The sequence below is a fragment of the Hyperoodon ampullatus genome (assembly GCF_949752795.1).
Source record: "Hyperoodon ampullatus genome assembly, chromosome: 1".
NCBI lineage: Eukaryota > Metazoa > Chordata > Mammalia > Artiodactyla > Ziphiidae > Hyperoodon > Hyperoodon ampullatus.
The window spans coordinates 201,308,772-201,451,977 of NC_136914.1; the positions used below are offsets into that span (position 1 = coordinate 201,308,772).

General features: G+C 50.4%; 1 protein-coding gene across 9 annotated transcripts; it reads left to right on the forward strand.

Moving 5' to 3' along the window:
• Positions 1-3,326: 3,326 nt before the first annotated feature.
• On the forward strand, positions 3,327-81,237 carry PAX2 (paired box 2; the record flags this gene model as incomplete). Of its 9 annotated transcripts, none has more annotated exons than XM_079715368.1 (11): positions 3,327-3,432; positions 6,949-7,117; positions 7,862-8,059; positions 34,792-34,877; positions 36,370-36,489; positions 42,058-42,126; positions 61,034-61,209; positions 63,411-63,537; positions 78,138-78,239; positions 80,520-80,606; positions 81,116-81,237. In XM_079715368.1, 11 exons carry the CDS (start codon positions 3,390-3,392, stop codon positions 81,235-81,237), a joined length of 1,299 nt encoding a protein of 432 aa, XP_079571494.1. The 9 variants fall into 9 exon arrangements, with proteins under 9 accessions (XP_079571494.1, XP_079571495.1, XP_079571496.1 ...); XM_079715364.1 differs by having other exon boundaries at positions 3,390-3,432; positions 81,097-81,173; XM_079715365.1 differs by having other exon boundaries at positions 3,390-3,432; positions 6,952-7,117; positions 81,097-81,173.
• Positions 81,238-143,206: the final 61,969 nt, after the last annotated feature.

Here is a 143,206-nt window from a genome sequence, read left to right on the forward strand (position 1 = left end):
GGAAGAACAGGAAAGGGAGCATCAGAGGGAGAGGCCAGCACCTCTGGAGAGAAATCTGTAGGCCAGCCCTTCAGCCTGGAGCCCTGGGAGAAGGCTGAGTCTTGGCTAAAACGGTTTCTAATCATCGGGGAGTATTGCTCTTTGATTTTCTAGACACTCGAACAGGCTGGAGCCAAGGAGGAAGCTGTCAGGGGCTGGCTTTGTGGGAGGGTGGATGTCCAGCTAATGCAGTGCTGAGGAAAGTGTCCCAGGAGCAGGGGGAGTGGGGTTCTGGAATCTCACGGGCTACCTGGGAATTGGACTATCATAGAAGTGTCTTCACTCCTCATGGGGTACATGTGTAGTATAGGTGTGTGAGTGCAACTTCCAGCACACTTTGTGCACTAAGTCCTCTTCTTTACAAAACATGAAAATCCCTCTTGCTTAGTATGTAAAAATGCCTGTTGTCTGCACCCACACTTCTTCGTAGTATGTGTAACCTAGGGACATGTCTAGCTGATTCTAGAAAAATCTGAGTCTGTGTGTGGAGAGGGGTCCTGCCCACAGTCCAGTTTTTCCAAGAGTTCAGACTCCCTAAGACAACTTCCTAGACCAACATAGGGAGACCTGCGGCAAAGGGCTCCTTCCATTCTGAGCTCCTCTCAGTAAGGACCCTTCCTCGAAGTGGCCCCCTCATCCTAATTCTGGGTTAATTACCTCCCTGAAAGAAGCCCAAGGCTGTACCAGCTAATAACACCTGAGAGCCCTTTGCTCCCAGGCCCGGGAGCCTTTTTCTTTAGGCTGCCCGAAACTGTTTTCCTTTTTCGCTCCCCACACCAAGTTAGTGCGTGTTCGTGGGGTTGAGGCCAAAGCAAACCCAGGAGCGCCATCTGCAGGTCTCGAGAGGAAGAGACTGACCTTTGGGGCTGGACCCTGCGCCTTCCACCTCCAGCCCGAGGGAACCAGCTTGGCCGCCCAAAGGAAGTGGCGGTGAGGGCTGGGAGGGAGGGGGCAGGGGGGAGGGGATTTTTCCTCCCAGAAGTTACTTCGCAGGTGGATTAAGCGGATTGGGATCTGGAGGATCCAGGAAGGAGAGCAAATGACAGGATCCCAGCGGATCCGGCCTCCTAAAGAGTGGGAAGCTCGGAACCCTGTCGGGCTGAACCTGGCCCGAACCCCGCACGAGGATGAAGGGCGCTCTGAAAACCCAGGTGCAAGAGGCCCTGTAGGAGTTTCCTCCTGCCTGAGTTGGGCGGGTTCGGCCCCCAACCTAGCTGCCGCCTGGGCGCCGGCCAGAGGGACAGCGGCGCGAGTCCGCGGCGCTTCTGCGGGCGCCAGGGTCGGCAGGCAGGGGCTAGAGTCGCCTCGAGTACCGGCTGCAAGAGCGCAGCGCCGGCTTCCCTGAGCCGCCCTTTCGCAGACCCAGAAAGGGGAGGGGGGAGGGAGCGAAGGAGGGAGAGTTAAAACATCAGCTGAAGTGCCAAGATGATTTATGAGACGAGGGAAAATATTTCATAAAGATCTCCCGGATATTCTGTACTTAACCAGTTAGGAGACAAAGGGCTTCTCCTGCCTGGTGCGTGCGAGCGGACCTGAGCGAGCGAGGGAGCGAGTGCGGAGGAGGGCTGCGGAGGCTGGACCAGCTGCTCCAGCAGGAGCGGGTCCGGGCCGAGCGCGCTGCGCCTCCTGCGCTTGCTCTGGATCCGCCGAGCTGGCAGCGGGCGGCGCTCAGCCTCGTTCACAGCCTCTTCTCCCCAGCCGGGGAGAGCGAGCCGAGCCTCGGTCTCCCGCGTCCTCAGCCGTCAGCGACTAGTCGTTCTGCACTGTCTCCCCAAGCCCCCTCCCCGGCCACCCGAGGGTCCAGGAGCCAGGTCCCCGGGCTCTCGCACCGTCCGTTGGGTCCCACTGAGGCAAGTGGGTTCCCGCCGGAGGTCTCCAGCTCGATTCTAAACCAAGCATTCTGGGCTGTCCAGACCCCGTTAGGCAAGGGGACGAGGGAAGCCCTGCGCGCAGCCGTGCGTGGGACGAGAGAGGAAAAACTGCCGGACACTTTGCCCCGGAATGAGAATTGGGGATATGTGGGTGGGGAGTTACCTCAGGAGGGACAGGCGAAAGGGAAGGACCAGAGAGAGGAAGGAAGAACCAGGAGGAACGGAAGGGAACTGAGAGCTGAGAGTAGGGGAGATAGGAGTAGGGTTGCGGACCGAGCTCGGGGCCCCGTGGCTCATGCGGGCACTGGCCAGTGGATGGCAGGGCTGGGTGAGTTGGGACTTCGAGCCGGCTTCCGAGCGTGGCGCGTTCTGCGACCCTCAGTCGTTTCCTGAATATTCATTAGACTGGCCGCTCTTTATCCTTATCTAACGTTTATCTTATCGGCGAGTTTCGTTTCTCAATGTAGTTTTAATCCCAGGCTCCCCTCCCCCTCCCCCTGGGCCGCTCCCCTGCCCTGCCCTCCCCCTCCCTCCTCCTCCCCCTTCACCCTCTCCTCCCTCCCTCCCTCTCTCCCTCCCGTTTCCCCCTCCCCTGCCCTCCCCTCGCCGGCACCGGAGTGACAGGCGCGGGGCCCTCCTCGCCGAAGCTCGGGGCTCCGGCGCTGGCGAATCACAGAGTGGTGGAATCTATTGCCTTTGTCTGACAAGTCATCCATCTCCCAGCGCGGGGAGAGGGAGGGGGTCTGGAGGGGGCTTTGCAGCTTTTAGAGAGACATACACCGGGAGCCGAGGCTCCAGTCTCCGGCCGAGTCTTCTCACAAACGCAACCCACCTGGGGCCAGTCCAGTGCTGCCGGCGTCCCTCGGCTCCCTCCTTTCTTCCCTCCCTCCCGGCTCTTCGGCCGCGGCGGAGCGCGCCAGCCTTTTCCGGGGGCGGGGGCCCGGCTCGCGCTCTCCCCTCCCGAAGGCGCCCGCTCGGACATCCCGAGGATTGCTACTTCTTTGCCAACTTCGCCAACTCACCGGCACTTGGAGCGGCCCGGCTCCCCGCCCGGCGCCCTCGGGCCGCCCCTGCTCCTCGGCTACTCCGACTGCCGCCTCTGGATGAACGGGTTCCAGGGGAGCTGAGCGAGCCGTCTCCCCCGCCCAGCCTCAGCCCTGGCCGCAGCTGCCGCGCGCGCCATGCGCCCCCAGGTCCCTCCGGCCCGGCTTGCCACCCCGGGGCCGTTCTGCTGACCGCCCAGCCCCGCGCCCCGACGGTGGGAAGTTCCGGGCGCTGCGGTTGCAAGCTCCGGCAGGCCCGGGAGGAGTCCCCGCGGGGAGCGCAGCGCGGCGCCCCCCCGCCCCCGAGCGCTCCGCCGCAGCCGGGAGCTCACCCCCCGCCCCCACCGTCCCTCCCTTTTTTCCTCAAGTCCTGAAGTTGAGTTTGAGAGGCGACACGGCGGCGGCGGCCGCGCTGCTCCCGCTCCTCTGTCTCCCCATGGATATGCACTGCAAAGCAGACCCCTTCTCCGCGATGCACCGTGAGTACCGGCGCCCGGCTCCTGCCCCAGCTCGGGGCTCCCCGTCCCACCCGGTCCCGTCCTGCGCGGCCCTGGCTCCCCACGCGCTCAGGTCCCATCTTGGAGGCCACCCTGGCTTCTTCTGGTCACCCCTTTCGTTCTTTCTCATTTCCCGGTGTTTCTAAAGCCCCCAGTTTCTCTCCCTTCTGCCTTGTCGCTCATACTTCTTCTACCTGCCTTCCTACCTCCCTGGTGCCCATCACCCTCCTTCCTTCCACCTGCTTTTTCTTAGGTAGTGGATCCACAGCCCCTGACCCTGGCTCCAACCACTCTACTCCCTGGCCACCCTCTTGACTGGAGCTGGGGGACTAATGGACAGGCAGTTTTCAGGGTTTTGTGTTGTGTTTTCTTTATTTTCTCTCTTTCTCTCTCTCGGCCTCCCCCTCCTCCCTCCCCTCATCTCTACCTTTCTGGAACTTAGAGTGTGGTGGTCCAGGAGGAGACTCCCAGCAAGGGCAGCCTCAGTGTCAGGACAATCAGGCTGAAGAGTGTGGGGGTGGGGTGCCCCCTTCTGACCCTCAGCTCCCAGCACCTCTTGGCCCTGCCAGCCCAGCCAAGGCTTCTTGTGGGCTGGTTTGAAATACTTCCTTCCTCTTCTTTTTTTTCCTACCTTCCATCCTACTCCTTCCCCTCTTGTCCTGGAGTTGGGAGTCTGAGATTGGCAGGACGTGGTGGTCATCTTTCTCTGCCTCTCCCTGGGAGATGCTCTAAAAACAAAGAGGGATTCCAAGGAGAAATCGAAGTCTGTGAGAGATCATGTAGAAGAGCCTTCCAGGCGATCCCTGGGTAGAGCAAAGCTTAGCTTCTAGTTCTGGAGGCTCCTTGCTGGGCTCCCACTCCCTGGTAAGGATGGGCCAGCCAGTAACCTGGCCAGGGGATAGGAAAAGAGGGAGAAAAGGAGGGGGGAAGAACAAAAGGAAGGCAAATGCCAAAGCTGGGGAGAAAGGAGAGAGAAATCAAAACAAGGGGGAGGAAAGAAGAGCCAGAAAACAGAAAAAAATGTTACAGGAAAAAGGAGAAGGGGAGAAAAGACATTTAAAACTAGGAAAAGAGAATTATTTTAATGAAATTTGAATTTATCTAATTCTTGTCATATGTCTTTAGCTTGGAAAACAATTTAGAGGTATTTTTTGTTTGTTTTGTTTTGTTTTGCCGCCTTCTTTTTTTTTTTAAAATAGATTCTGAATAGAAAACTTTCCCTCCTCTGTAGGTTAATAATCAAGGATGATTTGTAACTTTTCACAGGGAAACTTTTTAGACCTGGCTTGGATCTGTGCTTGGGACAAGAGAGCCTAGGAGGGAGAGCTGTATTTTTCTCTAAGCATATATTTAGCGTATATATATATATATATATATATATATATATATGCTTTAAAAAATACTCCTGTGACAAAATATATTTCCCTAAATAATTTCCAAGCACAGGAAATCCGAGCCAGGGGCCTCCGGCTGCCGCGGGTTTCTGGGAGCCGAGACTGAAATCCTGACTCCTTTTCGGAGGGAGTGGAACGGGGTACCACGCCGCCTTCGCCCAGCCCGCCGGCCTCCTGGCCCCGCTGCCTCTCCTCTTTTGCCGATTCCGCGGGGGATCTGCCGAGTCCTGGCCGCCCACTGGGTGCCACTTTGAAACCGAAAGGGTAGCAAGGCGAGCCGAAGGTGGTCGGAGGAAGGGAGAGATCGCGGCGCGGGCGGGCTGGCCGGCCAGCAGCGGCAGCCCGAGTCGGCGCCGGCGGCAGTGGCGCATTCCAGGCCCGACTCAGCGCAGGTTCTCGGCCCCAGCCCTGGACTCCCGCCGTGCCCCCTTCCTTTACCCACCCCTTAGATTGGGGTCGAGGGGCTGGGCCCGGAGCCCGGGGAGGCTGAATTATTCATCTTTAATCTGCCCGCAGCTGCCGCCTTTTCATACCGGTAACGCGAGTTCTCCCGGGGCCTAAATTATTGATGGTCGGGTTTGGAGGGAGGGGAGGAGTGAGGAGCGGGGCTAGAGGTAGGGAGCCTAGCATGGATGAGGGGTAGAATAAGAGGCTCCGGCCTCCCCCCCGCCTCTAGATCAGAGGCCTCTCCCCAGGGGTTTCGCCGGCCCCTATTCTCGGTCCCCCAGAAGGGAACGGGAGAGAAGCGAGTCGGGTGCAAATGTCCCCGCTTTCTCCGAAAGTCGCCTGAGGCTAGCAGGACAGGGACTGCAGGTTGCTGGCCTGGTCAGGTCGGACTCTGCCGCTAGAACTTTCTGCGGTTGGATTGCTCAGTAACTGCGGCAGCAGGTTGATGGCTTTGGGTGCAGGATTTCTATACTGCTGTCAGCCAGGGAGAACGGGGCGCCAGGCAACGTCCTCAGGCCTGGCATCCGGCGACCACCTCGGCTCCGAGGTTGGGAGCCTGCGCTGGAGTCTGGTTGGAGACCCAGCACCCTCCTCTTGCCCAGGAGAGCAAACGTCATTGCTGCCCGGTTTCCTGAGTGGCTGCGGAGGTCTAAAAGGTCAGATGGACATGAGCTAGCTCGGGCTGGCTGCACAGGGTGCCCCGTGTGTCTTCAGCCCGCCTGGGCTACCTGTACCATGCGTCCTGAGCGAGGCCGTGGGCCCCAAGCCTAGCGCAGCGCGGCAGGCGGACGAACCCAAGCAGTCTGCGTTCTGTGGCTGCTACCCCGGCACCTTGCCGCTCTCCACTGCCTCCCCGTCTCCGAGCGCAGCAGATTCTGGGCCCCTGCCTCTTCAGCCTTCCCTCCTCCACTTGGCTTTCTTTGAACTTTAAACACTACAGAGGCGAAGGGGAAATATGGCTCCCCAAATATCTAAAGATAGAAAACATAAAGGAAAGAAAAGCTCCCCATCAGAAAGCAAAACAAAACAAAAACACAGGGAAAGAGGCAGGAAAACTCTAACTCCAATTAAAAATAAATACAAGAAAAGAGGTAGGGAGCAAAAGGGGGGATATCAGGGACTTAGGCCCTCTCTGTGCTTGGAGTCCTTATGTACAGAGTCAACCGGACCCAAACACCCCAGAATCATCCGCCTCCAAGCAGGCTCCTACAACTCCCTCTTGCCTGCGGCTCAGGCGGGATTCCGCACCGCTCCGGTTCCTTCCTCCGCCCGGCCCTTCCTGTCCTCTCTTCCCTACATTCTTTCCTGCTGGCATTAATTCCCACTGTGCTGTTTTTCTCCCCCTCTTCCCTTTTTTTCCCTCTCTCCCCGCTTCCCCATTCCTTCCGTCACTTTCTCCCTGGCGTCGCACCGGTCTTAGAGCCGCGTTCTTTCCCAGCCCTCCGCCCAGCATCTGCGCTTCCGCGTTTCTGCAGCTCCGCAGATTCCAGTCCCTAATCCTCTGCATTGTGGTCGGCGGCCTTCGTTCTCCCGCGAGCCCGGGAACATGCCCTTCCGCCCTGCCTGCTCCCTTTGCACGTCCTGGGTCGCGGACCCTGACTAATGGCCGGTCCCTGCTGTGTGTGGGGTGTTGTTTTTTTTTCTTGTCTCTCCCCAGCAGGGCACGGGGGTGTGAACCAGCTTGGGGGGGTGTTTGTGAATGGCAGGCCCCTGCCCGACGTGGTGAGGCAGCGCATCGTGGAGCTGGCCCACCAGGGTGTGCGGCCCTGCGACATCTCCCGGCAGCTGCGGGTCAGCCACGGCTGTGTCAGCAAAATCCTGGGCAGGTGAGGGCCTCGAGCTGCCCCTGGGAGATGCCCTGTCTCCTTTCCTGTTTGGATAGCCCTGGGTCTCCAGCCGAGGGCTTGGCTAAAAGTCGAGGTCGCCAGTGGGAGAGGGAGGCCCCTGACTGGGGCTATCTGGAGAGCTGCTCCTTTTGGAGAGGCCACTCAGGTGGTGACTGTGGCCCCAGAAGAGAGGGTGGAGCAGGGCCATCCAGCACCTGCCCCGCTCCAGGGACCTCACTGGGAGATAGCCTGATTCCAGTCTTCAGAAACGGAAGGACAGCTCTTCCCTTTGGAAGGGAGGGTTGGAGGAATAGGGTGGAAGGTAAAAAGGGGTCCCTGAGAAGAGAAAAATCAGCTTGGGGAGGTAGAAGGTTGGCCCTGGTTCCCATAGGGTCCCTGTGCTCTGTGGGAAAGGTCTGGAGGCCTCCAAGTGCTGTTCCTCCCGCTCTTCCCAAATGAGGGGCCGGGCTTCCACTCCCAGGGGCATTGATTCCAGCTGCTGTGCGTGCAGCCTTTGGTATGGCCACCTCCAGGGAGGGAGCGTCCCTGGTGTCCCTCCCCTCATCCTCCACTGCGTCCCTGCCCTAGCCAAGTGGACTCTGGAAGCCGGTTCAGACACTCTGGGCCTTTTCCCTCCGTGCCACTGCCTCAGGCGGGAGAGTGGCTCAGCGGCTCCGGCGCCTGCAGCGCCCTGTCCCTGCCACCACCGGCTTCTCGCTGACCCCGCCGGTCTTCCCGGCGCAGGTACTACGAGACCGGCAGCATCAAGCCCGGAGTGATCGGCGGCTCCAAGCCCAAAGTGGCAACACCCAAAGTTGTGGACAAGATTGCCGAATACAAGCGACAGAACCCGACTATGTTCGCCTGGGAGATCCGGGACCGGCTCCTGGCGGAGGGCATCTGTGACAACGACACGGTGCCCAGCGTCTCTTCCATCAACAGGTGAGCAAGCCACGGCGGGCTGCAGGGTGGGGCTCCAGCTCCCAGCTCCTACCCACCAGGGCTTTCCCCAGCACCGGTCTCCGTTCTTTCTTCGGCCTCTGCCTGCCCTTGCTCCTGCTCCCAGCTCCCAGGTCCTTTGGGCAGGGAGAGGGGACCTGGAAGGCAGAGAGATAGACAGACAGACAAGGCTGTCTCCAGCTCAGGGCTGGGTATTCCCTGCCAGGCTTCTCCCGCTGGCGTCCTGGAAATGAATCCAAGTGTTTGTGGTAATTAAGACTCCAAGATTACGCGCCTCGGTATCTAGAGACAATCACAGCCCACAGCCGAAGCCTTTAAAATGACCAGTGTCTATTCATCGCCTCCAAACAGACTTCCCTTTCTAAAGGCATGCTCCCTTCCGCAGGGGCAGCCGCCTGTCCTGGCTCCCCCGCCATCCCTGCTGACTCCCACAAAGCTGGCCTCCCGGGAGCCCAGGCCTTGCTAGCCAGCTCCTCACAAATTTCCGGCCTATTACCACCCGTATCCAGGCCTGCAGAGCAAACGCCAACCATCAGCCAGCCACTGGCAGGGAGGAGAGGAGCTAGACCAGGAGTGGGATGCCAGGTCAGGAGGGAGAATCTGGACCCTGAGACTTGAGCCTTAGGAGATGCCTCCAACCACCTAGAGTACCTATGTCCAGGCCTAAGCCTGTGCTGCTGACAGGCTCAGGCACAGGGGGACAACTCAGGATGGACTCAGCTCGACATATAGTAGCACAAGATAGTCAGTCTCCCAATCTCTGAGCCACTCCAGTGTGCCCTCTGGGACCCGTGCACACTCCATGTATGTACCCCCCGCCCCCGGCCAGTGTACACATGTGGCAGGTACAGCACATAACAAGAACACTGGACATGGGAACCCAAGATGGCTTTCCCATCACAGAACTGTACAACCCGATGTCAGCGGAGACCCTGTGCAAATTCCAGACAGCCTTGGCCAGCTTTTCTACCCCCGCCCCGCGCATTGTAGGGCAACACCCCAAATGAGAAGAAGGCTGAGGGTTTCATACCCTTGTTTTTCTTTACACTCTTCATAGGCTCATTATCAGGACAACTAATAATTCAGCTGGTGCCTTTTTCTGAAACTGGCATCACGTATCAAGGGTTTTTTTTTTTAATATTTTGCAAATGAAATGGAATTATCCCAAATCATCCTGAAAACAGCAGGTAAAATTAGCTGGTAGAATGTACCTTGGCTAAAGAAGATTCCCTCTGCCACACTTGTGCTGTAACGTACTGTGAGGCGACCCCAGAAATTATCCCAGTGTGTGCCATCTGTATTAAAATGGTTATTCAGTTATGAACAGGGTAACATAATACTGATCAGCTAATTATACACCCTCCGAAAATTCTCTAGCTCCCTGGGCCTGGCTCAGCTAGGTATTGAGAGCATAGTGGTTTGACATTCAGATACCTTCCAAAGGAGCTGGAGAAATTCTCCTGGTGGTTTGGGAGAGGAATGAGTCTTTTGCATTTCAAAGCCAGAGGAGGAAGCTGGGGAAGCTTTGGGGCTGGGGAAGGAGTGGCGGTGAGAGATGGGAAGGGGCCAAAGCGTTGTTTCCTCTCAGCCTCTAGGCTGGCTACTGGTCTTGGGAGTGAGCTGGAACCGAGGTCTTGGGAGGAGAGCAGCCCTGCTGAGGAGCAATGTTGCTGGGATTGGGTGCTGGTGTTCTGGAGAACATTTGGTAGAAATCTTGTTGTTGTGATAGGATCTGCAAGCCGGTGGAGGAACCCAAGATATGTTTGGTCAAGGCAATGTGCTTCTCTTGATGTGTGGAGGATTGGAGCAATCAAGGCAGGTGTGGTGACAGCACCCCTTGCCTAGCACTCTGTCTAGCACCCCTTCTCCCCCCCGTCCCCAACATATACCCCTCACTGGCCGAGATGTTTTGGGCAGCTGGCTTATACAAAAGTTTGGGAATACTCTCATCCTGAAAAGCCACAGAGAGCAGGGGACATATGACCCCAGGATCAAGCTCCAGAGGCCTTGAGGTGCTCTCACCAGAACTGAGAGAAAGTAGAAGAGTGAGCTGCTAGTGGGATGAGAGTGGGAGAAGGAACGGCTTCAGCTTGACAGCTCTGACAGCAGCAGAATTTGCTCAACACGGAGCCCTATCACCTGAGGGGCACAGAGGCTACCTTTGGGTGTGGGAAAATAGCCATCTGTGGACAGGTGTTGCTGGAGATGGAAAGGGAGTGGGAGGAGAAGAACGGGGAAGCCACCGGCAGCGTGGGCAGCCAGCCCTGGGTCTGCAGCTAGGCTTCCTGGCTTGCTTTGTCAACAAGGCACAGTCAGGATATTCTTGCTTTTGCTTTGGGACAGAATCCTACCGTGACTCATACTTTGGAAAGAATTCTGGGGGCTTCCCAGTGTGCTGCCGAGTCAGGACTGGAGGCATGCATCTGGGCCCATGCCCTTAGTGTCATCCCTCGAGGTGCTTTGCTCTGAAAGGGAGGGTTTATCTGAGATGCGTTGCTTCAACCCAAAACCTGCTAAAAGCGGGATTTCTGCTGGCGCTGCTGATGCCAGGAACTTTGTGAAATCTCACTTGCGGTAAGGAAGAGCCTACAGATTTTCCCCTGTGTAGAAAGTGTGACGCATTGGGGACCGGGTGGTTCTTGAGTTCAGCGCTTTACTGTTGGTTAGGTGCCCACTTGTGTTGAGTACTTTATAACCCTCACGGTAAGAATGTGCCCGTGCTGGCCGTTGGCAAGAAAGGAAATCCACACATGCTTATCCACCTGAGCCAAATCATGAGGGTTTTCATCTTCTCCTCCCCAAAACAGATGCTGTTGCCACACTTGAAATATACTGTTATGGTTATAAACTAAATTGCTTTTCATGCTTTAAAAATGGTTTGGGCTTTTTCTGATCCTGTCGCGATAAAGGCTTGGACATCCAGCCCCCATTCTCCACTGGCAAATCCTCATAGAAATACCTCTCTGAGCCAATGGAGTAGGTCAAAGAGGCCTCCCAACCTCACCCTCACCCCCAGAGACCACCGTCAAAAATCCGGAGGGTTGACTAGATTGCTTAGCATGTGGAATTTATTTGAATGACTCTCAATATTGGGTTACTGATCGCTGAGCGTGGAGTTGCCAGCTCTTCAGCTTGTACACCACTGCTGTAGAGGGCGGGTGTTTATAAACAGGTGACTTGAGATTGAAACCTGGTGTGGGAAATGGCCCGGAGTGGGGAGGAGATGGAGGGAGATCCAAGCTGCTGAAAGGGAAACAGCCACCTAGTTACGTTGCTGAGCAATTGGCTGGGCAGGAAGGATTTTCCTGATTATATGCCAGAGTCTTCAGGTTTGGCTGTTGCTCTGGGCAGGGAATATAGCTTCTTTGAAGGCACAGGCGCAAACTCCAGATACAGTCTAGGGTTACTGAAGATTCCCCTGAGGGCACTGTCTTGGACTGAGCTGACAAGGAGGCCCTCGCTCTCTTAACTTTTTCAGCCTGCCCTATAGTCTTTGGGATCAAGGCACTCTCTGCTCCTAGATCCTTGGAGTGGACCCTCGCAGAGTCAATTTCCCCCCCGATCACCTGCTACCCACACTCTCTCTTAGCCTGTTGGGCTCTAAGTGAGCATATTTACTCTCCTAGCAGTGGCAGCACTGGCTTCAGGAAGGCGCCAGCCCCAGGGCTGTTAAACAGTTCCGTCTCGTGTCATCTGCAGGTCTTCGTTGGAAATCTGGCACTGGGGTGACAGTGGCCTAGCTGTTCATTCAAAGGCCTTTCCAAGTAAGCTGGGAGCCACTCATCCCAGCCAAGGGAATGCTGAAGACATGTTCACGGCGGGGGTCTGTGTCCCTTTCTCAGACACAGGTTCTAGAACATTGCACATTTGACTCTTGGACCTGGCTTGGCACAAAGCTGGGCCAGAGAGGCAGCACTGCTTGCCCATCTCCATACCCTTGCAGTTGTTTGGTGGTCAGGGCTGTTGGTCTAGTGGCAAAGAGCCAAGGCAAGTTGGTAGGTTAAGAAGAAGACTTCTCCCCACAGAGGAAAGGGAAAAGTAAGGATAGAGAACTTGCTTTCTGTGGCCCTGGGCCTACTGGATCAGGCCACCTATAGTGGACAGACATGCCAGTTTCTGTCTGAAAAGCCTTGCTCACCTGTCTTTCCCCAGAGAGCATCTCCTGCTGCTGAGGCTGCCCGTCGTTAGAACAATGTGTGAAATAGTCATGACTGCTGGCCTTCTTATTTCTTAAAATGAGCTGGAGTTGTCCCCCTGAAAAGCCATTTTTGTTCCCTTAGTTATTTTAGACTTCTTGGCCAGCAATTTTATCGGTCTGTTCCCCTGCGGGCAGGCTCCGAGTGGGTGGGCAGGCCACAAAATGGCTTTCAGGTGAGAGCAATGGCTGGTTGCCCTGAGTTCTTACCTCCACTAGCAACTCTAGGAAAGAGGAAGGCAGGAGGGGTTGTCCCTAATGAAAGCTCCAGGTGGGTTTTGGAGGGTGATCCAAAGAGGAAACAAGAGGGGAAAACCCTAAATAAATAAATAAAGTGTGACCAACTATTCTGAGAACTCAATAAAAAAATCACATCAAATATGAAGAGGCATAAATCTTGTATCTGCACAGGTAACCTACTCAATTGCTTTTATTATCGCTCAGGCTGCCTCCATTTATTACCGTCCACAGTCTGGGCAAAGGAGGTTGCGTAGAGGGTGGTCTTCAGTGCAATCCTACACCCCGAGAGGCAACAATCAGCCCATACAGCCAGGGATTTCGATGGGAGCTCGGGAAGGGCCCATTTGTCTGCATGAAAACCAATCAATAACTCTGTAACCAGAGCCCTTGTCACAGGGAAATGGACAACACAACAGTTCAATACAGGGGCCACGGGGGGAATTAACCAAGTGGAGATGGGACCAGACAGGAGCAGCCCCTAGAGAAGGGAAACGGGGTGCCTGGAGAAGAGAATATTGGGGAGGGGGGAGATGGGGCAATGGCTTTGTGTGCATATTGGCACAAGGTGGGGATTATTGTGCAAAGTAGATTCAGGGGACCAGAGGCACCGTTGGAAGTTGGGGTGGTAAGGAGCAGTTGGGAAGTGGGCTTGTTCCAGTACCCATGGGTTAGTGTGGTTGTATGTGTGATGGTGTGTGTTGTGGACAAGAGTATTATGCCTCCATAGAAAGAATAGCGATAGTAGTAACTGGTGCAGAAGATGAACCAAACCCCCCTACACCAGAGCCTGCAAGCTGAAAAGGGGGCTCCCTCTGAGCCCACAAAGGAGCGCCTTAAACCAGGGCTCCATTGTCTGCCCCCAGCTCCCTAGATCTTCAGCTCCAGCTACTCTGCAACTTTGCCTCTTAAAGTTCAGGTCCGTCCTTGGCCCTTCCTTGTTGCCACCTGGAGTTGGAATTCTTATATTAAGAGGAAACTGTATGCTGGAAAGAATTCCTTTCTCACTTCCTGTTCTTTAAAAGAATGCAGTAAAGGGTGTGAACATGGCCTGCCACTTCTCTGAATCCCTGCTGTTTCATCTCAGCACCCCCACCCCCAGGTCAGATTCTCAAAGGGAAAGTTTCTTGCTTTCAGAGTTCAGATTCATGCAGGGGAAGCTATGCCCAGTGCTGCTCACCCAGCCACGTGGGTGAGCCTAGAGAAGAGAGAAGGGGCCCTGATAAATCTGAGGAGTGGGCAACAGTGTCTCACAACCAATGCCCTAACGATAAGTAAAATATTAAATGGGTGGAAAATTAAATTGCTGTGGGTTTATCTGTCTACCACTAAACTACTGGGTTGAAATGTTTTTCTCCTGTTGAGCAAGTTATTTGTTTTGGTACTCTAAAGGGGCAGCTTGAATGTATTCATGATGGTTTGTGGGCACAGAGATTGATATCTTCAGGGTATGTGGATTTGTGTGTGTTTGTGCCTACCTGTGTCTGCTCTTAGGTAAATGGGCTCTGAGGCCAAGAGGAGGAAAAAGAGGAAGACCTGCAGTCACAGACAAAGGCTGGACACCTTGTCCTTGGGACCATCCAGTCAATCAGTGAGGCAGTCATTGGGCCCTTGGGCAGCAATAACAAGGCTGGGTTGAAGATTTCTCATTTCATAATTTGGGAAAATTGGGGCCACATTTTTCTTAAATTTTTATTTGCACTGTAACACTCCATAGTCTAGTTAGGCCCCAGTTAGAGGGGCTTTGCTGCAGCGATGCTGCCTTTGTGATAGAGAGCTGTGTGATCCACTGTCCATCTTCAGTTCAACACTTGAGTCCCAGCCCCGTTGGCAGAACTAGTTAGGGACCAACTGCATAAGCAGCCAAGAAGATGCCCTTCCTGGTGCACCCCCTTCCTGCAGAGTTACGGTGCAGTGGCCCACCAAGTGACCTGCGGGTCCCCCAGCAGGAGGCATGTCAGCAGCACTGGGACACGGTCATTGTCAGAGCTCTCCCAACGGCCAGGCCCCAGGCTCAGCCTCCAAATCCTTCCCCAGTAATCCAGGTGCCAGGGAAATAAGGAAGAAGCTGGGTGCAAGGAACACATAACTGGGAACTAGAGAAGGCTTGGACACCAGACCAAGTAGAGCATGATGGCAGAGGCAGATGCCTGCGGTCTCCTGGGGAGGGCTGGGCATAGGGGAGCTGTTGAGGGTGTAGGAAACCAGAAGAGGATGACCTGGGACTGGAAAAGAAGAAGCAAGGCCCTGTGTAGACCTGGGAGCTCTCAGGTAGGAGGGGAAGTCATGTAGGAGGGAGACGGGAGAGGCCATGGAGCCAGGCTCCTCTTGTAGCTCATCCTCACCAACCACAAAAATAACTGGACTCTTTCAGTTTTTGAGAGATAATATGATAAGAAGATATTTGGTGTTTTTCATGTGAGAGAGAGAGAGGCAGAGTCGTTGGCATCCCAGAGAGGTTCGGGTTTGTTGTCGGCTGTAAGGGGAGGAAAGTAGTGCCCGAAAGTCCAGACTGGCGAGAATGTGTTAGTGGAGCTGCCGTGTGGCTGCAGGGGGTCGTGAGCACAGAGGCCTCCAGGACCCCGGCGGGGAAGGTTAGCAGGAGAACCTACAATGCTGAGACAGAGGTGGTGAGAACTGAACAAACAGGAGCTGGAGTGTGTAGGCCCAGCCTAGAGGCATTGAGATTTCGTTTTTTAAAACTCTGTGCTGGTTAAATCAAACACATCTCCAGGCCTGATTCAGTTCATGGGCCAGCGGTCTGCAGCCCCTGGTCTGTGTAACTGCCCATAACTTATCTCTCTGCTTCAGACCAGAGCAGTAATCCCAGTGCAGGTGCAGGGGATGTGACATTTCCGGAGCCCCTGAGTCCAGAAGCCCCCGAGGAAGGGAAGTGGGGGTGAGGTGTAACTCCCCACAGCTAGAGGAGGGGAGGGGGAGATGCCCATGGAAAGCGAAGGACAAAAGTAAGGATGAGGAGGAAGAGTGAAGAAGGAGGTGACGAGGCTGAGAGGTGAAAGGCAGAGTCCTGGGAGCTGGGACGGGTTGCCTGGGAACGGAGCACGTGAAAAGGTTGCAGGGAACCAGAGCTCTGGGCGGCTGGTACAGCAGGCTGGTGGGGCTGCCTCTCGGAAGGTTATTAAGGAGAAAAGGGGAGGCCAGCCAGGGAGGAGAAAGGTGGCAGAGCACAGGAAGTGGCATGGGAGGTCAAGTCGCAAGACCTGCAGCCCACGGTCACCCATACCAGGCAGAGCACCGCAAGGCAGGCCGGCAGTGGATGTGGTGCTGCTGCAGTGCAGTCGCTCAAGCCTGGTGCCTGGCAGAAGGGAGAGTGGGAGAGAGGCCAAGAGGAAGGGAGGGAGGGCCCCGCTTCCTGGGTGTTCCAGGTTAGAGCCCCCTCCACCCAGGAGCCTCTGGCCACTTTGCTCTGGACTTCCTCCTCTGCCTACCTTCAGCCTGCCATGCACTCCTCTGCAGTGAGCTCCCTCTGCAGCCATCCAGAAACAGAGGAAGCCAGAGGACGTGCCGGGTGGCTCCTGGCAGCTCCTGGCAGGAGGAGGAGAAAGGGCTGTGAGGCAGGGCAGCAGGCTGCAAGAGGAATTGTACCCACTTTGTAGGCACAGTCAGGTCAGGAAATAGAAGGACTCAGAGGACTTGGAGAGGGCAGGAGGGCGAGAAGGGAGAGCAGCAGGGGCCCTGGAGCTTGAACAAATGGGAGTGAGCACTGGGGCGGCCGCCCCTGGTCCACATGCTCCCTTGTGGCCCCAAGGTATTTGCTGGGCTGGTGAAGGAAGCCAAAGGCAACCAGGAGCCTCGTGGACAGCATCTAGCCTGACAGGTCACAGAGATGGTCAGGGAGGAGACCCCATTCTGCCCTTTATCCTGTGACCTTTTGTTGTAATTCTAGAGGACAAGATGGTGCCCGCCCCTTATGTGTGGTACCGAGAGGGGTTGGTGCCTCTGTGTTGGGAGCCTCTGTGTGGCTCTGTTTTGGGAAGAGTGTGTGGGCTCATGGTATCTGGCTGAGCCTGGCATTCAGGTCCTAGGAAGCTGTCTAAACGGCCCTGGCACTACAGGGAGCTTTTAAAAGTCGTCCGTCTTGTCCAGCGAACAATGGCAAACTGGTAGTTGGCCATTCAGAGGGCTGAAGGCATCTTTTGGTCCCAGAATGAAAGCCTCTGCCGTCACTGGGATGGCCCGCCTGTTTGGGGTGCTAGCAAATGTTATCTGGAAAGCCTGGGGTTGAATGGATGGTCAGTGTCCCAATGGGTGGATGAGTGGGTGTCCTGTCAGGTGCACAGAGGGTCCCAATTCGTTTAGTCTGTGTGCAGGCACATGTGCACTTGCTCTGCTAGAGGTGAGGGTGTAGAGCTGTGTGCAATGCTGGGGCGGTGCATGTGTGTGACATGCTGCTCGGAAAACTGGCAGCAGCTGCTTGGCTTGTGTCTGCTGAGGTCCTCATAGGGAGTGTGCATTTAGGTAGGGACAAATGTCAAGCTATTTTCTCCTCTTATCATCTGCAGAGTGCATACCTCTCCTCCCTCCCCACATCCCTTATCCTTTCTATTCTCTCTCTCCTCTTCATCATTACTCAGGTTAGCTGGTTTGGGTTAGGAGGCCAATTAAGGAAGAGTGAAGAGAATTTAAGATAAGGAAGGCCATCCTTCCTCTAGGGACCAAAAGAAGTATTGTGTTCCCCCCACTCTGCTCTGATTCCCTGAGGAGCTGACACCAGGACAGGCGGCCTTCCCACAGGCTGGGACTGGGAGAGCCAGAGAAAGGGAGGTATCTCCAGACTTGAGACTTGGGCTCCTTTCCCTGGTCACCACGGGCCTGGGAAGGAAAGTCTAAGAGAGCCCAGGATGAGGGAGAAAAAAGGGTAGAAAAGAGATGGCCAAAGACAGAAGGTGAGAAGCAAGAGCCAGCTGTGTGACACCAACCAGCCCCAACTAAAGCCTGGTTTTGGCCACAGAAATGGACTGGCTGTGTGTGTTGGGAAGGTGGGGGGAGGGGTGTCTTTTTCTTTTTTTTCTTTAGGGAAGAGGCTCTAAAGTCTTTTAGCCAGTCTGCTGGGCTGACCACTCAGCTCTTTGCAGAGGGTACAGCCCTCCTAGAAATCGTGTTCGCCCTCACTCTCACACCCTCTGACCTCCCATCCCAGCACACATTTGTCTCTTCAAAGCCAAGTTAAAGGGAAGTGAGGGTGGGGGAAGAGGCCTCAGGAAGACAGCTTGGAGGGCAGTGCAGACTCCTCAGGAGATGACCTCCCAGGTTGGGTACAGAAAAAGTTGAGAGAAATTCATTTCATGGCCAGTGGCTGCTTTAAAAAGGCGATTCCAGCATACGAATGTGATAAATGTTAACTGAGCATTAATCGCATTAAAGAGGGCCCTATAAACTTTTCATTTCTAATTAAATTCGTCCAGTGATGCTGCCCAAGCGAGTACTCTGGGCCTTTGTTTATGTGGAAAATTAAAATGCAAATACAATGGGATTTATTTCCAGGAGTGGAGTGATGGGCTGGCCCCCTGGCTACTGGTCTCCAGGCCTGTCAGGCCAGGTAACTGCTTCTTTGGAGGTTCTGTCCCCCTTGGGACACATTCTGGTGTGAAAGGAGAGGCCAGAGTTCAAGGTCAAATAGAGTTAGAAATAGAGGAGAAGGTGTGGAAAGAATTGAAAAGAAGTAGAAAAAGACAATAGATGGCCCAGAAATAGAGAGAGAGGCATTGTCCTGGCTTCCTACCCTCCTCCGCCAACTCCCACCTCTAGGAGAAGGGGCCCCAGACCTTGCTTGTGAGTAATGTCATCACAAGCCTCCCCTGCAGTTCAGGGAAGAAGGGTGGATGTGGGAGGGAGAGTTGGGAGAAGCAGCCCTGCCAGGCATATGTGGGCTTGCTCCTCAAAGAACCTAGTGGTCATCAGCACAGGGGACCCAGGGCCTGGATTTATCTCCAGCAGTTTGAGGGTCGGCTGCTGTCCACATAATGGCTTCACTGGGCTCTTCCTGCCAGTGCCAAGCAGCATTGACACAGGGCAGTGGAGCATAGATGCTCAAACTGAGGACGCTGTGCATGCACGCCCGCACGCACGCAGCCTTCTCGAACGTAGAGAGAGCCAATCGCTCATGAGAATAAACAAATGTCCCTTACAGGGAGTCCTTTAGTGCCCTGATCCCTCTGATAAAAGTGGGAACTCTAAATGCTATTGAATGGAACGATCTAAAGTTCCTATTTACCAAAACGTAAATTAAGCTGAGTGGAGAGAAAACCTGGGCAAGAAAAATCATTTGGGTTTATCAGTAGAGGAACTGAAAGATCGCTGTGCTGCCCTATGGCTAGGGAAGTTGTAAGTAGCATTAAAAAGTAGAGAGGGAAAGAAAATGGAGGTAGGAGAGATGATAAAAGGCAGAGCACTAAATCACAAACGGGGGTACATGGGCAAAGTCACAAACCGGATTTATGTCAAGCTTTGCAAAATCTACGGCTTGGACTGACAATGCGTAGACATACTACGCACACAGGCGTGAGGCATCTGGAGAGTGGATAAGGCCATGTGGGTATGAAGGTGGATTGACCACAATGTGAGCTGTCTGTGCCGGGTGCTGGGACTGATACATCAACTCCTCCACACTGCGATCTGATGGGGTAGGGTTCTGTAGACAGCCAAGGATACAGCCTTATGTGGTTTTTAAAGGTCTTTGAGCACACGAGTCTCTTGTGAGCTGGATCCACGTTCTAATGAATCTCCAAGGCAGCAACCCATTCCCAGAACGGAGTCTGCTTGACTAGTTTTGTCGAATAGCTGCTACCCCTGTCCTCTTTAGTCTGTTTTATTCTGGGTTATTCTTTTCCTCTTTAGTGTTCACTTAGGTCTCTTGGAAATGCATGAGCACTTGCTGACAAACAGGTTAATGACTGTGGCAACTCCCAAACATCTGGATGAAAACCCAAACCTTCAGTCAATCATCTCTAAAGATTATCAATATGATGCCAAATATCTGGGGATTTAGAGATGTCCACATTATTGATTGAATTTCTTAGTTTTTACCCAGGCACAAAACCAACTCCTGTTTTCATTTCATTGGTGTTTCATTTCATTGGGAGACACCCGTTTTCAGAGGGAAATATTCTAGGAAACAAAATGTTGTGGTTAGGAAGCATCTTTGATGTATTTGGGTCTCATTTCTGGTTTAAAGGGAGGCTGGGCTTGGCCTGAAAGTCAAATGGAGAGCTGGTGGTTGGGATCACTTAGTATCTGAGCAAGCATGGCTGATAGACTCTTTCCCCGGAAAGTTGGTTGGGAGGGCAAATCACTTTGTCCAAAGAAAGCTTAAGCTATCCGATAGGCCTGGCTTCATAAGGGAACCCACTTTGCTATCTTAAGGAAGTATCAGTGTTCTTAATAGATATGGTCTGTCCTTCATTTATTCTTCCATTCATCCATTCAGAAAACCTTTGCTGAGCACCTAGTATGTGCCAGACATAAACCTGTGTGGCATAGAAAACATAAGAAAGTGGGCTCTGGGAAGTGATTGCCAGAGTTTGAATCTAGCTTCCCCACTCACTGGCTATGTGGTTGTGGGTAAATCTCATATCTTCTCTGGACCTCAGTTTCCTTATTCTGATCTAATATGGGGATAATCATGTAGCTAGAGCTCTGTCATAGGTTCTCATGAAGGTTGAATGAGTTATGCCGCATAAACCTGGCAGATATCAAGTGCTCAATAAATGTTATTATTATGGCAGTAGTAATAATCAAGTTATGTGTCTGCCAGTGTACGTGAGTTCTGGCTCGTGCGTGCATAAACACTGAAATCTTTTAAATAAGAAAGCTCGAGGAGCCAAAAGGATACTCTGTGAACAGAACTGTGTATCATGAATGCCATTGAGAATTATGGTCCACTGTGAGCCCAGCTGGTTTTAGGAAGGGCGCCTGCTCTTTGTACTTCCAGAAAAAAAAAAAAAAGGAACCTTTATGACTCAGTTATATGACCATTGAACAGAATTAGATAATTGCCCCCTTTGTCCACTTTTTTTTTTTTTTTTTTTTGCGGTACGCGGGCCTCTCACTGTTGTGGCCTCTCCCGTTGCGGAGCACAGGCTCCAGACGCGCAGGCTCAGCGGCCATGGCTCACAGGCCCAGCCACTCCACGGCACGTGGGATCTTCCCGGACCCGGGCACGAACCCGTGTCCCCTGCATCGGCAGGTGGACTCTCAACCACTGCGCCACCAGGGAAGCCCCCTGTCCCCTTTTTTTGAGAGCCCAGCCTCTGTGTATGTGTGTGTGTGTGTGTGTGTGTGTGCGTGTGTGCATGTATACTTCTTATGACTGTACACTCCTTCTCTGGGATAAGGCTATGATTGCTTGAGGAGTTGAAGGTTGGCATTTTCTGGGCTTCATGGCATTTTCATGCGTTGTGGTGCTTTGCATTTTGTGGTTTTTTAAAAAGATAAAATGAAATGGTAATGGGAAAAAAATCCTTATTTGATGGGTTTGAAGGGTTCCTCTGATGCTTAAATGTCATAGAGGGGAGAGGACAGGGAGGTAAACAGAAAGAGGAGGGGAAAAGAGGAGAGAAAATGGAGATAGGGTAAAGGATGAAGAAAGAGGAGAGGAGCAAGTGAGCAAATATTTGACAGATTCAAACCAAATCTGTCTACTGTGGCCCCGCATATCTGGATATTCCAGGGAAGCATGGGAGATTGATCATCATTGCAGTTATTCCATTGCTAAAGGATAAAAGATTTTTTAAAAATTCAGGAGAAAAATTCACTTCTTCAGTGTAATGGCTCAAAGTAACTGAGCTCTGTGAATTCTCCTATTTAATCTGTGCCCATGAGCAAAGATGAAAATGGATGTTTCCTAAACTGACAATATATTCTGGTTCACCATCTTTATGGGAAAGCTTGTGGAATAAGGCTGAGGCCCCAAGTTCTCCCTGCCCCTTGGGCCTAGTTATGTAACCAAGTCCAGCCCAATGGACTTCTGTAAGGTCCACACCAAATGCCTTAACATTCACTCCTATTCCTTTCTTATCTCTTCCTTAGTTCTCAGTTTAATGCCTAGATTCTTTTACTTCTCATTGACACCTATTAGCTGGTAAAGGTCCTGATTTTTAAAATTAGAAAGTAAATGATTTTAATGAGTTAAATTTGAATCCTGACAGCTCAATCATCCTTAAATATTTTTTTATAATTCCAAATGTATAAGGGCCACCATGTTTCTTTCTGCCTATTCATTACCACAGTGCTGGGTATAGCCCTCTGTATGGAGATGGGTAGTGGTGGATTCTTATCAACCCCCAACCCCCCCAACACTGTCCACATGGACAGAAGCCCAAGGAGAAAACTACCCCCTGCCTTCATGCTACCTGACTGCAATTTTTGCACTTCTCTGCTTAAATCACACACATACACACACACAACTTGATTCATCTTAGATTTTATTCACATTAACACATGTGGTTATACACACACATAGGCCAATCTTATGGCCACTTTACTTGGCAAGTCCTTATGTTCATAACAATAATAGCTAACAAGTGCTTACTGCAGTAGGAACTGTTATAAGCATGTTAAGTATATTAATTGATTTAAGCCTCATAAACAACCCCATAGGGCTTTATAGTATTGTTTATAGATAAGGTAACTGGAGTACAGAGAAGTTGAATAACTCATTCAGGTCACAGGCGAAGTAGCACAACTAGGATTTGAACTCCTGCAGTACTGGCTCTAAAACTCATGTGCTTTTCCACTACTCCATACTTCATATCAACTTTGGATCAAAGGAAGTGCAGGCATGTGTGATCTCTTGAGCAACTTTGTATATTTTGAAGTCTCATGCCAGGGAGTACACGTATTTATACGTGTACTTACAAGCTCAGAACTGAGACACTGCACCTAGTAGAAAGTCATGCCTAGTACAAGCTTCTGTACTCTTCCTGGTGCATGTGTGTGGCCCTGTGAGTACAAGCCACAGCTGAGCCACATCATCTGGGGATGCTGGGAAGGAAGAAGATGCCGATGGCCAGAGCCACAGAGTAGAGTTAACTGGGGATTCTCAGAACTAGAGTTCATGTTATTCCCATTGGGATTGGGGAGTTTAGCCCCATCCATCCTCCCGTAGTCCCACCAGGGAGCTAGACTTTTAACAGGATTGGGTTTGGCCCTGGGGCTTAACTCTCCAAATTAGGCAGATATAGGGAGGGTGGCACCAGAACCTGTGTCACTGTGGTAAGGTCAGATCTGTTCCAAAGAGCAGGGGCAGCTTGCTTCCAAGAACAATAGAACTGTGCGAATGGTCATCAAGAAGAGATTGGTCCTCCATCTCTAGAATCCTCCTTCTGGAAAGAAGCAGTGCAAACGACCAAGCCAGAGCAAGCTAAAAACGCTAAAGGATGGGTCTTCTCACACACAGCCACATCAAGAAAGCAATTACCGAATCATACACCACCACCCAGATCCAACATCATTACTCAACCCACATCACCAAGGAGACACCCATTAACCTAATCTCTGAGACATACATTACGAAAAAGAAAGATGCTGATATGATCAACGAACACAATAATTCAAAGCAGAAACACAGACATTGCCACCAAACAATACTCAAATTCCTCCAACTCAGTGTTACACAAAGTGCAGTCACCTTGATACAATACCACAAAACACCAGGTAACAGACCTTAAGCCAGCTGCTGGAATGTGTCAGCAATACATGGTACCACACAACACAATTCAAGTGCTCCATCCCACAGGCACACCCATGCCCAAAGGCTGAAATCATGTGGCCTCCTGAGCGAGAGTAAACACTGGTCAGGCATCCACAGAGATGGAGCCAGCAGTGCAACACCCAGCCCTCCTGCATACCCAGCAGAAAAGGATCACTGCCACAGCCTCCCCAAACCCAGTGCTCTCCTGGTCCCCAGCACAGTGCAGCCTGCCAGAAAGCAGCAGCGCCATTCCATCTCTCCAGCAGGTGGATGTGTCCAGACCATCACCTCCAATAAAGCCTGTGGGCTCTCGGTGCTAGTAAGAGAGTAAACTGTCCCCTGAGCCTGCTTCCTGAGACAGGACAAATCAGCCCTTTCCTGCTTGGGGTTTAGTAAGACTTCGCCATTACTGAAAATGACAGTGCTCCAGGGATGGAGGGCAGGGGGGGCTGGGGTGGCCTGGGAGGGGGCTCACCAAGCTGGGTGCAGGAATTCCCCTTCCTCCACCAAGCACTGCCTTCTGTGGCCATTCCAGAGCTGAAGCCCTCTTGCTGGGTGTTCACTGAGTATCGATTCAGTCTGCAAGCAATTTTAATATTTCTTCAGGGACTTTCCAGCAACAGCACAAGTCATTAATTCACCCTCCCAAATTGCTTATTCAATAGCAGGAACATGGCTCCTGAATAAAGTCCCAGAATTTATGTGACTCGCACGAGTCAGGAGGTCAAACAACTGTTATGGAGCGAAGTTAAAAATCCAAATAAAATATTGACACTTTTTTGGGGAGGGGGAGTAAAGGTATTTAAAATAGGTTTTTGTTGCAATGCCCCCAGGATAAAGAATGGAAGGAGACTGAAGACAAGTTGGAGTTTATAAAATCAATGGAATTTATCGCACATCTACTTGGCATTTAATAATTCTCTCATTTCCACAGTCCCCCACCCCCACCCCATCCTGGCCATAGACAGAAAGATACACAGGTATACAAATGCACATTTATGTACATCAATATTGGTGCACGGACCAATATAGAAATGCAGTTGTGATGTGAGCGTCTGAAACACCTTGGGAAGGGAACAGTGATGAGTGTGGAGTCATGTATGACTGTGGCTTACAGATTTGAAAGGCATAACTGGGCAGAAATTCATGAGGGGACTTTTGATAAATATATCCAGTATTATAAATCTTGAATCAATGCATTAGAGCAGACATGAATATAAAGATGCACTAGTCATAGAAATAGTTTCTAGAAACTGAGAAACACATCTGTATTCAGTATTGCCACACAATCATGTACACGATTTGGAAAGTAGATAGATAGATATAGAGAATTTAGAAAAATCTATCCCCCAAACCTACCAATGTATATAAAATACAGTGAAACCTTAGTCACTTAACCTAAAATTGAGGTTAACACAGACATGATCCTTATCAAATACAGCTACGGCACGTGCACAGGAGAGGGCAGGCATGTTTAGAATCACAGCTGCATGCAATCTCTGTTCATTGTCTACATATACATTTGCACAGTTGTCCAGATCTTGGATGTGAAAAGACTGAAAAAAAATTGTTTATGCCCAAATAGTTAATAAACACAAAGAAATATTAATATAGAAATTTCCAGAAGAGGTAACATGGTTCAGCCTACAGACATTGGAGTCACAGACCCAAAGTCTGGCTCCAGTGCTATTAAGCACATGACCTTGGACAAGTTGCTTAGCCTCTCTGTTTTCTCCTTAGTAAAATAGAGAACACCCCTATCTGATAGAGTTGTAGTTAGATTTGGATGAGAAAATGCATTCATTATAACACCTGTCATAGAATGAATATGAAATAAATGATAGTTATTACTTTTACTATTTTTACATGCAACTCTTCTATTCAGACCCAGTTTCTCATAGATTCTACCATCTGTTCTTGTTACGACTGACTTATTCTACCCAGTGGTTAGCGACATGGGTTCTTGAGTCAGGCTCCTAGGTTTAAATCCTGGTTCTGATACTTAACAGCTGTGTGACCTTAGGCAAGTTACTCAACTTCTCTGAGCCTCAGCTTCCACTTCTGTAGAACAGGGATAATAGTCTTCATAAGAAGTTGTGAAAAATAAATAATCCATGTAAAGTACTTTGCAGAGTGCCTTGGCACATAGTGAACATATATTAGTTCACTATGTCCCTTAAGATTGTTATTGTTATTATTAATAGTAATAACATTGATTTGCTATTCAACAAATTGTTTTTAAGTACTTATATTATGCCAGGCACTGTTGCTAGGTGCAGGAAATACAATGGTGAGAAAAATAACCATGACATGTGCACTTGCAGAGCTCAGAGTCCAGGGGAGGACTCACTGTGAATTGAGTAAGCAAGAAAACAGGTTTCAGCTCTGTGCTGGACTGTAAGTGGAGGAGGGGAACAGAGAGAAATAGATTGGAAAACCAGGGCGGAGCCAGATTGGGAAAGGTTCTGAAGGCCAGGCTGAGGAATTTTGAATTTATCCTGTAGGTAATAGGAAGCAATTGTAGGCTTTAGCCACATCGCATTCTTTCAGGAACAGACACAGAGAGACGAATGGATTGTTTTTGAATACTGAAGCAAGAAGGTAGGAGGTGGGAGTGGCCAGAGGCAGGGAGGCCAGGCAGCCGCTAGCAGGCCCCAGCTTGGCTGCTGCTGAGGACCCCTTCCCTCTAGGCTCCCTTCTGCTTGCAGAGGGAGATGTGCCTGTGGAGGGAAGGGGAGAATGGACAGGGAGGACTTGTCCCAGCAATGAGTCTATAGCAGTACCCCTTTCCCCATCATATTAGGCAGTCTTCTAGCCTCTGGACCATGGGGTGGACAGCTGGTAGACCCCAGCTCTAGCCCAGAAGCCCTGACAGATGAGGGCAGGGCTGGTGGCGAGAGGAGCTAGTCCGGTCACGCTCTGGGCTTGGCATGCACCGCAGACTGGTTTCCAAATGGTTAGTTAAACACATTGCCCCTTAATTTTTAAACCTATGCATATCTTGAATTTAAATCAATCCATATGCTTACCATTCATCATATAAACCATCGCTATTGCCCCCTTGGGCCAGCCCCATGGCCCATCTAGCCTGGTAAATTGTATCTGGCCTGGGCTCCCAGGGACACGTGGTAGAAGGATTATCATCCTCAGTGCCAGTCTTAGAAGGTGAAATTGATGCAGAAAGTATTCCTGGTATCTAAGGAACCCACTGGAAATCTGTCAGCCTGGAAGCTACCAAAAACTATTTTGAAATTATTTTTATTTGTGGCTTATAGTTTAGTTTCCACAGAGGAACTGAGAGCCTCTTGAATTTTGGTAACTGTGTCCGATGGAGTCAGGGTTAGCAGACGGGGGGTGTGGGTTGATAGAATATGAGGAAGGAACCTTCTGTAACTCACCAAGACATTCTCCCAACTCTCTCAAGGATGGTTTTCTTACCCCCTGGCTTAAGCTAGTTTTCTCAAATATTAGAGAGTTTAAGAGTAATCTGTAGAGTTTGCTTAACTACAGATTCCTGGGCCCCACCACCATTAAAAATTCTAATGTAGAAGGTCTGAAGGGGGCTCCAGGGCTTTGCATGTTAGCATGCACCCCAGGGGATTCTAATGCAAGTGGCTCAAGGACAGTAGTTTGAGGACACCTTTCTGTAAACTTTTAGGTAGGACTGTCATCTCTTAGAGCTCAGTTATGACCTCTGAGAAGCAACAAAAGAGACAGAAACTCTTGACATGTTTGAGGGGAACCCTGGTAACCTCGGAACCTGTGTATTCCAGTTATATCCTGCTACAGCCAGAATGGAAGGTCCTGCCCATAGCCTCCCCTCATCGGCAGCCATTCTCATGCACAGAACCCTGCCTGCCATACGGTCAGTTGTCCAAACTGAAACCCGTGAGTGGGTGTGGGCAAACAACTCTAAACTCTGCACAAAACGTAGAGCCGGGGCCTAGGAAAGCAGAGTGCATGTGAATCACTTCCGGGCTGCCAGGGGGGAAGGCTGGGTGGCTGTTGCTTCCTTTTGGTTCCTGTGAGGAGGAGGTGGTAAATTTCTGTTCTTCAGTCCTTGGGATGTACAGAGGGGAGATTTCAGTTCCTTAGAGTTCTCAGGAGTAGGGAGAGGTAGGAACCATTTTGGGAAGAAGGAAAATTTTCCTGAATAATCTATGAGATCTCACTTGAGGTTCTGCCATGAAAAGTCTCCAGCTGTTTTTGTAGCTCTGATTTGCCTCAGGGCAGAGCCAGGGACACGTGCCTGACTAGGCCGCTCTCAAAGGCCTGAGTTAAAGCAATTACCTGCATTCTTGTGTAAAATATCCTTTGCTGAGGCAAATATCATTTTGTCCTCTTGAATGATCCAGCCTATAATACCCAGGCAGCCTGAAGTCACTGGCAGAGGCCCCTCCCACCATCATCTTGTTTAATGGGCAGTGGGGCCAGCTAGTCTGAAACATTCTTCACCTTGGAGTTCCTTTGATTTTCTCAATCAAGAAAGAGTTTCCTGGACTTCCCCGGTGGCACAGTGGTTAAGAATCCGCCTGCCAATGCAGGGGACACGGGTTTGAGCCCTGGCCTGGGAAGATCCCACATGCCTCGGAGCAACTAAGCCTGTGCACCACGACTACTGAAGGCCGTGTCCCTAGAACTCGTGCTCCGTCCGCAACAAGAAGCCACCGCAATGTGAAGCCCAAGCACCGCAATGAAGAGTAGCCCCCCACTCGCCTCAACTAGAGAAAGCCCTTGTGCAGCAATGAAGACCCAATGCAGCCAAAAGTAAATAAATTAAAAAAAAAACTTTCCCCATACCAGAGATTAAGTATTTTCTGCCAAGACTCTAGAAGTAGGCAATTTAAACTGATTTATACATGTATACAACACATGTATGTTAATACTTGACTTCTTGCCCCAAAGACTCTTTGAGCAAACCAGTGATATGACTGGGCCTGAGGCCAGCCTGCTAGGAAGTAATTCCAAAGTGGAGAAGGCAGTCTGTTCTAGGCAGCTAGACAGGATTTCATGGGGACATGCTTGGAGATCCCATGTGGATATCACACTGTCAGCAGCTGGTTCCAGCAGGTGGTATACTCCCATTTTATAGAGGGGAATGCTGAAGCTCAGGGAGCCCCTTATCCTTTGTTTCTCAGAACACAATAGAGCAAGAAAATAGAACCATAGAATCTTGGAGTTTGGATTCTGGGCTTTTGGGTATCTCTCTCCTGGAGGCAGTGTGGTTTCCTGGTTAAGGCTATGGGCCCTAGGATTAGTCTGCCTGAATTCAAACCCCAGATTGTCCGTTTCTTAAATGGGTGACTTTAGGCAATTTATCATATGTTTTATCTGCAAAATGTGTCATTGGGAGGATTAAATGAACTACTTGAAGCGCTTAGGACATTGCCTAGCTCATAGTAAGTACTCAGTAGACAATGGTTTTTTATTACTGGAGCCTCCACTAAGGAAGCATTGCTTCTAGAAATCCTGACCAGCCTAGGCCTGGAAATGCTGCCACCTGACTCCCTCCAAGGCGAGCTGTCTGAAGTCACCTCAATGCTCATAGGACCTCTTCTTGTCTCCACCTCGGGGAGTTTTTGCACACCATTTATTATCATATAATATAGTGCAATATAATATCATACATAACATAACATAATATGATGGGTAGGTTAACCTGGAAACCCTGAGGTGGACAGTGGATGGATGGATAGATGAATAGATACATTTGTACTAAGTATACATACATTATATCATTCTATTGATTTGTAAAAAGTTCCCGGTCTGCCTGGCTGTAATGAGATTTTTGAACTTTGCGTGGCGATCAATGAGAGGAATATTATTGGCCTGGAGAATTGATATACCTGCTCTCAGTGGCTTGTTCTGCTCCCAGGCTGCCCCGGCCCCCCAGGTGTACGATTCCAGCAGACACTTAACCTTTTTTACAGTGTCATCAGGCTAAAAGGAATCTAATAGTGACACGGGACTTGTGCTCAGCACTCTGCCACTATTGCTTTCCTGTCACAAATAATTTATAGCCTTCTATTTCCATCCCCGAGCCTGCACCCCAGCCCTGCCTCCCACTTTCCCCCAGCTCCCAGGAATCAATAAGCTCACACAGCCACAGTGGGACTTCAGGGTGCAAAGAGACAGACAGACAGACAAAGGGAAGGGAGACAGGGAGAGGGGCAGAGACAGACAGGAAGGGGAGAGAGAGAATGCAGCACAGAGGAAGGATGAGAGGAAGAGGAGGAGAAAGGAGAGGAGGGGGGTGGGAGGGGGGGAAACCAGAAGAGGAGTGAAGACTCACCCCAGCGCTTTCTTAGAATCGAGAGTGTCTCAGTTTCTTCATGAGTTTAACAAATTGTTAATAGGAGACTCATTACATGCTTTCATGCTAACTCACAGAGCTGATGAGACTGTTTTGATCTCCAACATGGTGGGGAGTGGAGACCTCCGGGGAATTTAACCAAAGAGGGAGTGACTTCACCTGCCTTGTCATCCTTTACTCTAAAGCTCTGCCACAGCCCCCTGGCATCTCTGGGGTCCTGAGGGAGCTGCTGCTCATACTGTCTATGGATCCTTCCCAGCGCCCCCAGGCAGAGGTCCCCAGTCTGTCTTCCCAAGAGTCTCTGATGCATCTCTTTTGGGGTGAGGTTATGACACCTGCTGCTGCTGTTTCCTGTCTTCTCAGTGCTCTTCCCAGGGTCCCTGCAGCAGCTGTATTGACCAGGCTGGGGCATATTGGCCTGAGAGGCCTCCTTGTCTGCACCTGGCACAGCCCCTCCATAGAATGCAGCCAGTCCTGGGGATCACCCATAGGAATAATAATACTAGTAGTTATTATTATAGCTAGCATTTATTGAGCCAAGCATCATACTAATCATTTTACATGAATTATCCTATTTAATCCTCACAACAGTCCTACAAAAAAAAAAATTGGTCATGAAGAACCTAGGGGCAAGACAGGAATAAAGACGCAGACCTACTAGAGAATGGACTTCAGGATAGGGGGAGGGGGAAGGGTAAACTGGGACAAAGTGAGAGAGTGGCGTGGACATATATACACTACCAAATGTAAAATAGATAGCTAGTGGGAAGCAGCTGCATAGCACAGGGAGATCAGCTCTGTGCTTTGTGACCACCTAGAGGGGTGGGATAGGGAGGGTGGGTGGGTGGGAGGCAGGGAGACGCAGGAGAGAAGAGATATGGGGATATATGTATATGTATAACTGATTCACTTTGTTATGAAGCAGAAACTAACACACCATTGTAAAGCAATTATACTCCAATAAAGATGTTAAAAAAAAGTATCAGAGCTGGGGCTCAGACTCAGGCAGGCTGAGCCCAGAGCCCATCCCCTTTTTCCCTTTGCTCTTCTCATACTCCTGTGAGTGTGAGATTCTAAGTGCCTGCAAGGCAAAGCCTAGGAGTTTCTCTGGAAAGGTGAGGGGGAGAAAGAGCATCCCTGTCAAGGAAAGCACGCTGGCAGGAGAAGTGGGGAGCAGGCACGCTCGCAGGGCAGTCTTTCTGTGGAAATGGGAAATGGCACCTCCCAACCCCCGGTAAATGGGCCCAGGGCTCCTGACTGTAGCCCCGCAAGGATGCATGTGTGGGAACTTGACTCTCCAGGCCAAACCTGTTGGGGGCCATGGTGGCCACAGATGTGTCTGGCTGTCTTTTGGGGCCAAGAATGAAAAAGAATTAGAGAAAGAGGAGGAGGAACAGGGGCCAATAGAATCAGGCAGTCACACAAAGCAACCTCTTTATCCTTTTAACCCTTAGTGATATTCCTATTAGTCATTGGGTTTGTGTATGGGACGCAGGAGGGCAATGGATGACCATAACATTTCCACAATCCCGGTTCTTAAATTTCCTGAGATCACCGTTGGGGACTGGTGAGTGTCCACTTCCTGGGGGGCATGGACGGGCACCAAGAGCATTAGTAACTCACAGCAGGCACCCTGCCCAGCTCCTCTCCCATGCACCACCAAGCTGCTGTCAGGGAGTAGTGATTTTCCATCACTTGCTGCCTCAGCTAAAACTGCACCAGCGCCCCAGGGGTCAGAGGCTGTGGGTAACAAAGACAGCAGCTCCACAAGGCCATCCAGTTGTCTGTCTCACCCAGCCTCAGTCTTGGGGTTCCCTCAGTCCAGAGCCCAGAGTCCATCAGCCCTCATGTCAGAGCCACCCACAGGCCCACTGAGATCCCAGAAGCCTTTTGCTGCAATGAATTAGGAGCAGCTGCTCTGAGCTGCTCAGCCTCCTTCTAGACTTTTCGTGTAGACCAGTCTACACTGCCCTTAGCGACTGTCAGGTCTTTCCCATTGTGATCATGCTCCAGACCCAGAAGCTTTGGGCCACCTCACCATGTGCCATCTCTTGCTGCCTCGTCCCTGTGGCCGCTGTTCCGTTCTCCCCTTGTTCTGCCTTGTCTGGCAATCGTCCACATTCTCTCAGGCAACTCCATCCTCTCCCTCTTTACCAGTTCTTTCTCCTCAGCCTACAGACTTATCCAGGTCCTTCCTCCCCTAAACAGCCTTGCCTCCACTTAGCTGCCACTTCCATCCTCAGCTTCCACACTTTTCTCTCCTTTTCTACACACTTCTGAAGTAATAGTCTATGTTCACTGCCTCCCTCTCCTGCTGTCCACTCCCTAACCTCTTTTTATCTGGCTCCTGCCTCAGTTGCTTTGTTGAGGCCACTCTCCCAAGGTCACTAGTGGTCACCAAAATTCCCAAATCCGTGCCTCTTCTTATTCCCAATTCCCTTCAATCTTTATGTCACCATGGATGCTGTGGATTACGTTCTCCTTCTGGAAATGTTCTTCTCTGTTGACTTAGCTAAAACTGCCTGATCCTGGTTCTGCCGTTTCCTGTGTGACCAACTCTGACCCTTGTGTAAGGTCAGGTTCTTTTCCTCAGCCTCTGATAGTAGATGTTCTCCAGGGTCTGCTCTTTAGTCCTCTCATCCCAGCCAACACTTCCTTCCTTGATAATCTCCTAAATCCATATCTACTCTGCCAGCTGGTGCACGGCCATCCACCTGGACACTCACCTACCTCCTCAAATGTTCATGTCGAGGACCAACCCGTCACCTCCCTGCATCCCTCTTCCTGACAGTGGGACAAACCACCAGCCTTCCAGTTACACAGAACTGGGGTTTTAGAGCCATGGTTGACTCCATTTAGTTGCCAAATCCATCTTACAAATTCTTCCTTCTCTTTTTTTTTTTTTTTTTGTTCTTTTGGCCACGACGCGAGGCTTGCTGGACGTTAGTTCCCCGAGCAGGGATCGAACCTGGGCCCTTGGCAGTGAAAGCATGGAGTCCTACCCACTGGACTGTCAGGGAATTCCCTTTTTTTTTTTCTTCCTCCTCTTTTCTGAGGCCAGCTACCTATGGCCTTGTGCCTGTCTATTGCTTTACCTGCATCGGTTTGCACATGTCTCCTTTAGTTTAAAAATCACTCATGGTTGGGCTTCCCTAGTGGCACAGTGGTTGAGAGTCCGCCTGCCGAAGCAGGGGACACGGGTTCGTGCCCCGGTCCGGGAAGATCCCACATGCCGTGGAGCGGCTGGGCCCATGAGCCATGGCCGCTGAGCCTGTGCATCCGGAGCCTGTGCTCCGCAATGGGAGAGGCCACAACAGTGAGAGGCCCGCGTACTGCAAAAAAAAAAAAAAAAAAAAAAATCACTCATGGCTTGAGATTCTGTAAACCTGGTTCCTATATACTGGGGGAAGTCTGACAAAGTAACAAAAAGCACACATTTTAAATACTGCATTCCAACTCTGCCCTAGCTGGCAATGTGATCTTGAGTAAGCTCTTTAACCTCTGTCAGCTTTGGTTTTCAGTCTGCAAAACAAGGATAATAGTATTGCTTTGGAGGTTGTTGTGAGAATTAACAGTAGTATATATATACTGTAATATAAATTGCATATAATGTTGGCATATAATAGATGCTCGATAAGTGGAAAATCGCTAGTATCATCATTACTTCCAAGTTTTCAGCCTTATTTCCTCTTACTCCCTTACATCCCTCCACCGTTCCTGGCCTAGGCATTAGCCCCTAACCCAGCGTGACCACTCGGCTCCTGTGCTTTGCTTCTACCCTCCTCCACCATCTGCTTCTAATGCCCTCTTCTCCACTTCTTTGTTCATCTTAGAATCATATTGGTTTTTTTTTTTACTGGGGAAAGAGACCTTAGAGATTCTGTAGTCTAACCTCTTTACTTTATAGCTGAAGAAACTGAGGCCCAGAAAAGGAGAACGATGAGGCCAAGGCTATGTGGCCACTTAATGGAAGACTTGGGGCCTCAGCCATGAAGCCCAGTGACTTTTCCACCATCCTCTGTGCCTCTGGCTCCTATACATGTGTGTGTATATATATTCAGCCTTACTCTGCTTTGAGGATCAAGTTCCACCTCCTCAGTGACTTCTTTCCCATTTCCCCCACCTGCAAGGGGGATGACGTCTCCCCCACATCCTCCTGGCACTTACTGCCTGGCCCCCTCGGGGTTACTTAGCTTTCTCGGGGGATGTGTCCTCCCTGCCCAACTTCATTCCTGGCCCTGGGAGGCAGGGGCCTTGTCTCTGTTGCCTGCACGTAAGTGTTCTAGTCCCCTCACGGCTTGTGACTCACCTGGCTGGTTGTCTCACACTCCTCTCTGCAGGGAGAGCAGCGCCTTCAGAAAAGTGGCTTCCAAGGGCACCTGACTGACCAGTGGGTGGAGGAGAGTGTTCCTTGGTCCTGGCCCTAGGGTTGGTCTTTTGTGTTGCTGAGCCCTGCGTCCTTGGATCACTAACAATCCCCAGCCCTGGGATGTTTGATCTGGATTCCCCCCATTCCACCCCAACGGAGTGCATAGGGAAGGTACTAGGCTTTTCACCTAGCCTGGTAAAGAAGGTGTGATCCAAGTAAGGCCTCTGAGAAGGAGGCCAGCGGGCCAGCGAGCTGGGCAGGGACAGGGCTTTGACAGGTTTGAGAGCCCTAAGCGGGCTCAAGGAGCTGCTCAGGGCCTGACACCTGGCAGAGGGACCAGTACTGTGTTGGAATCCTGGAGATGAAAGGATTACCTGTGACCCAGCCCTTTCCCTGGCTACTTCTCTTTAGCTCAGGAAATGGGGAAATCTCACCCCCTCCCTCGGCTCTGGAGGACTGTGATACAGTCCCAATAGGAAAGCCAGCTCCAAAATGATCAGACTCCTCTCGGAAGGAGATGTGTGTGGTTGAGGAGGGAAGGATGGACAGCAAGTCACCAGGGCAGCCCCCACTCCCAGAAACGGGAAGGATGCTGTGCTCTACTCGCTCTGCTGCCCGATCCTTGCTACCAAACATCAAGCTGCAATTCACGAATCACACAGCAGGACAGAATGCAGACTGTCTCTGCCCAGAGCTGTACTAGGCTGGATCACAGAGCCAACAGGAGGGCAAGCTCCTGCCTTGCAGCAGTCAGAGAGGGCAGGGGTGCAGGGAGCAGATGGGTGAGGAGGGAGCTGAGCTCAGGGGAGTGCCTCTGCAGGACTGGGCTGCAGGTGACCAGGGCAGGAGAGGGCATGTGATGTGTGATGCTGTTGTCATGCTGTTGCAGGATCATCCGGACCAAAGTTCAGCAGCCTTTCCACCCAACGCCGGATGGAGCTGGGACTGGAGTGACTGCCCCTGGCCACACCATCGGTAAGAGGGCTCAGGGAAGGGGGGAAGCTGAGCCCCCTGAGAGCTGGGAAAAGCAGCTCTGCCCGTGGGAAATGCCCACCTGTCTGAGGTCCAAGGCCTGTGCTCTCCCTGGGCTCCTAGAGGCTAGGGATCTTCCTGGGAGACTAGCTCACGAGGCCTGCTCTCTGCCTCCTGTGAGCATATCCTCAGAGCTGCCTTGCCTTTATCAGTCTGTGTGTCTGTCTCTCTCCCTCCATTCCCTCTAACTTTCCTTCTCTTTCCCATCCTCCTTCTCCATCTTTTGTTCCCTGTTCCTCTGTCATATCTACTTGCTTACTCCATTTTTTGAGATTCTCCTCCTCTCTTCTCCCCTCCTCTGCCTTCTTCTCTCCTCTTCCTTCCTCTCCTCTCTGTCCGTATGGCCCTGGACCTGTTCCTCTGTCTCTCTCCCTCCCTCCTCATGGCTTCTCTCCTTTTGACCTGTCTCTCTTGATCTGTTTGTCTGTCTCATCCGCTCAGTAATTGTCTGCCCCTCTCCAACCTCCTCGTTTATTGACCCTCGCTCACAGCCTCACAGAGACATGACCCAGGTCCACCAGAACACCTGCTAACAGCCCCGATCCCCCCCACACACTATCTTCCCTTTGGCCCAAGGGCGCTTGGTGCTGCTGAAGCCATAGATGAGGTCTGGGGCTTTAGGGGCTGGGATGTGGTTAAACTTCTCCTGCTGCCCCTCTTGGCAGCTGTCCCCTCTCTCTTGACCAGCAGGAAGTAGAAAGCGCTGGTCCCAGCCCCCCTGGAGTTGGCAGGAGTGCTGTTTACTAGGCCTGTGTTACAGCATGTGCTGGGAGGGAGGGCTGGGCCAGGCTGTACCTGAGCTGATCACTGCGGAGTGAATGTGTTCACTATTCTGTGCCCTGAAGGAGAAATTAGGAACTTCTCAAGTGATTTCAAGACCAGAAGCAACTGGGGGAGAGGAGCTCCACACTCCCGGGGAATATCAGGACCATTCTTGTGTCTCTAAGAGACTCAGATCGGCCTTAGAAAGCCACACTCTAAATCAGGACTGGGAAAGACTCCACCCAGGAGACTAGAAACAATGGCCTGGGGTTTGTTTAGAATGATTTGTCGGGCTGGGGATAAGATAGGATGAGCTGTGCAAGGAGGCATCCTAGGAGCTGTGTTCTCTGCACGACCGCTGAGTCGCTTGCTTTCTAGGTTGAGTCAGCTTTTGCTGTTTGCTGAACCCACATACTCAAGGAGTGAGTGAAATCTCTAGGTCTGCAGAGAAGGCCTGGGGTTGACTGGTCCCCACTCAATCCAGGGTGGACAGCAGTGAATAGCCTAAACTGTATGAAGCAACGCGTTCCCCCTTAAACCTCAGAGGAAGGAGGGGACTATGGGCTCCCCATCCCTCCTCATTTCCTCTGCTTCTCTCTGCCCCCAGCCTTGGGGCTTTGGCCTGCGATCACAACTGCTATCCTGATGGCATTTCCTCCTTACTCTCATCCAGTTCCCAGTACGGCCTCCCCTCCTGTTTCCAGCACCTCCAATGATCCAGTGGGATCCTACTCCATCAATGGGATCCTGGGGATCCCTCGCTCCAATGGCGAGAAGAGGAAACGTGATGAAGGTAGGGAGGAGGGAAGAGGCTTGGCTTCCCCTGTGCATGCTTTGTCCTTGGACTCAGAGCTCCGGTTTCGGCCTAGCCTCGCAGCTGCTCTGCTGTGAGATCAGTTTTAGTAGCAAAGCCCGGGTCCCCCCACTACCCTGCTGGCTCCTGGAGAGAGGGAGGCAGGCTGCTGGTGGGGCCATCAGTTTCACCATCTGCTCAGCAGCCCCGACTGCCTCACCTTCCGCTGGGATTCATCCCGAACATCCCGGTGGGATGCCAGGAGGGAAAGCATGAGCCACGGACCATGGGAAGGTTTTGGAGGTTGGGGGACAGCTGGTCTCTGACCTGGGGATGAAAAGCCAACCTGACTTGTCCTCCTCTGATCTCAACCCATCAGAAGATGGGGGAGTGTTGTCATGTGCAGCTGACCCTAGTGTCCTTTCTCTGTAACACGTGGACCCTGGGCCCATTCAGACCACTTGGGGAGCTGGGCATGGACCCTCTCTGCTCTTCTCTATGGGAGGAGACACCCCGCCAGGCTCCTTTCTGGTCCTTCCCCTCATTCCCTGTAACTCCTCGGGTACAGCTAGCTATTAGGCAAGGAGTTAAAGGGTGAGGAGATGAAGAGGAGGAGCAGGGAAAGGAAATCAGGGGAGAGAGTGGTGGAGATGAACTTGAAAGAAGGTGTTTTTCAAATATTATGACATTAAGGGTCCCTTGGTGACCATCTGGTTCTCTTTTGATGCATGAGGCCAGGACGCAGGGCTGGCAGGCCCAGACAAAGGGAAACACCAGTGTCTGGAGCCTGCTTCCTGCCCTGATCTTATGGTCCCTGCTGGGGAGGCAGTAACTTCCTGGTCTAGGAAGGACATATGATTTTAAGGGTATCTCCCATGAAATAGACAGAACCCTCTAAATATGAACATAGGGGGGTGACCAAATATCCCATTAGTCCAGACAGTCCCAATTTATGCCTTTGTCTCTACGCCTTGGCCAGTCAGCATCTCCTTTTTCTCTCAAAAATATCCTGTTTGGACAGTAAATCATGTTGTCATCCCAAGCACAGACAAGCCCTTGATTGGGGCAGCTCTAGAGGGTAAGGAACAGAGAAGAGAGACAAAGCTGAGATTCCCTAGACCCAGGCTGAGGGAAAAGAGAGTGTGAGAGCCCCGGCCTCCAGCAGAAAGGACAGCATGTAGGAGAGGCCTGGGCCTGGCAAGACAGTGATGACCTGGGGCTGGCCTCCTTCCAGAAGCCCTAATGGCCTCGTTTCACAGGAAAACAGCTTGTCTGGCTCTATTTCTCCTTCTTCCAAAATATCCAAACCCATTTGGCTGCCACGGCCTTTGCCACTCACTAAATTTCATTGTGGTTGTTTTGGCGGCAGCCACTGATGGGCAGAGGGGTGGCTGCATGAAAGGGCCTAAGTTTCAGTTCTCCCTGGGGGTTTCCCACACTCAGGCCTTCGCCAAGCTCCCTGGCACTCTGAGTGATCTGGAAGATTCTGCCTCAGAACCTGAGGATTTCTCCTTTAACCACCAGCACCTGTGAGATGACCGGGGGGCCAGGAGAGGCCACAGGACCCCCTTTGTCCTCTCCCCTATTGGTCTGCGGTTGGGGCCAAGGGTGTCCTCTGCCTCCTGGGCTCCTGTGGGCCGTGAAAGGAGCTGGGGTTAGAGAGTCACTGGCCTGAGGCTGCGGCCACTGCAGATCGGGCCCGGCTGGCCCAGAACAGAGTACTCTCCTCTCTGAGCAATTGATCACATTCATTGTTTCAAGTCAATTCAATTCAGTCACCCTTTCCTGGGCATCAGTCACAAGAAAGGCTTGGTGCTGCTGTAGGATCCCAGAGCGGAACAAGATATGATTCTTGTCCTTAAGGAGCTTACAGTCTAGTGGGGCATGTAAGACACGTGAGTCCAGAGAGCAGAAAGGCCCATCAGAGATCTAGATATCTGTGTTGTGATGGAGGTCTGGGCTGCAGGCCATGGGAACTCAAAGTGGGGAGGGAGTGAACCTCCAGGAAGGGCTGCTCTTTGAGGAGGGGCCTGAGGGATGGACAAGGGGCACGGTTCAAAGACAACGGTAGTTGAAATTCTATCGGACAGACTGAGCTTTGTGACCAGAAGACACTGTGCTGAAAACACAGGGGTGCTTTGGCTGGGATGAAAGGGCCTGAGGGGAAGTCGTGGCAGTAAAGCTGAGCAGAGGGGTTAGGGTCACAGGAGAGGAGACCAAGACGGGACCCTATAAGGAGTTTGGACTTTTTCCTGCAGACGTGAGAAGCCACTGCAAGTGTCTGGGCAGGAAGGGACAAGAGCAGGGCTGGGCTGGGGAAGACCCTCCTCCAGGAGAGTGGTGGTGATGGCAGTGGGGAGACATCTCAGGAAGCAGTTGAATTCTGGGTGAGGGATAATGTCAGCCTCTAAGTTTACTCTTGCTGCTTAAATACTTACCCACAGGCCTAACCAGTTGGCAAGAAGGATCAGAGACCCTGCTTCTTTTTTTGGGGAGAGGGTTCTTTTGCCTTGACTCACCCCTTCTGACCAACCCCAGGCCAGATGGAGCTGTCCTTCCCCGGGTGGCGGCCAGAGCCTATTAGGGAGGCCAGTATTCCATGACCACCCTCCTACCCCAAACACACACCACCACACACACACTTGATCCATCGGACCCAGGTGGAAAGGCAGGGGAAAGGAAAGGCTAGAGCAAAGGCAGACCTTTCAGAGCCCATTCCCCCCTTCCCCCATTCTGGGTGCCTCCAAGCAGCCAGGCCCAGTTTGCATTAGGGAGCAGCTCAGATGATTAAGAATAGGGGAGATAATTATGTGTCAAAATGATGTAGCCCAACTCTGCAGTCAGGCCAAGGTAGCACAGCAGCTGGCAGGCCGGTCGTAGGAGGCAGCCTCAAGCATGGGCTGCACAGACACCCAGGTGTATCCTTCAGCTACTGGGCCAGCACCACAGGCAAAAGAGAGAGCTGACTCGGGTGATGAGGGACGCTGGGATGGGCATGGGGATACATGTCAAGGGACTAGACCTCAAGGGAGTGGAGGGGCAGGTCTCTTTCCAGGTGGACCCTGTACCCCTGCCAGGCTGGCTGGATTTTGGCCCCACCCACTGGGGCATCTCCCTAGAAGTGTCATAGCCCAGGGGTGAGCTGTGAGCCTCTCTGTCCTCAAGGAAGCCACTCCCGCTCCTGCCTGTGGGTACAGTTCGGCCTATTCTTCAGCACTAACAATGTAACGGTGGTGGGCATTAGCGAGGACAATCACTGCAGCGTGTGCTGGCATTATTGGAGACAATCTCAGCAGTAGTTATTGGTGTTCACAGTGATAATACCCAGAGCATTATTGGCATTGGTACTCAGAATATGGAGAGCGTTATTAGTATCTGCAGCAATCAGATCTGTGGGGACATTAGTGAAGGGCCGATCAGCTGTGACTCTGGGGAAAAAGGAAACTGACAGTGGCTGTGAGCCTGCTTGAGACGCCCTCTCATGCTTTGGGCTTTGGAAGAATGGAAAAATCCCCAGACTTGCCTTTAAGAAATATGCTAGTCAAGAAGCTTTGACCTCCCCTCCCCGCAAGAGTCCAGGAGGTCCCAGAATGAGATAGGTAGACAGACCAGGGACAGATGAGGAAGTTATGTCACAAAGCACCCGGCAGACAGGCTGTCCATCCGTCTGAGAAGGTAAATCCCCGTTCAGTACCCTGCTAAAATCTTTCCCTCTTCTTGGCTGCAATTATGGGTGAGTATATTAGGGTCCTTTGAAGGAACACTGTTTCCCCGAATGTTGCGTGCCCTGGCTTATGTGGCTGCAGGATAGGGACTTTTGTATTTTTTTAGGCTGAAAGACCTAAGTCCTTTACCTTCACCCAGTTGCTTTTGGCTGTGGCCTAAAGCATTGCCATCCATCAGTGTTGTTGAAGGCTAGAGCAATTACATAACTTGTCCAAAAATCTGAATGAAGTCATATGTATGAGTCTTTTGATCTGTGTGAGGGGAGGTGTGTTGGTATCATCCTTTGATGTGTGGGATTGCGGGGGGCCGTGATTCTGCCTTCCATTAATTAGGTGCACAATGAATTGTGCAGTTGAGTGGTGCCAGCCCGGTGCAGTTGTACGTTTGCGGGCAGGGCAGCCTGCGTGGCTGCAAACAGCCGAGACCTGTCACTGCCTTTAATAGCTCCCTTCTGCTTTGGATGAAGCCGTAACTTCAAGAAGTGGTTCATTTCCTTAGTTTCCCCCCAAAAGTCCCCCAGTGGGTTGCTCAGATTTGACTTGGAGCAAATGAGGGGATTAGGCTGTGGGAAGGAGCAACATCTGCTCTGTCTAGGAGCCTGGGCTTCAGGCAAGAGAAGGCTGCAAAGACCCCCACGCAGAAGAAGGATTCGGGGTGGAGGCCAACAGGCAGTCCCGGGAGCACAGCAGGGATGGGCAGTGTGGCTCAGTGGGGAAGGGGTCTGGAGGGAGGCGCAGCCGGGTGTGAGTCCTAGTGCCTTGGGCAAGTCACTTAACCTTCATCAGCTCAGTCTTCTCCTCTGTGAAATGGAGATGGTGATGGTACTTACTTCACAGGGATGTGGGGAGCACTACGCGAGATCATGGAGATGGAGGTGAGCCGACTCCATCTCGGAAGATGGCTCGCTGTGTGTCTGGGGAGGAAGGCATAATTGGCAGGTTTATGTTTCAAGGGGAAATGAAGTTGTGTCAGAAAGAAACTTTTTTGGGTACAGCCTCTCTCATCGTGGTGCAGCTCCTTTTAAGTAGGGCAGCCTAGGGAAGCTGATGCTGGGATAAACCGACCTAGACGGGACCAGGGCAGTGGGGGAAAGAGATGAGCCTCCCGTGTGTGACTGGGAGGACCTCTGTCCATCTCTGCTTGCTCATCCGCTCTGCGGTTATATCCACTTGGGCCGCATGTCATCTCTTATTAGCCTCCACAGGCATTTTAGATGTGGGTAAATAAATACGGGACCCCTTCTTCTCTAACACGGAGGCATCCCTCCCTCTATCCATTGCTGTGTATTTCTGCTCCCACATGCAAATTTATTTATTTACCTTGGGAAATGTATGTTTGTTTTGTGGCCACATGTGCTTTTTTACATGGGTTATGCAAATGTGGGTATTGTGTGTTCTCTACCTTTCTGAGATCGTTGGGTGAAAGGGGATGCAGAACTGCATTGGGCAGGCATGCAGTTTTCTGGGTAGTGTATGCACTCGAAGAGTTGTTCAAATGTGAGCAGGTGCATGTCCATGTCCCTGTCAGCAGCTCCAGGGAGCTGGGAGAGCTCTAAGCCAGGTCTGGGTGTGCTAAGGCTGCATGGTCTTGAGGCATAGGTTCGCGTATGGAATTTTGCCCAAAGGGCCCTGTAGGCATCACCCTGCATTCTGTTGGCAAAAGGATGGGCTGTCCTGATCCTGCCTCCAGGGGTGGACTGGCCCCCAAGGCAAAGGAGACTGAGACTGGGAACCCTTACAGAGGAACCTGGTCTCCCAACCTCAGGGTTTTTCGCCCCTCCCTGGTCTTCAACCTGCCTGTCTTTCACGCGATCTCTCAGTGTCTGTCTCTTATTTGCTCTAGTCGAGGTATACACTGATCCTGCCCACATTAGAGGAGGTGGAGGTTTGCATCTGGTCTGGACTTTAAGAGGTATGGGGGCCAGAGGGAACATGGTGCGGGGACCAGGGGAAAGAGCCGGGGGTGGCCGTTAGAGAGTCTTCAGAGAGTGGGTTCCTAAGGGCCAGAGAGCAGAATAGGAGGAGGTGGCCCAGGATTCCACTGGGAAACCAAGAGGCTAACAGAGTCTCAGGGCCTGGCTCACTTCCGCCTTGGGCTACTGCTGGGTTTGGGGGCTGAGGCCCCGTGGCCTGGAGGGTCAGGCCCTCAGTGGTTGGGGGACACTTTTTCCAGCCCTTGGAAAAACAAAGAGCAGATCGGGTAGTAAAACAAAAGCAAAGGAGACCTGGAAACACCTGACAGCCCTAATTCATCACGGCCCAAGTTTTTTCCTGTGTTCCCATTATATTTGTTTGTAAAAGTGGAAATCAATTTTGAAGGTAATTTTCTGGAAAGAATGGAAGGGAGGTGGGAGGGCCGGATAAGGCAGAGATGGTAAAAGGAAAAATTTAGGCCAGGCACAGCCCAGGGGCAGCTCTTGGCAAGGTGAAAGAAAATTGCATATTCAATCTCCATCCATGAATCTCCCTCACTGCTGCCCGCCTCCTGCTTGAAAACAATGAAGGCTTTTTCCCAACGCTGGGCAGGGCCTCGGTATCAGCCTCACTTTAACTTCAGGGTCATTAATTCCCTGATTATTGAAGGAGAAGAGAGGGTTGCAGCATCAATTCCAAAGGCACCCCCCCATGTGATCAGGCCCCGGTTGGGTGGGGTGGGGGGCAGCCAGGGTGAGGTGAGGTGTTGCTTCAGAAGAGCAGAGGGGTGGGAGGGAGGAAGTGGGGAGCCAACTGGACTGGGGGGAAGGAAGCCAGGAGGAGGGGAGAAGAAGGCAGTCATTACTGCATACCTCTGTTGTGTTGTTATTGCAAATTAAAAGTAGCATGTTCCACTCCGCAGCTATCTTTGGGGAGGGAGGGGCACCGAGGGAGGTGGGGGATCTTATCATTGCTTCTTCAGCAGACCAGCCGTGGTGTCACCGTGTGAGGTGACATTTGAATTTACAATTCCGCTGAGAAAAGCCATTAATTCACAAATTAACATTTCTCCCTCTCCCTCTCTCTTTAACACTCTCTCCCTCTCTCACATGGATGTGCAAGCAATTGAAAAGACAAAGGAAATAGCCTTAAGGAAGAGACTTTACTGCTAGTCTGTCTGTGCTGAGATTGCTCCCCCTGCTTCCAGATAGATAAACCAATTACCTGAGCAGCTCTGCTCCTGGCCGCCCGAGATCACCTCCCTTTGTAGGCTGCCTCCATGGCTGGATTCCACTCGGTGTATCTCATTAATGTAAACCAGGCATGCCCTGGTCACCGGGCTCTCTTCCCTACTCTCTTTCTGGAGGGGCAGCGGGAGGAGTGCTGGTGTCAGAAAAGGCAGGCAAGGAGGACCCTGGGAAACAGGAGAGGCTGCTGCTGGCCAACTGCCAGGCCCTGGGACTCTGGGTGCTCAAGGCCCGGGCCTTCGGTCCTGGAGGAGGCCGCTGGGGGGAGTCTGCAGGTGAGCGCTCCTTGGCAGGTTTGCATGGGTGGACACTTAGAGGCAGAGGCAGGAGCCAGAGCCTGACTCTCTGGGGCCCACAGCGCCTGTTCTCTGTGGCCTTTTGGTCCAGGGGCCGGGGGCTGGCAGAAGCAGAGAGGGATCTGAGCGCTCCCTGCATGGGAAGAGCTTAGGGAAGTTTCGCTGAGTCCACATCATTTTAGTGGGACAGGATGCAGCCTGAAGGAGCTGGGAGGGGTGCAGAGGAGGGCCCAGAAGGCAAGGTGAGGTTGCACTATGTTGGGTAAACAAAAGGAGGTTGCACTGATTCCTTAACCTAAACCCAGCACTTGGGCGCAGTTATGTCTGTTTGCCACTCAGTCCCTACACACACATACTCCCAGCCATCCAACTCCTTTCTTAGAGAAGACCCATCCAGGAGCGTGGACCCGGGGTGCTGTGCTCTCAGACCTCTGGAGTGAGCTTACATCATGGGCAGGATGTCGCAGGCCTTTTTTGCTTTTACTCTCCTCCAGGACCCGGCCAGGCACTGCATGAAGACAGTATATTGGCAGAGGGAAGCCAAGCAGAGTTTGAGTTTCTGTAAGGAAAGACCTCTGTGGGTTATTGCTAGAATTATATGATTTCACACACACTACATACTACCAAGCACAGGTCACAGACTCTGAACCTAAGGAGGCAGGTTCTATGAAAGTCCAGAAACAAAATCTGCATGGAGGTAGTCATCTGTCTAGACAAGCACCCAACTTTAACAGTATTAACAGAGCTCAGCCTATGTTCATTTTCCAACAAATAGTCAAACCCTGGCTACTGTCCACTCCAGCCCAAGAGTGAACTAAGTTTCAAAGGTCAGCATTTGCTAAGACACACACACCCCCAAAATCCACTGCTGAACACACATTCATTGTTATGAGTATATCTTCCTAGTAACATGGGAAATTAGACCGTTCATACCTGAGGGGGGAATTTTTCTATCTTAGTTGGATCGCATATTTTAGCCTAACTCTCAGGGTAATGTTGGCTACGAGCCTGTTGAACACCAACCATGTCATTATACAGAGTTAGGTTTAAAGGTTTTATTGAGACCTTTACCTTGCGCCCTGTGCACACTTGGACTTACTTTTTTCTGTAGAGAGATAGCAGGGTTTAGCCATGGCTGTGTGTAGCTGACATAGGTGTGTGAATTTGTACCTAAATCCCTGCGTTTATATCAGAGACTGCAGCCACGTCATTAACCACCTTAGTTTCCCAGCCAGTTCATGCTGTTGTGGGTAAAGAGTTATATCTAGTTGTCTGAGGAAGGATGTTGAGATTTAGCACAAAAGAGTATATTTTTTTCGTAAAATGCCAAAAAGTAAGAATGGATGGGTTGACCCCACTCCCCAGGAGAGGAGGTACAGACTTGCAGTGGAGGGGCTGTGTGTGACCCTCCACCACTGGAAATCGGGGTGGGAATAGCAATAACTTTCTCAGCAGAGGCCTCGGGTCCTCCCCACCCCCGCATCTGTGCGCTCCTGTGCACGTGTATGCACACCCACCGTGTCAGAACACATCTTCAACCCCTTGTCTTCCACTTGGCAACTACCTTCCAGCCCTGCAGGTAGGTATCGTCCTCCTTCCCCAACAGGCAAGGGCACCAAGAGAGAAATCCGGGCAGGGGCCTGGAGGACCCCTCAGAAAAAGGGTCGGGGAGAAGGTAAGCTGGGGAGACCCAGGGGTGCCGCCTGCCAGGGGAATGGGTCCCAGCAGCCTCCCGACCATTGCTGGCTGCACAAGAGGGGCCCCGGAGCCCAGGGAAGGGCCCCTCCCTTGCTTGCCTTCCTCAGGGCCCCGGTGGCCGGGAGGGGGGACCCTCCCCATTCTCCCCCGTGGGGGTGGAAAGGCCAGGAGGGTTGGGGGAGGGCTGGGAGACGGATCACGAGCCTCAGAGCCGAGTAGTTGCAGCACAGCCAGTAATTCAAACCATCCTGACCCTTCGGTGAACTCAAACCTGCTGACCTTGACAGCACCAGACAAGGGAGGCCTCACAGACCTCAACCTGCATGGAGGCCTCGCCTTCTCTCCCTCCCTTCCTTGGAGCCCATATCCCAGCCTCCAGGTGGCTCCTCATTTGGCCATCCGAGCGAAATGTCAGCATCCCTCCCTCCCTGAGGTGCCCGCCGGCCTGCCTCAAAGCACCCTTTGTGCTCATCTCTGCTGGAGACAAGCGGTGGACATCTCACGGGGGTCTTTCCAGGGCTGGGCTGAGGCTTCCTCCTTCAGACAGAGCTTTTACACCTTGCCCACCCATCCTCCTCCTGCCCAGGCTTCATCTTTTTCAAGAGCTATAGTGTGTGTGTGTGTGTGTGTGTGTGTGTGTGTGTGTGTTTGTGTGTGTGTGTGTGTGGTGTCCAGGTGCACACAAGGGCAGGGATAAAATGTGATCGAGACAGAGCAGACAAGGGGAGGGAAGAAAAGCAGGAGGAAAGCAGCCCCAGGAACCTGCATTAAAGTAAATGCAGTTTATGAAGTCTATGCTTTCCTCCTGGGGAGAGCTGGAGTCCATCCAACAGCCTCTTGGAGCCTGCCAGACAGCTCCTGAAGCAGAAAGTGCAGGCAGGAGTGCGAGCAAGCCGGTGGCAGAGGGAGAGATGCACGGACACACACATACACACACAGTCTCTCTGTCTCTCTCTCTCTGTCACTGGCTCACACAGATCTCCCTAGGCCCCAACAGACTGCAAAGCCTGGGATGGAGGGATGCAGATGAGTGTTTGGTAGAAGGGAGCTTCTACCAAGGGAGCTTCCCTTCCCTCTTACCTCCCCACCCCCATCTCCATCTCCTTTGCAGTGTGGACCACTGGGGCAACCAGCTTGTGGAAGCTGCTCTGGGAAAAGGGAAGTGCAGGTGGTCTTGAGGTCTAGGAAGGAAAAGGGACCAGAATGTGGTCTCCCAAGAACCTGCCTTTTTTCTGATGCTGGGGATCCATTTTTCTCTGGCACCTCGGTCTAGACCAATCAGGTACCACACAGCTACTGAAGACAGTCCTTAAGAAGAAATTTAAGGAGTCTCTTAAGGAAAAACAATCAGAGACAGTATTTTTTCTGGGAATTCAGAGGAACTAAATAGTTGACCAGGTTAGGATATGGGAGTTCTCAGACGGACTTATAAGCAAGGCGGAGTAACTGCCTTTCTAGACTCTTCTGCATGTGCACAAGCACATGGGTTCATGTGTGTGTTCACTAATAATATGTAAGTGGGCCAGAATCCTTGACTTCAGACAAAAGGAGGGTGTGAAGAAAGATGACTGGAAAGCCTTCTCTCTGCCCAGGGCAAGGTGGCAACATCCATCTCCTGCCCCGGGGCTTCCATGACACACCTGAGCTGGGGACAGGCAGTGGGGAGAAGCCTACCTCCCACCTTTTCCTGAGAACTCCGTGTCCCTATTCAGGTTCTTCCAGGAGCTGGGACAGAGGAGGAAAACAGAGGTAGAGTCATCTGAAGGCAGAGAGTCAAGCAGGAGAGGGTACAAGGGAAGGGGAAGGATGGCTGGAAATTGATTGTGGAGGATGCTCTGGGAAGCCAGGAGACACAAGGCATGGAGGGAGGCAGAAACTGCCCAGGGATGGCTTTTGCCCTTTCTCTCCTCTTTTCTCTCTTCCTCCCTCCCTCCTTCCCTCCCTCCCCCTCCTCATCCCTCCCCTCTTCCCTCCACACATCTTTATTGGTTCCAGTAATAGTGTTGATTTGCATGTCAGGCAAAGCTTTGCTACACACACAAAAAGAAAACCCCAGCCGTGGCGGTGTGGCAGTGTCAGCTCTCGCTGTTGTTCGACAGTGTAAAATTAAATTAATAAAGCCCCCAACACAGGAAAACATAACAGGAAATTAATGGCCTTTACTGTCGCTCTGATGCAGTCATTTGCAACCCTGCTTTCCGCACCAAAGACTTCATAAATGCAAGCAGTTTCTCTAAACAAGCATACTTAGAGCGGCCTGGTATGTAATTTTTCGCCTTGCTTGTGTCCTTTGAGCTAACAAAGGCCCCTTCCCTTCTGGCTCCAGAGAGGCTTCTAACTCGTTCTGGCCCCAGCTGGGGCCCGGCCCCAGGCAGAAGGCCCCAGCCCCTCCTGAGAGCCCAGACAGGGCTGAAGGAGGACTCAGGTCCCCCTCAGATAGACCCTCAGCCAGCCCTCCTTCCCCGCCAGCGGCCAGTGTGCCCAGAGCCCCAGCCTCTGCCTGCAGGCCAGCAGGAAGGCTCAGCGTATGCTCTAAGCCAGGAAGGTTGATCACCCTGGGGAATTCACCCAAACCCACCCAATGCTCACCCTGCCCCTTCCTCTGTGCAGCGGTCCTCTCTCCCCACTACCTGTTTGCTCCCCTTCCCCCATCTGTCCCCGCTCACCGTCCTTCTACTTCTTCACATAGGGGTCACAACCACCACGCTGGCAGCATGTTGGCAGTGGGTGCCCATGGCCCACTTTTCTACAGGTAACTGGGGGCTAACTTATTCAAAACGGGTGTAGTGACAGTATGGATATAATTCTCTGGGGTTCTAGGTCTCCCCCATATATCCCTCTTCTCCCCTGGTTGGTTAGAAAATATGAGGGCCCTAAATGATCATTCAGGCCATCTCTCTGTCCTTGGGCTGATTTCCCATAAACCATTTCAGAGAGCTGAGAGTCTGTGGTTTTGCTTCAGCATGTAAACAGGTGGGATATTGAGAAAACTTACACTGACCTCTCTGGGGACCTTTGTGGGCCCAAGTTCCCACTGTGTTAGGATGTGTAAGAGGAGCAAATAACCAGGTTGTGGATCTCATGGAACATACAGTCTATGGAGAGGCAAGGCTATCCCAAACCAGACAATAACCTGTTAATTGAACGCTGAACCATGTGGCTGAGTGTTCAGTAGGAATCCAGGGAAGTGGCTAGAAGAGCAGGCAGGAAATGGGACTTGAAGCTGGAAATGGCTGAGATTTGGAGAGACTGTCTCCAGGGCTATCTCCCCATGGAGGGAGGCCAGTGGCTGGGCTAAGAGTGGTGACAAGACAGAGTCAGATTCTTAAAGGGCATCTGGTTTTATCTGCCACTCACGTGGAACTCTCCCCTCTAGCAGTTCTATTTGACAGGTCATAGCCCCTGCCTGGACATAGGACATAGATGGACAGTTGTCATTGTTAGCAGCACTGCCTTTGTGCTGAGTCAGTGTGGTGTTGAGGGAAGAGGATGGGACTTGGAATCCATATGGCTGGATTGGGCTCCATCTCCTCTCCTTGCTTGCTCTGGGACCTTTGGCTGATTACATAATCTCTCCGAATCTGTTTCCTCATCTTTAAAATAAGATAACAACATTTACCACATAGAGTGGTGGTAAAGATCTCCATGTAACAGCCCCTCTTTTCTCTCTCCCTCCCTCCCTTCCATTCATTCCACCTGATTTACTGAGCACCTAACACCAGGCTGAGCCCTGGGTGGATTTCAGTTTCTCACATGGTATGGTCCCTATGCTTGTGGAAGGCCCTTCACCATCCTGGTTACCCATCTCTGAATTCATTCTTGACAGTTAAAGTCCTTCTTAAATGAACACTAAGCTCTAGAGACAGTCTAGCCAAAGCCAAGTACAGTAGAACGCTTGCCATTCTCCACCTGGAGATTCTACATCCATAATGTAGCCTAAGATTACATTCGATGTTTTAGCAGCCGTGTCAGACTCAAACTCATATTGAGTTCGTGGTCAACTAAAACCTTGAGATCTTTTTCACATCAATTGCTATCAAGCCAGGTCTACCCCATTCTGCACTTGTGTAATTGATTTTTTTTAAACCTAAACATAGGGCATTCCATTTATCCCTGTTGAATTTCATCTTGTTGGTTTGGGCTCTTAATTCCACCCAATTAAGATTGTAAGGATGTCTTCTATGTCATCATCCAAGTAGTTTTTTTTTACTTGTTTGTCCGACATCTCCTACTCGTTTTTTTAATTTATTTTTATTTATTTTACTTTATTTTTTATTTTTAATATTTGGCTGCATTGGTCTTAGTTGCAGCACACAGGATCTTCTTTGTTGCATGGGGGATCTTTCATTTCCATGCGCGGGATCTTCATTGCGGTGCATGGGCTTCTCTCTAGTTGTGGCACACAGACTCCAGAGCACGTGGGCTCTGTAGTTGAGGCACACGGGCTCAGTAGTTGGGACCCGCGGGCTTAGTTGCCCTGCAGCATGAGGGATCTTAGTTCCCCGACTAGGGATCGAACCCATGTCCCCTGCATTGGAAGGTGGATTCTTTACCATCAGACCACCAGGGAAGTCCCCCAAGTAGTTTTTTTAAAGAGTTATTTTCCTTTAAAATAAAGGAAAGCCACATGGCCCACAAGTGGAGACGTCCCTCCTGGGTGCTTTAGGGACCATTGAGCCCAACAGCCATCAGCCATTTCACTGTTCTTCATCTTGTCCATAAAGTTAGGAAGACTCTCTGTGAAATTCTCTGTTACCATTCACTATACCCACAGTGTTTCCTTAATCAATCAATTTTAAAAATCCAATATAAGTTGATGAGAAAATTGAATGTCTGCTATGGATAAAGCATAGCAGGACTGATTTACAAAGGTAAATAGGAAGGACACAGTCCTTGACCTCAAGAAGCTTCTAATCTAGTAGGGAGATGATAGATGTGCACACCATTACACAAGCAGAATGTGATAGATCTATGATCAAGGTATAAAGTGCTATGATAAATGTAAAGAAGGGGGGGGCAGTTGCTTCCCATCAGGGCAATTGAGGAAGTCTTTGTAGGGATGGCATTTGACATAAGCACTGATAACTAGTTAATGTGCTACCACTTATTCTTGGGGAGTGCATGCAGACTCCACAGTATTACCATTTTCTTTTCTAATGCCCACAAATTAACTGCATGATAATTTCTTCTAAAAGATTTCCAGACCCTAATATTAAATGTATTAGACTGTTGTTTGCATAAGCTTACCTTTCTCCCCTTTTCACGATGGCATTGGTTTTGTCACTGTGTTGCCCTTTCATTGTGACCACTCAAGGATTATCAACAAAAACTTTAGGATGCTATCTACCTCCCCCCAACCACCACCCCGCCTCACCTGAGTTCTGATATACAAATTATCTGGGCCTGGGAGAGGCAACTCAATTGAAATGGTTAAGAGTTACCTGCCTGGCCTCCTCCTGACCTGGGCAAGATTCTTTTCTTTGATGGAGAAGACCAAGTCAAGCCAGGGGTTGAGAAGTTCTGCCTTCTCTCTCAGTATTGCATCCTTTCCTGAGCACTGAGCTTAAGCTTGCCTTCCTTTTTGTTCTTTCTCCAGACGTAGTTACCAAGGCCCTTTTTTGTTGTTTCAGCTTGTTCTGAGCTTTTGTCTTCCTGACAGGCTCCTGCTACTCTCATATCCATCCCTGGTTATGGTCCCCTCCTTCCATCTGTTGTGTGTGTCCCTTATAAGAGGAAAAAAAAATAACTTTTGTCTGATAATAAGTGTAATGTATGCTCATTGTAAAAATATTTGGAAGATACAGTAAATTTTTTAAAAAATCACCCATAATCTCATCACCAAGAGAATTTTGGTGATGAGATTTAGAATTTTGGCATATTCTTTACAGTCTTTTTTTCCCCTGTGTATACATAATTTTATATATATATATATAATTTTTATCAAAATTGGAATGATACTGTATATACAGCTTGGGTCTCGCTTTTTTCACTTAACATTATACAAGACCATTTTCACATATCATTAAATATTCTTTGAAAACATGATTTTTTAATGGCTGCATAATCTTCCACTGTTCCATGTACATGTCCTTTTAAAACCTAGGCTCATCATATTTTAAAGCTTATTCATGTGCAACAGCAATGATTTCCCTTAAATGCCCTCTCTTTCCACCCTTCCCCCACTCCCAGTCCCACTCCCTTTACTTTGTCAGGTTGATTATTTGAGCTTGTAGCAGCAGAATTTCATTTTTAGAGCATCCTGTCCTCATGGAATTATATTCCCTTCTAGAATCTCTTGCCGTGGGATCACACAACCATTCTTTCCCTCAACACATAGCAGTTTGCTTTTCTCAAGTCAGATTCTGTGCAATGCCCCCTCCTTCTGCTACTGTCACCTCTAGACATGGGTGCTTTCTCCCCAGATCCCCAGCACTTCCCTTTTATCAGTTGTTTCTTCCTTGGTCAGAATTAAGCAGCCTGGAGTAGCGGAAAAGGGCACGAGTCTGAGAAACCTCTGTATCCTAATGGTGACTAGCTGTGTGACATGGGGAAATTACTCAACCTTTCTGAGCCTCTTTTTTCTTTTTAAATCTCTAAGAGGGAACGGATTAAATTATCTCCATGACACTTTCTAGCTATAAAATGTGATAACACTGAATCCAGAGTGGCAATGTCCTACACTGCTTCTTTTTCCTTCTAAAAGGTAAACTGCAAGGCAAGTAAAGAATGGATCAATCTTTGCTTTTGGAATTCTATGCAACAAATCAGCCAACATTTTTTACCACCTACTATGTGTCAGGCCCTGGGCTAAGTTTACACAAATGAAAAAGATGGGTCCCTGCCTTTAAAATAGTCACAGTTTAGTGAAGAAAACAAACATTAAAAAATAACGACATGGGGCTTCCCTGGTGGCGCAGTGGTTGAGAGTCCGCCTGCCGATGCAGGGGACATGGGTTCGTGCCCTGGTCCGGGAAGATCCCACATGCCGCGGAGCGGCTAGGCCCGTGAGCCATGGCCACTGAGCCTGCGCTTCCAGAGCCTGTGCTCCGCAACGGGAGAGGCCACAACAGTGAGAGGCCTGTGTACCGCAAAAAATATATATAAATAAATAAATAATAATGACATGGGAATTCCCTGGCAGTCCAGTGGTTAGGACCCTGTGCTCTCACAAGCCGCGCCATGTGGCCAAAAAAATAATGATAATAATAACTACAATACATATAGATTCTAAACTTGGCTTTGCCACTTACTGGCTGGAATAAGTACTTCGGGGCGAGTTACATAGCCTGTCTAGCCCTTGGTTTCTCCAGATTATGAGCTCAACTGCCTGAGGCATATTGCCTGGGTTTGCTTCTGACTGCTCCATCACGTGTTAGCTCTGTAACCTCAGGAAAGTTCCTGAACCTCTTCACTTCCATTTCTTCGCCTACAAAATAAATGGGGATAATAATAGGAGCTTCCTGCTTAAGTTCTGGTGAAAATTAAACGAGTTAATATATGTAAAATTCTTAGATGAGTGCCCAATATATAGTAAGCACTTAATGTTAGCTGCTGTTATTGTAAGGATTGAATCAGTGGATTATGTTAGGCATAGTGTCTGGTACCATAATAGGAGCTGGATCGATTTTAGTTATTATTTCTACAATAGCGGTTTGGATAGATGTCTGCTGGAACACAGAGAAAAGAGAAGTGAATACTGCTGAGGTAGGAGCTAGCAACCCTCTGGTGTTCATCTGAGGAAACTCAGTCCAGAAAAGCTCAAGGGACTTGGCCAAGGTCACATAGCAAGTGAGGGACAAAACTAGGATTTCAACCCAGGAGATGATACTCCTAGTTCAGTATTACGTTAGGGCCACTAATGTAGTTAGTGTCCCCAGAGGCACATGGGTGTAAATGGGCCCAGTAAGACTGAGGTCAGGCAGGCAGGTAGCCACGCCCCTGCCTTCCACCCTATCGTGAACTCATGGAGTGTTTAGAAGCAGGGCTTGATCAGGGTTAGCAGGTTCTCCAGGGCTGGAAGGCTGGGCAGAAGCTGGTCTTGCTCAGAGCCAAAGCTTTGGGCCAGGTTTCCAAGGACTTCTTCATGCCCTCCTCTTGAGCGTGGCTTGGGGTGACTGGCCAGGGCAGTCCCACGGATCGTCCGGTATAAGGACAGGAGACCATGGGGAATGTCATCCCACCTCCTTGGACAGACAGTGTTTGCATCAGCTTCTTCCCAGCTCATGGCTCCCCCATTTCCTCCTCCCTCCTCCTCCTCCTCCTGTCTCCTGCCCTTCTCTCCTCACCCGCTCACGCTCCTTCCTTTTCCTTTCTCCTTCCCACTCCCCTCTGCCCCCTCCCCTCCCTTTTTGTTAATCCTCGCTCTTCTCCCAGTCCGGAAAGCAGCCCCGTTCCTCAGCATCCCCGACCTCTCTCCCCATTCTCAATCAGATGGGAGGCCAGCGTGGCAGCCCAGACCTCGGGGTCCTGCGCCACCGTGGGGGTGGGGCCGGAGCAGCACAGGCAGGCTGCCCTGAATGACAAGCGGGGATATTGATCGCATTCTGAACTCAGCCCAGCCGATAGAAGGTAATTAATGACTCCATTTGCCTCAGCACTGAGAACAATTGAGTTTGAAACTGCAACAACTGGCAGCTGGGGAGACTGGGGGCTGCCTGGGAGTGAACCCCTCAGAGGAGGAAGGTGGCGTTAGAGGAGCTAAGATAGGGAGAGGGGGCAGAGGCCACTGGTCAGACTGGGATGCAGCAAAGAGCTCCCACCCGGATCAGCGCCCCAACCCCTCCTGCTCCCCAAAGCCCCCTAGAGGCTGAGGTCCATCACCTACTGTCCCCACTTCCTCCACACATTTCTCTTTTCTTCCTGTATCACTTTTTCAGGTCATTTTTGGTCTACAGGTGAAGTGAGACTGACTTTCCCTGGGATTGCTCCTTGTTAGCTGTGTGAAGCACACACATGTTTTTCACTCTCCCTCAGCTTGTTTCTTCTTTTGTAACATTGGATTAATGGTAGCTCTTCTGCAAGTGTTATGTGGGAATTAGAGATAATGTGTAATAAAGAACCTGGAGCCTGCCTGGTACATGGTTAGTGCTCAGTACATGACAGTGATGATGATCTTTGACAGGGAAGGCAAATTTGATAGAGTGGAGAGGGCTTTGGAATCAGACATTCCTGAGTTCAAATCCAGCCTTTGGCTACTTTCTAGTTGGATGATGTTCAACAAATAATTTTGCCTCTCATCTGAAAGATAAGAATGATAGTAAATACCTCGTAAAAGTGAATGGATTTAATGAGTGTATGTGGAAGCCCTAATATTGCCAGTTTCCCCATAGATGGGTAGATGTGTGTATTTGGGCTTGGAAAACTGAAGTTAATATAGTTCTTTGCTATACTTTAAAAGAATTTCTCTCAAATGCCTAATTCCTACTTCTTGGGGTTTGGTGGGCAGCCCCTATTCATTCCACTTTGATTTTGGTGAGCCTTGGTGCTTTCTGACCAAGGAAATGGCATTATTTCATTCTCCCTATTACCATCACCCCCACCTACCTTGTGGTCAGCACACGAGAATTTCTCTTGTCCCTTGCAGGGAGTGCTTTGGAGATTCAGGCACAGTGTCAACACACAAGGAAGACAGAACACTTCTGTTTTGTCCCTTGTCTCTAGCCCTCATCCCTAATACGTGGTGTTCAGTGCCTGTCCCCCTCCCCAAGCGGCTGAGACCTCACCGGACAGCCCTATTCATGATTGGCCAGCAAGAGGGTTCTGGCCTGGAGTCAGAGGGGTGGGAGGTAGGTCTCTGCTCCAGGGTGACCCAGGAATGGATGGGGAGTGGCAAGGTTAAGTGAATGAGGAAATCACATCTTTTTGTTGAGGAGTAAAAGCCATTTTTATTAATGATTCTAGAAGTGATATGTGTTTCTTGTACAAAGCCTGTATCATATAGAAGAACTTAGATGAGAAGAAAAGAATTTGCTCATGATCAGGGAGTAATCACTGTTACCCTGTGGGTGGCTCTCTTTCCAGTCAAGGTGATCTTTGGTTTTACGATTCTCTTCTTTTGCACGGAGATCAGGGCCCCGCTGCTGGATCCCAGGCTCTGCACATGGGCTGGGCAGGCAGCTGCTGCTCCTCATTGGGGCTCAGGCCGCAACTGTCCACGGGCATCTTCCCTGTGCCAGGCTCCCTGGTAGATATGCCCTTGACCTAGCCACTTACCCTCATTTATGCTGCACTTCATTTACTCTGAGCCTCAGTTTCCTCACCAGTAAAAAGGGGATTATAATCCCTAGCTACCTTGGAGAGTAGTTAGGAAGCCCAAATAACATAAGGTCTATGAAAGCTTTTGTTAACTGTAAGCAAATATGAAGTGGTCGGAGGAGAAGACAATATGAACCTTTGTTCCCTTTGAAAGAATAATCTACGTCAAAGTTTTAACTCAGCAGTTTGTTTAATTTAATTAATGTATTTATATCCTGCTTCATTCCGAAAAGGACTTATGGTAGCTCACTCTCCTTTAGAGACGCTACAGCTCATGCCATAGTGGACAAAGCACCTGGAATGGGCTCCAGTTCTGAGGGTCCTACTACTCAGTTGTGTGACCTTGGACTGGTCACCTCCCCTCCCCCACCTCACCACCCACCCTGCTAGTTTTCATTACCTTAAAATGAGGAGTTTGGACCAGGTGTCCCCTCATCATTCTCCGCAGTCTGGGCTCGGCCAGCTCAGGGGCCATAGGCGGTAGCCTCAGTGTAGGGAGGGTGCAAAGTAGAAAAGGGGGGATGCTGGGAGGGATGCAGTGTCCTGGATGGGGCCAAGTGGCCCTCAGCTGGGTCCCCTGGGTTTGGCACCCGGGCAGCAGAGTGTAATGACGTGGGGAGCAGGCTCTGGAGTCAAACAGACCGGAATTCAAATCCCAACTGTCATTTACCAGCTGCATGGCCTTGGATAAGCTACTTAACCTCTCTTTGCCTCAGTTTCCTTATCTTTAAAATAGGTATCACAGCACCTACCTCACAGGGTTGTTGGGAGGATTAAATGGCATGTAACAAGCTCACAGTACTGTGAGCTGCTAATGGATGGTGGCTGGGCAGGGGACAGCAGAACAGTACTGAATCCTCCACATATGGGACCAACGAGCACAGGGTATCTTCCTTGCTCTGGGAGGTCTTACTAAACCTTTGCAGCCACATTTTCCAACCTCAATCTGAAAATGTGGCCTGAGAGTGGGAAAGAATATTGGAAATCAGAACTGCTCCAGAAAGTCCAAGACATGCGGCATCATACTCCAGCCCTCCTCTTGGAGCCCTGACAAAGGAGGGGCTGGTTTTCCCATCAAGGTGAAGGCTGAGGGCCTGCTCTGTCATTTAGGAAAGGCCTTCCCTGGAACTAAAAATGAGCAGATAGACCCACTTTATCCTACTCTTTGCGACCAGGGCCGTGGTGTGGTGTGTCCAACATAGGGGCCATCTCTGGGCCCAGTTCTCAAGCAGCCTCTGCCAGCTGCCTTGGGTAGCAGTTCTGGAGCTCCAAGGTTAAGTTTCACTCTTAACTGGGAACACGGTGTGCTCTGTCCTTGGGTAGAAGTACCATAGGTGGGCAGGAAGGTGTTGGTGAGAGTGGGAAGGGTCTCTGTGGACCAGAGTCAATGCTGTTGGAAGCTAACAAGCAGTGGGGCAGGTGAAGAAGGGGCATGAGTCTACCCAGGGGCCTGTCGTGGGTCTTCCCATATCCTCTGACAGCTAAGGATGCGTGGGACTTGCCTGACAAGTAACTGGGTGTCCTGGTGGCTGGTCCAGCGGCCTTCTGCCAGGGGTCTGGCTTTGAATGCTACCCAGGAGAGCCTCGTTCATTCATTCATTCATTCGTTCACTCATTCATCCGTTGAGTATCAAGTCTGTGTCCAGCTCCATGCCTGGCACTGGATCTACAGAGATGCACTGGTCATGGTTCCTGCCCACAGGGAACTCCCAGCCTAGCTCCTTGGCACGAGGGGGTGGGTGCTATCTAATTACTTTCCTTGCTGCTCATTCTGCAGCCCAGATCAGGAGTTGCTTCTGCCTCTTCCTCCGTGTTAGCCCAGCTCTGCCAGAGAGCCTTTCAGTGCCTGGGCCTGGCAGTGTCTCATAGCCCAGCTCCATCCCTCTCCCTTGCTGCCACCGATGATGAGACTCTACCTTGGGAAGCCCCACCCAGCCCTCTCTCTCCATATCCTGAGGAGGTCCCTGCAAGTGGGTGGTACTGACAACAGCTTTGTTTTCTCTTCCTTTTCAATGCTCTTCTTCCATGTTCTTTTTTCTTTTCTGCTCTTCCTCTACTCTCTTCTTTCCTCCTCCAGCCTCTACCCTCCAACCCCACCCCCATCCAGGCCCCGGGCTACCCTCCTCACTGGATACACAGGCTTCCGGGAAAGCAGAACCCGCTGGGTTATTCCTGTAGCAAGGGCCCTCAGCCCAGCCTGTGCTTCCTGAGGCGTCTGGTGTAGGAAGCTTCTTCCCTTTCTTCCTCTCTCTCTTTCTGCCCTGCCTCTGCCTCTGGGCTTCCTTCTTCCCTGAGCTTCTCCTCCTTGGACCTCTGAACCCAGGCTTCTCCCGGCCTCCTTCCCTCACTCCCTTCCTGCCCTTCCTCCTTGCCTTCACTCCTCCCTTCCTTCTCTAGCTGAGGGAAGGGCACTACCACCTCTGGGGAGAGCCTGGGAGAGCCTGTGTGCCCTCTGGCTGATTTGGGGGACACTGCCTCCCTGTCCCCCACCAGTAATGCCACTGCCGTCTCCCTACCCCTGTGGCTGTCCTCCCTGTTCCCCAGAACTTTCTTGGTGCTCCTTCGCCATTCATCATGACTGCTGCCTTTCCCACCTCCCTATCACCTTCCTTCTCCTTTGAAGAGTTTCCTCAAGCCTCCTGCAGCCTCCCTTGGAGGTTCTCTCCTGCTTGCATCAGACTAGTTTGCTTTTCTGCTCCTCTAGCACCTTCTGTCTCTTCCTTGCCCCACCCCCCTTCCCTCTCCTCTTCCCCCCTTTCCCCGGACCCTCGGCCACCTCTTCCAGTAGCAGCCATCCGTTTCTTTCCTTCCTCCCTCCCCCTTTCCATCGCTGCCTCTGTAACCTGTTTTATCACCAGGGCCTGAGTATACAAAAAATAAATAAATAAATAAAAAGGTCAGTGAGTGGAGGAGCAGCAATAACCCCTAAAACAGTACTATCAGTGGAACATGATTGATCAATTGAATTCCATAGCGGCTGAAAAATGTGGGATTAAGTAGTGTATTATACGCACAATGAGTTGAGGCATGATGTTCATTTCAAGTTCATTTCGCCGGCCTCTGCCACCAGATCAGGCAATCAATAGGGGCAGCAGATATCATATATCACCTCTCTGCGGGCTGGGGAGAGAGCACCATAATCTCTCGCAAATTTAGAGTGACAGATTTGTCAAGATCTGAAGGGCCCCTGAATAAATGAAGGAAAAGAGACTCCTCCAGCTAGTGACCTGAGGACAAAGCTTCAGTTCAGCCCCTACACACACACACACACACACACACACACACACACACACACACACGGGCTGGGCCAAGCCACACACAGGCATATACACAAATTTACACAGAGGCATAGTATGAGTTTCACCACATATATGCACACACCCATGCACATAACATGTGAGCCCATGTTCACAGACAAATGCACTTTACTTCCCAGGACTCATTGGTGACACTGTGGTAACCACACACAAAGACACTTGCTGTCTCCCTCTGCTCTGACAGAAGTGCCTCCCCAAAAGGTAGGAGGACTCCAGCAAGAGAGAATTAGACACAATAAAACGTGCAAATAGCTCCAAGGGGTAGCATTAAGATGATGGCACATCCTTGAGAGAGAAGCAGGCACAGAAGAAACATGGGGGGACGTAGGCTCACACTCCCCATGCAGTCACACACGTACACACGCACCTTTTCAGAAAGGTTCTTGGACTGTCACTTACACATTCCTAGACACTTATTTATCTGGATGTTTATTCGTGTAGAAATGCATATATATAGAAAATACACAAAAGGGAAAAATAAATATGTCACACCCTAACTCATATAGAGAGATGCATACACTGCCTCTAAGACAGAAAATCATTCCAGAAGCTTACACAGAAAAAACACAACAAACAAGTTTTGTGGCCTTAGGAACATAGGGAACATAGAAATATCATCAAGGCTGTCCCTGTGTCTGTCTGTCCACCTCAGACATGATCCTGGTCTCCATTCTCTCTCTCTCTCTCTCTCTCTCTCACACACACACACACACACACACGCACACACACACACACCCTTTCTTTGCTCTCCCACCCCCTCCAGGATCTAGTGAAGACAGGAAGTCCCATTAGGAAAGCAGACCCCCTTGCTCCATCTGGGAGGCCAGCAAGAGAGGATGGCCGCAGGTTGAGGTTAATCAATACATAATATTTTCTATGCTCTCCTGAACGATACTGTACGGTGTTACTGTATATAATGCAATATTGATTATATCATACCGTATAATCACCTATAAACTGATATATATAACAGTCCCAGAGGAACACCCTGGGGCCTACAGCATGGGCTGGCCCCAGGCCCAAGGCTCCCCAGCTGGTCTTGGGCTAGGGAAGCCAAGGAGTGGCCAAGCTGTGGCTGGGAGGACCCAGCTTTGGGCCCGGGAAGTTGCAGGGTAGGGGGTCAGGGAGCGTAGACACAGCAGGTACTTGGCCCGCTGTGAACTCTGAAAACCCCAGTGGACTGGGATAGAGGGCAGGTCCAGGGAAGGAAGGGTAGCAGAGTGGTGGGAGGCCTGGGGAGAGCAGTACACAGACAGGACTGGCCTGCAGCCCCAGGGAGAGGGCACTTTGTGGCACCACCGTGGCTTTTCATACATGGGGAGAGTCTCAGCTTCCTGTAGAGACTGCAGGAGGAACCAGGCGGCCAAGGAGCTGGCCTCTGGCGGAGCCTAGCCAGAGTGCAGGTCAGGGACGAGCTGAGGAGGGTGGCTCGGGCACAGCAGCATCTACAGGGACCCAGTCTTCAGTCTCTGCCCAAGTTGCATTTCATGACTCAACGTGCCACCTGATGTCTGCTCCAGTCTCAGGCCTGGCCCAACGCAAGCAGAGTGCCTCAGCTGGGCCCTGAGTCCCTCCTCCCTCGGTGGTGAAGTTAATTACTTCACCCGGTCTCCATGTTACACTCAGCCTCGGAGATTTGATGATTTTCCACCCTTGGAGTCAGTGGAACTGAAATTCATCTCAGAGCCGAGTTCAGTTCTCCACAGGCTCGGTAATGCTGGCCCAAGACACCCAGCTCCTTCCCCAGGCCGATCCAGGCCGGGGGACAGAAGGGGCTCAGGGGAGACGTGCCCTGGGGAGATGGCCCCTGGGAATCCCTCTGGCTCCACCGCCTCTGCCTAGTCCTTCCCACGCCCTCGAGTTGTGACAGCTTCCCTTTCTCTTCCCAGGGCACTCAGGGGCTCTGGCTCTCTCAGCCAGGTCTCTGAGGCATGGCCAGCCCCTGGGCCAGCCCCTCCAGCCTGAAAACTGGGGGTAAGGGGTCCCAGCAGGGGTGCAAAGCCCTGGGGGCCGAGCCAGGTGTCCATCACCTTTGCCCACTGTGTGCCTCTGCTGACCTGCGCTCATGCCCCGAGTGTCCCTGTGTCCTCCAGATGTGTCTGAGGGCTCAGTCCCCAATGGAGATTCCCAGAGTGGCGTGGACAGTTTGCGGAAGCACTTGCGAGCCGACACCTTCACCCAGCAGCAGCTGGAAGCTTTGGATCGGGTCTTTGAGCGTCCTTCCTACCCTGACGTCTTCCAGGCATCAGAGCACATCAAATCAGAGCAGGTGAGGAAGGAGCTTTCTGCTCGCAGAAGTGGAAAGGGACGGAGCAGAGCAAGGCCCCTGGAGGACGTGCACACGTGGGTCAGCCACACGCACACCCAGCATCGTGTGGGCTGCCTTTGGGTGCGCTGTGTGAACACGTTCACACAGGGACATTATAGCAGAGCTAAGAAAATCGTCATAGTATATGGTAGTTAGAAAGGGTGAGTTCTGGGCTGAGTATGGCCGTAGGTAAATCTTAATCCCCTTTCAGTTTCAGTTCTATCCTGTTGCCCTGTCTGTAGAATGAAGGGCTTGGACAGATGATCTGACAGGTCATTTCCAGCCCTGCCATTCTGTGCTTCTGGCATAGAGTACTCAGGGTCTAAATGCCCTTGCCTAAATGCCCCTAGGGTCCTACAGAAAGTCTGAGTAAGCCTGGGGCGTCAGGAGGTGAGCCCGCTGTGCCTGTCTCCTGACAGCCTACCCCTCAGACCCAATACTTCCCACAGATGAAGAGCAACCCAGAACACACAGCATGGGATGCAGCCCACAACACACCAGCACATTACACAGCATAGAAACACACCTCCTAACTGCTCCCATTCACCTGTGTGCACGTGTTCACAGACCACCGCCACCCACCTGCTTGCTGCCCACCCACCGCCCAGCCCACTGGACTCATAGCACAGCCCATCAGCCAGTAGGTGTGCACGCCCCACAGACCACCAGCTCAGCGCACTTCCACGCCCGCCTCCACGCGCACACCAGGACAGCCCCCTGTGCACACACTCTGACGCATGAGCACACACACCCCCCCCCCCACTACAGCCCAGGCCAGGCCCACAGCCTCAGCACAGCACAGCCTGCCATGTGTGCACACTCGGGCACACACCCGCACGCACACGCACCAGCGCATCTGCACAGCGCAGTTCCACTCTAGGACTCCAACAGCTCCCAGCCATTCGCCTTTCTCCCCGCCCGTCCTTTTATCCCGTAAGCTGTTTGTCTTCATAAAACAAAAATCAAAAGTCTTTTTAAGGTGCCCTGAGCCATAAACCAACAAAGGAGGAGCCGGCGGAGGCGGGCGGCTTGGTGCACCCTCCCCGAGTCCCCGGCTGTATTACAATGAATAACCTTTATTTACTTTCATTAGACTATTAAACACCAGCACAGTCATTTTTCCCCCTGAAACTCGGAGCAGGGCCCATAAAGCAAATCCGAAGCCTAATTGAGTTCATTTTAATTTCTCTCCGATCACAGCGAATTACTCTGGTGATAAATCAGGGGGCAGCTTCACCCCCAGTAGAAGGCCTAATTTGCAGCTAATTACAAAACTGATTTCTACAGGAAGATCAATACGAGAAGGAATTGGAAATGACGAGGCAATCCTGTCCAGCCAGGGAGGGGAGAGGGCCCTCTGGGGGGGCCAGGAAGCGGAAGGGAAAAAAAACGGACCCGAAAGAGCAGAAAATCAGTTTTAATTTAACGTAATATTAATCAGAGCAACTTTTCCTGCTTCGTGCGGGCTCCTGGTCAGCCCAGCTCTGGGGTCTGGCTTGGCGGTGGCTGCAATAAAAAGGCAATTACCCAAGTGTTTCAGGCAGGACACCCTTTCAGAGTCAATGACTGGCCCCCTCCCACCCTTCTGTTAGCCATGTGGACTCTCCCCCTCCCCAATTTCATACCCCAGTGCACAGGCAGAGAGCGAGGGGCCCGTGAGGCAGTCTTTGTTTGTTTTTTAAAAAGGGGCTCCAGCACCCGGTCAGCCAGCCCAGCAGTGCCAGGCTCGAGGCCCCACTAGGCCCTTCCCCCAGCTACTGCCTCTGCCATCATGTCAGGGTTCGCCCCTCCTCCCCCAGATTCCCTACCCCTGGGGGAGCTTAAAACACCGCTTGCCTCTCAGCAGGGGGATTCCCACTGCTAAACCCCACCTTTGGGGCTTCTTAGACAAGAGATGCTACAGAGGTGTAAAGGGTGCTGGGATACCCGCCGAGAATGTACAGGCTGCACCTCAGCTTCCCAGAGTCAGGTCTGCCCCCACCCACACACAACTCTCCATCATCCATCGAGCCCGTCCCTCCCACACTCCCCGCCCTCTGCCTGGCCATCTCCTTCCACCCCATCTGGGAGGGCTCCCCGTTCCTCCTCCCCATCTGCACACCAAGCCCTCTCTCCGCATGTGTGCGTCAATAGTGAGCTGTCTCTTTTCTCTCTCCTCCCAGGGGAACGAGTACTCCCTCCCAGCCCTGACCCCTGGGCTTGATGAAGTCAAGTCGAGTCTATCTGCATCCACCAACCCCGAGCTGGGCAACAACGTGTCGGGCACGCAGACATACCCCGTTGTGACCGGTAAGGGGGCTTCCAGGAGGGTGGGAAACTGCTTTCAGTGGGGGGCGCCTCAGCCCATGCCATCTGGGGCCCAGCGTGACAAGTGGGCTGCCTGCCATGATCTCTGTAGAGAGAGTGAGTCTCCAAAAAACCAGGGTGCTTCCTGAACAGATGTGTGCAGATGTGGGAGAAAAAACCGTGGTCAGGGTCTCTGTACGCTCCAGCCTGGAAAGGTCAAAGCCAGGATGGGCTACGGCTGGTTCTTTCTGCCCATCCTGTTGCCTCTTCCTTTGCCTTTTTTCTTGCCTCCACCAAGGTGGCCGGAATTATGAGCCTCTTGTTAGGATGTGTGCAGGAGAATGAGGGCAAATAGGCCGGGCTGGCAAGAGTGGAGCATGAGTGCCCAGTGTCGAGTCTCCACACTCCTGTGTCCCCAAGGCTCCTGGGGGACTTGCTTTCCTCTCCTCTGCGCAGCCTGGTGTGCCAAAGCTGTGGCTTTGGGCTTCAGAGTGTGGCATCTGGCTATGTGGTTATAGGTAAGCTCAATTATTTCAGCCCTTCTGCAGCTTCCCGGAGAAATCACTAAGACCAAGGCTTGATTTCAAGGCCAGGCAGGGTCCGGCCTGTCCCTCAGTCAAAATGCAGGAGGAGGGGGTACCCAATCCAGGTGCTGGCATGGATGAGGGAGGAGCAGCAGAGGCAGCTAGAGGGGAAGAAGGCTGAGGTGCAGCGCAGTGTAGAGCCCAGCTGATGAAGCTCCAGGCTACAGAGCTGAGGGCTGTGGAAGGCGGCTGGCACTGCAGAAGGGTTTCCGGGCCAGGAAAGTGCCCAAGTGGGAGAGACACACATTGAGGTGTTATTAAAATTCACCTAATTATTCTGGAGACACTAAAGCCAATGTGCCGTTTGTTCCTTGGGAGACAGAATGATTGAGAAGGGTCTTGGTGGCGATTGGGAGATACTGAGGCGTTACCTGCCGACAAGGCGAGTGGAGACGGCCTGGGGACCTGGCAGCAGCCAGCGTCACCAAAGACAGGGAGCGGGCATGGCCTCACTGGAGGACAGCGCACTGGTTCTGACTTGGAGCTGTTCTGAGCACGGCTCAGGTCTGAGATGGGCTGCGAGTGGCCACCTGGCCTCCACCTGGGGGGCTTGGGAGAGCCCTGTTGTTAGCTTTCCCAGATTCTCCCTAAGGGGTGTCCTGGTACAGTTGTTTCCAGCCTGGACAGAGTCGAGCTCTTTGGCTAGGCAATCAGAGGTTGAGTTCTGGAAGTGTCGGAGACCTAGATGGGCTTTTGGGAGTGACAACATAAGCTGGGTCAGGATACAGCCTATGATCAACTGGCCCTCATCAAGAACCCTCCATAGCCCAGTTCGGAAGCTCTCTGAGCTGTAGGTATTCTGCCCCAAGAAAGAGTGATGGTCCAGGCCCGGCCACGTTTCTCCTGATCTGCTGAGACTTACAGTGGTCACCTCCCAAAAGTGGCCCACCCCAGGCAGCAGCAAAACAGAGCCCAGGAGACTTTTCTCTAACCCCAGCTGTGCTTCCCTGGGCCCAGGGCCACAATCTAGAAGGCAGAGGCTTCCTGGGGTGGAGAGAAGGATCTTTGGGGTAGGGTTCCTGCAGCAGGAGAACTCAGGCTGGTGCAGAAAAGTGCCTCCACCTTGAGCATCCCCCGCCCGCCTCCCCCCCATGGCCCTGGAATGGTCCCAGCTCAGCCTGGGAACATCTCCGGCTGATCCATCTGGATCCAAGTGTGAGAAAAGTTCATTTCAGACCCAGCTTGACATTCCCAGGTGGCAAGTTAGCACTAACATCTCAATCTGTATGCGACATTTCAATCAAGCCAGGAGTAACAAAAGCAGAACCATTAACATTCGGAGCTGTTCACCAGTGGTAATGACAGGGAAACTTGCTCAGAAACTGGAAATTACCAAAAAGAGAGGAGTGTGTGGAGAAGTGGGGGAGGGGTGGGGGGAGGGGGGAGGGAATGATTTTTCTACACTTAAGGCCAAGATCCAATGTTTGGATTAATGGTGCCATTACCCGAGAAAGGGCTACAGATTATGCTCATTCTTAAAATGTTTTTGCTGGCAATTAAATGGCTGCAGTTATTGATCTTTGTTGATTTTACGTCCTCCTAATTTGCATAATCTATTAAAGATGAATGATTCATGATGTGTTTATTATGGGGATGAGCAGAATTTGCTGGAGGTACTGGCAAGGTGAGAAACAGGGCAGTGCCCAGAGGCTTCATGGATCGTCTCAGGAATGGGTCCAGCACATTAGCCTTCGGGCCAGGAGTTTGCAGGTAGCGGTGAGCAGTGATGCAGAGAGCAGACCAGAGAGGTGGATTTCAGGTGAGCTTTTCTAGAAAGATGTTGACATCTAGAACTGGGCTCCAAGAATAGCTGGGATATGGGAGGGGCTTTTGGTGTATTTGTAAAAATTGCCCTCCAAGATTCTTTAAGAGCTTATTTGGTTGGAGAGTATGAAGGGCTTTGGTGGAAGAGGAAAAGGGGAGGCACTTTCCGGCAGGTGATTCTGGCCAGGTATGTGCTACAGGTGAGAGAGCAGGAGGGCATCCTGTGGCCACAGCCCGGCTTGAGTGTGCCAAGATGTTCAAGGAGCCCTCTTCATCCCCCACATCCTAAACCCCCAGCTCATCTTCTTCCCCAGGGACAGGCAGCTGAGGCTGCAAACCTTTGGGAATGAGTCCTGAGGAAACCAGCCCAGGAAGCCCTAGCCCAACCTGATGAGCCGACCTTATTGATATTCCTGCCACCTCCTGGCACTGGAGGCTGATTTCAGACTTCACCAGCCACTTGATGCAGCTGTTCCACAAGGTCAGGACTGAGAGGAGACAGGAGCCTGGACTATTGTGTAGAGGGGAGAGTGGGGCCCAGTGGGCCAGGACACAGCTAATCACTTTGCAGGCAAGGGTGGCTGCCAGAGGCCGGGGCTCGGCCCAAAAGCCTCCCCTCCCCACCTTCTCTCACGGAACCAAGGAGAGAGACTGATTTTTCTGAGTAGTGTTTGCAAGTTCTGCCGAGATTTTAATTTCACTGCATCACAACTCAGCAAGCTGCCAAGTCAAGCTGGTTATTCAAATTTATCACCCACTTTCCCTTCCGCCGCTGGGCTGCTCTAGCTCAGCAGCATCTCTTCTCTCCAGCCCACTGCTCTAGGCTGCTGGTCTGGAACGGAGCCGAGTCTCTCCTAAGTGATAAGGAAAAAGGGACCAACTAGATGAGAGAGTGGGTGGGGGCACTCTGGCCCCAGGCTTCCTCAGGTTGTCTGTCTGTGGCTGGTACCTTCTACCTCCTTCTTACCCTTCCAAAGGACCCCACAGTGGGCTGCCATCAAGCCCTCAGTGGTCCCACAGGCCTCTGGGTCAGGGCCTCTTCAGTGAGGACTCTGACTCCAACTGTGTGCTGGTGCCTTCAAGTCGCCTGTCACTGGTAGAAAAGAGCCCCCCTTCCTCATAACCTCCTCACCTTGACTCCTCCCTTCCTGTGCCTGGCCAGCTCTGCAGCCATAGAGGGGACCTTGGCAGTGATGTTGATCTGGGAGAATAAGATGAATACTAGTTTCAGGAGTTCCAAAGTCACTTGGAGATGCTTCTGAGAATTCTGAGAGTCCCTGCACCTGGCGAAAATCCACCCTGATCATGAGAGCGGGTTCCCTGCCCTGGAGCCCAAATGGAACGCTGGAGGAAGTCAGAGATGGTACAGCGGTTCTCCATGCTCACTCTAGAAGCCGAGGGATGCACCAGGCCCCAGAGCTGCTGCACCAAGTGAGCAGGCTTCACTGGCCTCTGGTGAGGCTCACTGCCGAGCACTGGGAGAGCTTTGTGCAAGTGTAGTCCTTGCCATCCTCATTTTAGTCCCGGAGGGGTTATAGAGGAATGAGATTGATATCTAGAAACAAGGCAGGCTAAACTCACCAAAACACAGCTGGATAAATATAACAATGAGAATTGCTACCACACAACCAAACCTCACCCTCTGGTGCAAGAAATAGAGGGAGACCCAAAGCCAGAGCAACGTGAGAGGCTGCTGGCATCACACTGGAGGCAGACCCTAATTGGGGGAGGCTGGGGTTGTAACACACCAGACAGAAAAGATGACCTTGGGCCCCAAAGAAGCAGGAAACTAGAAGTCAGCATTCCCCTGAGTAAAACCAGGGACAGAGCAGGACAACGCTATCTATGCATGGGAAGCACACAAACTCATCCCAGGGGCTCAGGAAAGCAAGGGAGGGAAAATAATGTCTCCATGAGAAATGGAGACCCCCAAGCCTGACCCTGAGTCCAAATTTATACCATGAGGATGTGGCAGGAACCCCCAGCTAAGAACTTACATAAAAAATTTGTCGGGCCTCCCTGGTGGCGCAGTGGTTGAGAGTCCGCCTGCCGATGCAGGGGATACGGGTTCGTGCCCCGGTCTGGGAGGATCCCATATGCCGCGGAGCGGCTGGGCCCGTGAGCCATGGCTGCTGAGCCTGCGCATCCGGAGCCTGTGCTCCGCAACGGGAGAGGCCACAACAGTGAGAGGCCCGCATACCACAAAAAAAAAAAAAAAAAAAAAAAAAAAAAAAAAAAAAAAAAAAAAAAATTTGTCTAGGATAGTAACCCACTCGGAAACCCCAGCAGGAACAAGGGCAAACCTTCCTTGCAGAGACATTCTACAATCCAGGGCACATGGGACTCCCACAGGAAAAAAAAAAAAATCCATCACTAAAGATGAGCTCACTATAAAAAATTACACACCTCATACGAATACAAACTATCATGAGGGAGAGTTAGCAGAATCAATATACAGGACAGTTAATACCCCTAAGAACTAGAGATAATAGAACAATCCAAAAACAACTATAACGTAAGCATGTTTAACATTCTAAAAAAGATAAAAAAGAAGTTTGGGTTTGTTTTTGTTTTTGTTTTTGTTTTGCGGTACGCGGGCCTCTCACTGTTGTGGCCTCTCCCGTTGCGGAGCACAGGCTCCGGATGCGCAGGTTCAGTGGCCATGGCTCACGGGCCCATCCGCTCTGCGGCATGTGGGATCCTCCCGGACCGGGGCTCGAACCCGTGTCCCCTGCATCAGCAGGCGGACTCTCAACCACTGCGCCACCAGGGAAGCCCAAGAAGTATGTTTTGTGTTAATCACAGATCTTGATCCCACATTCCCTTCCCCACCACTGCTCAGCAAATTGTCAGATAATGGAGATCTTAAAGGGCAAAGAAGGCACCTAGAGCGCATTGTTCTGGGACTCGGAGGCATGGAAAGAGAGGAGCCCCAGGCAGCCCTGAAAGTAGAGGCTCTCCCCTGCTTATCCAGGTTCCCAGACTGCTAAGTCTCAGCAGAGAGTCTTCCCTTTTCTTTGGAAAAATATCTGAACATTGGAGCACTGTAACAGGGACAGTCCATTCCTCCCTCATGGGGGAGAAAAAAAGGCTTGTCAGCTTCCGCATCCTGGTGGGGAGAAGGTGGTTTTATTCAAGAGCTTGGGAGAAACTTCTCTTGATGCCCGGAGACTGCAGCTCTGCCGGAATCTGTAGCTAAGATCCGGGAGGAGATGTGGATGCGTCCCTTAAGGGGAGTGCCCACGGTGGGGAGAGAGAGCAGAAGATGGGGGTCTCCTGGAAGCTGGCAAATTTGAGCAGAGGTGGAGGAGGCCAGTAAGGCAAAGTTCAAAGAAAAGCAGGGGCTGGCCCCTGGGGCCTAGAGAGAGTAGTATGGGCTTGGCTTCTGAGAAAGGGTTGCAGACTCTTAGAAGTTTAGACTCCTTACCCACATCTAGGATGGTTAGTGAAGTGGCCTTTTAGCAGACAGAGGTGTGGACCCTGGGAAACCCTCCTCCTCCTGCTCTAGGAGTCCTGAGGACCTCTAGGAAGTGCCTCTTTCCTGTAGTTAACAACCCCCTTCCAATGCACTGCATTTCCCTCCATAAAACAAACAGCTTAGCCCTTGGCCAGCCCCTTGGGGGAGGAGAAGGCAATAAAGGCTGAGAAATGTTTCTGAAGGAGGCTGGGAGTCTCCTAGCCTTGTCTGTCAGCTCAAAGCCCCTGATTAGCTGAGGAATTTAGGGCACAGACATCAGAGTTCCTCGCCAACCTTGAAAGGAGAGGGCTAGGGCAACTTCAGACACACGGCAAGTCGGAGAGCCTGTCGCTGTGGAGGCCAAACCAAGCCAGAGGGTTTCTCCTCAGCTGAGAAGGCCCACTGGGAAGAGGCTAGCCTCCTCCAAACATCCCTGAGGCCTCCAGCCACATCCCCAAGGACCTCCAGCCCCCAGACCTCAGCTCTGATTTAATTACAGGGGCATTTCCATAGCAATGAGACATTGACAGATAATGTGGGTGCCCTGGGTCTGCAGCCTAGGGAGTCACTGGATCAGGGCTCTTTCCCTTCCTTCTTTATCCAGTCCACCCCTAGAGGGAAAAGATACTGCAAAGAAAAGACATTAATTTACTCTAGGACTGGGAGAGTCAGGTCAAATTTGAATAGAACAAAAGCTGTGTCACCACAATCTCCAGCCCCAGTTCCACACCCATGTCTGTGCCCACCAGCCATCCCAGCAGTGACGGGCTTCCCTCCCCAGCAGGGTGCCTTGGGCAGAAGCACGTGAGGCTGCTAATGGAGCTACAGAGGGAAGGAGAGGCATGAGGAGCAGGAGGAAGGTATGAAGGGTACCCGGGCATCTTAGCAAAGATGTAGTTCTATGGTCTTCTAAGCTGAGCTCAGCTTTGGCCCATTACCTAGGACCTTACCTCTTGACTCCTTCCTTCATTTCCTCCCTCTGTCCATGAGACCCAAAGGCTGAGCATGCCAAATGGACTGTGCTTGGCCCCCCACGGCATGGTCTCACTAATTCATTTAGAGATCAAGGAGAGAGGACAGTTTGAATTTGAATCAAAATATTTTTGAGAAATCAACGAGCTTTATTTCAAATGCATGTAGTAGTCAACTACAAAAAAGTGTTGCCTATTAGAAAACACTGGGCACTGTTTTCATGGATAGCTGGGTTATAGGGAAACTTTCTGCTGCTGTAGATATTTAGAGACGCTTGGGGTGTCCCAAAGGAGAGTTCTCCAAAGGGGGGCATCCCCCAGTACTAAGCCTGTTTACTCCATTATTCGGCACTTTCTAAAAAGAAAAGGTTGGCTAAGTAAAAGTGAAGTCAGCCAACCCAACCTTTTCTGGATGACCAGAAACCCTAAAGAGGGGTGTCCCAGTGAATGTTACAGGTATGTATTGGGACCAAGGGCTCAGAAATGTCCTGGTGGCCTCAGAGTCACCTAGGTAAGACCTAAAAGCCTGTTTCCCCCCGAAAGCCAGCCATCCACAAGGTGACAGGAAGACCTCCCACCCTCCTCAGGGTGATCAGAATCCTTCCTTCCCCTGCTCAGGACAAACAAGCCAGCACTTTTTCAACCCTGAGCTTTGGGAGGCAAGCCCTGCCACTATTGTTACTTCAGAGAGGGCTTTGCACGCCTTCAGCCTGGAGTGCTCCCCTCTCCTTCTCGGGGGCCGCTGAGCTGGCGGGCAGGGCAGAGGAAATCCTGTGGCAGGCTCGGAGAGTAGCCTGATGCTCAGGCAGCTTAAGTGGCCGTTTTCCTTGGGATTAGGGTTTCACTTACACAGAGCGCCTGAAAAACACTGCGCTTTCGGAAGGATTAGAGCTGACAATTCAGTGCTCTCAGAGAACAAAATAAAGCCGGAGAGGAACTGGGAGACCTGGAGTATCGGGAGACTGTGCAAACAGGCTTAACCTCTGCCCACCCAGCACGAGGGGCTCTGAGCCCATCAGTGAGCCTGGGCCCAGCCTCCAGAGTGCCAGCACCTGCCCAACTCCAGTCTTCCTCTGCCACTTTCTAGTGGAGCCAGAGAGGGTAGCCTGGGGAAGTGAACCATGGAGAGGGCTGGGATGTCTTCCTCTCTCTCCGAGCCTGTTTCCTCCTCTGTAAAATGAGGGAGTAGACTAGAGGATAGTCAGATTCCCTTTCAGCCCTGAGAATGTGATTCTCCCCAACACTCCCTATCCTTATCCCACGATCCTGAGGCTGCAGCTCCATCCATGGTCCAGCTGAGTTAGAAGGAGCGCCTCTTGTGGGGCCCTAGGCCAGCAGGCTACCATGGCCCATGAAGGGCTGCGTGCTGGGAGAAGGGGTAGGAATAGCATGACTGGTTGTGTCCAGTTGGTTGGCTGTCGAGGTGTAGACCTTACTGAGCCCACATAGATCTGGGCAGCATCCCTGCCTAGGACACACCGGGGACTAAAGGTCCAGCTGTGGGTGGGAAGTGAGATCGGCTGGGAGTGCAGCCGCCCTGAGCTGCAAGCACAGCCCTGTCTGCTGGAGCCCAGGGCAGGCCAGCCTTGGGATGCAGAGCTATGGGGCCAAGACAGAGCCTGGGGCCGGGGACCCTCATACAGGCACCTCTGCCCCCCAGGAGAAAACTTCCGGAGAATTTGGAAACCCGGGAAATAAGGAATAAAATGAAATATGTAGAAAGCTCTTCTCCTCTCCTTTTAAAGCATCTTTTACAGATTTAAAGTTTGTTACTTTGGTGTATTCTGTATAACTTGGATTGGTCATAAAGTGATCATAATTGGTATAATACATGTAAATATACAGTATATTTAGGCAGTAATTACAAATTTAATAACTGTATTCTTGGAAGTATTATAAATGCTTGTGTCAAATTCAGGCACAGACTGCCAACCTTGAAGCAATCGAATGTCTTCATTTTCACGACCTTATGAGAAGCAGACACAACTTGAGGTTAGGCTAGTAAAACAAGAGTTATGTTTTTTGGCCTTAGGGTCCTCCATAGTGTCAAGTGGATAGCAAAAGTGCTCATTTTCAGAGAAAGATACTGAGGGAAAGCATCTCTAAACTGATTGAATATAACTTTTACTGTATAAATCTGTGTCTAATAAGTCTGTTATCTTGCCATCACTGAACTAAAGCATCTCTGCTGCTTTGGCAGCTTCCTTTTTATTATTTCCTTGGTCTTCTGGTTGCTGACACTTGCCTTACTTGAGATAAGCCTCCCTACTCCTTCACATGTTATTTTACTATTCTTTGTATGATCTGGTTTATTGGTCCAATTCTAATAGTTTCAAACAAATCAGTGTCTTTCTTACACCAAAAAACAAAGGTTCTTTGGTCTTTTATAAACACTGCTTATTAATCTTTGAGTCATGAATACTTTTGAGAACATGATAAAAAGCCATCTAGATATTACATATATGTATCTGTAACATCACATGTGTAGCTTTATATGGACTCCCTGAAGCACATCCATGACATCCTACAAGACTGGTGAACCCCAGTTTAAAACACTTGCTATAGAAAATGGAAGAACCTGAAACATGCAAGAAACAAGAAGCAACAAGATGTTCTGTTATAGGAAGGATTTGCTTAGCATAATCCCAGGTTACTTTCCTGGGCCAAATACCTATTTTCTGGGTCTACATTATTTGAGAATGTCATTCTAGAATCCATTCCCAAGTATACGGCTTGTTCTGTAGTCCAGGTCCTGTCATCTACTGGCTGTGAAATCTTGGATATAATACTTAACCCCTCTGAGTTTCAGTTTCTCATCCATAAAATGGGGATTTAAAACAGATCAACATCATAGGTTGATATGGGGATTAAGTGAGATAATATATAGAAAATATTTAGGACAGTGTCTAGCATGATAGTAGGTGCTTAGTGAATGCTAGCTAGTCTAGGTGCAAGTAGAAACACAACTCTGCCCTTGGATCTTTTTTTTTTTTTTTTTTTTTGCGGTATGCGGGCCTCTCACTGCTGTGGCCTCTCCCGTTGCGGAGCACAGGCTCCGGACGCGCAGGCTCAGTGGCTATGGCTCACGGGCCCAGCCGCTCCGCGGCATGTGGGATCCTCCCGGACCGGGGCACGAACCCGTGTCCCCTGCATCGGCAGGCAGACTCTCAACCACTGCACCACCAGGGAAGCCCTGCCCTTGGATCTTAAGACCTGACAAAATAGCATAAATTATCCGGTGACTGAAATTTTCTTAATAAAGTCTTTCACTTTGCTTTTCTCTGTACTTGTAAGAGGAACTGCACTTAGATTCTCCAAAACAGTTGATTTGATCTGGCCCATTTGGTAAGGAATGTCTGACAAAAGTGCACTGTCTGATTCAGATGTAGTGATTGCTGTAGAAATTGGCTTTAGAATCTTCAGGGACTTCTGCAGTTGAACTGAGAAGACATCCTCATCAAATACAGTGCTTCTAACACTTCTGGGTGCTTTAGATTCTCAACTACTCCTGTTTCTTGAAGAGCCTCTTTGTTTTTCAGAAAACTCTCCAAAGAGATTGATACTCCACCCCATGGGGTTTTACTACAGACTTTCAGTGTCAATATTTTATTCTTTGTGTCCTGTTTTTCTTGCCTCATCCTAATGACAGCAGTGACAATATGAGATTTTGCTTGTCAGATGACTTCTTTTTCCTTTTCTTTGGCTCTTTTGGGGAGTATCTGACTTCATGTTATCATTAAAAGGCAGTGTGGTACAGACCTAGCTTCACACTTTGGCTCTGTCAGTTACTAGCTCTGTAGCCCTAGGAAAGTCACGAAGCCTCTCTGTGCCCCCATTTTCTCAACTTTAAAACAAGGAAGTGAGACTGATCATCTCGAAGACTCTTCCATCTTTAAAACTTTGTAATCCTAGGAAGCAATTATCCAACATGAAATGCCCATCCTCTTGTAGTATGTGGGGTTTTATCCATGTGTAATTCTTGGTGCTGCTTTCATGTTCCTGGCATTGTCAGTGAGCAAAGCAAATGCTTTACTGCTTCCTATTGTCTGTCGATGACACATATTTTATAACTGATGTATTCTGCTCTGAAGTTATTTTTCTCCTCTTTCTGCACTTTTGCCTGTTTGCTTGAAGGAGGTGGCTGTGCTGTCATACAGTTTTAGAGTCTGTCTCCGCTCCCCTTTGTCTACCCATCGGTAGTAATGCAAGGCCCAGTACTCTGTCGATTCTTCCTTGCACAGATTCCATTACCCATTCATATTCACTCACTAAAAGAAGTTTGCTCACAGAATGCTGCTGGGCAAATGGTATGACAGTCTTAGTAATTTGAAAACTTCCTGCAGTGTGTGTTGTCCATTATTGACAGTGGTGTTCCAGAAGAATATATGGCTCTGGCAAGAGTTTGTTCAATTTGTTCCTGTTCTTCAGGTGTCACCTGTGTGCTAATGAAGCCATTGAGGGTGTTTTGTATGCAGTGGCTTATACCTTTATTGCCTCAGGGGTCCTGAACGGGCACCTCTTGGTAGTGGTGCTGTACTGATGTTACAGAATCCAGTGATACTGTAATGATGTTACAGAATCCACAGCAGCAGAATCACAGCCATATGCTTGCATGCTTTTTCCTCATCATGGGTCTCTTCTCTCACACTTAAAAAAATGCTTGAATAGCACTTCCCAGATTCAGTTTTTAAAATAGAATTTGGAAATGTGTCTCTCAATCAACAGTTTTGTGGCTGACTTTCAGCAGGCCAAAGTTTCTATATGCTGGAAGTTGGACCATTTGCAAGAGAAAGATCCAGTGGAAATAAACACTGCAATAGGGGTGCCTCCAGGTAGCTGGAAACACCTTTCTAGTCATCCCACATTTCCTCTTCTCTCCTGAAGCTAAGTAAGGGATTGTGTAACACAACCTTAGAGTACAAGGAATTTGTGTGTGAAAAGCTGAGGGAGCTATGCAGCTGAAAATCAGAATTCAGATGCATTTAAATTCCTGTTTATTGAGAAAGAAGCGTCCTTCTCTTCCTGACTGCTTTGTGGACATTAGGATCACAAGACCAAGAATTGGATTTCTCTATTTTTCTATTCAAAACCTCTACATCCTCACTAACTCTCCTCTGTCTTAGGTCTTTTTTGACAACGAAATGCCATATTATTAATCTCTCTAGGAATTGATAGATGTTGCTGACTTGTCCACTTGAAGTCCTCTCCACTGAGAGATGGTCAGGAGGATTGTACATTTAGTTGACAATAGAAGTCAATGAAAGAAAACCCACACAGAGCAAACACAGATTCTCTCTGCTATCTCTCTGGGAGTTCAAAATGATCTCTTGTTTGACAGTTCTACTCTGTTGTTTGTTCTTGAGTTTTAAAATGTAAGATATTAGCTATATTAATAAGTAGAGAGAAAATCATTCTATTGCATGATAAAGTTGAGTCACATCGTATGAGTCCCTCACTTTCATCATCCTGTATAAATCTTTCATCATCTTATAAAAATTCATGATCCATTGTTCAAATTATTTGTAGAAAAAAAGCAGATTCAAACATTTACATTTTGCCCAGCTTTTACCTCTTCAAAGCACACCAACATATATGAAACAGAAAACAATATAACCCACCTGGAATTGGCTATTAAGTCCAATAGAGTGATAGAGAATTAATCAATAAGTTTTTATTAAGCATCTACTGTATTCTCAAATGTATGACAGAGCAGAAGACAGGGCCTACCCTCCGTTTGATTATGATCTGTTTGAGGAAGAAAACAACAGGGCTGATGTCTCATGAACTGTAGTGACGTGGTAAACCATGGAGCACAGACACTATAGAAGTTTAGAAGAGAGAAACTTCTCCGATGGGTAGAATAGTAGGGGTTTTAAGCCTTGAGCTTATAAGGGAAGGAAAGGGAAACTATAGCAAGAAGAAGAAAATGAGGTGGCAAAAGCAGAGATTTCCCAGCATCCAAGCCAGTGAAAACAGTCACACTAAACCAGAAGGGGTGAGAATCAGAGCTGAGAAAACTGGGTGGGGAAGAGTACCTGGGAGGCTTTGAACGCCTGGCAGAGTGTAGGCTGCCAGAGAGACACCCAAACTGTAGACTACAGAGAATCCATAATGGCTCTTACAAGGGAAGTGATGTGATGAAAGCAGCGTTTCATGAGGGCTAGCCAAGCAGCCTTGTGAGGGATAGACTGAAGGAGAAGAATGTGGAGGCAGGGAATACAAGCAAAAAAACTGTTGTGGCAGACCAAGGGCAGGTGCTTAGGCGCTGAGCTGTGGAGGTGGTGGAGGAAATGAAGGTGGGACAGATGTAACAGATATTGCTAAGGAGAATTGACAACACCCAGCGACTGACTTCAAAGCTGGGCGTGCTATGTCAAGAACGACTCCAGAGGTTTTGGTCTGATGGTCTTCAAGTAGGTCAGTAGAACTGACTGGGGGGAAGGTGATCTCTTTTATTCCTGTCAGGGTTGAGGTGACAGTGGGACAGCTAATGAAAAGGTTCACAGGCAGCTGGGAATGCAAAAGCCTGAGCTGCATCTCTGTCTACTTAGGGAAGGATGAATCATTCAGATATGTTAAGGTAGCGGTGAGGAAACTCACATGTTTCGGGAAAGTTGGAGGTGAGGTCGACTTTAAGGGGAGAGTGGCAAGGAGAGAGAGAAACTCTTTGGAATAGCCATCGGGAGGATGAGGTCTAGGGCAACTGATGAAAAGAAAGTGGGCCAGAGATGCCTAGTTCTGTGCCTTCCTCCAGCCACACCTCTTCCCAGGGTTGGACAGAGGCACTAGAGTGGGAGAGTGGCACTGGCTGTAGAGGAGTGTAAGGGAAGTACGGAGAGGAGAAAGGGGACCCAGGACCCAGGAGAGGATGAAGTAGTCTCTAGGGCATGGAAGTATGGGGGAGGACACATCTATTGTCATTAGAGATTGGAGCATGCTAAATTGCAAAGAAGGCGGTGACCGCTTCATGGCCATGGAGGGGGCAGGCAAGGAAGGGGGGCCGTTCAGGTACAGCTGTGTTCCAGAGATATCTGTGGACCCTGGGTATCTCCCTAAGATTGGCTCGCTTTGCCTTCACTCCAGGATACTAGGAAAGCCCTTCCTCCCACTCTCCACACTCTAGCTAATAGACACCTCCAGGGACAGAAGTCTAGCAGCTAGTGGGGAGAGCAGACTTTGCTCACTGCAACTTGATCTGATCCATTTGCACTGTTAGCTCAAAGCTCCTGGTTTGCTTCAAGGATGGTTTTCTATCATTTAAATGCCATGAACACTGACAGCAAAATAGCCCACTGGCTGGCCCCCCACTCTTCACACCTGCCAGGCCCAGCACCTGCAGCTTCACTTGGAGAGGACAAGGAATACCCATCAGCTCCTGTACAGGTGCTGGTGGGGTGTCCTCCAAGCCTGAAGGAAAGATGGGGTGTTAAAGAGGGGAGAGGTGAGCAAGATGATAGAGGTCCATTTGGCTACTGGATAGACCACAGCTGAATATCTCACTGGGAAGGAGGAGTAAAACCAGGTCATCTCCCTCCCTTCTCCATCTGGGTTTGGGCTACAAAGAGACACAAGCAAAGGCAAACACACATACACACACGCACAGAGGGACACACAAAGAGCTACACAGAGCGGAGGTGCATACACACAGCTGATCATAGGACATTTAGGTAAGCTTAGATACATGTAAGGGCACACCTGGACCTTCTCATTCAGGTGTGCCCCTACATGTCTGCACTCAGCGCTTTCTTTTCCATGGAGTACCCTTGTGTGAGCAGAGGCAGGCCCCTCTCTTCCAGGCCTCACCCCTTCCCCTTTGTGTTTTTCCAGGTCGTGACATGGCGAGCACCACTCTGCCTGGTTACCCCCCTCACGTGCCCCCCACTGGCCAGGGAAGCTACCCCACCTCCACCCTGGCAGGAATGGTGCCTGGTAGGTGACAATGCTGCAGCTGCCTAATTTAGGTGGGAGTAGCTAAACTGTGGGTGAGCTGCTGAGTGGTCTGTAGTCTGAGGCTGGGGCTGGGGGAGACCCAACATCTCCACTCCTGCAAGCCACTGCTGTTCTATCCCTCTCTCTCCCTAGAGGCTGCAGCCGGGGTCCCTCATCCTCCCTCATGAGTAATCCAGGGAGGGAACTTGCAGAAGTGCTTGCAGGAGTGTGTGCACCCTTCTGTATGTCCTGGTCCCTCCGCAGTGCCCACCCACCCCAGTCTGTGCCCGGGAGCACGCAGCCTCAGCTCCACACTCAGTGCCCCAGCCCACCCCCAGCCAGCTGACACTGCTTGGAAGAGTCTGCCCTGGTTTCCATGGAAACTTGGAGCCAAGAACCATTTCCAGGGGCATGTCTGTCACTCAGACAAAGCCACCCTGGTCCACACCAACCCACAGGGAAGACCAGTGTCGAGAGCCGACCCCACCCCAGGGAGAGAAGGGAGTTATTCCCTAAGGAAAGAGGAACAGAAGACAGACTGTGGCAGGAACCAGAGAGACTGGCTTCAGAGAGAGACAAGCTGGAGCACCTCCACATCTCCTGAGAGGAGCCCTGGGCCCTCATTGCTCCTGGGGGCTCTGACCCGTCCCCATCTGACAGGAGCTGGGTTTGGGCTGTGTGGATCAGAGAGACAGAGGCCATATTTGGGGTCTGGTGACGGCAGCTGGAGGTTGTGCTCTCCCCAACCCCTCACCCCAGATTGGGAGCTGGGCCTGAAGCCAAAGAGAGTTGAAGTTCCTATTCACAGAAGCACCAAAAAACTCTTGTCTTAAAGAGGATGAGACTCACTGGGCCTGCTTCCTGTCCTGCTGGCTGCCCTCTGTGTGCCCCTTCCCTGAAGCTCAGCTCTCATGGAGGGGGAGGACAGAGTAGGGTGAGTGGCCCCATTCCTGGACCGTTCATTCAGGGACAGCCCTGGGTAAGCAGAGGTGGATGTAGGGGGCTGGCCAAGAGGGAGATTGCTGCTGGGTGTTGTAGAATAGGGGCTGAAGGGAGGTGGAGGAACTGGGTAAGGAGAGCTGCTGGTGTGGGTGAGGGTATCCCTGCCCAGGTTTGGGGTAGGGCGAGTGGAAGCGTTGAGTGCCAGGAGGTTCTTCAGGGAAGGTTCCAGCAGTGAGCAGGTGGAGGCTGGAGGAGGTCTTAGAGAGGCGGGGGTGACGGGGTGGGGTGTCTGCAAGGGAATGGGGATGAGGGGAGCCTCAGAGAGCTCATGGTGGCAAGGGGGGAGTCGTTAAACAGAATCTAGTGCTGATGAGGAAATTACACTTGTTTCATTAGCGATGGGGAAGGAGATAGCTCAGTTCCTCTTGGTCACAGTTGAGCTCAGAAGCTCATTATCCTGCTGCACGCATGCTTTCCCTCCTCGTCAATAAACAGGCTTTCCAGTGGCTGCATCCCCCACCCCCACCCCAGCTCCCTCTCCGAGAGGGGCCCCTTCTCCTCTACTTAACCCGCGGTTAGGGATCACTGTAAACAGTCTGGGGTCATCACACAGGAGAAAGGGCGGGGGGGAAACCCGGAGGCCTGGCCTTTCTCCCGCGAAGGGAGGGAAGCAGCCTCCGACGGCTCCCAGCCCACGGGGCCCTCCGCTCACCGCTTGAGAACCGGCGGGCAGTCCACCTGCCTCCCGCCGCCTCCTTCCCCTGCTGCGTGGCCCACCTATCAAATCTCTAGAGGGAAAGGAGGGAGGGGGGTGTTTCCCAGCAGAGCCCCCACCCCTTGTACTGGCACCATGCTGAGATGCCATTCTCAGGACTTTCTGGGACAAAGTGTCCCGAGGGCCTGTCTTCGCCACCCTCCCCCGCTTCCACCCTGTGGGGCTGTGGCTCCTAGAACCAGAGTTTCCACTAAAGAGTCCCTGGCCCCCAACGCAGCGGCATAGGCGCTCCTGGACCCGAAACAAACCCTTCCTGGGTGGCCCGGAGCGCCTCCGCGGGGGGAGGCCCAGGCGGGCACCGCCCCGCAGTTACCTCCACGCCGGTGTGCGAGGCGGGTCGGTGCTTTTACGCGCACACGCGCACACGCACACACACACCCCATGGGCTCCCCCCCATTTGGACCAGGTGGATTGTTCCGCCTCCACCCTGCCGTCCGCCCGCAGTGGGCATTACCCTGCCCGCTGCACCTGAACCTCGGAGACGGGGGAGGCCGCTGGCCGGGCACGTCGGGTCCGCTCTGGCGTTGCGTGTGTCTGACCCCCACTCCCTCGCCCTCCCGCAGGGAGCGAGTTCTCCGGCAACCCGTACAGCCATCCCCAGTACACGGCCTACAACGAGGCTTGGAGATTCAGCAACCCCGCCTTACTAAGTGAGTACGCCACCTGGCTGTCCGGCGGCTCAGCGCTTCCGTCCGCCCGCCGGCCAGCTCGGCAGTGCTGCTTCCGGACGCGGGTCCGACTCCCCGCGACCCGCCCTTTGGGTGCCCAGCCGGGCAGGCTCGTTAGCGCAGCACTGAGGCCCCGGGATCCCTAGAGGACGCCCGCGCCTCCCGCCCCTTCCTAACTCTCCCCTCCGCTCCCTTCCCCGTCGCTGGAAGGCTCTGCGCCACGCCCACCCTCGGGCCCCCTGAAGGTCCGCAGTCGGGCGGCGGCCAACACCCCGACACGGATCGGGTACCTCTCCCACCCGGTGAATGCAGCTCTCCTGGGGGCAACCAGCCCCGCAGCCCAGCCAATGCCTCCCTGCCCGGACCCTGCTAGACCCCAGCCCGGGGAGGTCTTTGCTTTGCTTTTCTTTCCTTTTTTGTTCTCCTGTTTGTCCTCTCACCCAGCCCATTCTTCTCCTGTGTTAACTTCCAGGTTCCCCTTATTATTATAGTGCCGCCCCCCGGGGCTCCGCCCCTGCCGCTGCTGCCGCTGCCTATGACCGCCACTAGTTACCGCGGGGACCACATCAAGCTTCAGGCCGACAGCTTTGGCCTCCACATCGTCCCCGTCTGACCGCCCACCCCGGAGGGAGGGAGGATCGACGCGACAAGAAGCCTCCCGGCCACCGCCCCAGACCCACCCCATCCCAGGACCCCTACAGCCCTTCACTTCACCCCGTCGAAGGCCGGACAGGACGGGTGGAGCCGCGGGCGGGACCCTCAGGCCCGGGCCCGCCGCCCCCAATCCCGCCCGCCGCCCCTCCCCGCCTGCCTGGACTGCGCGGCATCGCGAGAGGAGGGCCCGACCCAGCTCATCCCCGCCTCTCCCGAGCCGACCCGGGAGCCGACCAGCCACACCGCCGGACTCTGGCCGGGCCCGCCGCTGCGCGGGGGACACGTTTCTGTGACACACAATCAGCGCGGACTGCAGCGCGGCCCAGCCCCGGAGCAGCCCGCCTCGGACGCTCCGGCGCCGGGAGGCTTCGCTGGGCAAAGGAAATTAAGAACAAAACGATGTTCAGAAGGGGGAAGAGCCTCCTGCCAAGCCTTCGGGAAAAAGTCCGCACCCCGGCGCCAACCGGACTGCCCCCACCTGTGCCCTGCCCGGAAGGTGGAATGGAATGGGGGCGTGAGGGCCGGGCTCTAGGGACGGGGACGGGGGCGTGGGGGGGGGGGCGGCTGGGTTGTCAGGTGTTTCCAAGGTTGTGACCCAAGGCACGCGGGCCCCAGCAGCCCGCACCCACGGAGCCCGACTCTTGGCTCTTCCCTACTCCACCTGAACTGCCCAGTTCCCCAGGGCCCAGGCATCTCCTACTAGTGACCAGACTCTCAGCCCCGCCTTGCCCCTACCTCAGCGTCTCTTCCATCTGCCGACCTCGCACTTCCCCCTCCTGCCCGTCCTTTTCCCAGCCCACGACGCTCTGCATCTCTCCTCCCTAACTCGCTGCCCCGCCGGAGGCTCTTCCGTGCCTGCCTCAGGACCAGTTTCCGCAGGCCGCGGCACTGGTCTTCCCCGAGCGGTTGCTTGATGCCCCCCCACTCCCCCGACACAGACTCTCAATCTGCAGGTGGTGGGAGCAGGGTCTGAGCTGGCGTGTGAGCTGCTCGGGGTGGAAGGTGGGGGGCTGTCCACTCCACCCCCTCCCACCCACCTCCAGCCTCCCCCTCTGGCAGGAAATGAACAGGGCCGCAAAAAGTCTACATTTATTTAATATGATGGTTTTTGCAAAAGAGGAAAACAAAAAAACCCAACAGGCTGCTGCTTCCTAGAAAGACGGTGTGTGTCGTGTGAAGGCGAACCCCTGTGTATATAACCCCGCCCCGTCCACCCCGCCCCGCCCCGCCCCGCCCCGCCGGGTAGAGTCCCAGTTGCCCGCCCGTCCTGCCTGTAAATACGCCCCGCTGTCTGTGCTGTGAGAGTCGCCGCTCGCTGGGGGGGAGGGGGGGACACAGCTACACGCCCACTAAAGCACAGCACGTCCTGGGGGAGGGGGGCTTTTTTTTCTGTTACAAAAAATTACGAAAAAAAATCTCTATGCAAAATGACGAACATGGTCCTGTGGACTCCTCTGGCCTCTGTTTTGTTGGCTATTTCTCTGTGATTCCCTGTTTTCGCTCTCTCCTCCTCATCTCTCTCCTCTGCATCTCTCCCCTCTCATCTCTCTTCTCTGCTTCTCTCCCCCTGACTCTGTCTCTCTCGGTCTTCGTCTCTCTTGTCTCTCTCCCTCCCTCGGCCTCTCTCCCAAGCCCTGCCCTGGCTGCCTTGCCCCCTGAGACTAGATCAGAGGTGGCAGCTCCAGCCCCCAGGCTCGCCCCTCGAGGCCGTGCCCCGCGCGCCCTGGGGCGCCGGCGGCCGGGCCGCCCTGCCCCGTAGTTGCTCTCTCGGTAGCGGCGATGCGCCCTGCATGTCTCCTCACCCGTGGATCGTGACTACTCGAAATAACAGAAACAAAGTCAATAAAAGTGAATAAATAAATAAATAAAAATCCTTGAACAAATCCGAAAAGGCTTGGAGTCCTCGCCCAGATCTCTCTCCCCTTCGAGCCTTTTTATTTGAAAAGGAAAACGAGAGAAGAGAATAGTTAAGGGAACTGCCGGTGCCCAGCCAGGCTCCAGTGGCCCGTGCCGGGCAGCGAGGGAGCCGAGGTTCAAACTCCGAGGCCCATCCCATTCCAGTCCCTGTGGGGCTGGCGCGACAGGGGACCCAGACCCAGGACCCAGCCGAACCCTCAAAAGATCCCCCGATGGCTCTGGTCTCCTTGGCCGCTTTCAGCGCGTCGGTTCGTTTTGATTCTTTTCCTTTTTTTTTTTTTTTTTTGCACATGACAAATAAATAATAATAATAAATAATAATAATAATAATAAAATTTTGTATGTCACTCCCCATGGCTCCAGGTTTGTCTCTACCTGTCTCTGGGACAGGCCTTCCCTCACACTGGTCGATCTCAAATAAACCCTCAATAATCCTCCCAAGGGCACTTCCATTGCGACCCCCCTGCCACCCCTTTGCTGAGACCCTCCTCCCACCCCTTTGCGGACCCTCTCGTCGGCAGCCGAAAGCCGGCAATGGCCCAGACGAGTCTGCCTGCCCCCCCCACCCCGCCCTCGGGGCGAGGAGTTTTCGCTTTGCAAAACTTGAGACTACCTTCGAGTGAGTGATTTGGTCTCCCTACCTCTCCAACCACACCCAAACTTAGGGTGCAGGCTCTCAGAACGCGACGTCGGAGGCCCTCTCCGCATGGGTGGGGGGTTGGCTGCTGTCCTGTCTCCTTCCTCCGCGCCTCAATTTTTATCCCCCAGGCCGCACAGATACCACAGACGCTTGCCACCAGTTTCCTCGCTGCTCATTGATTTCCGGGCCGGGACAGCGCCCAGCCCCGCAGAGACCAGGGAAGAACCAGGGGGCTCAAGCGACCTCGCGCACCCCATGATTCTGGCGGAGTCCCAGCCTGGGCGAGCAGCTGCTAGGATTGGTGCGGTCCGGGTGTATCTTGAGGGCGTACAGGCGCCTATATTGTGGGTCGGTTGGTCTGTCGCTGGCTCCCATTTCTGTTGGTCTGCGTGGGTCTACATGTCCCTGTGTGAGTCTGAGGGTGGGGAAGTGGGAGAACTGTTGGTTTTCTCAGACACCCTTACTGTTCTTGTGCCCGGGTGTCCAGTGAAGGATGAGTGTCTGTCCCTGGGTCTCTCTGTTCATGTTTGGGGGAGAAATGGAGTGATTGTCCAGGCTGCTTCTGAGATACTTGGAAGGGGTTTGCTCTCCATCCCTTCAGCAACCTCCCAGTTCCAGCCCTCCCACAAAGGCCACGGCCTCCACCTGTTCTCCGCCCTTGGATACTTTCCTTCTCTGCCCCTGGGAAACCTTCCCAGCTCAGCTTCCATCTCTGTCTCCTCCCACTTGAAAGCCTCTTGAAGCTCTGAGCTGCCAGGGGTGGATGGGCAGCTGCAAGCAGAGCCTAGAGGCAGACCTAGGAGTGACCTTTCCCACTGGCTGCGGGCAATGTCTCCCAGGCACCTCCTTTCCATCGTGATTCCAACAGGCCTGTCTTTCCCCAAGCCTATTTGCCCAGCCTACTCACATCATGACACTGCGGGACCCCCAACAAATCAGCAAGCCCTTAATCAAGTCCATCCCCTTCCTTCTCCCTCCCCACTTGTGTCTCCTCCCTATTCCCATCTTAGCAAATGACAGTCCCACCTTCCATCCTGCCCAGTGCTGCTCCTTTTAATCACCAGTCTCTTAGAAGAGTGGTCTTCAAACTTCTTTGATCGTACACCCTATCAGTAAAAAGAAGTCAATGTGTACTTGCAATATAGGTATATTTACTTGTTTACAAATTTCATAAATGTACTACTAGACTAACATATTATGAATCTTATAAGACATAAAATAGAAAAAGGATGAGATTGGAATACATAGAAATTCCAGTGTTCTCTTCTCATGCATAAATAATCTTGCTCCCCCTGGAAGATGTGCACCCCACTTCAGAGAGCCTGCTCAGAACCCATGGAAATCCAGCATGGCAGAACTCCTGATTATTGCCTGGTGCGCAGTGAGTGAATTCCTGGAGGTCATCAGGGCACTGGGTTGGCCCAGTCAATGCTGCGCTCATCACGTAGAGCAGGCTATCTGGCCCCCACTGCCTGGCTTTGCCTCCAGGTGTCCCCAGAATGGGAGCCCTGGCCTGCTCAATTCATCAGATTGGGAGCCAGGGCCTCTTACCTGGTTCCCACCAGAACTTCTTACCTTCTGTTCTATTTCTGGTCTCCTTCATACCAAATCGGACAGCAAGGATCCTCTGTCAACAGTAACCACCACTGCCTGACTTTCATGCTGTGTCACTCCTGGGGTGCTGATTTCTGCTTGGAATCAGCCTGAGGGCCCCCAAAACATGTTCTACAATCTTTGACCATTTGCCTGTTCTAACTGCAGTCCCATTTACCGACCCCAAACACAAACAGGGCCTATTCTCCAGCTTTGTTGTTCCTCAGAATTCACCTAATTCTGACTCTGTTAGCCCTGTCCCCCCACCCTACTCCCACAGAGTTCCCAGCTGAGGTTCACCAAGTATGACAGTTAGAAACTGTCCTGGGTTGAGGGAACAGCAGGAGCCAAGACATGGAGGCATGGAAATATACCAAACAAAATGTGGCTGGAGGGCTTCCCTGGTGCCACAGTGGTTGAGAGTCCGGCTGCCGATGCAGGGGACACGGGTTTGTGCCCCGGTCCAGGAAGATCCCGCATGCCGCGGAGCGGCTAGGCCCGTGAGCCATGGCCGCTGAGCCTGCGCGTCCGGAGCCGGTGCTCCACAATGGGAGAGGTCACGGCGGTGACAGGCCCGCGTACCGCAAAAAAAAAAAAAAAAAAAAAAAAAAAAGAGCATTCAATATTTTTATTTTTTAATAAATTTATTTATTTTATTTATTTATTTTTGGCTGCGTTGGGTCTTCGTTGCTGTGCGGGGGCTTTCTCTACTTGTGACGAGCAGGGGCTACTCTTCATCGTGGTGCGCGGGCTTCTCATTGCAGTGGCTTCTCCTGTTGCGCAGCATGGGCTCTAGGCGTGTGGGCTTCAGTAGCTGTGGTGTGCAGGCTCAGTAGTTGTGGTGCATGGGCTTGGTTGCTCTGCATCATGTGGGATATTCCCAGACCAGGGCTCGAACACGTGTTCCCTGCATTGGCAGGCGGATTCTTAACAACTGCACCACTAGGGATGCCCAAGACGTTTGCTCTTGATGTGCCTTTTCCCCCTAGCAGCCCCATGACTGGCTCCCCCACTTCCCTTAAGATCTCCGCACCCCTCTTCCACTTGAAACTGTCCCTCTCCCATCCTGTGTAGTTCTTATGGGACTGTCAATCAGAATGCCCCATCAGCTCCTGACCATAGATGTGGGCCTGAGACCTATGTCTGGCCAATGGGGACCCCATATCCCGGTTCAAAGCATATATATTTCAAGTTATGAAGAGTCCTCTTAGAAGGCTTTTTACTGGGGACTGGAAGAGAGAGGGCCTCTTCTTCCTTTGGTCTGTGAGCTGCAACGATAGGACTTTGGACCCCTAGGGACAGCTCCCCACCATGTGGAGAGTCCCTGCCTGCGAGCTCAGTGCAGTCACATTCAGAGTCAAGCAGGGACACGCAGAGCTGAGAGGCAGACAGAAGGAGAGCTCTGGTGGTATCATTCGAGCCTCTGGAGCCAGCTAGGCCTAAAGCAAGGCCACTTTGGGACTTCCAGGGTCATTAGCCAGTACCTTCTCCTTTTTTTTCACTTAAGCAAATGTGTTGAGTGTCTACCAATTGTAACCCAAAAATTCTGACTTAAACAGCTCTGGGGGGCATGGGTGCCCTCTTAAGAACTCTGAATTTTTTTCTATAGGCAAGGAGAGCCATGGAAAGTTTTTGAGCAAGAGAGAGTGACGTAATAGACCAGCATTTCTGGAGGAGCTCTCTGTCTGCAATGTGAGGAGTGGGATGCAAGGAGAGACAGTGGGTATGGGGAGACCTGTACGAGCCCACTACAATGGTCCAGGCAAGAGATGATGGGGTCCATGCTAAGGATTAGCTCAGGGAGGACACTGACTTGGAGACACAACAAGGTTAGAATTTTAAGTAAAAGAAGAAAAATACAGAACAGTGGACACATTGTGTGAGAAAGAGGGAAAATAAGGATTTTAACACATTTGCTTATATATACATAAACATTGAAAAGATTAATAATCTAATAAAAAATGGTTATCTCTGAACAGGGAACAGTGTGGATGGGGACTAGGTAAGGGTGAGATTTCTGTGAGTACACTTTCTTAATGTAGTTTTGACTTTAAAAAAGTTTAAATTAAAAAAAAAAGTAAAGAGACAACCAGCTCCTTGACACAGATAAGCATAACTGTTTGATGAATAAGCTAGATTTTGCTTTTTTTGTTGCATGACTGAGGGAAAGACCATTGGATTTGGTGAAGAGGGGCCACCTGGTGACCAGAAAGCTAGTGCTTTCTGAAGGGGGAGGGAGAGCTGCGGGGGGAGGGATGGCTGAGAACTGGAGAAGTAGATGCAGGCAGAGCGTAAACAATCCTTTAGAAAAGTTTGGAAGGGAAGGGAACACAAGAAGGGTCAGGAGATGCTGCAGTCAGTGAGCTCAAGGGAAGGTCCTTTCAGGCTAAGGCTATGTGCGTGGGCCTGCGGGCTGAGCAGAGGGTGGAGACTGGACGGGGGAAGAGGGGTTGTTCAGAGATGGACTGTGGGGCTTATGGAAAGAGGCCTGAAAGAATGGGGTGGAGGCATAGGGGTGAGGGGTGGAGAGGAACCGAGAATTCTGCGGGGAGAGGCAGATCATGAGGGGTTAGGAGCTCCTATCGCTGCTCAGAGCGCAGGAGACACAGTTGCTATCTGCTGAGAGAGGGGAGAGCAGGGCTGGGCCCTGCCTTGTGGAGGGTAAAGGGTTTTGGAAGAATCCTTCTGGGAGATTTAGAAGGTAGTCCGTGAGGGCAGAAGGAGCACTTTGCCAGGCTGCAGCAGGGAGAGCACACATGGGTGGTAGACCCTTGCCTTGATCCAGGGCTCCCCTTACCCTGGCTGGCTCCGCCTCTCAGGACTCAGGGTTCAGGGCCCAACATTACACTGCTCTCCCCCCTCCCATCTCGCTCCTCCATGTGGCCTCCCTACTTGATTGAACCCCAGCGGCACCTTGGGCTCGTTCCCATGGTCTGATCTTTGTGACTGTCCATCCCCAAGTGCCCAGGCTCAGCCTCAATTTCCTGGTAGAAGAGGCCTGTAGAAGAGCCACCCTCTCCCTAAGGAATTCTCAGCCTCCAGATGCAACCTAGAAACAGAGCAAAAAGCATGTGTGTATGGAGGCATCTCCAAGCCGAAGGCAGAAGGGACCCAGAAGTTGGCTCACAAGATCACTGTGTGACCTTCAACAAGCCCCTCCCTCTATCCATGCCTCAGTTTCCTCGTGTGTAAAACCAGATGGTGGGTAAAACCAGCCTCTAGGACTCCTTCCCACTTTGACATTCTAAGCTTCTGCAGTTGTATATGGTAGGTGGCCTGGCAATCTCTGTGGCCCGGAGAAGTTCAAGAGAGCTCTGTGGAAGGGGGGTGGATACATTCAGATGGGGAAGGGGACGGAGGACTTTTTAAGCTAGAAAAGGAGGCATGGATTTATTAATTTGTTGCCATCTCTCCCACCTGGGAGTCAGTACTTCCTTTTGCTATCTCTCTTCCCAGTATCTGCCCAGAGATCTCTAGGAGAATGGTGGGGACCATTGAGGGTGCAGGGTAGGGGACTATGGGAGGGAGACAAAGGAAGCAGCTATTTGGGGCCAACTACATTTCCTGCCTCCTCCCAACACCCCCGCCTGCCCAAACCATTCCAGTACCCTAATTAGCCAGTCCCTTAGGCCCCTGTTAGCCAGGCCGGCTGAGCGCCCAACTCCCTGGGGACCAGCCCCCTTACCCCCCCAGACTAATCAGTCCCTTTGCTCCTTGAGTGCACGAACATGCACACACACATGCATACACACACACACACACACACACACACACACACACACTCCCTTATTTTCTCCCAGAGCCCCAGGCCCCATTCCAGCCTTCAGAAGGTTAATGTAGGGTGGTGCTGAATTCCCCCAATGAAGATACCCTATTTGAGATGATTGAAGGATCGGGAAGAAGTGAGACAAAGTTTGGAGGGTCCTCTCCAATTTAGTGTTTTCTCTCAAACTTGTGGGATGAAGGATGTGTATCAAAGCATGCAGCCATGATTGGGGGTGCTCTATGGCACCCCAAACCCTTGGGCTGGCAATTCTCAGGTCCCTGTCTATGGTCAATACTCACCCCAGCCCAGACCCCCTCCTCCCCTTCATCTCAGCCCCCCCATTCATCTCTCCACCCCCCTACCCCCCGACACCCGCACTGTCAGCCCAAACACATGATAAATTGCCCTGTCAACAGAATTCATTCAGGGACCAATTAATTCCACAGAAATGAACCAGGAGCCATCAGTTGCTGAAAAACTCAGTGCAGGGAGCAGAGGGAGGGGGTGCAGGCGGGGGGTGGGCGGCAGAGGAGGGGACGGGGAGGCTGGGGAAGTTAGTCTGACAGAAATTGGTCATTTAATGCTTAAGTGCACGCTAGACAGCCCTGTCATCGCCCGCGGCCCCCGTGCGGGATTAATTATCAGAGGAGGAGAGGGCAGCCCAGCCCAGCCCAGCCGTCTGTCACCAACCAAGGCTAGAGTCACCTAGGACTTGGCCACTCTACGTCCACTTCCAAGTCTCCAGGCATCCTGCTCCCTCAGCTTCCAGGTGCCCCCAGATCCCAGCCCTAGGCCCAACCTCATGTCTTAGACCCTCAGCCGCATTTAGTCAAGGCCTTGCCATCAGCTCTCTTAATTAGGAAGGCTTCTTTGGCCCCTTGACTGTTAGGCCCCATAACTCCCAGTGCCCCCCATCATTACCCTCAACCATCTTGGGTGACTCTTTGTGCAGAGTCCGAGGCATGATTGTCCCAACCGTTGATCCTAATCTGAGGGAATGGCACCATTTCCCACTCAACTACTTAAGTCAGAATCCCACAAGTCGTCTTTGACCCCTCCCTCTCCCTCATCCCACTCAGCCAATCAGAATCCAAGTCCTGTCAGTTCAACCTCCCGGAAACATAGCAAATCTGGGCCACCTGCTTCTAGCTCCCCCTCACCACTATCAGCGACTCTGCCTGCTCTCCTGATTTATGCACTTTCTTGTAGCTAATGTTATCTTTTAAAATACAAATAACATCCTGATGTACCCCACCACACTCATACACATACACGCTAACTTCCAGTTTAACACTCTTTGATGGACCCCCATGGGCCTGCAGGGGGTCAAGTCCAAACTCCTGATTCACAAGCCACAAAGCCCCGACCTCTGCCACTAGCCCAGCCTTGCCTCCAGCACGCTTCCCCTGCTCTCTCTGCTCCAGCCTCACTGACCTTCCCCTCCTGCCTCTGCACACGCTGTTCTTCTCGAAGCCTGAAAAATTCTACCTTGCCACCCCCACCACTCATTTGACTAACTCCTATTCATCCTTGAGATTTCAGATTAGATGTCACTCCCTCCAGGAAGCCTTCCCTGAACCCATGAGGTGCTTTTACAGCTCCCAAACTTCCCCATTCATCAACATGTCACCCTACTTGTGCATTGTCTCTCTTTCCACCAAATGTTAAGTTTCACAAGAATGGAGTCCGTGTCTTTATCCTTAGAGTCTGGAACTTAATGGATACCAGAAAATACTTGGTGAATAAATAAATGAATGAATAAAGGCCTAATCTTGTCTTGGCTCTATCCCTGGCCTGACTCTGGGGTCAAGATCCCCAGAGTCAGATCTCTCCTGGCAGCCCAAGACATGCTGGGGTGGCTGGGAAGATAAGAAACCCTCAGAGAACACTCAGTCAACCTGTGAGCCCATCAGACTGACTTAAACCAGCTGTGCTGGGTGGGTTCAGATGAGGCTGCAGACAGTTGGAGGTTAGAATGGTAGAGAGAATGACTGGAAGGACTTGCTGGAAGAGCAAAGCCCAGGATCTGGAAGAAGCATGCTCTGTGCAGCGAGTTGGGCGCATGCGAAACATGGGGCTGACCAGTGGAGGAGAAGGAGAAACGGTTGGAGAGAGAACTTTCCAAAACTGATTTTGACATATTTACCTAAGTTTGAATTGACAGGACGAAGATACTGATTGGATGAAAAGGATGAAGGAAAGGGAGACCAGTTTGTGAAGGGCAATGAATGCCAGGCTAAGTTTGGCCTTTCTCCTGCCCTTGATGAGGAAGAGGGTCACTGGTTGCTTCTTAAGATGGCCAGATGCAAAGTTTTGTTTGCAAAGGTAATTCTGGATGCCAGACAGAGTGGTTGAAGGGAAAGGTTAAGGCAAGGAGAACTTTAGGAGGCTGGTGCAGTTATGAGAAATGAGGAAGAGAGACTGACCTGTGGAAGGAAGGTTTGTGAGGGAGAAGTTTCCCGTGAGAGACAGAGGGGGATGAGGTGAACTGAGTGGGCTCCATCAAGCAGCCCAAGAAGGTCTAGTGACAGCCTCACTGAGATGGCATATCTGGACCTGGCTGCCAATTGGACCTGAAGGTGAGGAAGAGAGATAGGGCAAAGATGACTGCATCCAAGAAGCTGGGTGGCTGATTGGGCTATCAGCAGAGGTAAGAAGAGAGGCCACCTTGGGACTAGAAACAATGAGCATGACTTTGTATGCTGAGTGTACGCATCTGAGCAACATACGTGGGCATGATGTCCAATAGACAGAATTATAGGGAGCGAATCGGCTTTGGGATGTGGAATTGGGAGATATACTTTCCTCCTCCCACTCTCCTATCCTCCAAATTTGTATTTTAGTTTGGATGAGCCAATGTAATTTTGTGACAAAGTAATAGTATAATACTGAAACAAAGTGGTTCTACAATAATATAATGCAGTAAAGATGTGTAACCAGGTATAAGTGATAGGGTAGGGCTGTAATGGTGTAATCCAGAAACAGGATAACCATACAATAATTTACTAATATCAACCAGGAAATGATGGGTCGATTTACTGGTTAACAAATGGGGCAATATTGTGGTAATGCGGTAACCCTGTAATCAGGGACACCGTAGGGCTGAAATGACTGTAAAAACCATGCAACCAAGCAATGAAATGACAAACTTACAGTGTAATCATGTTAACTCAGTAACAGTGTACTAATATAGTGACAGTCAGAATGGTGATGATGTCACACAATAATAAAGCCTCAAGGACAGTGGAAGGGAAGAGGAAGGAACACTTAGCCGGAGCCCAAGGCCCTGAGAATGGAGGGAGAGAGCTCTTTCTAAGTTTGAAAAGAAGCTTCCTCAGGAAACAGCAGAGGTCTGGAAGCAGCTTCTGCAGGGATGATGCAGCCTGGGACAAGAAAGAGCTGAGTCAAGAAGGGAAGTTGGGGAAGCAAGAAATAGTGGCCCCTGTCAGGGTTTGCAGTCCAGGACACAGCTCTCTGAGGCTGGCCAGGATGCAGGGGTCCAGGCTGGGGTCCGAAGGAGTCAGCCCCTAACTGCAGAGTAGTAACTGAGCAGCCCTGACAGCATTCAGTGCTCTGAGTACTCACGTGGCCCAAGTGGTATCTGCTGCTTCTGAAACTAAAGGGATGGTAAATCACATTCAGTAATTGTAAGATTCTTGGAATCATCAAGTTGACAAAAATACGAAAGAAAACTCAGAGCTAATAATAGCATGATTGAAAACAACTCACATTTATCCAACCTTTAGTGTGGACTAGGCACTGAGCTCAGTGTTCTTCCTGCATTATACACAATAACCCTATTAAGAAGGTTTTATTATTTCTATTTTACAGATAAAGATAATGAGACCAAGACATATTAACATATTTGCCCAAAGTCACACAGCAAGTAACAAGTAGAGGTGGAATTCAAACCCAGGTCCATTTCCCTTTTAAAGTACATCCATACCTTGACTTTGGGTATCTGCTTTAAGAAGTGCATGCCCTTAGGTAAGAAGCAAAACAGGGAGCAGGCTGAGTCACAACATAAACATGTAACATATTCCTAGACATATGTTTTATTAAAAGACCAATATTGAGGTGGATAAAAATGTGTATAATAGGAAAACATTTACCTAAGAAAGGAGGAATATGAATGCATATACTTTTAACTTATATTTTACAAAATGGAAAGATAAACAAAAAAGGTTTTTTTTTAAGTTCATCTATTGAAGAAGGGAGGAAACAAAGTGGAGAGGACAGGGTAGAAGGTTGACATCACTGATATCTCATATTGCAGATTTGACTTTAGAACCATGTAAATATTTTACATAATGTCACAACAAAATTAAGTAAATAAATAAGCAATCCCCAAAGAAGCAAAAGCAAAATAAAAACAAATGAACCTAACTCTCTATTGAGCTGGTATCATAACCACATAGAGAGAAATTATTCCAAGTAATTTAAAACCTAGTAGCTGACTATATATACATTGCCTAGTGGGGCATACACTGATAAAGCAAATAAGTAATGATATTTATATTCTTGGAGTTTTTTTGGTGTGGGAGAAACAAACAAAACCAGATGGAAGATCAAGGAAGAGATGCAAAATCCCCATAGTCCTGGATTTAATTGGATGTATTTGTAGTAGCTCTTGATGCATTCTACCTTTTAAAAAATGCATTTCCTGGCTCTGTGCCCTGAAAAGGACAAGAAACTGACCAACTCGGTAGCAGTAAGCACCTCTAGATCCCAGATTGTGGTCTTTAAATACCACTTCGCACTAAAAGGAACCAGGACTCTTTGGGGAAATGGAAGATGTCAAGTTTGAAACAGGAAATGTACAAGATGATCCTGGAAATCTTGTCATAACAGAAAGCAAGGAATCTATTAAAGACTACAAGGATCACGTCAAAAGGACCTAGGTGCCAATTAGAAGCTCCCACTGACTAATGATGAGATAATTGAGCATCAATGAGAATAATAGCTGCAACTGATTGAAACTCATCAAATATATCTAAATCATTAGTACATAATTATACTTAAAAGAAAAACCTTTTTGATCTTCTTTAGAGGAGGGAGGGAACTAACTCATTATTTGGAAAACCGATAAATAAAAAGAATCAAGCATTTCTACTGCCTTTCTTATAAGAACTGTACTCAGGAAAATCAAATAGTGGGTGAAGGGACATTTCTCTTTATAGAAGTCTTCCAACTAATAAATGAATAAGGAATGGGTAGAATTAGAATATCACCATTTTGCAACACCTAATGGAATAATAGATCTGGGCAATGATCATCAATGGCTGTTAACTTCACGAAAAGACTAACGACAGACAACTATGTGTCTCTTGATGAAAATACAAAGAAACAAAAAACAAAACGAAAAATCCTTAAAAGTAGTATTTCCAAAAAAAAATCAAACCTGAATTTGATCAAGCCTTTAGATGTAACTACCATTTTACAGAAAATACTATAAACAAAGAAACCGGGGCTTCCCTGGTGGCGCAGTGGTTGAGAGTCCGCCTGCCGATGCAGGGGACGCGGGTTCGTGCCCCGGTCCGGGAGGATTCTCACATGCCGCGGAGCGGCTGGGCCCGTGCGTCCGGAGCCTGTGCTCCGCAACGGGAGAGACCACAGCAGTGAGAGGTCCGCGTACCGAAAAAAAAAAACAAAAACAAAAAAAAAACCAAAGAAACCACAAGGATGCAATCTGATCCAAGCTCTTGCTTGTATAGTTTCCACAGATTGTGAGAAACTTTAATGCAAATAATCAGCTTCTTCAATGAAGAAATTGCAAAGGGGAAAAATGGATAGACTAAAAGAGACTTAAGAAACACATCAACTAACTGCAATATAATTGAATCCTGTAAGTAGTTAAAAAGAAGAGGAGGAGCAGGAAGAGGAGAAGTTATGAGGTAACCAAGGAAATGTAAATACCACACTAATTGCACATTATGAAATATTTTAGCTGTGCTAGTGATATTACGATCATTTAAAAAAGTGATTTTATTTTAGAAATGTAAACTTAAATATTTATAGATTATATGATATGATGTCTGCGATTTGCTATAAAATAATCTGGGGGTTGGAGTGGTTGGGAACTATATAAAATAAGACTGGCTATTAATTGATAATTGTTAGAGTTGGATTTGTTATAGTAGCATATTTTTATATATGTTTGAAATTTTCAACAATAAAAAATTTAAACCATTGTTATATTAAAATGAACTAGTTAAATTTGGGGATCGCCATCACCCCCACCTTGACTTTCAGAAATTCAATTGCTTAGCTGTCCAGGAAGGAGACAGTGACCAGCCCAAAAGAAAATACCTCCAGATTCTGGCAGTTGGGTCTTCCACAAAAGTCTGGGTCCCCACCTTACCACTTTTCAGTGATATCTACTAATCAACAGATCCCAAACATGCACTCAGAGTTTCCAGTCTTTTACTGCTTTACTTTTGTGTGTTGATGGACTGGAAAGGATACTAATGGTTTAAAATAAGCTTCTAACATGAAAAATAAAGGACAGAATTAACTACCACAAGAAAAAAAACGTGAAAGAACCACAGCCAATTCAGGGAAGAGAAGAAAACTAAAAACAATCCCGCCCAAAAAAACCTATAATTAATAGCCTCAGATAGGAAAAGAAACTCATATCTATGAAGCAAAGATAGTGTATTTTTAAGGTACATGCAGAGAATAATAATAATTTTTAAACTCCTAGAAACTAATACATATGTATATGTGCATAAATGAATATGTGTATATGTATTGATATAAATATGATATCAAAAGTAAAAATATTTAATAGAAGATTTTCAAGGTAAAGTTGAGAAAATATCCACAAAGTAGAATGAATAATAGCCTCAGAGATAAAATTAAAAAAGAAAAAAAATAAGAAAAGTAAGAGGATAGATACAGTATACAGTACAGATACAGTATAAAGTATAAACATCTGACTAATGGAAGTCTCAGAAAAAGAGGACAAGGAAAATGAAGGTGGTCCAGCAGTTAGAACTCTGTGCTTCCACTGCCAAGGGCTCAGGTTCAATCCCTGGTCAGGGAACTAAGATCCCACAAGCCGGGTGACGTGACCAGAAAAAAAAGAAAAGAAAAGGAAGGTGAGAAAATTATTTTAAAAATAATTCCATAAATTTTCCCAAATTGAAGGACATGAATTTCTAGATTGAAATGGACTATCAAATACCCAGCACAAAGGATTTACAAATTCCCACATCAAAACACATAATCATAAAATTTTAGAACACCAAAGGATAAAGAGAAGCTTCCAGAATGAGAGAAAGAGGGGAAATACAACAATTTGGAAATAACATGGGCAGCAAACTTCTCAACAGCAACAATGGAACTATTAAAGGAGCAATACCTTCAAAATTCTTAGGAAAAAAATGATTTCAAGTTTAGAATTCTATACTCAGCCAAAATATCAATCAACTGTGAGATTAAAATAAAGTATTTTTCAAAATTTCCCATACATTCTTCCTTTAAAAATTACTGGATAATGTCCTTCGTCAAAAATGAATGACTAAACCAAGAAAGAAGAATACTCGGGACTCAGTAAGCAAAAGATCTAACATAGGAGAAGAGTGAGGGGAATTCCCAAAATGATGGAGAAGGAAAAATCTGTAATGATAGGTGTACAACATATCCACGGAGTAACCAGTACAGATAGGAACTAGAACAGGTATACCACATACAGTTGTGTAAATTGTTCACTGACAAAAGATGTCTCATTTGGGGGCCATAAATGAGAACCAAAGTCCATCTTGCACTCTGCTTGCCAAGCCACATTCGTGATGAAGGGCTGCATCAAACCTAGAGGAAGAACACACTCTTACTAATTGATCTTCACAAAGATAGCACTATTCTGTAATTTGTCATCCCAGGAAGCTCCTTTTTACAATCCATCTGTCTAGAAGGGGTGCCTTTTTAAAAAATTTACTTGAAAGGGACATTTGTGTAAGTGATGGCTCTGAATGGAAAAACTGTAGGTCCAAAAAGGATGCCACCAATAAAAATATGGTATCAATAGATTACAAAATATGCTTGACAAAAATTAAATGTTTTATATTTCTGCTGGGAATTTGGACATGAATTAGGAATAAGTAACTAGGAAACAGCAAACAACTGGTGGGGGCGGCGGGGGACGACCTGAGGCTATTTTTATTTATTCATTCATTCATTTATTTATTTATTTTTGGCTGTGTTGGGTCTTCGTTTCTGTGGGAGGGCTTTCTCTAGTTGCGCGAGTGGAGGCCACTCTTCATTGTGATGCGCAGGCCTCTCACTGTCGCGGCCTCTCTTGTTGCGGAGCACAAGCTCCAGACGCGCAGACTCAGTAGTTGTGGCTCACGGGCCCAGTTGCTCCGTGGCACGTGGGATCTTCCCAGACCAGGGCTCGAACCCGTGTCCCCTGCATTGACAGGCAGACTCTCAACCACTGTGCCACCAGGGAAGCCCCCGAGGCTATTATTAACTCCAGAAAAAACAAAAAGTTATGCAAGAAATAAAATGTAATGAAAGTCACAACATGACTCAGCTGTTTATAAAAAAGAAAGGAAAGAAATATTTACACATTTATATGCATAAACACAAAATATTGATTTTACTCCAAATTGTGATGTAAGTATATTGAGAGAATGAACAAAGATAAAATGAATATAGATGGTGGTATAAGAGAGCCCAGTTCTCATCTTCCATAATAGACTGTCAATAAAAGTATCTAAAAAATGAAAAGTCAAAAAAGCAAGATAAACATGATATTTTAATAGAAATAGGGAAGCAAATATCAGAAGATGTAGCTAAACAATTTTAAAATGGTAGCCTATGGGGAGCTAATAGGGGAAAGCTATAACTTTGCATTAGTATAATTTTTGAGTTACATAAATAACTATCTTTCATGGAAATTTCAAAGATACATGAAAATAGAATACTACAATGAATTCCCATATTCTAATCACTCAGAGCTAGCCAATATCAAGATTTTGCTACACTTGCTTCATGTAAGCATATTAGTTTAAATTTTTTAAATTAACAAATATTTAGAATACACACAACAAATTAATAATATGGCTACCTCTGAGGCACATGACTGACATAGGGGATGGAAGGTAATGGGAAAAGGGAGAGCTTTTTAAAATTTTAAACAGTTATATATATATATATTTGTGTGTGTGTGTGTGTGTGTGTGGTACACGGGCCTCTCACTGTTGTGGCCTCTCCCGTTGCGGAGCACAGGCTCTGGACGCGCAGGCTCAGCGGCCATGGCTCACGGGCCCAGCCACTCCGCGGCATGTGGGATCTTCCCGGACCGGGGCACGAATCTGTGTCCCCTGCATCGGCAGGCGGACTCTCAACCACTGCGCCACCAGGGAAGCCCCTTAAACAGCTATATATTTAATTTTATCTTATAAATTCTTACACCATGCACTGTTCATTTAATCCTCATAACAGTCTGAGGTGGATACTAGTATTGTCCCCATTTGACAGAAAAGAGTTGTCTATATTTGAATTTTTTTCAATGAGAAGATATTACTTTTTAAGTAATAATTTTAAAGACGAATAGGCCATAGAAATCTAGTCCCCTTCTCATACGACAACGATTTGGCTATTAGTATTCTTTCTTTTTCTTTTCTAGTACAAAAAGTCCCAGTTCTTCCAATGATGCCTCAAAAGTAGAATTATTATACATTGCAGTTGTTAATAACACTTTCTTTTTTAAAAATATTTATTTATTTGGTTGCACCCAGTCTTAGTTGTGGCACTCGGGCTCCTTAGTTGTGGCATGTGAACTCTTAGTTGTGGCATGCATGTGGGATCTAGTTCCCTGACCAGGGATCGAACCCAGGCCCCCTGCATTGGGAGTGTGAAGTCTTAACCATTGCGCCACCAGGGAAGTCCCAATGACAATTTCTTTTACTCTCAAATTTTTCCCAGTTTAGGTAATATTTTATGGTCACTCTACTCATAGATGTCACATAAACTATGTCTTTTTCAAGTGATTCATTTCTAAACCAGGGCTCCCAGACCTATATTTGTGCCTCTGATCTTTTTAACCTGCCTGTAGGACTCCATATCCACCCTCCTCCAAATGTCATTTGTTCATGTAGGATCCTTGTTCCAACCTGTCAAGCTCATTTCTAATCACAATTCTGTCATCCAGTCTATTAGTGATCTTGCTCCTCTTTGTGTGATCTGGAAGTGTGATGAGCTGGATGCCTACATCTTCATTTGAGCCACTGATAGAAACATCACATGACCAGGGCTGAGTCACAGATTCAAAGACCTCCTACTGGGAAGATATAAACCCTACCCTCATCACACCTCTTTGGGTACCGTGAGTCACCAGTAATGAAGCCTCCAAGCAGGGTCATCATCAGCTCACATTTCTTCATTGAATCCACAAGGATAATATGACAAACTGCTTCGTGCCCTGTTGAAAGCAAAAAAACAGTATCTTCAGCATTTCCCTAAACTCCTCATTCAGTGTCCTTATCAACAAAAGAAGCATGATATTCTGCTCTTTGGCATGTGTTCTTAAAGAACTCATGCTGGCTTGCCAAAAGGTAGACCTGTTTTCCTTGTTAGGCGTTGCTGCACCCCGTATATAATAATCATTTCTAGAATTTTGCCAAGTATCAATCTTGACAATCTTTAATTTCCAAATCCACTGTCTACTTCTCGCTGAGTATATTGGTAGTACTTGTCCATTTCCATCCCATAGCACCTCTCTGATCCTCCATGATTCCCCAAAGATCACTGAAAGCAGATTCCTGATCACATGTGATTTTGACGCCTTTCTGGACCTAGATCTTTTTATCAAAATTTTTTCCTACTATTTCTGATTTGAAGTCATTTTTCTCAACACTCTAGAAAGAAGGAAAAAGGATAGGTAGCAGCTCTTTTCTCTGTATTTGGTTAACATCATACATGACCTTCTACCCCAAAGGTTGTTCTGGATATTAAACACATTTTTAAAAATTTATTTACTTATTTATTAATTCATTAATTCATCCATCCATCCATCCATTCATTCATTTATTTTTAATCACACAAGTAATACATACTTATTAAAATGCAAATATTACAGATAAAGCTAAAGCTATCATTGATCAGTCCTTCTAATTCTAGTCCATTCTGTTTTTTATAATCATTTTGTATATTTCTCATTTTTATTCTATTTTTATTCTTATTTTGAGAAAGACATTTTATTTTAAATATAGCAGTGTGTACATGTCAATCCCAAACTCCCAATCTATCCCCTCCCACCACCCTTCCCTCCTGGTAATCATACGTTCGTTCTCTAAGTCTGTGAGTCTGTTTCTGTTCTGTAAATAAGTTCATTTGTATCTTTCTTTTTAGATTCTGAATATAAGCAATATCATATGATATTTGTCTTTCTCTGACTGACTTACTTACTATGATAATCTCCAAGTCCATCCATGTTGCTGCAAATGGCATTATTTTCATTCTTTTCAACAGCTGAGTAATATTCCATTGTATATATGTACCACATCTTCTTTATCCATTCATCTGTTGATGGACATTTAGGTTTCTTCCATGTCTTGGCTATTGTAAACATTGCTGCAATGAACATTGGGGTGCATATATCCTTTCAAACCATGTTTTTCTCCGGATATATGCCCAAAAGCGGGATTGCTGGATCATATGGTAGCTCTCTTTTTAGTTTTTTAAGGAACCTCCATACTGTTCTCCATAGTGGCTGTACCAGTTTACATTCCCACCAACAGTGTAGGAGAGTTCCCTTTTCTCCACACCCTCTCTTGCATTTACTGTTTGCAGATTTTTTGATGATGGTCTATCTGACTGGGGTGAGGTGATATCTCATTGTAGTTTTGATTTGCATTTCTCTAATAATTAGCAATGTTAAACATCTTTTCATGTGCCTCTTGGCCATCTGTATGTCTCCTTTGGAGAAATGTCTCTTTAGGTCTCTGCCCATTCTTTATTGCTATTAGCTTGGCGTATATTCTTCTATGCATTTACACACATATATGTACATAAAGAACATATACTTTGGTTTTTTTGTTTAGCTATGTTGGCATATCCTGTAGAACACATTCCCCATTAACATTTTCCTGGCAGAATATCTCTAGGCTTTTAGTACCCAAACTTTATAGAACACGTGTATCTCACAATAATGTTTCTCAGTTGTTGCCTATATAGGGAAAATATATACAGTATTTGCATCCCCAAAGCTCGATATGGCATTCTAAACATAATGATGGATGGGAAAAATCCCAAATTACATTTCAAATAGAATTGGTAGGGTGTCAGGATCACATGATGTTTTGAAAAGTGTCAACAAAGAGAACGTGAGTCTGGAGTGTGGCTGACGCTGAGAGGCCTTATTATTGCTAACAAAGCAACCGTTCATTACAGCCTTGTTTGTTGTTTGGTAACCAGGAAGCAATATTCTGAGCATTTTACATCCTAATGTAATACTATGTTAATTCTGTATAGGCATTTACTGGGACTTAGTTACATTTTAGGAAGTCTGTTGAGAGATTCAAGTTGACCCATAACCTCTTACAATTTTTCCCATTTTAAATAATGGAAAACAGGCTCCTAGTTAGTATTTTCACAAAGAATGTTTGATTTGAATAAATGGATTTCTAATTTAAGAGGGAAAATGCCTGTCCATCAACAGGCAAAGAGATAAACAAAATGTGGTATATCCATACAATGGAATATCACTCGGTCATAGAAAGGAATGAAGTTCTGATATATGCTACAATGTGGATGAATCTCGAAAACATCACACTCAGTGAAAGAAGCCAAATACAAAAAGACAAATATTGTATGATTTCTTTTATATGAAATATAGGCAAATTCATAGAGACAGAAGAAAGTAGACTAGAGGTTACCAGGAGCTTATGAGAGAGGGGAATATGGAGTTATTGTTTAACGGGTACAGAGTTTCTGTTTGGGACGATGAGAAAATCTTAAAAATAGATAGTGGTGATGGCTGCATAACATTGTGAATATAATTAATGCCACTGAATTGTACATTTTAAAATGGTTAAATAGTGAATTATGTTATACATATTTTTACCACAATAAAAGAGGAAAGGTATATATTTTTAAAACTTTTCAGCCCCAAGATTCTTATTTATATTGAGTCCTGCAACATATGGAGAAATTCAGGGAGAATCTTGTTTTTACCTTCTTAAACTTTTTATTTTCCTTGAAAAACAAAGAGGTATGATGCCTTTATATACACAAATGACAAACATTTTGTTCTGTAACTTGCTGTTCTCATTCAAAAAATATACCTGATGAGCCCCTGTGTCAGTACCTGGCAATGCCTCCCTCTGTGATTGTCTACAGGATAGATGTACAAAGGGGTTATTATCAACCTCCGCTCTTTTCAAGCTCTAACCTTTCGGGTGCTTCTCACAGTGTGTTGCCAATCTGGTGTCCCTCTCCCTGGTCACTCTTCCTTCCTTCCATGCTGTATGCAAGGCCTTATCAATCTGACCTCATTAGATACCTTCCCAGGCAGTCACATTTGTATTCTCCCATACCTCTCTTGGATACATGTTCAGGGATGTTCCTTACATTATTGTTTATAAAAACAGAAAGCATGCAAGTGTCCATCAATAACAGATTATTCAATAAAGCTATCCTTTATTATCCTTTATAGTAGACTATTATGCAACCATTAACGACATTGGTATAGATTATAGAACTATAATTATTGTCATGAATATGTATTGGGTTTTTTAAATTTTTATTTATTTAATTAATTTATTTTTGGTTGTGTTGGGTCTTCTTCACTGTGCACGGGCTTTTCTCTAGTTGCAGCGAGCGGGGGCTACTCTTCCTTGCAATGTGCAGGCTTCTCATTGTGGTGGCTTCTCTTGTTGCGGAGCATGGGCTCTAGGCGCATGGGCTTCAGTAGTTGTGGCTCGTGGGCTCTAGAGCGCAGGCTCAGTAGTTGTGGCGCATGGGCTTAGTTGCTCCGGGGCGTGTGGGATCTTCCCGGACCAGGGATCGAACCCATGTGCTCTGCATTGGCAGGTGGATTCTTAACCACTGCACCACCAGGGAAGTCCCTGAATATGTATTGTTAAGTGAAAAAAAGTTTCCAAGACAGTATTATATAATACCATTTTGTTTAAAAAATTGATTATATGTGTAAAAATAAAGTCCAGAAGGTTATACACCAAAATGTTAACAGTAGTAATCTGGATGATAGGATGACAGATGATGTTTTATTTTGCGTATCTGAATTGTCTAGGTTTTCTTCAATTAACATTCATAACTTATGTAATGAGGGGAAAAAGCTTTTTTAAAAAAAGTCAGGATTGACGTCTCAGGCTCTGGTAACTGCACAGAGCTATCCTGGAGCAGAAATAACAATCCTCACACTCTCCTCTCTTTCCTCTTTTTCTCCCTGAGAGCCCCAGTCTCCAGTCTAAGGAAGACAGGGGCGGGGGGCGGGGGGAGCGAGGGGAAAGAAGTGGGGAGGGGAAAGGAGTGGGGGCTCCCACTCACAGGCACAGGGCGGAGCTTCAGCCGGGGGCTTTGTCTCTGTCATTGTATTTAATCCTCACAACAGCTGAGGGGGGTAGATATTACTCACCCCATTTTACAGATGAAAACCTGAGGCTCTGAAATGATAATCACCTTCAACCATGCAGCTAATAAATGACTAAGGCAAAATTCAAAGCCAGGTCTTCCTGACCACAGAACCTTCCTCCTTTCATGAGTTCCAGTGGCATCCATCTCTACAGATTTATCTCAACTTTGCTTTTCCTGACAGCTTATTATCAACTTACGGTTTATGGCTCTTTTAATCAAGGAGCAAGTCTCTTCCCCAAACTTTCCAAACACCCCTGCACAGCACTCCCAGAGCAAATCCCACTCTTTAGTCTTTAACGCCATCTCTAAGCTCACTGCTCACATCTCTTCTTCATTCTTCCTTCCAGAAGCAGAGCTCCAAATGCCAGAAGAAATGAAAACTCATTCCCCACACAGCCCAGGGTACCCAGATTTCTTTAGGGTCTTTACCTAGGACCACTAAGTTCTATGGAAACCATCTGGGAGTCTGTACGTGTCTGGGCAGGGTTCTGCCAGACCTCAGATGCAAACCCCAGAAGGTCCTCCGGATCGCTGTCAGGGAACTTTCAGTACGTCACTCACCACCTACTCTGAGGGAAATTTCCAAGATTCTTACCACTTTGTTTCTGAGCTTCCCTACGTGTGACAACCTGGCACTTCCTCTCTTAGCACCTGTTCAGTGATGGTGGTGCGGGCTGTCTCCTCCTCGTTGGCTATTTCACCCTGGCTTTGCCTCCCTTTCAGAATCTTTTCATTACCAAGTTTTTCCTTCCTTCCTTGTTCCTAGGAAGAAGGAGTGCAGCGAGATGGCCTTTTAACCTTTTTGCTTTCTCCTTTAATATAGACACCAGTTTGCATTTCCAGCACCCAGAGCTCATGACAGCCTCAGTCAGGGAAACACAAGCTCTTGTCTCTCCCACTTCCCTGGTCTGGTGGCCACTTAAGCTTCATGGTCCTGGGAGTCAGTCATTCCTGAGAATCAGCCTAGAGCTCCCGCATTCCCAGTATTAAATCCCTTTCCTGCAACTGAACTCTTTATGATACATAAGTAATAGTAATAACTTCCCCTTCTTAGGTCTATAGGCCTGATGCCAGGCGAAAGGCTAACCATCTGGTACCTCATCTAATTTACATAGCAATCATGCAAATTAGATATTATTTTCCCAATTTGTATGTGAAGAAATCGAGGACCAGAGAGGTTGCCCAAGTGCCCATAACCAGTAAGTGGCTGAACCTTGGCTCAAAACTAGGTCTGCAAACCCCAGAGACTGTGCTCCAAACCTCTACGCCATACTGCCTCTCCCATTGTTCCCTGTGAAAGGGACACAGGACTACAGAATGGACAATGTCCTCAACAGACTTTGTGGAAGATGCAGAGATGTTTTACAAACCATAAGCCATGCTTTATAATGACTTTGCATCAACTGTTCTCTTCTCTCTCTCTCTCTGCTGTCTCCTTCCCTCACTCCACCCGTCCAAGCCTCCATATAAGTTTACCTTCTCTTGACCCTGCCGCCCCCCAGACCAGGATCCCACGGTCTCCTTTCCCATCATCACCACTCATTCTGGAAGAGTCCCCTCACTTGCTACTTTCCTCACCCACCTCCAGCCCTCTCCACCCTGTCACCTGGCCTCCGTTCCCACTACCCCAGGCTAACTGTTCCAGCCAAGTCTTTTTTTTTTTAATCTCATAGTGATTTTTATTTTTTCCAGTTTTTTTTTTTTTTTTTTTTTTTTGGCTGTGTTGGGTCTTCACTGCTGCGTTCAGGTTTTCTCTAGTTGTGGCGAGAGGGGGCTACTCTTCATTGCAGTGCGTGGGCTTCTCATTGAGGTGGCTTCTCCTATTGCGGAGCCTGGGCTCTAGGGGCGCGGGCTTCAGTAGTTGTGGCTCACTGCCAGCCAAGGTCTTTATGTCCTCCCGTTGCAAACCATGAGGCTCTCTTTGAGGCCCCTTCCTGCCTGAAATCCCTGCAGCAGGTCACATGCTGCCCACCCCCACCTGCTTGAACTGCTCTTCTCCCTCGGCTTCCGGCGACACTGTCCTGGTTTCTTCCAGCCTTTCTGATGGTGATTCTCAGCCTTAATCACTGGCTCCTCTAACTCCACCTGACCCTCACATGCCGGTGCTTTCCACTGTCCCACCCTTAGCCCTCAGCCCAGACCCCTCCTCAGGCACCGTGGCCCTTCCCACAGCTGCAAAGGCCACAGAGACACACTGACAACTCCTAACCTGTTATCTTCAGCTCGGCTCACTGTCCCCCAGTTTAGGCCCACATGTCCATCTGCCTATTGGACACCTCCCCTGCAACCCCAACTCGATGTGTTTAAAACTAAATAGTACGATCTGTTCCCCCATACACACACACACACACACACACACACACACATTTGTGGGTGGTAGGATAAATGTGATGTTTTATTTTGCACATCTGAATTTTCCAGTTTTCCTTCAGTTAACATCCATAACCCATATAATGAGGGAAAACAGCTTTAAAAAAAGAAAAAGTCAAGGTTGACTTCCCAGACTCTGATAATTGTACAGAGATATTTTGGAGCACAAATAACATTCCTCACACTCTTTCTTCTCTCTTTTTCCCTGAGAGTTTCAGTCTCCATTATAAGGAAGAGGGAGGGGAGGGGAGGGGCCCCTGTTCATAGGCACAGGGCTGAGACTCAGCGGGGGGTGGGGGTGGGGGCGCTTGTCTCTGTCATTGTGTTTATTCCTCACAATAACTGAGGGAGGGTAGGTATTATTATGCCCATTTTACAGATGAAAAACGGAGGCTCTGAAATGATAAGCAGCCACCTTCAATTATGCAGCTAATAAATAACTAAAGCAAAATTCAAAGCCAAATCTGCCCGAAGCACGCTTGCTTGCTTGCTCTCTTTCCCCACCTCCACACACACATTCTCTCTCTTTAGAAGTACCCCGGAGTTCTGGCTTAAAATTTTCCACCAAATCTCCCTCTCCTCTCCACCCCTTCACATCAAAGGCCTGGTGGCAGAGGCCAGAAGGTGGGTGCCTGGGGGCAGTAACATACACTAAAGTTCCTAACACTTCGCACAGTCGCATCACCCTCATTTCTGTCAGAAGAGTCATTTATTCTCTCAGTGACTCTATACTGAGCACCCTCTATGTCTCAGACAGAGAGCTAGACACTGGAGCTTCTGTGATAAACAGGGCAAATGTGGTTCTTGCCTTCATGGGGTTTGTACTCTGGCTGGAAAATGCATCACTGACAGTGCATGGGCACTAAACAGAGAACATTCGTGCACAGTAATAAACAGGGTAGGTTCACCGAGAACCAGTAGTCAAAATGGAGAAAGAAAAGGAAAAAGTAGATGGGTGTAAGGTTGAAAAGAAATTTCTAGAGCTTGCTCCCATGACTCCACCATTGGCCCTCCTATTCTCTGTTTTTGTTAATGACCTCCAAGCTCATCAGATTATCAGAAGATATAAAGCTCATTAAATGGTAGAGGAAAAAATTAGGGCCTCACAGACAGCTTGGAATAATGAATCAAAATTAACATAATGTAATTTAAGGGATAAATGTGAAGTCCTGGATTTGTGTTACAAATTGATTGCCCCAGTGCATCGAGACAGTCAGGGTTTGTCAGCAGCTCCTGTGAGAAAAAGCAGGGAGTTGTTGCCCTGAGCTTAATGTGGGTTCTCAAAGCCACTACTAAATTCAAAGCAACTACTAAAAAGCTAGGACATAGGTGTGCGCAGCCCTGACGGAGTCCAGCAGAGGCAGGAAAGACACTACCACCATCCTCAGGGCTGCTCTGAGAGGGCCCTCCACCCACCAGGACTCTGGGGCAGACTAGAGGTGTCAATAAAGACAGGCTGCATCCCTGCATTATCACATGTCAGGGCTGACCACTTGCTCCATCCCCTCATTTACAGAGTAGCCAACTGAGGCCCAGAGGGGGAAGGGGCTCAGTGGGGTCAGCAAGTTTGCATCAGAACCAGGACAACCCTTGACTATCTTGAATGAATGAATGAATGAATGAATGAATGACATACATGGATGAGGATAAAGTACATGGAGGGGCAGCAGATGAGATCAGGAACATCCATTTCATCTTCTTTGAGGCATCAAAGAGGAGTTAATCAAAGTGATAAGTCTTCCCACTGACTGATACACAGATTTCTTTGTGCTGAATACATGAATGCACGTGTATATGCCCACACCATGCCCCAAGACTCTGCCGTGACCTCCCACTATGCTTTCCTCCCTGCTCTAGGCCAGTGCTAGAGGCAAGGGGAAAGGCACTGTTAGCCCTTGTCTAGCCCCCTCGGTTTTCTTTCCTCTTCCCAAGGCCCTTCCTTCAGGAAGCCCCCCTGGATTGAGGAGGCAGTGGGGCCAGCCTCCCGCCCAGTCAGAGAGCCCTGCCAGCTATAGCAGCCTCTGTTCAAGGCAGTTATCCTAAATTATCCTAAGGGGGCAGGAGCCTAGAGAAGCCCCCATCTTGTACCTTTGCACCCTCTGTCTCCCCGTACGCTTCTGTGCCTCGGGCCCCTCATCCTCTCACCCTCGCCAGGGACCCATCCTCAGACCCATGTCTCCCTCAGACCCCAGACCCCCAGTTCCCTTTCCCTCCTCCTATCCCCTCCCCCGAGATCCTCTGTCATTATCTCTGGAAAGTGAGGCTTGTGCATCATCATTAATGGGCTAAACAGCAGGGTCAGCGAGGCAGGTAACAGTAAACGCAGCAATTACGGCCGCGCCTCCATCCGAGCGCCTTCGTTCCCAATCCATCTCCCCTCATCACCAGGCGGTGCTGAGCCGGCCCTGCCTTCATTACATTAATCAGGTTAATTCCAAGTTAGAGCCCACATTCTAATCAAAAGGCAGTCAACAGGGGTGGGGTGCCAGGGGAAGAGGGAAGAGCTGTCCTCCCAAGGAATGGGGGTTGACGAGAGGCCCAGGCCTGGATACCTGACAGCCTGCCTCGAGGGCCCCATCCCTTCCAGATGCTGCTCCCATTCTATGTCTGGGCCTTGCTCCTGAGACCTCTTTTGCATCCTGGATTCAAGCCAGGGCTGAGGCTCTGGGTATATAATTAGAGGCTAAGAAGAGTCTCTTTCCTTGTCTCTTTAAACAAGCCAACCACGCCTTCATGGACCTTTGGCAAGGTTATACACTGACAGCTCTAAGAGGGCAGCATATTCATGCTGAAGTCTAGGCAAATGATGCCCTTAGAGTTGCGCAATGTACAACCTGCACAACAGTACAGAGTGGCCTTACAGGCTACCTCCTGAGAATCCAAGGGACTAGGAAAGGTGGGGGAGAGTGGAGGAGGAAGAGTAGAGGTCACAGAGCCAACACTTGAACTCAAAGAGCTCGTTAAGAGGAAACAGATCAACAGACCTCCACCACCAGCAACAGTTTCAACTCCAACTCACTGTCATGTTCCCAATGTTCTGTCCTCATCCTCTGCTAGGTAACCTCATCCACTTCCACAGCTTCGAATATCACTACATTGATGAAGACCGCCAACCTCCAATCTTCCCTACCCTGGCTTCATATTTCATATGGGTTGCTCCACATGGAGGTCCCTCCAGCCACACAAAGAGCATGGTTAAAATAGCTCAGAAGCTTCTCTCCCAAATTTACTTCTCTTCTCTTTCTCAATGAATTCCTCCCTATCCGGCCCAAGCTAGAAATCTTGGAAATCATTTGAGAGTCCTCTTGCTTGGACCCTTTATTAGTTTTGTATTGCTGCTGTAACAAATTACCACAAACTCACCTTAAAACAACACAGATTTTTTTTTTTTTTTTTTTTTTTTTTGCGGTACGTGGGCCTCTCACTGTTGTGGCCTCTCCCGTTGCGGAGCGCAGGCTCCGGACATGCAGGCTCAGCGGCCATGGCTCACGGGCCCAGCTGCTCTGCGGCATGTGGGATCTTCCCAGACCTGGGCACAAACCGACGTCCCCTGCATCGGCAGGCGGACTCTCAACCACTGTGCCACCAGGGAAGCCCCAACACAGATTTATTATCTTTCAGTTATGGAGGTCGGAAGTCTAAAAGGAGTCTCACTACATTCAAACCAAGGTGTTGGCAAAGCTACATTCTTTCTTGGAGGCTGTAGGGGAGAACCTGTTTCCTTGCCTTTCCCAGCTTCTGGAGGCTGCCTACATTCCTTGGCTCATAGCCCCTTTCTCCATCTTTAAAACCAGTAGCATAGCTACTCTCTGACTCTGACCTTCCTGCCTCCCCTTTCACTTATAAAGGCCCTTGTGAGTACACTAGGCCACCCAGATAATCTCCTGGACCTGATTATCAACCTTAATTCCATCTGCAATCTTAATTCCCCCTTGCCATGTAACACAACATATTCACCAGTTCCTGGGATTAGGATATGGATATCGAGAGGCCATTATTCTGCCTACCACAAACCCCAAATGCCCTATCTTCAAATGCTATTAATCTGATGCCTCTAAGATGATCCTTCCATCAGTTCCTACCTACATTCTTTTTTTTTTTTTTTTTTTTGCGGTATGCGGGCCTCTCACTGTTGTGGCCTCTCCCGTTGCGGAGCACAGGCTCCGGACGCGCAGGCTCAGTGGCCACAGCTCACTGGCCCAGCCACTCCACGGCATGTGGGATCTTCCAGGACTGGGGCACGAACCCTTGTGCCCTGCATCAGCAGGCAGACTCTCAACCACTGCGCCACCAGGGAAGCCCCTACCTACATTCTTTATCTCTGATTGTCTGGACATTGCAATCATCTCACTGGTATCTCTACCTCTAACCTCTCCCTCTTCAATCCATCTCCCAAGTAACTGTCAGAATAAAGCATTGCTCTGAACATCTCCTCCTCTCAGCCCACTTCTGATTTCAGTGCAGCTTGCCTAAGAAAGGGAATGCAATGGCCCAGGGGGCAACCTTCAACCAATGGGTCAACCAGTCAGGGAATGTAATGGCCCGGGGGCAACCCTCAACCAGTCAGTCAGTAGATAAATGCCCAGCTTTCCATCCTTTAGAGGGACAATTCTGAAGTACATTCTACATGATTACTGAGAGGGTCCAGGATTGAGCACCAGTTGCCCACAGTGGCCACTAGCTTTCTTCTCCCAAGTAAACTACCTTCACCCAAGTCTTTGTCTCAAGCTCTGACTTGGGGGGGAATCTCTAGATATGGAGTGATATCTCTAAAATAAAAATCTGATCAAGTCATCTGCCTTATTAAAGACAGTCAAAAACTCCTGCCCTTAGATTAAACTACTAACCCATAAATTGGTATTCAAAACCCTATATAGGGCTTCCCTGGTGGCACAGTGGTTGAGAGTCCGCCTGCTGATGCAGGGGACACAGGTTCGTGCCCAGGTCTGGGAAGATCCCACATGCCGCGGAGCGGCTGGGCCCGTGAGCCGTGGCCACTGAGCCTGCGCGTCCGGAGCCTGTGCTCTGCAACTGGAGAGGCCACAGCAGTGAGAGGCCCGCGTACCGCAAAAAAAAAAAAAAAAAAAAAAAAAAAAAAAACCCTATATACTCCCACTCACTTCTCCAGTCTCATCGTCTTCTACATCCATCCACTCATCCTATATGCCTGCCATACCAGATTCCATCACAAACTTTCACATCCCCAAGGTTTCACTCATGCTGAGAGCTCTGAGTGCTAAATCCTGCCCCCAGACACCTCCATGTGGATGTCTCATAGCAAAGCTCAAACTCAACGTTTCCAAAACTGAACTCGACATCTCATCAACATTCTCCTCTCTTTCCTAACTTTGTCTCAGTTTTCCTCTGTTTTGTCTGATTCTTCATCATATTTCCCTGATTCTTTTTCTTCCTCCAGTCTCATATACGTGAGTGATGTCCAGGATTTTGTCCTTGACACTCTTCTTTTCTTGATCTCCACACTTTCCCTGGCTAGTCTCATGTATTCCTATGGCGTTGTTTGCTACCCACAGATGCTGATGGTTCTTTTTTTTTTTTGTCTCCAGGCCAGACCTCTCTGCTGAGCTTTCAGACTCATATCCAGCTGCCTGCTGGATACCTCAACCTGGATACCCAATTTCATCTTAAACTCTACAAGTTCAAGACCCTTTCTCCCAACTTGCTCTTCCTCCAATATCTCCCTTTATGGAATCACCTACTACCAAGATGCTCATAAACTTTTAGTACTTTCTGCCCTATCCCCCTCCCCAGATTCTGCCCATTCCACCTAATCTGTTCTCTCTTCCCTCTTCCCTCAGACCCTCACAATCTCTCCCCTGGATTTTGCAATGGTTGTAACTGGTTTCCTTGCCTCTGGCCCTTGTCTTCTCCAAGCCATCCTCCACACAGCAGTCAAAGAAGCCTTTCTAACACACAAATCTGGCAGGGTTACTTCCCACTCAGTACCGTATGAGTAAAGTTCACATTTCTTAGCAGGGCCCAAAATCCTTCTTGCTCTGGGGTCTGCCCTCCTGGGAGGTGCGCCTTCCCGTACACACCACATACTATTCCCTCTGGTTGAATGCCCTTCCTACATCACAATCCCATCAATCCCTTCTCTACTTGGAAACTTTCTTATCTTTAAGCCACCTCTTCTGGGAGGCCTTCCAGAACAGTGCTCCCAGAGCAATCCGTGCAGCAGTGTCCTATGACATTTATTTACGCGTGTCTCCTCTATTGGACTATGAATCCTTGAAGGCAGGGACCCTACCTTAGTTATCTTTGCCCCACAGCACTGCGTCTGGCTCTAAGTAGGAGTTCATTCAGTGCTTGCTGACGAAATGAACTAATAGATGTGCAGCTGACACACAGCTCACTTCTTACCTGCAGAGTGACACACATGTAGTCACTACTCATCGTTACGCAGCAGACGCAATCATCTCCGTTCACACTGTTGTTTTCACGTACAGGGAGTCTTCAACAGTCCGTCACCCACCTCTGCTGTCACTTACCTACAGCCAAATACCAACATTCACCCACATTCCCACCTCCACGTCGACCAAGCCACTCACAGTCGCAAACAATCCCACATGGTCGTACACACAAACTCACACAGAGCCACACATACACAGCCACACACACAATTCCAAACACCTCGAGGGCACACTTCATCTCCAATTGTGAGCAAACGCTGTTGATTTTCATTAATCTGCTGACTCCGTGTTTGCCAGCCTCTCTGGCTCCCCCTCTCCTCTTCCCCACTCTCTCTCTTTCTGCTCGGAGGCAGGTGAGCGCATCAATTTTCTCCTCGTCTGTGGCAGTTAAATTAAATGGAATCGGCCTGATTGCTGAAAATCAAAGGGAAGGCTGATAAAGCAATTAAATCCCTCTAATTCCTCGTCCTGAAAGGTGCATCGGCTCTGAAGCTAATTAACTTCATAATGAAAATCCTTCTTCACCCTTTTAGGCTCTTCTCCCCGGGTCTCCTCTCCTCTTCTTCTCTCCTTCTGGGGAGAAGCTGGTTACTGAGGAAGAGCTGGATCAGCAGCATTAAAAGTCAGGGCTCTGGAGAGGTCTCAGGGGGCTCTTTCCTGTGTTCCCAAATCCGTCTCCCTCAACACTCAGCCCCCTTTCTCTGACACCCAGTTGCCTGCTCACCTCTCAGCATTGCATTACTATCATCCATCCGGAACCCAAACACTCAGCACTACACCAACACCATCCCACCCTCCAGCACCCACCCCATCTCAACACCAGCTCTACGTCAACAACCACCCCATCTCTAGCACCCACCCATTCCACCTCGAACACTCAGCCCCTCCTCCAATACTCTGTTCTACCCCCAAGACAGCCCGACCCCTACACCCAACCCCACCTCCCCATCAGCCCTACTCCAACACCCAGCCCTACCTCAACACCTAGCTCTACCTGCACATCAGCCCTCCCTACAGCAGTCCTGTCTCTAATACCAGCCCTACTCACACCCAGCCCCACCTCCAACTCCAGCCCTAGCTCAACACCAGCCCACTTCCAACATGCACAGCCTATAATTCTGAGCACCTATACTAGGCACTGGCGCTATAAAGATGAACAAAAAAAAGCAAACCCTACCTTAAAGTATCTCCTTATCTAGAGGTAGAGACAGACAAGCAAATAGACAGTGACCATATGAGCTAATGAGATCTTCCTAAATAGAAGCCCATGACAGGGGCTCTAAGGGGGCTCTGGCAGAGAGGGAGAGCTCCCAGTTGGGAGACACTTGAGCTGGGTCACTGAGTTAGCGGGGCTGGCTGGATGAAAGAGGGACACGGTGTCAGGAGAAAGAGCATGTTCAAGGCTTGTAGGTGGGGGACAGCATGGGCTGACCAGGGGTTGGGAGTTAGTTTGGGAAGATAGCCACTGGGGCATCTGGGAAGTTGGGCTGGAGATGAGGCTGGGTAACTGGGCAGAGGCCGGGTCACAAAGGGCTTTGGAGTCTCATTGTCTTTCAAACAATGTCAGGAGCTGAAGGAGGATTTACATGCCAGCTAGAACTGGAGTCTGTTGGACTTGTCTTCCACTACCCCACACGTGGAAGCAGGACAGGTGCAGCAAACCTGGCTGCCTCACACACACATGTGTCCGTGGGCACACTGTCAGGGAGCAGGCCTGGAGAATTGGGACCACAGGAGACATCCAGTCAAAGCTTATCTAAGCAGAAAATGGAGCAAGTGTACTGGATGGCCTTCCAGGATTTGAGGGAGACAAGAGACCCTGGCTCCATGGCTGCCACACTTCTAGCCCTGCAATGCTGGCACCTTCCTCTCTTCTTCCTCTGGGAAGTTCATCCACTCTCATGGCTTCAGATACCACCTCTCCATTGATGGCTAAGAGCCCCACAAGGGAAGGGCACAGCCTGTCTCATTCACCACTACATCCCCAGCCCAATCTATCACAGACACTCAAATATTTGTTGATTAATACATAGAAATGAACAGTGACTTCCAAATTTACACCCCCAGGCTCTAGACCTTTGTATTTCACTGCCAACTGAACATTTCCACGGGGATATTTCCATCTCATGCACTCAGCTCCTCCCCCTCCCCCATCCTAATCCTGCTCCTCTTCTGAGTTTCCCATCTTAATGAATGGTACCAGCAGCCACACTAGTGACCAAACCAAAGGCCTGAGCTTCATTCTTGGCTCCTCCCTGGTCTCCCACGCCTACCCCCACACTGAGCCAGTCTCCAATCCTATTCATTCTGCCATCCCTATGGTTTCCCCTCCTTCCTCCCCCACTGTAATACCCCAGTCATGACTTCTCATTGTCTCTCTTGGACTACTGCACTGATTTCCTAACGGGTCTCCCTGCTTCAAGCCTCAGTCACCTTCAATCCATCCTCCAGAATAATTGTCCTAACATGGAAAATAGGATCACACCAGTCACCTGCTCTCTACTCTCCAGGGTGGCTCCTCATTGTGTATCAAACAAGGGCCAGCCCCCTCAGCCAGCCTACAGAACCCTACCTCTCACAACTACCAAACTTCACGGATTTATGCCGGGGTGCCGCGACTCATGCCCCCCCATCCCCGCCTGGAATGCCCTTCTCCAATACCACCCCCAGTTTCCCCATCACCACCCATCATTCACTTGGTAAAACTCCACTCATTGCTCAAGACACTCCACAATTTTCTTTAGAGGCTCTATTTTGTTTTTGTTTCCCTTTGAGCTTTCCTGTGCTTTCTCAGCATGTGTTATTTTTGTAAGGAGAAAATGTTTTGAACGCAACTAAGAGCTCCCTTCTCTGTAATGGTTCTCCCCAGGCTTCCACACCCTACCCACAGAATTTTCAGCCTTCTTTGGGTCTCACTGGGCCCTCTCTCCTACCCTCTCCTACAGGTGTTTGCACACCTGTCTCCCTCAAGGGTCTATGAGCACCTTGCTCATGTTGGCTGGCACAATGCTTGGCAGATCAAATGTGCCCTCTGATTGTTGAATGAATGAACGACCGAATGGCCTGAGAAGGAGTTGAGGGTTTGGTCCAACCACAGCATTCTGTGGGGAGTAAGGGTGTTGGAGGCACTTGATCTCAGAGACATGAAGAGCAGCCAGCCTGCCCCCACTGGCCTTAGGGACCTGTCAGAGACCTAAGCACCAACCACTGCTACCAGCCAGGACCCCTGTCTCCTTGCTGTGAAGGGGACGTGTGGTCACAGAACTTCCCAAATGGAGAGGGCCCCAGCCCCAGCCCAGCCTGATCTCCACATTCAGAGATGCCCAGAGGCAGTGGCCAGAGGCGCAAGAAGAGAAAGCTGGTAAGCAGAGAGGGGCAGGAATGTGGAAGAAAGGCATAGACAGGCCAAGTGGCAGAGGGAGGGTGGTCCTTACGAAGACACAGGAGGAAAGGAACAAAGACAGACAGCAGCAGAGACACAGGAAGGGCAGATGGGCAGCCAGACCCCAAGCACAGTCCAGGAGTCTTGGGCACACAAAGCCAAGAGTGGAGTTGGGGGACAGGCTCCCAGGGAAGAGGGAGAAGAGAGCGGGCTCCCAATGCCCCCTGCAAGTGCCGTTCCCATCTCAAGCAGTCTCCCCGCCCCCATTCCTGAGCCAGCGGGCGGGCGGCACCCAGCAGGAGGCAGATGAGGCTGAGACATTGTGAGTGATGGGCACTGATTTGGGCCCAGGTTCGTGGCGCTTGGGGGGCCTGGCGCAGCTCCAAGACTGGGAGTGGGGTGGACTGGGCCAACATGGGCCTGACCGGCCATCAGTCTAGAGAAGTGCTTGGCTCTCTTCTCTGAGCCCCAGCTGGAGTCCAGGTGACCAAGGACTCCTGCACAGAGGAGTCTCTGTGCAGGGGCCCGACTTCTGCATGCAGAGTACAAGGTGGGTCCCTGAAGGGGTTGTCACAATGGAGCAGGGAGTAGGGGTGTCTGTTGGTAGCCCTCTGTGTACATGCGCACGCGTGCATGCTCGCACACACACACACACACACACACACACACGCTCATACCATTCCCCAGCCCAGCATTCACACTCAGAGCCAACCACTGTGAGGTGGCTGGATGGACAAACTCAATAACACTGTTTGAGCGCCTACTATGTGCCACAGCCTGTCTGAACCATTCACACACTCAAGCACACCCCACACAACTCTCAGCCCCACAGCCTCATGGAGCAATCCCCCACACACACTCGTCCCCCTACAGTCACCCGCCATCCCTCCCACGCACCCTCAGTCACTCACATGTCCACAAGTCACAAGTCCCAGGCCCACTGAAAATGTAATACACCCCATTCACTGTCATACTCTCACCCTATCACAGACAGCCACCAACACCCATTCATCCCTCTCCCACTGGCTCAGAGTGAAAGTCAGGCAATCCGCACAGACATAATTCATCACACAAGGTGTCTCGCTGTCTCCCAGACCCCTCACATGTACCCTAAGCAGGCAGGCACACGTGGGCACACATACATGCACACACATAAATTACTCAGTTTGGCAAAAGTGATGGGAATATCCCCACCGCTTTTGGGGATATTGGGAGCTGGGTTTCTGGGTCTTGGTTCTGAAGAGAAGAAAAGACAGTCACAGGCTCCTGGGCTCATGGAGGCAGATGTGTGGCCACAGCCTTAGAGAGTCCAGTGAGGTCAGCCATGGGGTCCAGGTCACTTCGGGCTAGTCCCCTCCATCCCAGCTGACTCAGGGCCGGCCCACACTGTCTCCAGACAGACTCCTCCACCCGGCCAGGGTCCAGCCCTCTCCAGTCCCTACAGTCACCCCTCCTGTCAGCTCATTCTCCTTCCATCTGCATCCCTTCTCCTCCCCCCTTCTCACCCCCCTATCCCCGCCCCCCCAGCCTCGGTGATAAAAGAGCCAGATTGGAGCGGGTGCCACGCAGCTTCATTCCCCACCATATGGGCCCAAAAGCCAAATCGTCAGCTAAGCGATTAAATCAAGTATGTCGAACAAAATGTTATGAACTGACATTATGGGTATATAATTTTATGCCATTTGTTGCCATCTGTTTATCTAAACAGCCCCCGTTCCACACAGACATACAGACTCACACCTTCCCTCCTACCCACCCACCCCACCCGTCAGGATTCTGCTCCCCGCCGCACCAACCTGAGCCAAGGGTCAGGGACAAGAAGGCATGTGCCCAGAAGTGGAGAGCTAGGGGCTCCAGGGTTCTTGGGGATGGCAGAGGGAGGGTTAAGACCACCCACTGGCCTGGGAAGGGGCAAGGCCCTTGAGATGCAAGAGGTGAGGGAGTCAGGAGTCCTGGGCGTAAAGAGTGTGGCTGAGGCCCGAGTACAGGAGCCATGGACCAGAGCCAGGGGAGCCTCACTGGCAAGCCTCCAGCCTGGCACGCGGCACGTGTGAGTGAGTGTGTGTGCAGGGGCGGGCACGAGAGCAGCAGCTGTGCACATCAGCGGCTGTGGGAGCTTCCTCTCCCTCTGCCTCCTGTCTGCCCTGGGGCCTGAGGCTCTCAGGGCCTTGCGGGGAGGGCTGGCTCTTCTTGGGACCAGAGGCCCAGACCAGGGGTCCAGAGGCTTAGGCTGGAGTTAGTCGTGTCTCCTTCTCAGCATGAGGCTACAGGCAGGTGCCCCATCAAGTCCAGAGGCTGGGGAGCCCCCCTCCTCATACCCTTCCAGCCCCAAAGAGCTTCAGAGTCTGGAAGAGCCCCTTAATACCAGGCCTGTGGCCTCTGTGAGCTTAAGCATGAGCTCCCAGTCACAAACACTCAGCCCTCCTACCCTGTTCTGCCTCCCTGCTGCCTGGCCCCCAACCTGGGTCTGTCTATGGCCCTCCCTTATCCACCACCTCTGCCTCAGTGCTCTGTGTGTCTCTCTTACTTCTGTATTAGTTTTTGTCCCTCTCATCTCTTTGTCTCTTCTGTCTGCCTCTGGCTCTGTTTTAGCCTCTGACTCCCTTGGAGGTGCAGGTTTGAGCCTCAGTGATGTCCAGCCAGAGGGGTTGTGGCTCCACAGAGGGGTGCAGGCCAGAGGGGTGAGGAGCTGGACAGAGACAGAGCAGGACAAAACATTAGACCCCAGGAACTCCCGTGGTGGACAGTTGGGTGATCCTGGGGCATTGAAAGCCTTGTGGCAATTCAGGGAGTTGGGAGGAGAGTAGCCTGAGGGTCATGAAGTGTGAGGAAGGCAAGGGCAGCCTCATGTCCCCTATAAGGCTGACGTGGAGGGGTGAAAGGAGGCCCCACTGAAGGCTTCATGGGACAGAGGGTGGGGAACCTCTCCCAGGGATTATTGAAACACTACCCTAAACCCACACTCACATACACACGGAGGCAGGTCACATCCACACCTGCTCACAGACACATGTGACCACACAAATGCAAACAGGGTCACGATGACACTTCCTATATAAACATCTCAATGTCACTCTCACACAGGCCCTCACAACCAGGAACAGGGTTGCTAGCAAAACAGTAATTCCTCAGCCACTGAGCCCCAAGCCAGGCATTCCAAGGCCCGGCCTCTTCCAGGGTGTGTGTGTACAAGGGGTACCCCCAGCCTGGGGTCACCATCCACTGCTCCACACAGCATCCCTGCAGCCTCCTGGCAGTGCTCCAGGTCCCTGACCCTATTGCAAGAGGAGATGGAGCCACACAGAGAAGAGCTGAGGTGAGCAACAGAAACCCAAGCCCCAGAGAAAGAAACAGCCAGAAAGATTGAAGAGAAGACTGAGGCTGAGACAGAGACTGAGAGAGAAGAGGAAGAGGACTCAGAGAGAGTCATAGGCTCCGGTCAAAGGACAGAAAGAGAAAGACAAAGAGAAGAAAGAGTCTTGAAGACCCACCGGGAGAGACTGGGACAGCCCAGAAAGCGAGGGGACGCCGCAGGCGGGCGGGCAGGGGCGCCCGGGCCGCGGAGAGCCGCGAAGGCGCAGGCGGCGGCGGCGGCGGCTGAGGATGGAAAAGCTCATTTTGCTGGTAATTTACTCTCCTGCTTTTGGACTGCTCCGCCTGCCGCTGCCGCCCACCCGGGCTGCCTGTTCCAATATTAGATATAAACAAGTAAACTGTGTAATGGATCACATTAAGCAGGCCTTGCGTCTTGAGGCAGGATTTAATTTGCATGGCAGATTAGCTTGTCTTCCCAGCAAGGCACCCCGGGGCACCCCGAGCTGTAATAGGATCCCCCCTCTTAGAGCCCATTAAGGCAATTGAGAGTGCCTCCTAATCTGCCTCCCCGCCCTGCATCAAAATCCCCTCCTGCCAGACAGGGAGGGACTTGTGTTGGCCGGACCCCCATCTTCCAACTCCCAGCTCAGGCCCCACCTCGCCCTTAAAACCGCAGCCCCAAATCCCAGGCTTGCCCCCTTCTCCACGTCTTGCCTCCGCACCCAACCTCAAACTTTCCCTCTGCACACCCCCAACTCTGCTTCAGAGCCCACCAGCCGCCCTGAACCCACTTTTCCTATTCCTCCAAAGTATCCCCAGACTCCAGGCCAGTGCTCTGACCCCAGCTTTCTCTATTCCCCACATGGCTCCCCTAAACCCTTGACCAATGAGTCCGGCTTCTTAGCTGAGATCAGGGATTAGAATATGTTCCATCCTTTTCTTCAGGTTTTCATGTATCAATAACAGCTATTCATCAAGCTTCCTGTATCCTTAACGCTATTGCTGCCAGGATGGGAATCAGAGCAGGACCCAGAAGCTGTGTGAAGATTGATATTCAAGTCACAGTTTGGTTCCACACTGAGGGTGGGACAAGTGATTATGATGACCCTCATTCGTGGGGTGCTTTAAAGTTTTTATGTGTTATACCGGTCAGGTCATTAAACCTCATAGGAACCTTTTTATTTTCTTTAATTTTTAAAAAATAAATTTATTTATTTATTTATGGCTGCACTGGGTCTTCGTTGCTGCACACAGGCTTTCTCTAGTTGCAGCGAGCGGGGGCTACTCTTCTTTGCTAGTGCGTGGGCTTCTCATTGCGGTGGCTTCTCTTGTTGCGGAGCACGGGCTCTAGGCGCGCGGGCTTCAGCAGTTGTGGTGCAGGGGCTCAGTTGCTCTGCGGCATGTGGGATCCTCCTGGACCAGGGCCTGAACCCGTGTCTGCTGTCCTGACAGGAGGACTCCTAACCACTGTGCCACCAGGGAAGTCCATAGGAACCCTTTTAAATCAGCCTAATTTTAAGATGAGGCAACTGAGGCTCAGGAGGGGAAATGACTTGCCCAAAGCCACACAGCTAGTAGGTATCAGCTCTAGGGCTCAACACAGGTCTTCCTGACCCCCAGTGCAGCAGCCTTTCTGATCTACCACAGTGCTGGGATCAACACCGGGGTCCAGAGAGGGTCAGGGCAGTCTCGGGGTTAAGGACCATAGCAGGGTGTGTATCAGGATTAGGACAGCCATGAATTTCCATTCCCTGCCCCACCGCTGGATCGGGATGGGTGGAGGCCATGCCCCGGCTCGGTTTCCCCACTCATTTAAGAGGAGGTGCTTCTGCAGTGGACTTACTGGATGCTTGTTAAGAAGACAAAACAATCAAAGGCTAGTATCATGAGAAAGCAGAGAAATTAGTGTTAGACAGAGACAAGGACTTTCAGTGTGTGGGCACATCAAGCTGGGTTCCCTCAGCATTGGAGAGACCCTGAGCTGGATCCTGTTGGGCCGGGGAGGAGGGCTGTGGAGCCTGCAAGCAGGGCGACAGGACTGGGGTGGGTGGGTATGGGGCCAGGCTGGTGGAGAAGGGTCAGTTCAGCCCTGCTTAGCTCACAAAGGGTCCTTGTTGTGGGTAATGGGACTCCCCTGGCAGCTTTATTTGCTGTCAGTGGCTTTTATTAAAGTCTCCAGTTTCAGACCCTCCAACCTCGAGCCATTGTGTATGCTCCCCCAGGGCCCTGCCCCCAGCCCCTGGCTAGGTTGACTCTGAAGGGCCCCCTTGCCCTGTCTCCTGGGCCCCAGGCCCCCCAGCCGCCAGCCTCTCACCTCTACCTCCCAGCGAGAGGGCAGAGAGGCTATGCATTCAAGGGGGAATGTCTCAGCCTTGGCCCTCAGCACCCAAACAGACCCTAATCTCCCAGAGGTTGTGACTGGTGCCAGGGGGTGGGGCCATGAGTCAGCCTGGGCAGAATTCACAGAGTGGTACACATGTGTGCACATATATGTGTACCCATGTGTGTCCTGGAGGGGTGTGCACCCATCTGTTCCCTCAGCTTGTCTCTGCACACACACACACAGACACTCTAGGAATGTGTACTGTCTAGGGACTGAGGTGGGGGGGGCTACAGTTTGATTTCATAAGCAGTTAGGGACACCCGCTGCCCCCACCAGGTACCATGTCACTCTCAGGGTTGAGAGGATGGGGAAGTGTCTCCCAGCCCAGACTGTCACCTGGGGTATTGGCGCCCCACTCCCTTCTCTTCTTCTATACAGGGGAGAGTGTTTGCCAGTGGAAGGAAGGGGGCAGACAGAGGTAGGCTGGGCCTTGACCCTAGGTAGGGAGGAGACTGTCAAAGGCACTGAACATCAGCACAGAGTTTAACCTCACTTCACTCAGATCCAGACTCTTCCTTTTTGGCCCAGAGCCCCAGCCCTGAACTCACAGCCAAAACCCGAGCAGCTGAGGACTGGTCCTCACACACTTCCTTCCCGGAGAACACATTTGGGGTTGGGGCATGGAGAGACTCAGGCCAGGCCCTTCAGGATGATCCCCCTGAAGACAGAAGTCTGGAGTGAAAATGGGCACTTGATCTCAGGAAATCCTTGCTGAGCAGGGAGAAACAGAAGAGGAGTAGAGAAGGAGGCCAGAGGGCCAAGAGGGGGGCTAGAGGGGCTTCAGATCTCACACATAGGCTTCTGTCCCATGCCCCGCCCCACCCCTCGTGGAGGAAGAGGGAAGAGGTGGTGATTTCTCTCCATTACCCATGAACCGTGAGAGCTGAGATCGGCATAAGTGCACAACCAGTGACTGTGTCTGGGTGCAAAGGGGCATCTTGGGCCACAGGAGTCTGTTTGGACATGGGTGTACATGGATGTTGGGTCCAATATTTGGAATCAGCCAGGGTATCAACTTGTGTGTGTGCGTGTGTGTGTCTTTCCTGGGGGTGTCTACTCTGAGGGGTGGGGTGCAGATGGTGCAGCTCAGTGGGTTTATGTGAGAAGAGAGTGTCTATGTTTGAAAGTGACTACAAGTACTTGTTATGGGATGTTTGTCCTGCGTATGTTCTCATGTATAAGAGAGAGGGAGATCCAGGGGGTTCACAGCCCTCCCCGGGGTCTTCAGAGCTCCTGGCTCGTCCCGTGCCAGGCCATTTGGGGAGCTCCCGTGCTTTATGGTGCGCGGGTGAAAAATGGAAATGCTAATAAGTAGTCGTTAAGTTGTCTTGCAAAAATGTTAAATGATAAATTGGGTAATGTTATTGTTGAAATGAAATATGTAAAATAAATGAGTTATTTATTTCTAATAAATATTTTGTTTACGATATATTTGTAGGGGTGTTAATTATTTTCCCCCGCAATCGGGGCAACGTATAAATTCTAATAAAGTGCAGGCTGTGGTGAAGGCAGCCGTGATGGTGGTGGCTCCTCCGGGCTGGGCAGCTGTAGGACCTCGGCCCTTGATGGATGCTCGAGTCACAAGCGATTGTTCTCTCTGCTGTTGCCGGCTCCCCAGTGTGGCCAGTTTTCTTTCTTAAAAAAAAAAGAAAGAAAAGAGAGAGTTGAGGAGGAAAACAAATAGGACAGAGTCTCCACGATGAGATGATTAAACACCCCTAGGCCAGGGTTTGCTCCTTAGGTAGCTGCACAGGCTCCGGGTACGCACAGCGCTGCTGGAACCAGCTTCAGGGAAGGAGAAATAAATACGTAAGCAAACCAAGCAGCGAAGAAATGACATCCCCCAGACCCATCAGCAGCTCTGAGCACTCAGTCCAGGCTAGGCGTCCTCGGCCATTCCCACTCTCTCCTCTTCCGGCTGGAGGATCCGCAGGGAGGCAGGTGCCCCGCCCCATTTCCACCTGTTTCCATCCCTGCCTGACCAAAACTTCCTCCTTCCTCCTGTCAAGAGAAGGTTCCCTTTCCCCCTGACCCTGACTCTTCTCCCTCTGTTGCTTCCCCTCCCCTTTCCCTGCAGGGACCTCCAGGACTACCTACGGCCTCTCCAGGGGAACCCTAGCTGAGCCCCCTCAGGATCCATCAGACCAGAAATTCAGCGAGGCTCTGGCCCAGCCCCTGAGGCTGGATGGCAGGGGGCTGGGGGTATACATTCCCCTTCAGAACAGGCTGCCTCCCCCCAGGGCTTTATCTCCCCATGGGTAATAAAACTGCTGAGGCAGGACGGTCTGGTGGGCAGGGACAGGGGACACAAGCACGGGGTGCAGGGCCGTTCTGTCCCTGCCTCAGGCGCCATCCACCCTTGACCCCCCTCCCCCAACTCCTGGGGCTGAGCTGGGTTCCAAGTTCTCACCAAAGGACTCTAGACCAACCTCCAACCAGAGATCACAAGCACTTAGCATGCCTTTCTTCAGGGTTGGGGGGGTCTTGGGGGGGACACTCCCAAGGGAGCTGGGATCAGGGGGTTCCTATGAGTCCTTTAAAGTTGAGGTGGGGGGTCATAATCTGAGGTTGCCTTCCGGGCTGGGGTCCCCCAAAGTCTGTCAGAAAGGGGTGCCTGTACCTATTCCAGTCACCTACCACTGCCCACCACCCCAAGCTAAGCCACTGGGAAGTGCCTTTCAAAAAGTGGCCCTCTGCACAGGTGTAACATGTGTGTATGCACACGTGCGCACACATGCCAATGCGTGTGCAAGAGGAGCGAGCCAGGCTTGTTGTAGGATGGCGAGGCCTTCAGCGTGGGACTAAGAGGAAGGTAAATAATAGAGGAAACCAGAGGGAATGACTGGGAGTGTGCGATTAGCAGATGTAAACTATTATATATAGGAGGGATAAACAACAAGGTCCTACTGCACAGCACAGGGAACTATATTCAATATCCTGGGATAAACCATAATGGAAAAGAATATTTAAAAAAAGAATGTCTGTATGTGTATAACTGAGTCACTTTGCTGTGCAGCAGAGATTGGCACACCATTGTAAATCAACTACACTTCAATAAAAAAAATAAAACTAACAAAAAATAATAGAGAAAACCAACAGACACACAGGGCATATCTACCACATGCACGCATGCCCACACTGACCCATATGCAGATCCTGGCCTGGCACTCAAGGTCACACGCAGCGCTTGTGTCATGCAAGTCTAGGAGCGAAGCCCAGTCCCACACAATCACAGTCCCACAAACGCACATGTCTCACAACTACACTTTCAGAGGAGTTTGAGACAGACCAAAAGGGACATCTGTGGGGCTTTGATTCGGTGGAGGGAGCGGGTATCAACTCTGGAGGGAGGGCGCCCCCTGCTGGAAAGAACTGCTGCAAATAACCCCACGTCAAGCCATCCAAGCCTGCCCCAAAGCTTACCCTCACCCCGCCCCTAGCAAGACATCCCCAGTGTTCACACTTGTCCACCACACTCTGGATAAGCCCCCAGCCAGGGGCTGCATAATTCTGGGTTCTTTTCAAAACGTGTAAAATCTTTGATCATCATTTGTTTAAACTGTATAAATAATCCACCCGGTTTTAATAGGATTTTTCCATGAATCGGCAACAAAGCATGAAATGTGATATTTTCACCATGAGTAGTTGGGAAATTAGTCACCTCTGTCCATGGCTCTCTGCTGGCTGGAGACCCCCATTCTGTCTGCTCCCTCCCTCCCCTCTACCTCAGGCCATCCTGGGCCCTTCAAATGCTACCCCCTCACCTCCCACCTTTTGGGGGTAGTGGGGGCATTCTGTGGCATCACTCTGAGGAGCCCATGCTGGGAATCTCTGGGTCTGAGAGCAAAGACCAGGCTGGCCTGGGTCCCTGTTTCCCAGACTCCTCATCTGAGTCAGGGGCTTTCACTCTCTAAGTCCCACTGTGGGCTCCAGTGCAGGTTGGGGTAGTGTTCCAGGATGGGCGGTGGGTTTAGCGAATTACTGGGGGCAGGGTTGTGGCACGGTGCAGAGAGTTGGGGTCATTCGCCATTTCCCCCAGTCTCCCAAAAGGGTTTCCACACTTCCCAGTTTCCTAGGCTGTTACACACTCATGTGCTGTTACACAGTCACAGAGGCACAGCCCAGGTGCGTTCTCAAGGGTGCTGGGCCTGTTTCCTGAGGCTGACAAGCTGTCCACCCAGTCTGGGAACAGAGGACGCTGAGTCTGAGAGAGGAGTCACTGTCGGTGACAAGGAAAGATCAGAGATCTGCAGAAGCAGGAGACGGGGCATCAGAGATGAGCTTTCAGGGATGGCAGCCAGACTGGAATCAGAGATGGAGGAATCAGAGATCAGGCCAGGACTGGGGAGTGATACAGCCGAGGCAGAGATGGTGGAGATTGCTCAGTGTGCAAGAGGGCCTTTTGGGCTCACTTCCATACGACTTCTGACCCCAGTCCCCACCAGCGCAAGCAGCCCTCCCCGGCCTCCGTGCCCTGTTGGGAGAGGCCAGCAGCCAACACCAGTGAAGGAGGGCCCCCAGAGCAGGCAGGCCCTGAGCCACCCGGCCAGGCTTTGGGCCTCCCAGGTCTCAGGCCGTAGCCTGGTGGGGCTCAGCCTCAGAGCTGGCACAGCCGAGGGGGTGCGGTCCCCGCCCACACTGCACCAGAGTCCACGCGCTCCAGGCCCAGCAGCCCCCTTCCTTTCTGCCCCCGGCCCCTGGCCCGAGATGAATAAAACTCGGGGGGTGGGGGGAGCTATTCATGGAACCAGAGAATGTGTGAGCCGCCCCGCGGCCCCCTCTCATTAGGGGACTCCGTCAGGTGGCGCTCATTAACTTCAAGTTGTCTCTTGTTTTAAAACTCGGGTGAGGGGGGCGGGGCAGAGGGGCACATTGTCTGGCTGCTGCCCCAGAGAGATTAGGCGCCCAGGGGGAGGGGGCAAGCAAAGGCCCTTTAATTAGTTACTTTCAAAGGTTCCCTGTCCCCTTTCTCTCCGTCCTCCTCCTGCCCCCGGCTGGGCCCGGCTTCGAGGGGGGCGGTCTTTTCTGCATGGCAGAGCCGCCTGGTCACTCAGCTTAAATCCGCAGGCTTTGTTCCCGCCTGCACAATGGGCCCAGCACATCAGCCACGGAGGCCACGGAAGGAGCCGGCCCTTCTTCCATAAGCCTGGAGCCTGCTGAGAGGGGTGCACCCTGGCGTGGGGTGCAGCCTGGGGCCTCCAACAGGGGTCTGGGCACCATGGGCCCTTTTTGGGCTGAGAGGAAAAGGGGAGACACGCACACTCACACTCACCCCAACCTCAAGACCTAGCTCGAGCAGAGGAAAAAAGAGGGACAAACCTCACGTCAGGGAGTCCTTATCATAGGAAGTTTCTAGGGGGGACACCTGGAACCTAGCTCAAGGATGGGGGCCCCCTTCCTTCCTCAATAGCTGAAAGAACATGGTCTTAGAGGCAGACAGATCTGGGTCCCAATCTTGGCTCTGCTACTCATGAACAAGTGCTTAATCTCTCAAGCCTCACCTTCCCTCATCTTTAAAATGGGGGAAATAATGCCTGCCCCTTGGGTTGTGAGGGTTAAATTATTTACCTGTGTTAAGTGTCCAGCACCGTGCCTGGAGTACAATCAGCCCTCAGTACGGTTCCGTGTCGGGTTCCCACAGCCAGAGCCTGACCCCACACCCTCCACCACTAGGTTGCAGGCACACGGACTAATTTCCTTACATGCAAAGTGCTGGTGTTCACGCGCAGGGAAATACTTGGAAACGGGTGAGTATGAGGACAGAAATGAGGAAGAAGGAGGATTCCACGTTGGAGGTGATAGGTTTGGGGAGGCCTTCAGACAGAAAGGGGTGACCTGGAACAGGAAGAGAAAAGGAGAGGGAGCCAGCTCTGGGGGATGCTTAGCAGATCCTAGGGGGTGGTCTTGAGGAGAAGGGTTTAGAGGCTGGGTTGCAGGAAGAGGTGGTGATTTGCCTGGGTCAGCAGATTAATGGCACTAACGAAGTTTCCAAGAGCGTAGTGAGTTGGGGGGTCGGGGGCGCCCATGTGGAAAGGCACATGACTAGGGATTGATCAGGCTGAAGATGAAACAGAGAAAGCTTCCCGGGCAGCAGAGGTAGGAAACGCCAAAACCAATTACTCCCCAACCCCTCCGGCCTCCAGATCCCTCCCCCGGGGAGGAGGGAAGGGGCTGTGACCTCTCTCTGTTGGTGCATGCACTCCAGGCACACACACAGACAGGCCACTCACGTGGGTAGGTGTGTGCACGGGGGAAGGGCCACACGTGGGAGTGAGTAGACCCAGGATGCGATCATGTTTCTCATGTTGGCCTATGTGCTCTCCTCCTTGGGCGTGGGTCTTCTCACAGATGTCCCCCTAAGTATCCCCACATGGCAAGCACATGTGTCACCAGGAAGAGTCAGGGGCCAACGGGTGGCAGCAGAAGTGAGGGGGGGTGCTGAGGATCCCCTTCGTTCAATTTTGGCCTTAAATTGCCAACTCTACAAAGTTGCTAATTTGGACTCAACCCTAGTTTCCAGTAGAGGCAACCCTGGATTACCATTTAGGTGGCTAATTCCCCATGCAGATCATTGACAACTTATCAGCCCCTGATTAATGGGAGTGTACCCCACTTAGGGAAAGCCCAACCTTTCGGAAATAATCAATTACCCACAGGTCTCTTTTAAGAGCCCCTGATGTTTGTTGAATGAATAAGTGTGGCAGATTGGGCAGCCCTCTTCAGCTTAAAGAATTCACAAAGGATATCAAAGAACTAGATCAAAGGGCAAGCAAACATCTCTTATAGGACCTAGAGAAGCCCTTAGTTAAAAATCAACAGTTAAGAGGTGATTAGATGAAAGATAAGGACCCTTCAAACTCCTAACACTAACTCAACAGTTGTCCACATTTGGGATCTTTAAGGGAGATGGAGGTGGGGGAGGGAGAGCAGGAGGTACAAGGAGGCCTGGATTTAGCTCTTGCCTGTGGAGGGACAGCTCCCTTCCAAGCAGTGTGTGTTGTGCAGTGTTTGCCCCTCCAGATCCAGGACAGAATTTGTGTGTCATGCCATATGTTGAGTGGTATTATTACAGTTATTAGCAATTAGGTTTTATCGTAAAATCACTTTGCCTTTGAATATGTGATTAAAAATCCAACTGTTCCTAGAGTAAGTTCTATCCAATCTATTCCTCTTGGAAATTACTTCTAGTTTTATAATACAAACCAACAGGCAAACAGGATGGGAACCCTGGACATTTGCATGCACCTAACCATTTCACACAGGGAGCTGTCACCAACCCACCCACCGCACTGCTGGGTCCAGATGGCTGGGGCGATAGGGGTCATGCCCCAAAGGTACTGCAGAGAGTCTGTGCCCCCAGGCCCGGCCCCTCCCCCAACCTCCAACCCAGTGACCACCTCCCAAGGTTACCACTGGGGTGCCTCCCCATTCTCAGTGCCCCCATACCCACCCTGTGCCCCTACTGTAATGTCTACGAGGAAGATCGGCTCCTTTTGGGGCCTGTAAGCTTTTGTTAGCGTTATGTGAGCCGCTAGTGACAAGGGCCCTGAAACCCAACTCGACCAAACTCATAAAAGGGGTCACTGTCTCTTTAATTAAAGTTCCCTGTTTGGAGGTTAAAGACAAACCCGTTTGATGGTGCAGGTGTGTGCAGGGGGGGTGGGGGAGCCGGGTGGAGGGGACTGGAGGGAAATGGAATTCTATCCTTGGAGGGGAGCAGGGAGGGGCCTCACCAGGGCCAGACTGGCTGACCATGGAAAGTCTGATGGGGGGGGGGGGGCCTTGAGGTCCCCAGTGCAGTGAGGGTCACAAGGGGAGAAACTAGCTGGAATGGGAGGCCAGGGGCCAGTGCAGTCAGCTCTGACCACCCTGCAAGCACGCCCTGCACATGCTGCCTGCCCTCCGCTCCCCACCTCCATTATGCCTGCGGACCACTCCCCTTGTCCACTCTCCAGTTCCTCCTTTTCCACCCCAAAAGTTCTCCGTTAAAAGAGGGTCCAGGGCTTAATCCCATCTCCACACAGATGTGACTTCATCACAGTTTAACATAAAAACATCAGCTGGTATCGACTGGTAATTTGGACCCACGCCACGCTATTGGCAGGAAGACAGAATAAGTTAGGGTGGCCATGTTTCAAAAATTCTCCGTGTGCACTCAATCACAGCCCAGGGAAGGCGGGTGGGTGCGTAATAACCCAGCCGCGCTCTCCATTTCCCCTGTAGATCAATGCTAATACCAGGAGGCCCCGGAAGATGGATGGAACCGACAGGAACCTTGAAATCCCAACACGGAGGCTGGTGCCTCAACCAATAAAGGATTTTGCTGATGCTGGGGCAGGGACACAGAAACCCTCGGGGCCGTGGGAGACAGTCAGGTGGGGGGCAAGGAGGTGGGGTAGAGGGAGCAGCCTCTCTTTCACGAACACACTCATGTCCTCACTGACACCCACAGTTGCTCACGCAGCCTCTGACAGATGCACGCGCCAGAGTCACTGACACACACACCAATGGCTGACACACACCATCACTCGCACACTATCCAGCCTGCAGCACCAGCACCTCTCCAAGAGGCCTTGACTCCCAGAGGCCGCTCACACATGTCCTAGCACACACGTGCACACACATGCACACGACTCAAACCTACACACCAGAGTCAGGGTCTGTGACACAGACACTCGCGTTGACATACTGAGATGCAGACACACCCACCCACTGGCATCCACACGCTGCCACAGTGAAGCACAAAGATACCCACACCCACACATGGACACACCCCCGCCTTGCCTTCCTTCCTTTCCATTCCATCCCTTCTTCCTTTCACCTTCTGAGTCTGGTCAGGACCTTGCTGGCTGACAGTCAACTGGGGAGCTTCCCAGGACCTGTTAGAAGTAACTCACTAAGACAGAAGTAGACCAAACACACAGCCCTGGAGACACAACCAGACAGGAACCCCACACACACACTGGGCTGGAAGGCAGGAAACCTGGGTTCCAGGCACAGCCTAGCCAGAATCGCTGCATGGCCTTGGGCAAGGGTTTGCTCTCTCTGGGTCCCTATTTCCTCACCTATAAAACAAGAGGTTGGACTGGGTGATTTCTAAGATCCCCTTCAAGTTCCAAATTTCTGTTTGTGGCAGATATAAATCCTTGTGGAGTCACACACATACAAACACACACACACACACACACACATACACAGAGGCAGCCCCAAGCAAGCACACCTGGGCTTTTAAGTGCCTGGCGGCCTGAAGCCACACCCCACGCTGACGTGCAGGGCCACACATGCACGGGCTGCTCTTCCCAGCAAAGGTGCCTGCAGCAGGGACACCAGCTCCTAATCCTCCCCAGAGCTGGAGGTCAGGGAGATGCAGAATTCACTCTTCTGAGAGCAAAGAACTGGGGGCAGAGCAGAGAGATGGAGCATTGCCGTGAGTTTGAGGGAGTAGGTGGAGTGGTAGGACAGTGATTGGGACCTGCAGAGGGGACAGAGAGGGAAGCACAGGGGTGACTGCCAAGACCCCCCCCCCCCCCCGACACACACACACCCCTCCAGGCTGTTATCTGATTTCCTTCCTTTTGAGTTCAGCCCCAGGACAGGAGCCATTTCCATGGCCTCACACTGACATCTTGTGGCTACCCCTAGGATTGTAGGCAACGCCAGGCGGCACTTGTATCCTGTGGAGAAGCACGGCCCTACCTAATTGGGACCATAATGAGCAAGAAAATAGGTCTGATCCTTGGGTGCCCTGTCCCATGCACAGCAGCCAGGAAGTACAGCGGGGGCTAACATGTACCTCAAGCAGGGACAGGTGGAAGAACAGGAAGCTGCTTTGGGAAAAGGCTTCAGGGGCACATGGTGACAAAGGGGACTAGAGAAAAATAAATGCTTAAGGGAATTCCAGTCTGTGGTGGAGATGTAACCCTGTTCTCCCGCAGCCCCAGTATGAGGTAGGGAAACGTGACCCTGACTCATGGGGCTGCAGTCTAAGGAGGAGATGCAGCCTTTCCCCAGGGATCCCCCTCCTGAAGGAAAAGACTCAGGCCTGGCCTCACAGAAGCACTGTCTGATGGGGAGCACTTGGCCCCCTCACAGAGAGCCTAATTATAGGGAGGAGGCGTAAGGTACCGCTCTGCCCTAAGTTATCCTCTAATTTTGAGGAGGGAAAAAACCCAGCCCCCATCAGGGACCCCAGTCCTATCTGAAAAGTATGCAATTTAGGGGTTCAGAAGCTCTCAGCTCTCCCAGCTTCCCATGCCAAGCCCTAGTCTGAAATTCTGAAATAGACATGATTTCTGTGTCTGAATCTGTAGCCTAGGGCTGGGAAGAGAGTTGAGGAAGGAGTTTGGGGGAGGTAGGTCCTCCCCAACCAGCCCCATCCATTCTGAAGAGGTCTGGCGAGTAGTGGGGGAGGTCCACGCCTCCCAGATCTTCCCGGAGGTAGCCCTGACTGGAGTCCCAGCCCTGTCCCAGGACTCTCCTGAATCCATTCCTCCTTCTGGAGCCTCCTGCCACTCTGGAGCCAGGTCTCAGTCGCCCAGAGCTGACAGATCACACGCACACACGAGGCAGAGACTATGGGTTCCCAGCCTGGAGCCAGGGAACCCTGGAGGTGCTAGGCTGATGAGTTTGTTATAAATTAGAGACTCATTAAGAGAAGGTGAGGAGGGTTCTGTAACAGCTTTCGGGGCCCATCTTTTCGATTTCTTGTTCAGTTTGTTTATTGCGATTGTTCCTGTCTCATAAGCTTATTGCAAAACCAATAAAAATGATCTATTCAGAGAGGGGAGCTGCTCTTTTGACTGGTAAGCTGCCGCTTGGTGCTGGACCCCACCCCATCCCCTCCGGGTGGCTGCAGCCCCAGCCTGGTTGACCAGCTGTCTCCCGCCGCGGGGTCAGCAGAGGGTGCCAGATTCCTGCTCACCAGAAACTGTGTGCACCTGCCATGCAGCCACCCTGGGCTGGCCTCAGGCCTCCAACCTGGCCCCATCACCCCAATGACCCCTGTACCCCAGCCCTCCAGCTCACCTCTGATGGACTCACCAGGTCTGAGCTGAGCACATGTCAGGGTTCAGTTGTGGGGAAATGGGAGGCCAGGATGGGGACCCAGGGATGGTCACTGGAGCCTGGAATTTGGGGTAGACTTTGCCTCAGTTTCCTTTTCTGTGCCTTGGCAAGACTATACTTTTAGCATGGGGTTCCCTACCCTGAGGTAGCCCTGAGGGGTGGTGATTAGAGCAGAGGAGGCCACAGAGGTTCTCTAGTATCAGAAGTCCTGGCTTTGACCTTGATGACAGAAGAGAGGCCCATGGCCTCTTTCTTGCACATCCAGGAACCTAGTCCCAGTTGGGGTCAGGGGCCCAGGAACCCCTCTCCTCAGTGAGATGGCTCTCATCCCTATCCCTGTTCCACCAATGACATCAGTCCATTTAGTGACTCTAATATTCCCGAGACATCATGGATTTTCTCATGCTGCTGGCTCCTGGTTTCAGAGGCTTTCGGTTTATTATTGTGGGGAGTGTAGGGTTGAGGGGAGTCAGAGAGATGCCCACAGACTCCTTCACCGACCATATAGAACTTCAGAGTGTCAGAGCCGGGAGGGACTTCCGAGATCACTCTCTCCAGCGCCTTCATGCTTCAGGTACAGAATTAGGGTCAGAGACATGCAGTGACTTTGCCCAAGTTCCACAGCTAGTGAGTGGGGGAGCTGGGCCTAGAACCCAAGGGGACGGACCCTTGCACCATTGCTCTGTGTCTTTGCTGGTTTATCTGGCTCATGTCAGAGAGCGCTGCCTCACGTGTCAGGCCCCACAGCCAAAGCAGATAACAGGCTTCCTTTTCCTCCTCGCTGCCTGACAACAGGCTTGTTTTCTCTAAAGCAAAATCAGTGTCTTTCCTCAAGGCCGACACACCGACTCTGACCAAGGGCCCTGAGGAGGGGAAGAACCTTGCACGGAGGCCTTTAGAGCTTCTCTGACATTTCAAAGAGATAGCATCAATGGACTCGTCCTCTGTTTATCTTGGACAAGGAGGACAAGAGGTGAAGGTGGGTAAGAAAGAGCAGAAGTTTTCAAGCAGCAGAGTATCTCAAGGACTTGGCACATCTTCAGAGAGAATCACATCAACATTTTCCCTTGATCTCCCTGCACTTGTCTATTTTAACAAATACTATATAGCACTTCCTATGTGTCAGGCACTGTTCTAAGTGCTTTACATATTAATTTATTGATTTGATTTGATTCATATTACGTATTTATTGAATCCTCTTAATACCCCCATGAGGCAGGCACTACTATTAGTCCCACTTTACAGAAGAGGAAACCAAGTCACAGAGAGGTGAGCAGCTTGCCCAAGGCCTCACACCTAGGAAGGGGTGGCGTCACCATTCAAAGCCAGGCAACCTGGCTCTGGTCCACCACGCTGTGCACCCTGTCTTTACAGAAGCCTCAGCACAGCGGCTGGTGGGACTCCTGTGACCTGGGGAGAAAGGCTCTGAGCATTCAGAAGGGATAAGACATCCTTGGGGCCCAGTGCAGTCTCCTCAAGTCTATCTCTTGTTCACCACCACCCTGGCCACCTCTGCCCCTAGCTTACTTTACAGCCAATGTGTTATGGTTGGGCAGGCCAAAGGAACCATAGGCAGCCTGGACCATGGGTCCCTCCCACACCAGCCCTGTTTGGGAGCCTTCCGCTGGGTTCCGGAAGCCAGAGCTCTGGGTGCAGGGCTGAGCATCCACCGCCCAGTTGCTCATGAAGCCTTGCTGCCTCCCACGCAGCCGCCTGTCCTGACATCTCTGAGAGGGCCTTTGATTAAAGAGACAAGTGACTTTGCCCATTCTATTGATCAGAATAAATTACTAGGAACTAATTTATGGGCCTCCCCACAGCCGATGACATGGTGGATTGTGCGCTCTTGGTCAGTAAATTGGATTGTCAGGCTAGATTATTGGTTCGTATACAGTTATCTCTCATAGCAATATCAGGCAGCCCAGGTAGAGGAGTGAAATCCTTTTTCTGCTGCCAGATGCCAGGATGTCATGAGGCCTCCTCGAAGGCTGGTGGGGAGGGGCGGGGAGGGAAGAGGAGGAGAGGGGAGGCGAGGCGAGGCGAGGCCTCTGTGCAGGATGCTTATTAATTAGTGCAGCATCACAGCATTAAAAGAACATTAGTGTGGAATCGTCTGCACAGTGATGGGGAAATGACATTGTGGGCCTCCTCCTGATTCTCCAGCTATGGCTCTGCTGGGTAGAGGCAGGGAGGGGCTTGATGAGCAGACCGGGGGATGGGAAAGATAAAGGGTCGGGAGGATACGGGGCCAAGAAGAGGGGAAGGGAAAGAAGAGGCCACATTTGCTGGGAGTTGCAAGCAGAGCAGGTCTGCTAAGTGCCAGCGTCGCCAAGCCCCACGCGGGGGAAATGGAGCTGCCGTTCTGCTCCGTACATCACAGCCAACGATGAAAAGTTCTAGAGCTGGGATTTCTCAGGCAATTTGGCCAGTGATGCATGGGGCAGTAGATCCTCGCGCACTCTTCCATGCTTCTGCCAAGCCAGCAATAACAAAAACTTATTTTTTGCCAGGGAAACGGATATGAGTCAGGCAGCCCATCAGGAGTAAGGGGGGCTTTACCACGCCACTGCGATTTGTACCGCTCGGCTGTTTCCCCGAGCTCTGAAGACCTGCCAGGAGGTGACAAAGGCGAGACAATTTCGAGTTCACAGTCCTGTGTCCTCGAAGCATAACAGCATGCCATAGAAGGGGACTTTCAGGGGCTGTGGGTTGCAGAGTCAGCGGTCTCTTCCCCCAAGCCCACTGAGGAGGGGGAAACAAGGTGAACAGGAGGAGTGCAGCAGAGATGAGGCGCTGGAGAAACCTGTAGCCCTTTCCTGGCCGTGAATTCCTAGGAGAGGCACCCACTGCTCCTTCCTCACGCAGGGCATGGCAGGAAGCGGGGAAGGGGGTGGTGTTGGTGAGCCAAGCTGGCCGAGGGCATGAGAGCATAAACGTCCCCAGTGAAAGCGCTCTGTGCTCTCCTGCCATGGGCTGCCAGGGTCTTCCCCATGCAGGGCCCGGGGTCATCCAGTCCCTGAACGGGTGGGTATGGAAACCCATTTGATCTTGTTTTTTCCCTTTCACTGTTGAGGAATGAGCCCTGAGGAGGCCTGCACTTTCTTTGAGGCGTGATCAGGAACACAGAGAACCCTTCTTTGGGCTGCGGCCTCAGGGGAAATGTTCCAACAGCGAACGGAGCCCTTCTGACTCCAGCTATCACTCATCTGACACCGCCAGTAACCCCGCAAGTAAATACCCACTGGCAGAGACCCAAGGCCTCCAGCTCGCTTGAGTTGCCACTGAGTACAACAGCCAGGAGGTCTCATCATTGTCACAAAGGTACCGAGTTCATCCCCCTCACCACTTGGTGCTGCTTAGCAGACAGGGGGCAGGCAGATGTGGGTCCTCAGAAAACACACAGCACCATGGACTAAAAATATTCTGCACATTTCAAAACATAAAGGTCGGAGGTTTAAAGGGTGAAAAACCCCTTCCCCAGCCTCAGGATGCTTTTTGTTCCCATCCTAGTCCCTTGGCTCTCCAAAAGTTAAATTGTGGTCTTTGGTCATTTCAGCATGAGTTTTTATCCTGGTTACTCTCCCTTTCTGCCCTCCATTGATAAATATGAAATGAAAAAAGGCAAACCCTCAAAGACAGAGGAAACAGTGCTAGGACCAGAGCCCCAAGCCCCAAAGCTGTGCCACCCGCTCCTGTCTGGCTCCGCTGTGTCCTGGCTTCCATTACAGCAGCTCTGCAGAAACAAGCACGCAAGCCACCACAGCACACCAGCCTCCGAGATGGAAAAGTTTGCAAAGCTTGGAAAAAGAAAAGTGGGCCTTCTAGCCGGTCTATAAATTAGAGACTCATTAAGAAGAGGCGCGAAGGAGGCGCGAAGGGCTTGGGGGGCCTGTGCCTTTCGATTTCTTGTTGAGCTGGTTTATTGCTATTGTTTCTATTTCATACGTTTATTGCAAAACCAATAAAAATTATCTATTAAGAGCAGGAAACTCATCTTTTGACTTGTTGGTGGAGGTTTCTACAGAATAACCTTTAACTGGTCCAACATGTCTGCAGGAGAGAAGCAGGCCCCGGGTAGATGCCTCCCGAGGTCAGCCAAGCAGCGAGTAGGAACGCCCAGTCTTGGGGGAGGGGAAAGCACCCTCTCCAGAACCTGCCAAGAGCAGAGGGTGAAACTCTAACCAGTGGAGAGCTATACAGTGTTTCATTCATCCCACTTTAAAATGTTTCGATTGGTTGAACGCATTTAAAATTTGAGACTTTTCACCAAAATAGGCTGATATCTAGCGTCTCTTAAAAAATGGGAATATCATACTGGGCCTCGTTCTCACTGTTTCCAGCGGAGAGACAGTGTCTTGTCTTCACAGGACTCATGCCCTCCTTTCACCCACAGCGCTCAGCCAGATTGCTATATATTTACATTACCTGCCTGACACCTGTAATCGTGTAAGTTTGCAACTCCTACCTTAGAGAATCAGGTTGGAGGGGGAGACAGCTAAAATTTCATTTATGGACCTACTCTTGAAATAAAAATTTCTGAGAATGCTTCGAAATCAGACTGATAAAATTTTTCTTCCAAGATTCCCAACAGAAGGCCTGAGCCTTGTCCCAGGTGGACGGGAAGGGAGCTAACATGTGTTGCAGGCCTGTGTGCTTGGCTCAACACTCCTTTTTTTTTTACGTGCATTATCCCCATAAGTTGAAGCTGGAAGGTGTCCGTGATGTGCCCAGGGGCAAAGGATAATATAGCCCTCAGCCCAAGAACACCGGCCCTAGAAGAACCCAGAAACCATCTCCCTGGTTTTGAAGAAGGAACAGAATGTCCACAGTGTTATTCTCCCAGGCCTTGAGAGGATGCCTTTAGGGAAGATTCACAACCAATTGCGGGAAAATCCACCCAACTGTGACTCAAGTTAGAACTTGCCTCCAGAATTACCAACACCCCTAAATCTAGTGAAAGGGAACCACAGGGTCTTTGATAATCACTCTGTCAGGTCACGGGATGGTGACTAATGGGCCTAGAGGAGGAGACGCTGAAAAACACTCTAGGAAATAAATTTGGGTGATTAAATTTCAAGGCAGTTCATGGAACAGCAACCTGAGGCCTAAACTAAGCCATCAAGTTACCAAGAGAATCAAGATTTCAATTTAACCACTGCTGCCCAGGAACCAAGTCTGAGTCTGCAATATATTAGTGGGTTAGGAGGAGGTACCCCCCAGAACTTTCAGAGTGACCCTGACATCTTCCCAACTCCAGCCATTCCTTCCCAAAGGCCAGCCAGTAATAAGTCCAGGAAAGTATTGCCTTTCCCCAGTTATTACATAATTCTGAGTCTTTAAGGAAAAAAATCATCTCTCACCTGAATAAGGGAGATGGGGCTTGGCGAGGGCCTCCAATCAGGCACAGGCTAGTGCTGTGCACAAATCTCTAAGAGACTCTCAGTTTACTAAACTAACAGAAGAGGCCCAAATTCCTCCAATTCTCTGCTATTTCCGTTGAATGCAGTGTACCCTGATTGGACCTCATCCCCAAACAGTCACGGTCTAATGTCTGGGGCATAATCCCCCTGTAGCTGAATCACACCCCAGGTACCCTTAAGCTTTGCAGGTGAACGCACCCCGTGCTCTAAGGTAAGAACCCTAGTCTGATTCCCCCATCAGATACTGGCCATGCCCGCTGTTTATAGTCCCCGGGGCATAACTTTAACTTGTTTGTTTCTTTTTGAGTAACGCCAGGGTGGAGAGCCTTAGAGCCGAGCTGGCCTCTGTGATGGAGGAGCCCAGGCGGGAAGGCTTAGCTACCGCAGCTGCTCCCATCTCTCTCTCTTGCTCAATCTCTTCCTCTCTCGAGGTTTCACCTCTCTCTGCCCTGGCTCCACCAGCTGTTTCCTGCAAATCCAGCTGAGACAGCTGCTGGCCTACCATGCTAAATTTCCAGGGGCCCTGGAACCCCTTGACTCTCTTGGCCCAAATGCGGGCAAATCTCAGGCGTCCAGACAAGGCTAAGATTGTTCAAAAAGTACTTCACTAGGAAACTGGGGGGAACGCCAGAAAAGTAAATTACAAAAGCAGAGAAACAGACAGCTTATAGAGCACAGATTCCTTCTCCCAGAATGACTCAAGTCTAGACACAGGAAAGTTTGTTGTAAGAATACGTGAATAAGAAAGATGGGGGGAAAGGGAGAGAAGAAAAGCTACAGCTTGTTGGACACCCACGTCTCCTGCCTCTCACTCCTTCTCAGTTCTTTAAGGCTTGGATACAGAATAAAGATGCTCACACTTTAGCCAGAGATAGAGGTTAACAGAGATAGAGGCGATGGCCATGCCTGATGGAGCTCTTAGTTGCCTTCAGAAACTGCCATCCAGGCCCCTTCCTCTCTCTCTGTCTCTCTCTCTCTCTCTCTGTCTCTCTCTCTCTGTCTCTCTCTGTCTCTCTCTCTTTTCGCTGTGCAGCGAGGCTTCAGGCCCCTGTCTTGATCCAGCTCCCAGAGCTGGGCTATCTGCACATCTGTCCTGCCCTTTGGTAAGGGTTCCTGACCAGGCCCCTGGACAAAGGAAGGCACTTCTCTATCCCCTTCTTCTTACAGGGGCTCCAGGCTGCCCCTTCCAGGGAGCTCAGTGAATACAACCTTCTCCCTAAGGCTGCTTCTACCTGTCCTTAGAGTTAAAATCTTGGTCTCTTGGTCTGCTGAGGTACTGGGCCTCTTGAGTTAATGGCCAACTGGCAAGATGATGGTGAAGCCACTATCCCAGAAGCCTTTCTCCTCTGAGCTTCTAACCCTGGCAACTCCCTCAGGTGCCCTGTCCTACCCTGTTCAGATGCCTACCCAGCACAGGTGACCTTCCTGCATTCTATCACTACAGTGGAGTTCAAAAGCACAAATACTTATCCATTATCAATAAGAACTCAAAAGCTGTTCTCTCAGAACACTTCCAGAAGGGGTGTAGCATATGTTGGGTGGTGCTTCTAATTTCCACCTCAAGATCTAGGCTCAGCCGAGCTCCACTTCCAAAGGTCCCATCACTTAAAGGAAATTTCCATCTGCCTCATTCATCAGCACCTCAGTATCCATTATCCAACTCGCCCCCAACCTAATTTGTCATCTCAACACTGCCAGGGAGCTGAGATTTATTAGTTCTACAATAGGCTGTGGGTTCCAACCCTGGATTTGTCACCTATTAGCTGGATGACCTCAGTTAAGCAATTTAACCTGAACTGCTTTCTTTCTGTGAAATGGGGATGAGTGTTTGTAGCTCCCTCTCATGGCTGATGTGAGGAATTAACAGAATTACATCTTTAAAAATAGATACACAGATATAGATATAGATAAATACACTCCCTTTCTTAGGCAAACTGGTGCTTCATATCAACTCTCCAATATCCTTCAGTGATGCTACCGTTTCCAGAAAAGTCGGCCTCCTCCGTGAGACAGTGATGCCTGCAGGAGTATCCTATCTCCATGTGACAGACTTCTCATTATAAATGAATAAATTCACATTCTCATTTTAGGCATCAGTCTTTCAAGCCTGATTAATATGCTTTTGCTACCAGGACAAAGATCTGTTTCTAGCTGCACGCAAAATGAGTTTTCTGAACCTGTAAGGTTGAGGGTCAAATCTTGGACCAGGGAAAAGTCTTCAAGTTAATGTCTATCCCCTGAGAAACCTCCCAGAAGACAGCCGGGTCACCACCCCCAGGACAACTGGTCACCCCTATCTCTGACAGCCCTGGGCTTGCTGCCTCTTCTCCGTTTGTAACTGTTCTACATTGGGCACGGGAGTTCACGTATAGCAGGTGTTTGGGATCGAGTTGTTTTGTCAGCGTGTGGCTAGGTGGGCGGACGGTTGAGTGGGTCACAGGGAATTTGTGCCTCTTTCTGAGGATGGTAAGAAGCAGTGGTGGCCTAGCAACAGGGGAATCAGCCTAGCAACAGGGGCGGGAGGCGGGGCCTGCTGGAATCGTGTAGAATGGCTGACGGAGAGGCAGACAGAAAAGGAGACCTTTCTGGAGCTTGTCAAGCTGGGGTCTCAGGCCAAAAAGAGAAAGCACATCCACAGACACCAGGAGAGAAGCGTGGGAGGCAGGGCAGGAATAGAGGCAGCCTTTTTGGAAACGTTAGAAACCCAAACTGGAAAAAGCCAGGTGCCTTTCCCAAAGTGCGCTGAAGCACAGAGAAGCCCTCCCCACCGCGACCTGAGTGAGCTGATGCCCCACATGGACACATTCTTTGGAGAGGATAGCACCTTTCCTGCACTCCAATTTGCAAGGGTACAACTGGATATGCTTTCACATGTGCTGTCAGGTCTGGAATTTGTGCAAGTCAGAAGGCCACAACCCCCTGGAAGGTATAAAGACCTATATTCACTTAAAAATCAATCCGGAGGCAGAATAAGCAACTTTCCAGCACAGTCTGTCTAGGGCAAGGAACCATTAAGAACTCAGACCGTTCTGGCATGAATCGCTTCCCTCTTCCCTCTTTTCCACCCATCACAGGAAAAGGGCTTGGACAGCCCCTCCTGGGAACTTTCAAGACCCTCCCCTGAAGAGAAGAAAAATTGTCATCAGCCTTTGACCTGATTAATAATTAAAACTGCTGAGTCTGAGTTGCCCCTAACAGCGAGGTGCTCCAAAACCCCAGCAAACTTTAACAAATAACCAGCCCACTCAGGGGTTAGAGGAAGCTTTTTTCACTAGACAAACTGACAATTAGCCACTATTCAGATCCCCCTCTAGTCTTAGCATATTGGTTCTCCTTTGAAAGTGGCTCGGCATGGGGTAGAATTTTTGGCCTTGAGTTTAGAACTACTGTGCATAAAATCAAAGCAAGGAAGCCATCAGTTGAGAGAATAGAGGCTGTTTGGGGATTAGTGATTTCGGAGTTAGATTTCTAATAACTTGAGCGGTGGGTTAGGAATGTCCTCCAGGAGCATCAGGCAGTCAACACCGTGGGACATGTCCCCACATTGAACTGCAAAGCAGTGAGTCACCACCCTAGAGGGTGGAAGTACAAAATGGCATGAACTGCAGCTCAGCAGTGCTACACGGTAATCTGCCTTTTGTAACCGCTGCAGGCTGCATCTGACGCTTACCATCTTGGGGTTACATGTGAAACCCCAAGTTGGGCTCAAAGTTTTCTCCCCAAAGAGCCACAAATACAGGCATCCCCACATCGGGAACCATTCTTCGAGAACAAAGGGAGGAGAGTGGGTGAGATGGGAGAAGGCAGGAGGGGCAGGCATTCAAACTGCTCATTTTCCTCCAGGAAGCATAAGGCCCAGCCACTACGGTGGGTGAGCAAAGCAAATTGGTAGTGGGTGATCCAGATTGCATCGCAGAGTCTTGCCTGCTTTCCAGGCACTTACTGAACTTTATAACTCTTTTGGGGGTAAGGCACAAAAATCCAGGGTTTCTTATTGACCAGTGGGGCAGAGGGAGTTTGAGCTGGCTGGTCCAGGCCTGCTGCTTTTCCACAATACTGTACTGTATTCCATCAGGAGATTTTTTTTTTTAATATTTTTTTTAAATGGGGGAGGGAGCTGGAAAATCACGAAGTGAACAGCAGCTGCAGGCACTTCAAGATTGCAATAGCTCAGCCTAGAAAGTACTAGAAAAATCCATTTTTCAGCGATGGAGAAGGCAGAAGATAGAAGTGGGCAGTTGGCTGCTCACCCTAGGCATGTGGAGGGGAGGAAGGCAGTTCTGTGAGGATAAATTTCCTTTTTATTCCTTTTCGTTTTAATTGAAGTATGACCTTACAAACAGTAAAGTGGATGGTACATAATGTATGGCTTGATGAAAGTATATATGTATTCGTGTCATCACTAGTCAGACCAAATGTAAAGCATTACCACCACCCCAGAAGTTTCCCTTGTATCCCCTCAGTCAATATGCATCCATCCTCTAAAAGTAGCCACTGTTCTACCCTATCTCAGGATAAGGTTTGCCTGTTTTTGAACTTCATATAAATGGGACCATAGAGTATGTACTCTTTCGAGTCCATCTCCGTATGCACAACATAATATCTCTGAGATTCGTCTATGTTGTTGTTTATTTATCCATTCTACTGAAAGAACATTGGTGTTACTTCCAGTTTTTTTTCTATTATGCGTAAAGCTGCCATGAGTGTTCTTATACACATCTTTTGGTGGATGTTAGCACTCATTTCTGTTGGGTATATACTTGAGTGGAATTGCTGGGCTGTTTATTTATTTAAAAAACACAACCTGAACTCAAGGAGAGCAAAGACCACATCCGTCTTTTTCAGTGCTATATCCCCAGAGCTTGTCACAAAGTAGGTACTTAGTAAATATCTTTGGAAAGAATATTGATTAAAATGTCATTTTTTCCCAAAATTAATGTGCAGATTTGATGCAATTGTAATTAGATAACAAGAAAGTTTTGATTTGGGAGGAAAATTGAATAAAATGAACTTAAAGTTACATAGAAGAATAAATGCTTTAGA